Here is a 121896-nt window from a genome sequence, read left to right on the forward strand (position 1 = left end):
GTAGGGTCTCCTGGGATGACTTGTTCCCAGCTATCTATTGCAACGAACTAGTAGTGAAGAGCAACGAACTCATAAGTGGTTCGTGAGTTAGGCCTCTTGGACAGTGCACCTGGTTAATGTGAAGACTTTGATGGCCCAAGACAGGAAGAGAGATGAGATAAAGTCAGTGAAGTACTTTAAAAGGGAAAGGGAAATGATTCCTTTGATAATTGCCTTTTTGAGTCTGATTCTCAAAGAGGACAACTTTGAGAATCCTTGAATAAGAGATTTGTTAAGGAAGTATTTCTAGGAATAGCCAGTGTGGTAGTTTGGAAGAAAATGGTCCCCATAGGCTTGTAAGGAGGGGCAGTATTAGGAGGTGTGGCCTTGTTGGAGTAGGTGTGGTATTGTTGGAGGACGTGTATCACTGGAGGTGGGCTTTGAGGTCTCAGATGCTCAAGTCAGATCCAGTGTAGCACTCTCTTCCTGCTGTCTGGGGATCCAAATGCAGAACTCTCAGCTACCTTTCCAGCACCATGTCTACTTGTGTCCTGCCACGCTTCCCACCATGAGGGCAGTGGACTAAACCTCTGAACTGTAAGCAAGTCCCCGTTAAGTGCTTTCATTTATAAGAGTTGCTGTGGTGGTGGTGTCTCTTCAAGCAATAGAAACTCTAAGACAGCCAGCCAGTCATAACTGAAAGTGAGCAGAAGTGGCAGAGAGAAAAAAATTAAGCAAAGGACACATTGGAGGTCAAGTCCCAGCCTCAGCCAGATCTTACAGGGAGCAAGGCAGAGACCATTACATTTGCATTTACATGTCTTGAGGGAAAGAATTGGGCTGGTAGCTTTCCATGCAGGTCAGGTGTTGCCTGCATCTTGCTGTGTAAAGGGCAGAAGTTCCTTTCACTTCCGGCTCTGTACACATGTGGTTAAACTGATGAAATAAGCCAAGGACAATTCTCAAAGACTGCAGGTGTGAACTGGGGGGAGGAGGGGTGTGGGGCTTATGTGGATAGAGCACCGCCTGTACACACTGCACTGGTGTGAACTTGGCTGGGAGCACAGTGAGTGAGTGACACCTATGAGGCCAGAACCAGCACAGTTAGCAGCACAGTGCTGACCAAGACCTTCCGGAAATTCTCATTGTAACTTGCACCAGGCCAAAGACCCTAGGTAACAGTAGCTAGTGCTCTTATTAAAATCAAACTTTGCCTGCTTTTTAGTCTCTTATGAATACATCGTACAGTGCATGATGGTTTAAATGAGAATGGCTCCCACTGACTCATATACTTGAATGTTTAGTCACCAGCTGGTGGACTATTGGAGAACTAGGAGGTGTGGCCTTGCTGCAGTGAGTGTGACCTTGTTGGAGAAGGTGTGTCACTGGGAATGAGCTTTGAGGTTTCAAAAGCCCACATCAGGTCCAGTCTCTCTCTCTGACTGCCTACTGCCTGTGGATCAGGATATAAAGCTCTCAGATACTGCTCCAGGGCTTTGAGTATCTGCTTCCCACCATGATGTTCATGGACTAGCCTTCTGAAACTATAAGCAGGCCCTCAGTTCAATGCTTTCTTGACAAGAGTTGTCTTGGTCATGGAGTCTCTTCACGGCAATAGAACATAACTAAGGCAATATATATTCTTCTTGTTATGATGTTTAGTAATAAGCCATGCTTTTTACCTGCTCTGGAATATTCCTTCATAGTTGTTTCCCAAGTTTATTGCTGATAAACATTTGCCTTGTTTCCATTGTGTGCTGTGATGAGCAATGTTGTTATGAATTTCTTATGAGCGTGGTAGGGGCAGGAGCTTGGGTAAACACTTGACAGTAGAGTTGCTTATATAGATGCTAAGTAGATGTATCTTATGATTTCTTTAAGTAATGGTACCATTTTAGCTTTCACTGGCAGTATTGAATTTCAGTATTCTATAAGCTTAATTATTATGTGTTTGTAATTATGAGGTTTGTCTTAAACTGCATGTGAATTCAACAGTCAAAATACTTTTGGTAGGAACTTCCCTTAGACTGAGAATTATCACTTGGAAAAATGCTGACATATAATTCCCCCACACACAAAAGAGACTACTAAATATTTTTATTTATTCAACTGATAAATTTGATTTTTATTTTTAAGTTACATGGATCAAAATCAATAGAATATCTCCTGCATTTTGTACTCTTAGTCAACAAGTTCTATGCAGCTCACACTTTAGTACTGTGCAAGCTATTACTATGGAATTACATCTCTTTCACTAAAATTTTTATTAGGTTAGCTAGTCCAGACAGCTCTTTTTGGAGCTTTTACATGGGATAAGAGTCCGGTACAGTGATTCATATGCCATTGACTAAAGAATACTCTTCTATAGTAGAAACACAATCTCTTCTACTGAGCACTCAGCTTTGAGAGGAATACACATTGAATGGGGGAGGGAGGAGGGATACTCACCTAGTGAACGAGATCATCTATCAATCCTGGCCATCAGTGTGGTCACAGATATTTACAGCCAGATCATGATAGTCTCACTACAGCCCTTTCTAGTTCCAATTTAAGATTCTGGAAACCCTGACAAAAGTATGTGGAAATATTTTAATGCACATGAATGTAAAGAATAAGAATGAATCATTTTAGTATCAACTGGGAAGGGGAGAAACCACATTTTAGGTTAAATATAGAACTTTAAAAATAGATATAATTTTCTATAGACCTAATAACAGGCAGGATGGAACAGGCTGTTATTCAATGGACTGTAATTTAAGAAGTTGTGCTTGTCCTTCCAAACCAAATTTATTATGTAGTATATTATTTAACTAGTATGACTTTTATCTTTCTAAACTGTCTTGTGCTCTATAGTAGCCAGTTTATTATGTTTTTAATTTAGGTGGTCATGCTATAGAATTAAAAGCCATCTTTTAAGTTTCCAAAAATCTAAAAGAAAAATTAGGTTTTTGATGGTAGATTTGTTCAACTACATGATTTTTTGGTTAGAAACTTTTTTCTAATAAAGAAAAAAGACTCTTGAAAAATAAAAAATGAATATTGCCCCCAAAAGCTCTATATAACTAACAGAAAGCCATTTGTTCAGGATTTTTATATGCTGACTCCTTTCTTATCAGTTAATACTTTATCAGAGATTTATAGACAGGGCAATAAAGTAAGTTATTGGGGGAATGCTGGTTGAAAGAAAAGGAACTAAGGATTATAAGAGAAAAAAATGTAGAAACAGAACAACTCATAAATTACAGAAAAGGATACAAGGAACAGCCAAGTCTACCAAGGCCTAACCTCACTAATTTCAGGACATCACAAACCATGCATGGTCTCTGTCTGGTGGTCTCTATCTGGAGGTCTATTGATTTCCAATTTCTATTCAGAGTCACAGTAATTAAAATGAAAAGCATCCTGACAATCTTGTGTGACACCTTCTCTCCCCTAAGTAGGAGAACTAGAGCTCAGCAAGGCATCAGGATCAACCTTCATGCCATACAAAAAGATCTTCAGATTCCACATCCATCATCTGCTCCAAATGCTCAGAATCTCTCTCTCTACAACGTTTCTATTAGTAGATGTTTTCTACTAATAGAAAACTAAAAACTCTTTTTCCATGAGCACTTCTTTTGATATTTTACTTTTGTATTTCTGTTTCCATTCTCTCAATTTACTGAGTCAGAAAGTGGGGACTTATAGAACTATTGTGTTCTTATGGGGGACACTCATGGAATAATCTTTTAAATGTAAACTGATATGAAATCATAAAAATTAAGAACAAGATAATGCTAGACTTCTGTCTGTCCAATTACTGAGATGAACTGCAATGATAAAAATATTTTAGCACTTGACATATACCTATCTGTCTTTCTATCTATCTATCTATCTATCTATCTATCACTATATATGTAATATACATATCCAAATTATATGTAATAAGAAAGAACTCAGAAGATCAGAATTTTTGATGGATTAATGGAAGGTAAATAGTATATAGAACCATTTTTTTGAGAAGTCAGAAAAGAGAGAATTGCAGGAAAAGGTGCTACATTGTCAAACCAGCATTTCCCAAGGAAGCTGTGAAAAACCCCAGAAACAGAATGACCAAAACACAGAGTAGAAGGGCCCCTGAGGAGTTCTCTGACCTTTATTTGAGACTTACTTCAGTAACAGTTGGCAGCAGCAGGGTTTGCTTAGGATAAACCCTAAAGGATTGTTTAATATACAAGGGGAGTTTCCTTTCCCTTGGAGAGTCCCTTGTGTGTGGGCAGGGTTTGGAGAAATGGGATGTAGAGCCTGAGCTGTCATGGTACAGCAAAGAGGGAAATCAAAGGGGAACCACTGGTCCCCACATCTTCAGGACAAGCTTGGATAGCTTTGGAATGGGTTGGTTTAATAAACAACATACAATAACCAGAAGGGCCTGGGACCCAGACCCTAAACAAAATTATTTGTATGGGAAGTTTCTTCAACTTGCTCCTTCCCCAAAATACCCAAGGACAGTCTCTACATTCAAAGTTTATATTCACTGAGTAAAAAAGGCTTCATTTATTCTGATGAGATCTATTCTTATGATATCGCTTGACAAGGATGCCAGTTATAAATATAAATAGCAATCTCAAACCACAAGATTACTGAAAAAAATTTCAGGATAAAATGAGTCATCTAAAATATTGGGAAAATCCAAAGTTTTTGAGAGGCATGAATAGAAAACTGCCACCCACATCTATACACACCCTAATGTAATTTGAGAATGCTAAGGGGAAAATATACTGAATATTTCTCAAGAGAAAAGATCAGAACTTTCGTGATAGCTTTCTCTGAAATAAAAGCAGTAGCGCTGGATATTATTTAATAGTAGAGAATTCTCAAAGTTTTAAAAGAAAATTCTGGAACTTACAGTATTTTATTCAATCAAAAAGAAAATTCTGGAACTTACAGTATTTTATTCAATCAAACTAACTCAAGTAGAAGGGTGAAAAGTCATTTTAGATGCACAAAGACTTAGAAAGTTTAATATCTATGAGTCATCTCTAAAAAACTTACTAAAGGGTGCATTTTGGTTGACAGAATAAATCCAAGACAAAGAGACATCCTATTGAAACAACAGTAGGTACGTAGTAAGAGGCGGCTTTGCTATGAGTAGTATCAGGATGAGGACATGCTAAGCATCTTGCTTGCTTGGGAGTAGATGTAGATATCAATGCATATCCATCAGTTACATTAAATAATTTTTGTTACATGACATAATTTACTTTCACGTTCATGTGTGTGGGTACACAGATGTATGTGGGTACATGTATGCACATGTATGCATGTGCATGAAGAGGTGAGAGGACAATTACCTTGGTTGGGTCTTGTTCTATCTTTGGTTTGAGATTTGGTCTCTCACTGGCCTGGAACTTTTCCAAATCTGCTAGACTATTTTGGCCCTTGAGTTCCAGGGATCCACCATCTGCCTTCCATCTCACCAACATTGGGATCACAAGTGTGTAGCACTGGGCCCAGCATTTCCTGAAGGTTCTGGGCATCCAGACTCAGGCCCTTACACTTGTGAGGCAAGTGCTTTACTGACTGGGCTATCGCTCCTGCCCCCAAATCACTTTTCAACTGGGAAAAACAAAACAAAACAAAATAGAAACATTTTTGGGTAGAGTCCAGTGAAAGCATAGAAGACAATTTAACAAAACACTTGGAGAATCTGAGATGGCAGTTTAGAATAAGGAACAGCTGAATCCGGACCTAAAGGAAGAGGTTAACTGCATGAGTGGGGCAGTAGGATTCTCCAAACAAATGTCTAAATACTACAGTATTATGAAAGGTCTTGGGTTATTCAAAATAAAGTTCAGTAGTGGCTGAGGGATACATTATCTGAGATGCACCTGGAAAATAAAATTTTATTTTCATTTTCTACAAATGAAGGAAAGAATGTCAGTTGATTTCCTTATCGTATTTTCTTAAGTACCTACACCTATCACCACTTTCACTTCGTGACTCATTCCTGGAAAATAAGGCTCCACACATTCTGACCTGTTAGAAGTTTCATACTCTTTCTACACTGAGAAGCTGTCTTTCCTTCCAAGATCCTCATGTATACATTACATAAGAGTACAGTGAGTCATACATTAATTTGCACATTTTAAAACTAGGTGGTTGGAAAAATCATAGAAAGAGATGAATATTTTAAAATATCACGAAGCAGACATAATGAGATGCCACTAGGGATCCTGATAGCAGGTTGCTGGGAAGTAAATGTGATCAGGAAGCAATTTTGGCTTATTGGCCAGACCAGAGTCATGACCAACCAACTGGATGAGAAACAAGCAAACAACACACAGACATCCAGTACAGGTTCAAGTCCTTACGAAGAAGATATTTGCTGTTGCTAGAAATGACTCATCCTAATCAGTAAATTATTCTACTTCTTAACATTCCATTACTTGAGCTCACTTGTAGATGTGAATTAGCCTATCTGGTGCATGGAAACACACACACATACTCAAGCACAGCTCTTTTTCAGCGATTACTCAGAGCCAGAAACTGCTGAATTGCAACATGAAGCCAAAAGTGGCAACCGTGTTTTAATCATTCAACACTTATTTCAGAATTTGTAAATATACTTGAAAATTTCTTTTATTGAATCAAAGGATATGTATTTATTACTGGCAGTGTTCCTATTTATTAATGAAGTTAGTGCTTTAACAATTTCACACATGTATATAATGAATTCTAGACAGCAATCTGTTTCCACCCTTGGTTGTCTCCCTCCCAGCACCAAACCTGTGGCTTTTCCAGAGTCTTGACCCTTGGTTCTGTTTTGTGACCATAAAAGGACTCATTTGTTTAAATATGGTTACAAGTGGGAGGACATATACTGTATAAAGCAGCTGTGGAGGTAAATGAACTGAGCAAGATAGAAGATTACTTTATAGTGATAATTTAAAAAGATATATAGGTAACATATGGACCAAGCAAATTATAATTAGGAATATACAAATTATATGTGTGTGTGTGTGTGTGTGTGTGTGTGTATGTATGTATAAATTATGTATTTAGGAATATACAAATAATATACAAATATATGTATTTTGTATATTCCTAATATATTTTGCTATATGTATACATATACATAAGTATATATTATATCAGCAATTGAAGAAAGGCCATGAATTTGAGGGAGCAAAGGGGGCTGCATAGGAGCAGTTGGAAAGAGGAAAGGGAAGGGAAAAATGATGCGATTATAATTTTAAAAAGTAAAAAGTTACAATTAAGAAAGACAAAGTAATAGATGTTTATATCAATTGCAAGTTAACAATTTGCTGATCTGTAAAGATAGAAACAGTTACTATTATAGACCTTTTTGTGCCAATGAAAGCACAGAAACAATTGTCTGCCTTCTACAGAGATGGTTTAATTAAAAACAATTTCTCTAAAAAGTAGAAATATATGCAGTGTGAATACAGCACTCATCTAATACATCACATGAGTGACTCAGGGATTTATTAATGTATTTATGAATATGTATGTGTGTAACAATGATTTTAAAAAAGGCCAGGAATTTGAGAGTGAGCAGAGGGATATGCATGAGTGGGTTTTGAGGGAGGAAATGATGTAATTATATTATAATTTCAAAAACTGAAAGTATTAAAAAGTTCTTTGAAGAATTGGTCTGGAGATAGCATATTAGCTGTGGAATTAATTAGTGTCCACTTAATTTTCCCTATGATGTTTTGTCTACTATATATTTTTTGAAAGATATCTAAGAAGGTAAGACTGAGAACAACTGGAGGAGACTTGGTCATTGAAGTCTTTCTTTATTGGGCTTACTATCAGATGGTTCAGTTTGCCAATGTCGCTAGCTGATATATGATGGTATTTTCAGAATATCTGCTGAGTAGAAGAATTGAAGGAGACCTAGGATAGAACCAAGCATGAACAACAACTACAACAAAGTCAACAAAATGTTTCCTAATGATATTCTGCTATACTCATAAGTTGGTATCTAGTTCAATTGTCATCAGAAGGTTTTCATCCAGCAACTGATAGGAGAAGATTCAGAGACTCACAACCAAACATTAGACAGAGCTTGGGGAGCCTCAGGGAAGAGGGCAAAAAAGGACTGTAAGAGCCAGAAGGGTTGAGGACACCACAAAGACATAGCCCACAGAATCATCTAATTAGGCCTCATAGGGATTCACAGAAACTGAAGTGACAATCACCGAGTCTTTATGCACCTGAGCTAAGTCTTCTGCATATATGTTTATAGCTGTACAGTCTTGTGGGAGTCCCTATAGTGGGAGTGGGTGGTGTCTCTGATGATTTTGCCTGCTCTTAGGACTCTTTTCTTCCTACTGGGTTGCCTCTTCCAGCCTTGACATGTGGGTTTGTGCCTTTTGTTATGCTGTGTTCAGATAATAACCTTGGAAGGCCTGCTTGTTTCTGAAGGGGAACAGAAGAGAAGTGGACCTGGGTAACGGGGAGGTAGTAGGGGGAACTGAGAGGAATGGAGAGAAGGGAAACTGAGATGGGAATTTAATGCATGTGAAAAGAATAAATTTTTAAAAAAGAGTGGAGGCACTTCATCTTTCACCTGCTTTGATTCCCCTGTCTTCTCTTCAGTTTTATTATGTAAATTTTGTAATTATATAAATAAAAAGTCAGAAACAATATGTTGAACTTTCTATCAGAGCTTAGAAAAAGTACCAAAACACTAAATGAATAAAAGAATGACTATTTAGAAGGAAACCACAAGCTTCCTGGTCTGCCATGATGAGATTGGCCTCTACAACAGGCTCCCAATGCCATGAACTGGGCTTCTCTGTCGTGCTTTCCTTGGTGGGGTAGATTGAACCCCCTAAAACTATCTTTTCTCCTTTAAGTTATCTCTATTTGGTATTATTGTCATAGCAATATAAAAGTAACTGACAAAAACTATTGGTGCCATAGATGTGGGGACATTGCTGTGCTCAAACCAGGTCATGGGGCCCTTAAGGCTTTGGAACTGATTTGTGGGAGAAATCTGAAAGAGTTTGGGTTTGCAGGCTAGAGAAACCTGAGCAGGCTGTAAGCAGAGTTTAATGGTTCTGATGGAGTTCAAAAGAAAACAATGCTAGCAGAAGTATAGGCAGTGAAGGACAGACGGATGATGCTTCAGATGGGTGCAAATCTCTCTGGGATTAGATCTTAGAGACCATCCATGCTATCATTTGTCAAATAATTTGTACATGCTTTGTCCATATCCTAAAAATGTGACTGAGGCAGAACTAGAAAGGAATGGACTAATTAATTTGTCAAAAAATTTAAGACAGTATAGCTTTCAGGCTGAAGCATTGTTATTGCTAGCTGCTTTTGGCCAGGGTTATAGTGAGAATCAGGAGCAAAACTGGAGTAGAAAGATGCCGAGTATGTGCCATTTATACAGAAACAGAGCACAAATGGGCTCAAAACTGAGGGAAAAAAAGGCTGCAGTTGTTACAGATATTGGTTCTGTTAAAAAGAAGCCAAATTATTTTTATTGGAACTATAGTCAGAAGTTTTCCTGTGTCCTGCCCAGTCCCACAGCCATTCAGACCCAAGGAAACACACAGAGGCTTATATGGATGGCCTATAGCTCAAGTTTCTTGCTAGCTAGCTCTTATAACTAAACCCATTTCTATTAATCTATAAGTTGCCATGTGGTATGGCTTTACTGGTCTGCTGGCATCTTGCTGCTCCTTGGGCAGTGGCTGGCGTCTTTTCCCACTCTGTCCTTCTTCTCCCTCTCTCTACTTGGATTTTGTGCCTGGCTATAAGCTTTCTTGCCATAAGCCAAAACAGCTTTATTTACTAACCAATGGGAACAGCATATATTCACAGCATACAGAAAGACATCCCATAGCAGGAACAATTAAAACAAAAATAAACAAACAAACAAACAACAAACAAGCAAACACAAAAACCAAAGAGACTTGATGAAATTTTGGGAATTAAGAAGTTGTCACTCATTTCAGGCTTCAGGTAGTAAAGCTTCAACTTCATTTAAAAGACTGTCCTTTGAGGAGACTACCTCTAGGGCTACTCAAGGAGGTCTTGCACAGGTTTAACCACACAGGCACACAGAAGCTGCCTCAGCAGTGGTTCAAAAGATCCCATCTACTGACTGAACTGGCAGCAAAATTTTTCACTATCCATATGGCACCCATTTTGCAGGCATGTGACATGCAAGAGTCACAAATTCTAGCACTGAGATTCCAAAGAAAAGCCTACGAGTTGAGGCTATGTGTAGCAGAATTGGGTTTCCTGTGGGGATCTCCTGATTAAGGTAAAACACTAAGCCACTAGGGTGAAACCTAAGTTTCAAAGGGAAACCCCAGAATGTGAGGGAGGCCAGGAAAACGTAATCTACCAAAGAAAGTCCTGGCACTAAATGGACACATCTCAAGAGAGATGCCATGCTGTCTGAAAATCGTAAGACCAATGGAGCGAGTAATCTAAAATTTGTTGGAGCTCAGATAATGCCACCATGTTCCCCCAAATATTGGACATAGTGATGCTGACTTTAATGTTTGCATTCAGCCTTCATTATTATTCTTCCATTTCTCCCTTGGGGGATGAGACTATATATACTGTATCATCATATATTCAAAATATGCAACTTTCACTTTTTTAATAGAGACTCATGGTTAAGTATTTGCCTTGAGTCTCAAAAGAGAGTTTAAACTTTGGAATTTTCAAAATTATTGAAATGCTAAGATGTGATGACTCTTCAAGTCAGACTAAATGTATTTTACGATATAAGTTGTCCACAAACAATTGGGGACTAGCAGTGGAATGTTATAGTTTGAATATGAAATGTTCTCCACACCTACATACCCTTGTTTTGAATCCTTTGTCTCTAGCTGATGGTGCTATGTTGAGAGATTCTGCAGTCTTAGGCGCTGAGACCCAAGAAGAGAAATCACACCACTGGGACAGATCCTGTGGATATATTATTCCTATCCATTTCCTGTCTTTTCTCTGATTCCTGGTCTACCATGATGTGAAAAGCTTCTGCCTTAAGCACCTGCAGCCATCATGAACTAAACTGTATTGCTCTTTCTGGCCATGATGGATTAAAAACCCTCTGAAATTATGAGCAAAAATAAATCATTTATCTAAAATATAAGGACATACAGACAATATAATTCTCCCTTTGATGGTTTCCAATTATTATTGTAGTTCCTACGAAGTATATTGCACATATAAGGAAGGTGAAGACATGAATTTGGGGGGTGGGTAATGTGTTAGGGTGTTATGGGGGAAGTTGGAGAGAAGCAATGGGGTGTATTTGATCATCTTCATTATGTACATGTGTGAAATTCTCAAGAATAGAGGAATGTAGCAGGAATCTTAAAAGTTCTTATTAATAAAATCAAACCTGAGTCAGGTATTGGGGTGAACTGGAAGATCAGAGAACCAGAACAAGCCACCTCACCTGGCCAACTTCTCAGCTGATCCTGTTTCCTCAGACTGGAAGCCTCTGTGTCCTCATATCCGAATGGCTCTCAATTGAACTGTGCTGCTAGAAGCCTGAAAGCTTAACCAGCCAAATGTTTAACCAGCCAAATGCTTCTAGTTTCTGGCCCTCACGCCTTATATACCTTTCTGCTTTCAGCCATCACTCCCTGGGATTAAAGGCTGGCTTTCTGGGATTAAAGGCTTGCACCACCATGGCCCAGCTTTCCTATGGCTTGCTAATAGCTCTGACCCCCAGGCAACTTTATTTATTAACATACAAATAACATTTTAGTATAAAATAAAATATCACCATAGAGGAAATTATTTTTAAAAAAAATTATAAGGAACAATTTTAAAGAATGGAATAGGCATCTTTTTTTCTCCCTCTCTTCCACTTTTTCCTCCTCTCCAATTTCTTCCTTTTCCTTCTTTCTACAAATAAAGCACTATATATCAGGTGACAGTCTTCAAATAGCTGCCCTTAGTGACTATGTATCTGTAGTGTTTGGAGGGCAGTCAGGGTAGCAAGAAATAATAACACCTTCCGGGTCAACTGTGTATACGATGGTACATCAGTGCTAACATGCATGGCTATAAAGTAGTAACAAACGGTAAGTTTGTGCTCTCTCTTTGAAAAGCCATGAAATTTTAAATATATTTAAGTGATCACTAAATATGAAAATTATAAAACATAGTACTTAAAAGATGGACTGAAGTCTTTGGGAGAATTTATTTTATTGAAATCTTTTGTATTTACCTACATTGTAATAAAGGTAGAGCCCAACTGATCTTACATAATGAGGAAACCAACATCTTGATTGTGTTTGTATTTAAGTGTAGGATTTATAATATGAGGGGAAAAGCATACAGTAATGTAAACTGGACACAACACACACACACAATTAGATTCTAGGAGAGAAAGTAAATTGAAAAATTCCTTTCATTGTGTGATTCTGAAGATCCCCTTCAGTGTATGTAGGATTGGAGGATGGATCTAATTTGGTATAAATAAAGCAGGTAGGGTAGGAAGTCTTCTAGAGACAAGAGGAGAGGTCACACAAGGACCAGTGATGTAGCCAGTATGAGGATCTTAAGGATGTGGAAAGCAGAGTAGGATAACAGCATGGAGTAAAACAAGTTTAAGACTCGCGTTTCATTTTCTATTTCTCATCTACTCCTCACAGTAATAATTACTGGGAAAAGTCACTGAAGGTTTATTTTTATTATATTAAACATTTTTCATGTCTCTATTCATAGAATCTGTCTTTTTTTTCCAGAATAAAAAAATAAGTGTATTTTCTTTTTTTTTTTAAATTTTATAATTTGATTTAATTTTACATATCAGCCATGGATTCCCCTGTCCTCTCTCCTCCCGCACCCCGTGGGCCCCCCCTCCCCCCAGCCCACCCCCCATTTCCATCTCCTCCAGGGCAAGGACTCCCCTGGGGATTCAGCTCAACCTGGTAGATTCAGTCCAGGCAGGTCCAGTCCCCTCCTCCCAGGCTGATCAAAGTGTCCCTGCATAGGCCCCAGGTTCCAAACAGCCAGCTCATGCACTGAGGACAGGTCCTGGTCCCACTGCCTGGGTGCCTCCCAAACAGTTCAAGTTAATCAGCTGTCTCACTTATCCAGAGGGCCTGATCCAGTTGGGGGCTCCTCAGCTATTGGTTCATAATTCATGTGTTTGCACTAGTTTGGCTATTTGTACCTGTGCTTTTTCCAATCTTGGTCTCAACAATTCTCGCTCATACAATCCCTCCTCTTTCTCGCTGATTGGATTCCTGGAGCTCCACCTGGGGCCTGGCCATGGATCTCTGCATCTGCTTCCATCACTCATTGAATGAGGTTTCTAGCACGACAGTTAGGGTGTTTGGCCATCCTATCACCAGAGTAGGTCAGTTCAGGTTTTCTCTCGACTATTGCCAGTAGTCTACTGTGGAGGTATCTTTGTGGATTTCTGGGGACCTCTCTAGCATTTCTTCCTATTCCCATGGGGTCTTAATTTATCATGGTCTCTTTTTCCTTGTTCTCCCTCTCTGTTCTTGATCCAGCTGGGGTCTCCCGCTCCCCTAAGCTCTCTTTCCCTCAACCCTTGCCCTTCATTACCCGCCTCACGTCCAGTTTGCTCATGTAGATCTCATCCATTTCTCTGTCATTGGGCCATCCCTGTGTCTTTCTTAGGGTTCTGTTTTCTAGGTAGCCTCCTATTCATCCTTTGTTTTACATCTAGTATCCTCCTATGAGTGAGTACATACCATGTTTGTCTTTCTGAGTCTGGATTACCTCACTCAGGATGATTTTTTTCTGGATCCATCCATTTGCCAAAAAAATGATGTCATTGTTTTTCTCTGCTGAGTAGTACTCCATTGTGTATATGTACCACATTTTATTTATCCATTCTTCAGTTGAAGGGCATCTAGGTTGTTTCCAGGTTCTGGCTATTACAAACAATGCTGCTATGAACATAGCTGAGCATGTGCCCTTGTGGTATGATTGAGCATTCCTTGGGTATATGCCCAAGAGTGGTATAGCTGGGTCTTGGGGGAGATTAATTCCCAATTTTCTAAGAAAGTGCCATATTGATTTCCAAAGTGGCTGTACAAGCTTGCATTCCCACCAGCAGTGGAGGAGAATTCCCCTTGCTCCACATTCTCTCCAGCATAAGCTGTCTTCAGTGTTTTTTATCTTAGCCATTCTGACAGGCATAAGGTGGTATCTCAGAGTCGTTTTGATTTGCATTTCCCTGATGATTAGGGATGTTGAGCAATTCCTTAAATGTCTTTCAGCCATTTGAGTTTCCTCTGTTGAGAATTCTCTGTTTAGCTCTATAGCCCATTTCTTAATTGGACTGTTGGGCATTTTGATGTCTAATTTCTTGAGTTCTTTATATAATCCGGATATCAGCCCTCTGTCAGATGTGGGGTTGGTGAAGATCTTTTCCCATTTGTAGGCTGTCGCTTTGTCTTGTTGATTGTGTCCTTTGCTTTACAAAAGCTTCTCAGTTTCAAGAGGTCCCATTGATTGATTGTTTCTCTCAGTGTCTATGCTACTGGTGTTATATTTAGGAAGTGATCCCCTATGCCAATGTGTTCAAGACTACTTCCTACTTTCTCTTCTATCAGGTTCAGAGTAACTGGGTTTATGTTGAGGTCTTTGATCCACTTGGATTTAAGTTTTGTGCATGGTGACAGATATGGATCTATTTGCAGCCTTCTACATGTTGACATCCAGTTCTGCCAGCACCATTTGTTGAAGATGCTTTCTTTTTTCCATTGTACAGTTTTGGCTTCTTTGTCAAAAATTATATGTTCATAGCTGTGCGGATTAATGTCAGGGTCTTCAATTCGAGAATCTGTCTTTATTTTTAAAAGAGAAAGAATAAAATTTGCCTCCAAGTCAGCTTAGAGAACAATGCCCAACTCTCTAGATGATCTCCATGATGATCAATATCTTGCAATCACCTCTTTCTATTAGCTCACGTGCCATGGTGTTTATGTATTAGAATACAGGGTGGCTATACAGGTTCTGGTGGCTTCTCCCAACTGTTCCAAAGGCCTTTGCATTAGAATAGCTTTGTGATAAAAATCCAGTGCCTGGATTTGAAATCTATCTATGTTTCTGCCATTCATTAGTGGGAAGAACTTAAGCAAATCTCCTAAATCCTTTGTTTCTCAATGTTCTCATTTGAAATGAGAGGCATAGATAGCAATAGGGCAAACAGCAAGTGGCCATTATCAGTATTAATACAGGTATAGCACTTAGAATACTACATGGATAAAGTACCTACCATACAAGCATAGACATTATTATTGTTATTATTATTATCTCTAATGAAAATAAATATATACCTAACCATTTCCTACAATCAGAGGCTCTGGTTTGTGCATATACTTCAGTGTTGGGTAAATGTCATATTGAATTTTTTCAATCACTTTAAATTTAGTTACATTATATGATTCTTAGACTAACAATTTAGCTTGAAATCTTTATTTGTATTTTATATGTATGGGTGTTTTGCTTGTATGTGTATCTGTGCACCACATGCTTGGGGTATTCTCAGAGGCTAGAAGAGGGCATCAGATCCTCTGGAACTGAAATTACAGATTGTTATAAGCCACCATATTGGTGCTAGAAACCCAGTTCTAAGTTCTCATACCTGGTTTGGCATGTCCCCAGGCCTAACAATTTAGCTTTAAAAGGGTTTCAAATAAGACCTCTCAGCACAATCTCTCCTCTGATGCCTTAGCAAAAAGCCTGGCAGTAAGTGTGTTGAATTGCTGTGTGAATAGGTTTTCAAAATGTTAAATAATTAAGACAGAGACAGGTAGCTATTGTGCTAAGTGGAGGTATACTGAATGTTCTATTTTGACAGAAGAGATTGTTTGACCCCTTTTCCCATGCCCCAACAACTCCTGTTTGGGTAGAAACAAATCCATAACAGTTTCCTAAAAGCAAGACCACTCAGCTGAGTCCTGGCAAGTACACAGAAGCCGGTCGCACTGATGAAGGATAGCAATCTTGAGCGAGAATTGTTGAGACCAAGGTCGGATAAAGCACAGGGACAAATAGCCAAACGAATGGAAACACATGAACTATGAACCAATGCCTGAGGGGTCACCAACTGGATCAGGCCCTCTGAATGGGTGAGACAGTTGATTGGCTTGATCTGTTTGGGAGGCATCCAGGCAGTGGGACCGGGTCCTGTGCTCATTGCATGAGTCGGCTGTTTGAAACCTGGGGCCTATGCAGGATCGCTTGGCTTGGCCTGGGAGGAGGGGACTGGACCTACCTGGACTGAGTCTACCAGGTTGATCTCAGTCCGTGGGGAAGGCTTTGCCCTGGAGGAGATGGGAATGGGGGGTAGACTGGGGGGAAGGTGAGGGGGTGGGAGGGGGGAGAACAAGGGAATCCGTGGCTGATATGTAGAACTGAATTGTATTGCAAAATAAAAATTAAAAAAAATTTTAAAAAAATAATAAAATTAAAAATAAAAGATTAAAAAAAAAGACCCAGGAAGTTTCTTTAGGTACTATCTCTGGTCAAACAATTAAAAAGGAGGCATTAAACCCAAGGAGATGCCTCATCAGGTACAGCACTTACTGAGCAATCCTGAGGACCAGAGTTCAGATCCCTATCACCCATATAAATGTCTTGTGAGCATGGTGTGGGCCTGTGCTCTCTGAGTGTGGAATGCAAAGATGGGAATCCCTGGAACAGGCTGGCTAGTCAGACTAGTCTAATCATCCTGCTTCAGGCTCAAGTGGGAGACTGCCTTAATATATAAGGAGGATCGTGATCTAGGAAGACACCCAGTGCCATCCTGTATCTCACATGCATATGCATACACATTTGTACACACACATACACACACACACACACACACACACACACACACACACACACACACTGTCTGCTCATATACATATGAACATGCATACACACTTTCTGGTCTTCATCCTATAATATACTCATAGAATTTCACTTTATCGTCTCTTCCTCTTATTGACATTACATTTTCTAATAGGTAGAGATTCTTAGTAAGTCTTGCTATAAATCTGTGTCATTAAGCTCTTTGAAAAATCTAGAAAAGGTATAATTGCTGTCTGCTACAGAGCGGCTAGAGGCTGATGTTATGAGCAGCTCCTTTTAGGAATTCACTCATCTAAACCTCACAGGAAAAAGCGTTCTGTCATGGCCTGAGTCGTTCATCTTGGTAAGCAGCAGAGTGAGGGTACAAGTTTGGGCCTACCAAGTACAAGTTCTTGATGACTGCTGAGCAAATTCTGGATTAATTTCACACTAAAAAGCCTGTCTACTTTTCCGTAGTATTTTGACCACTATTCAGAGGAATACCATCGGTAACGGTCTTGCTCTATGAAGGTTTTCTTTTTAGGGGCTTCTGTAATGTCCACCGTAGAATCTTTGGAGTGGTAAGTTTGCTTTCCTCTCTTCAGAGAAGAATCCTTCACAAGATTTCCTGCTGTCAGCATTTTTTCTCACCTAAAATTACTTTCCCATCGGTATCTCATTTGCTTTTCCTCTAGCGTATACAGGAAACTACTTGAATAATAGATATTACTTTCTATATACTTTCCAGAACATTGTATGATTAAATCATTGATATGTATTTCTGTTATAGAAACAGACCTTCAAAATAAAGGGAACTTCGTTTGTGAATACCTACAATTTTAGACAATATCAAAATGCGTTTAATGAATCTAAAAACAACATTCTGAAATCCAGTAGTCATCAAATCACACCTTTCAAATGGAAAAGTAAAGAACTGAAGTTCTCTTTTTCATTGAGGCAGGCTCATTTCCGGGCTACTTTCAATAAGCAGTGAATTCTGTGAAAGCCATCTGGTGATATGGCCGTCCACAGTTTGATGTTACTTGAGATGGTCACGTCGGTTTCTGCTGCGACCACAGCCACTTGACTCATCATCTTTCTGAAGATGATCCTTTTTAGGCTTTTCTTCAAGTCTTCATCTTTGCATAAAACCCCGTCATTGACAACAAGCCACACTGTCAGTCACCACTGGGTTTCCACTGACATTTTCCACTCATTGCTGAATTCTTCCAAGTCAGAGAATGTAACTGGCCCCATCAGGAACAAAATAAAGGCCATAGAAACAGCAGTGACATCCAAGCTGGGTGCTAAATTTAGCTGTTCAATACGTTCTACTCAAGTTAAAAACCATGAACTATAATTATGGAATGTTAGAACAGAATGGGAGCTTAAAGGTCATCTAATCTAACTTCCCCTTTTTTTCCATTGAAAGTGTAGGGGCCTAGACATATGTTGTGATTTGCTCGGGGCCACAGAGCTTATTAAGAGTGGAACTTGAACTAAGATCTGCTCAGCCCTAGGGCAGTACTAACCTAACCAGATCTTGATGCACAGATATAGCTGATATTATTGGTTGTGTCTTATTGTTGATAGCCGCTCATCGATGTGGTGGTTGAGTGTGAAACAGCAAAGGTGTCTGACTTGTAAGTTGCTACAAAGAAATGACATGATTCTACAGCCAGGCCCTGCCCCCAGCTCTGAAAACTTCCTGCTTTATGTTCATCAATAATGAATGACCCATCCCTGTAATGCTCAGAGGGAGCTTATGCTGCACTTTCAAGCAGCCGGTTAGTAATGTACAGTAGATAGAGCCTTTCTTTTAAATCCCAGGGCAGCAGGTCCTTCAAGGTTAGCATTGCAATTTCAATTAGCTGCTGAGTGAAAGCTTGGCATGTGTATTAGTGAGCAGGGACACAATTAGCTTATTCTTCCATTCCCAATTGTGTTGAGAGGATCCAAAGGATTGGTGGGCATCAGGCAAGCCAGGCATCACTGGATAGTGCAGAAGAGAGTCGCTCAAACCTCGATATCTTCACTTGTTCAGGCCGGAATTACAGAGATTTATTACAAAACACTGTGTGTGGCTTGGTGAAGGGTGCCTCAGAAGCACTCCGGATACCACTTGGGGTTTGCCTTTTTGAGTGCTTCACCGCTCTGTCTTATTCTCGTCATCACCATGGAGCCCAATAGCCCCAAAAAGATACAATTTGCTGTGCCTTTATTCCAGAGTCAGATTGCTCCAGAGGCAGCAGAGCAGGTAAGGGGGACTGGATGGGGAATAATGCCTGGATACCGGGCAGTAAGGGCATGCGTTCTTGCTAGATGAAAGGTTAGAGAACCTTTCTGCATTTGCTCAATTGTGTGACTTTCTGGATGAGAAGTGAGTCTGCTTTTGCAGAACCATTTGCGTTTGGGTTGCATTGGGGAGCAACTGGCCAAGATTTTAGCAGCACTACATTCTATATAGAATTAACAGCAATGTATCAGACATTCTGGTCTGAAGCACTATGTGCTGGCTTTTGATTCTTAAAGTAACAGTTTTAACGTTTAGAGAAACTTTGAAAACATTACCAAAAATTAGCAATCTTCTATTTTGTTACTTATAAAAATAAAAAGAAATGTAAATATTAAAGTAGCAAATCCCAGACTAATTTAGTATTACAGGCTTCATATTTTTATGTGTTTTCATTGTGTATTGCCAAACAATAGCTCTGCATTATATATGAGCAATGAATATGAAAAATACTATATTACTTTTTCCTAGGTTCCTTTTCTATGTGTGATATTGGTTTCTAAATGTATAATGTTTATATTTACTTAGACTCTGGGTGCAATGGACCCACATAAAAGATGTTCTGTGGCATAAAAACAAATATGGAGTATTTTGGGAATAGCAAAAAAAGTTATGGGAACTCCAATCTAATTCATTAATTACTTAAAACTCAGATTACCCCTGAATTCTCTTCCAAATAGCTGATACAAAGTCTTAAAATAAGTATTGTCTCTGGGAGTCTTGCTTTATATGATGATGCTTTAACAGTAGACCCACCCAGATGTGGACCAGATAAATATAAATTTGACCAGATCTGTTTACTGAACTGAGTATTGCTTCCATTTTGAACAACATCATTTATACATTTTATCCTTTATCCTATTGACAAGTATTCTGGGAATTTAGCTATGAACTGATACATTGAATGAATAAAGGCTACCTGAAGCAAGAGAGTCTAGTCATAATATGCTTCTGTAATTCCCATAACAAGGGGATGAATCCACCAAATCTTAGTTTCAATTAAGCATACATTCATTTTTATTCTTCTACCTTTTTGAGTAACTTTTACTTATTTATATACAATTTCACACACACATATATAATGTATCTTAATCATATCTGCCCCAACTCTCCCTCCCATTTCATTGACACCCACTAACATGCCCTCTTGCTTTCATGGTCTCTTTTTATTCTTTCTAACCCACTGAGTCCAATTAGTACTGCCTGGAGGAATTAAAATTCACATTCTTGTAAGATTTATATTTTTGGTTGACCTGCCAGTTTGGTCTAAATATTAAATTAGAAAGTATAAAATCAATCATGTTAATTGAAATTTAAAATGTACATTGCCAATTTAATTACAGCACATAGTAGAAATGTGAGGCTTCTGGGTTCCTTTTGTCTCATTTAGATGAGAGCAAGGGACTATGATATCATTGCCAATGTCATGGGGCTTTACCAGTCACGTAAATAGTAAGTCATCCCTGTACTTTACAGTGTATTAATCTTAGTTGCATATTTTAATGGTATACAACTTTAATTTTTTTTCCTTTGGAAATGTAACTTTGTGGTCAAAAAAAGTGTTACTAATATCTGGCAGTTCTAGCTAGCTTCCTGTGCTCTAAAATATATAGTGAGCATACACTATGTTCCTTCTAGAAGTTTGTTCATATATGTTGGGGAAAGAGGAGGGTGGACAGCTTTTCGAGCTGTAGAATCAATGAAGGGCAGTGTCTGATTTTCACACTGACATCAGCTGTGCCTTTGCTGTTCACAGATCAGGAAAAGAAGACCCACGCCAGCATCCCTTGTGATTCTCAATGAGCATAACCCCCCAGGTAAAGAGCCATGATGTCTTTCCTATTGGTGAGGTGGAACAGGACTGTCTAAGGAGGACCAAAGAGCATGGCATTGATGACAAATTCCAGCTTAGGGTTTCCAGTTAGCTAAAAGGGATCATAAACAAAATCAGAAATAAATATCACACGGACTGTCTCAATCTTCTAGAACGATACCCCGGTACTGACATGGCATGACATGTTTTATCAGCATTGGTTGTTATGTGTGTGTATGGAACCTGGGCCAGGCCTTATTGATGAAGTTGGTAAAAAGTTGCTTAATGAGGTTTCAAGGTTCAAGTTGCAGACCTGGAGCTGATTATATTTTTGCAGAGTGTGATTTTAGTTATGGTACGGGAAGGGCGACATGCCAGCACTGGCTGCAGCCTTGCTGCTGATGTCATCTCTAAATGATGCAATTGACAAGGAACCAGATCAATTTTCAGCACTGCCCATTTGAGAGCCATTCCGAATGCTGGCATCCATTTGTCGAGGTTTGAGTTTCCATTTCCTGTAAAAAGTAAAACTGCACTATTAGTCTTGATAAGGAGCTATGATCTGTAATACACAAACAGTAAGTTTACTTATTGGATGGAGTGATTTTCATCTTACATTTAATGGCAGCCCCTGGAAATATAAGCAGACCAGGAAAGGCCATTAAGCTGTAACCCAGCAGATCACAGTGGGTGTTGTTGTTGTTGTGATTGCTGTTGTTGTTTGTTTGTTTGATTGATTGTGGCTTTAAATAAAGGAGGCTGAGAAGAGTTTGAATAATGGGAAGATATTAAGTCTATTTATAAGTCCTGAATGATTTGTTCTGGGAATGTCACAATAAAATAGTCCTTGACTTTTCTGGAATCTTCCTACTTAGAGAAACACCACAAAAAGAAAAAAAAGTCTCATAGAATATTTATTATTGTGCTTAAATACAGGACAATTAGCAGCTCACTGAAACAAGTAAGTTGTGTCTATTGAGAACAAACATTATACTTTGTTTTTTGTTTGTTTGTTTGTTTTTGTTTTGTTTTGTTGTTTTTTGGTTTTTCGAGACAGGATTTTTCTGTGTAGTTTTGGTGCCTGTCCTGGATCTCACTCTGTAGACCAGGCTGGCCTCGAACTCACTGGCTCTGCCTCCCGTGTGCTGGGATTAAAGGTGTGCACCTTTGTAGCTAGAATTTTCCTGCCTTGCCCATAGTCAGGACAAATCTCTGTCACCCGCCAGTCCCACAGCCGCTCAGGCCCAACCAAGTAAACACAGAGACTTATATTGCTTACAAAACTGTATGACCATGGCAGGCTTTTTGCTAACTGTTCTTGTATCTTAAATTAACCCATTTCTATAAATCTATACCTTGCCACGTGGCTTGTGGCTTACCGGCATCTTCATATGTTGCTTGTCCTGGTGGCGGCTGGCAGTGTCTCCTTCCGCCTTCCTGTTCTTTCTTTTCTCCTTTCTGTTAGTCCCGCCTATACTTCCTGCCTAGCCACTGGCCAATCAGTGTTTTATTTATTGACCAATCAGAGTAATTTGACATACAGACCATCCCACAGCACACCACGGCTGCCTGGCCTATGATTCTTAATCAATGAAGTGCATAGTGTCTTAAAATCATCTTCAAATATATCACCTTAGTTAGTATTAACTTATATGTACTTGAATAAGAGGTACAAATGACACATATGTGCATGCTTATAGCTTACAAATAAATACGTTTGTAAATTCAATGACTAAGTCTTTTCACTGTGTAAGTGATTTTATAGCAGTTTTCAATCCATACCTTGCTCATAATAGCAAACATTTCCATAGTACTCTGGGATTAGCTTCCTGATAGAATAATGTTCATCCTGACCCATAGGTATCCTTCAAACTACTAGAGATTAACTATCAGAGTTTTTAACTGTTATTATGATCTAAACATAGTAAAGCTGGTCTTTGTAGCTCTCATGTAAAACTCCACACAGTAATTGATATGTCTTGAATGCTAAATATGGGCCATTTCACACAATAGGAGAGTGTGAGAGAGGTGAAGTGTTTTTTGTGACATTAATCCACCAATCTTTGGTGGATTCCAAAGACAAACCTGACACTAGCCTTGAGCATTGGTTTTTCCATTGCACAGAATGGACTCTTTCAGTTCCTACAAGCAGGCAAACATGGCATTTAGGTAAATTTGTCTGGACTACTTTCTTTAGCAGATGAGGAACTATATTTGATATCCCAGGAAAAGATTTTGTTTTGACTTAGAAAGCTTGTTCTTAGGAGATGTTATAACCAGTAATTCCCTATTTCCCTTGTTGACCTTGCCCCATTTTTTTCCACTTCATGTACTCTTTAAATGACCAAATGATTCAACATGTATATACATTAAAAACTGCAAAACAAATATTAAGGATCACTGTTGACTGATGTAGTCTAGAACTCATAATTTGCATGCCATACTTAAGATTCATTACAACAAGCACACACACATGCTCACATCTGCCCTGAGAATTTCTATCTCATGCAACAATTCTTTTTTTCTACTTAATTGCCCATTTCCTGAACAATTTTTTCTTTTTTTAATTAAGAATTTTTTATTCATTTCACATACCAAAGATCCCTCTCTTCCCTCTTCCCGCTCCTCCAGCCCCCACTCCCAACCCACCCTCTATTCTTCCCTACAAGAAGATAAGACCTCCCATGGGGAGGTACATTTAGTAGAGACACATCCAAGCACCTACCCCTGCCTCAAGGCTATGTGAGGTCTTTGAGTAAACTGCGATGAGGGGTGGGCAATGGAGGATAGGGGATAGGGGATGTGAACATCAGGGAACGGGATGGTCGAGCTAGAACAGGGATGGAGTAGGAGAGCAATGGGAGAGATACCATGGTGGAGGGAGACATCATGAGGATAGGGAGAGGCTGGGTGCTAGGAAGGTTCTCAGGAATCTCCAAGGATGACCCCAGCTTAAACTACTGGCAATAGTGGAGAGGGTGCCTGAACTGGCTTACCTCAGTGATCAGATCAGTGAATATAACTTATCACAGAGCTTTTCTCCAGTGGCTGATGGAGGCAGATGCAGAGATCCACAGCCAAACACCAGGCTATGCTCTAGGAGTCCAGTCGAGGGGAGAGAAGAGGGATTCTATGAGTAAGGACATCAAGATCATGATGGGGAGACCTACAGAGACAACCAAACCAGACTATGAAGTTTAGATCAACAGCTGTGGAGCCTGCATGGGACAGGACTGGACCTTCTGCATAGCAAGGCAGTTCTGTAGCTTGGTCTGCTTAAGGGGCCCACCGGGCAGTGGGATCAGAGTCCATCCCTAGTGCATGAACAGGCTTTTTGGAGCCCACTACTTATGCAACAATTCTTAGTTACAAACATCTGGCTACTTGTAAAGCATTTCCTAAGAGCTTCTACCTTTGCAAAGCAGCAGCGTCTTCTGGCCCTCAGAAGCAGTGGTCTTTAGCAAACAAAGAATGGTGCAGCTTTAAATACTGAGGACTGGGAGGTGGGGGTGTAGGTGAGGGGGGCGGGGGACTAACACTAACAATTCTCAATTTATTGAAACAATCTATGAAATAATAAGAGATTCTTAGAATTATATACCATTAATACTGCTTAAGATTCAAATCCCTTAAAATGTTTCTTTATGGTAAATAAAACAAAGAAAGTTAAATTCTTCATTATAGATAGATAATTAATGAGTCATTTTATCTGGGTGTGATAATCCTAGCTCTTAGGAGGCTGACAAAGGATTCCTCAAGTTCCAGCTGTCCTGAACTATATAAGATGTATCTGGCCAACTTGGGTTCCAATATTTACAATATGAAAAGCTGTCTTTAAGACTAGAACAAATGTAATGTTAGTGAATTGCAACAATAATTAAAAAGAAGGCATAGTTTTCTGTTGCTATTATTATTTGCATTTGGGTATTAGCACAAATAGCAAATGATGAAAGTATTTAAAAAAATAGATTAATTTTAGATTTAAGTATCCATATTCATTCTTCATATTGATATAATCAGAATGGAACAGTAGAACAGAAAGTTATCTTAACATGTTATTCCAGTGGTTTCATTTGTTCACTACTTTGCATGTGATGTTCTAACCACACAGAGAAGATAAACACCCAATTGGTCAGTTGTCGTGGCAACCAACTATACCTTCAGTTCTTCCTTAACAAATAAGCTAGACTTGTCCCCAGTAGAAGTTCTATGAAATAGGCATACAACTATTAAGGCTATATTACCCTTTGACATTGATCAGCAAATAATTTAACCCGAAATTACAGGAGTAAGGAAGGCTAATAGCAAGTGTTGTGTCTTTATTGTAGAAAAGGAGGAATCAAAGTACTTGCATTCAGAAATAACTCGGAACAGTCAGGTGGCAGTAACAAAATGTCAGAAGCATAAGACCTGGGCTTAGGGATCATCATGGACAAATGTTACCTCTTCTCTGTCTTCTGAGACCAGCAATCTGAGTAACTTTTGAAGGAACTGCTTTTTTTTTCTGTATTTCAGTTTTTCTACTTGAGCTTATTAGTTTCTTTGAAGTTGTGTCTTGGAGTGTCATTATCTGTTCTTATAGTAAACACAGTTAGCTTTTATTCTTCTGTGATCTGTGGTCAACTTGTGGAATCCTTATAGCTTCATCTGGACTCAAAACAGACATCATCTTAATGCGACAATAAATGGCAGCTGCCTTTTGAAATTTATTCCATCTCATATATAGATTTTCTTGAACATTGCTTGTCTTTAAAAAGACATAGGACTGTATGTTTGGCTACAGGGATGTTATGGTTTGGATGTTAAATGTCTCCTAAAGGCATAACATACTCAAATCTTGATCATTAGCCTGTGGCACTGCTGAGATACGATGGAATTTTTTGGAAGGAGAACCCTCTGAAAGGACACCGGGAATGCCCAGCTGTCAGGCGACAAGCCCTTATATGATGTCTTACCTACCAGAGGCCCAAAAGAACATGGCTGGATAATCACTTTAAAGTCATGGAAGAAAATGAATCTCTCCTCACAGCAACAAAAGTCTGATTAGTATACAGGATTAGAACTCCAGAGTTAGGAAAAGAAAAACATTTAGAAAATACTTCTTGTCTCATCTCACATTGTTACAGAAGGACATAAATCATCTCAGCTCCCCGAGACTGGCTCCACTTTATATACCTCAGAGAAAAAATACATAATTACATCTGGATTTCAGTTTCAAGTCTAATAATTTTAGTGGTAAAAAGTTTCTTATGCCAAAGTTGAACATAAATTCTCAACTGACAATAAATCTTCACTTATTCTGTTCAAGAAAAGTTTTTCACCTATTTAAATATATAAAACAAGCCCTTGTTGTTATTTTCTACATCAATATCCATTTCCCAGAACCACTAAAGACTTTAGTGAACTCTTTCCAAATTCTCCTCCATCTCTCTACATTTTGAGCCTAGAGCTGGACACAGGCTTCCAGTAAAAAGCCAGTTTAGAACAGGCTTTGTGAATATTAAGGTTTGTGGCATCCATTCTTTTCCACTTACTGTTAAGCAGAGGCTGTATGGTTACAATTATATTTAATGGGCCTGAGGCCTATTAAATATGATTGAACTATAAGAGGGCTGAAGCTAAGTGAAGATTTAGGTAAGTACTCAAGACTCTAAAAGCTTATTATACATCTAAAATTGTGACTGGAAATACAATGTAAAATGATTTGGAAGGGTATTTATTGAATTTACTACCAAGCCAAATTTGAGGAAATTTGGCTTTCTCATGACTATTTTATCCCCTAAGTAATCTTAGAAATAGGAATTTAAATGAAAAGGTATTTTCTTATACCTTGGGGTCCTAAAAATTAGTTAATATAAAACTTATGAGCTACAACATTCACGATCATGCTGTCTCTTCTCAATATTGATAGTAAGTTGAGAGACCCAAGAGAACTGGGATTCCCAACATCTGGGACTATAGGTCTCTGCAAACTGAAAAGAAAGCCAGTGTCCCTCTGTACACCATAGAAGGTGACTTGTAAACAAGACACACATTATATGGTTCTGAAACTGAGTCACGTGATGAGACTTTGAAATGCTCCATACATAGACTCGCAGCTGGAAAACACGCTGCTGTTCAAACACAAAAGACTCCCAGAAATTTTGGATGATTTCTCGTGAATCTCCTTGTTCAGAATTAATGAAGAGCTGTGTAGCACCATCAAGTAAAAGTATATGGTTATTTGCTGTGTTACAAGAGTCACAAGAATGAATCTCTTAATGGCAATCCTGTTGTTTTTCAAAACGAATGACTGTGTAGTCAAAAGACAACGCCATGAATGGAAGTTCCAGAGAGACAGTGAGGATTTTCCTAGGAACTTAACTATTTGAGTAAGATGTCATACCACACTCAGAGGGGACACACATCTCTAAGGACCTCAAATCAACTATGTCCAAATAAAGTTATGTTGGTCCATAGTACACATGTAGTTTCATTCTAAATTTTCTTTCCTTCCTCAGCAATGTGATTTTATCCTGATTGACAATCTCCACTGATAGCTCAGAAATTATTTTGCCTTATCACTATTGACTACAGTGAAAGGCCCAAATCCAATGTTTGAAGACCACTCAAGAGTTATCTGATACTAATTCCTAAGGAAATGTCAAAGTCCATGTTTTTTTTTCCTTCAGCATTTATTTTTATGCACTATCGGATGTCAAACCATGTGGAAAGATTTAAAGACAAATGATGTAAGTTGATTTTAAGGATCATCCACCATGCAATTGATTGACTTAGTTTTTCATAATGATTCAGCCTTCATAGCCAAATTGTACACTCAAATGGAAAGATTGAGTCAAAGACAAATGCTGACTCTTAGTAATGCCAAGGTGTATTATAGTGTGAGTATTCAGATGAAGTAATAGAATATTCATATTAAGCAAACAAATGAAAGGGTAAATAATAAAAGGAAATATTTCAGTTTTATTTTGACAGGATGATGGCTTTTATTGATTTTGAATAATAGCACACACATTCACCTTTTACATGGTATTTAAAATATAATTAGTGAAATCCAATAGAATGACTATTGGCGGGATTGATATTTCTTTTTTGATGTCTGTTTTTCTGCTTGTGGCTTGAAGCAGATGAAAACACCTGTAAAGGTTACTTCATGTCATAGAGATGCCTGGCTTTGGAGTGGACCTGGCTTGAATTCCAGCTTTGCCAGCAGCTGGTAAGCCATTGGGTGTGAACTTCATCTCCCTGGGCTTAGTTTCCATCTTTTATAAACAGAATACTAAAGCATGAAAAAAAAAATGCCTTTCAGAGTGACTACTGCCAAGCACATCCTGAAGATTTCCAATGCTCATTCACTGGTCACTGCTGAGAAAGCTTTTCTCATATTCATTATTAAAGAATAACTGCTGGGTTTGAATCCTCTTAAGCAATCTTGTACAGTCCCCAAGAGATAAGATCTCTTGTGGAAGAAAAAGTCTAATGCCTCACAATCTATTAGAAATGTACACAGGTGTAGAATTGTTCTATATACTATGTTGCAGTATTGATTCAACTGTGTATGTCTTTGTTGTCAAACACAAGTTTCATAGAATAGAATTTGAGTTAAGAACTGTTTATAAAATAAGCTTCCTATTATTATCTACAATAATATTAAAATGGTTAGAAGCAAAAGTCATATTTCTAACAAACTTGTGTTTGACCATAAATGAAATATATATTTTAATAGTAAAAAGAAAGAGAGTCAAGTATTTATTCCAACCTTCTGCTGGCTCATTTTTAATTTCATTCCATTTATTCTAACTTCCTTTCATACATCATCCCCTGCCTATACTCTGGCAGGTTTTTTCTTTTATTCCTTGAAGTGATTCCTCTAAGCCAATTTTTTAAGAGTTAGTCTAGACTGACTCATTTGTTTGCCTTTGAGACTGGATCATAAATAGCCCATGCTGTCCTCAAACTCATGATGTAGCCGAGGACTATACTGACTGAACTTCTTTTTTTTTTTTTAAAAAAATATACTTTTTGTTATTTTATTTTAATTTTATATGCATTGATGTTTTGCCTGCATGCATGTCTGTGTGAGAGTGTCAGATCTTGGAAATACAGACAGTTGTTAGCTGCCATGTGGATGCTGAGAACTGAACCCAGATCCTTTGGAAAAGCAGACCGTGCTCTTAACCACTGAGCTATCTCTCCAGCCCAATTGACTTTTTGTTTGTTTGTTTGTTTTTGTTTTTTTGAGACAGGGTTTCTCTGTGTTGTTTGGGTGCCTATCCTGGATCTTGCGCTGGCTGGCCTCGAACTCATAGAGATCTGCCTGGCTCTGCCTTCTGAGTACTGGGATTAAAGATGTGTGCCACCGCTGCCCCGCCCAACTGACTTGTTTGTATGAATCATTCTCCATCATTTCCACCAATTTCTCCCATTTAAACTGCAGGACAAGACTCACTTAAATTTCAAAACCTTGCCTTATCTAATTGGCCATATTGTTTGACATGTTATTTTAACACCTCCTTCCCACCTACTCTTGAAGTTTTTATTGGCTTATACTACATACTTACTTTAATTCAGTAAATATTCATCAGTCAGTCTTTAGTCCCAAATTCTCCAAGGACATGCACTCTAGATAACAGAGAGGAGTGTATTTAGGTGGAAAAGGAAGTACATAATATAAGCCCAAATTACTAAAACTGTTGTAAAATTAATTCTGGCCAAAGAATAGAAGCATTTTTTATTATATCCACTCTTCTGGTAAGCACTTGTTTGATTTCTTTTGTTCTTTTAATGTTTAAAATGTTTCAGTGTTTAAAGATGAGGCTGAAACAAAACGTTCCTGTTCATTCTAAATCACTTTAGAGTAGATGTTAAATGCTGATAAGCTAGTAAATTTACACGCACTTTGAAAATCCTCAAACTTATTTTAAATCTTTCCAACATTTAATAGAACACATTATTCTCTAGGGGATAAAATAGACATGTCTTCATCACTATGCTCATGAGGAAACTCATGAATGAGACATACCACAATTTGACATTATGCATTTTGATAGTGAACCTAGTAGTACAGGTCCAAAGAATTCATACGTGCAAAAAATTCACTGTATTTCACCATGGTACAGGAGTGTCTACCATAGGACCTTCCTAGGATTGAGTATTAAAGTTGTGAATAAGCCATGGCCATTTCCTTCAATACTATTGTATTTTACTAAGTACTGCAGATGATCATTTGAAAGAATGCTGGTGTGAGTCCATTAAATAGACATCCATTTTTGTGTTTGCCTGGTATCAGACATGCATGACACCATTGTCAGGCTCTAGTATATATACTTCAAATTTCATATTCAATTTCAAGTTTAAGACTTCAATTGCTAACAGCACATTCAAATTGCTTCAAGTTGATGGTCAAATCCACCAAACTATAGAACAAGTGGACCTGTGACGGTGACAAGGTCTGGGGGACTTGACAAGGGAGTGGGATCTAACCAAGCTATTGGAGATAAAACAGGAAATTAGCACTTTTTATTTCCTGTATTCTCTGGTAGCAATTTATCACCATGCGAAATAATTTTCAGAATTTTATTCTTCATGTATAAATATGTATTGCCTTGCTTTTTTTATGGGAGGACTTGGAGAAAGGAAAGAGAAGGGAGAAATGTTGTAATTAAAATACAGTCTCAAAAATAAACAAGAAGACTATATATATGTATATGTATGTATATGAACTGACTATACAAAAGGGAAGAATTAGGACAGTTATAATGAAACCCAGTCTTAAAATAATTACCCTCAGTGATATAGGTGCTTTGTCATTTATTTTCAAAATTTATTTTTCTGAGTCAAGGTCTCAAATGTTGAAGGTCACCAATTTACTAGATGGGCCACTGAGCCCTAGGGATGTGCCTGTCTCTGTCTCCTATCCTCCAAAGAATTGTGGTTTTATGTGGAGTGCTGGGGATTCAAACTCAGTTACTCACGCTACCAACTATTTACTCAATTGAAGCCTCAGCACCCCCGTGCAAAGCCAGGTGTAGATTTCATGCTCCTGCAACCCCAGTATTGTGAAGGTTTGGGACAGAAGGATTCTTGGACTTGCTGGCTGCCAGCCTAACTCCAAGGTCAGATCCACAAGTACTGAGATAGCAAGACTGTGTCATCAAGCCAAGGTCAGTAAAAGACTTTGTCTTAAGGGAAAAAAATCAGAGCATGCAAGGCAAGGAGGACATCTGACATCTTCTTTTGGCCAATGCACATGATGCACAGGCTACTGTGCCAACATAAACATACACCACACACACATACACCCAAACCCTACATAATACCACAAAGAGACGAAAGGTAAAAAGAGAATTTAAAAATAAGCTGTATTCATTGTATATTAGTACTATTTTAGGATTATGTGTCTCATTTAAATGGTTCTCACATTCCCATTGTCTTGATTGGCGAACATAATCATAACTATATATAGAAAGCTCAGGCCTTCTGAAAGTGAATGACCGATCTTATTGTTTTATTTATTTTTAAATAGCACATGGTCTTTCTTATTTATTTTTCATTGGCACATGGCCTTTCTATCAGCCCAGGCTGGCCTCAGACTTGCAAGTCTTGTGCCTCCAATTCCCAAATACTGAGATGTCAGAACTGTGTCACCACCCTAACTGTACTAACACCTTTGGAGCAACTCACCTCTTCTATCAGCATGCCTATAAATTAGTGCTTCTCAACCTGTGGGTGGCAACCCCTCTGGGGACCGAACGACCTTTTCACAGGGGTCACCTAAGACCATTGGAAAACACAGATATTTACATTATGGCTCATAACAGTAGCAAGACTACAGTTATGAAGTATCAACAAAATTTTATGGTTGGGAGTCACCACAACCCACAACATGAGGGACTGTATTAAAGGGTCGCAGCATTAAGAAGGTCGAGAACCATTGCTATAAATGATATCCTCATTCTTCTTCTTTTTTTTTTTTTTTTTTTTTTGAGACAGGGTTTCTCTGTGTAGCTTTGCGCCTTTCCTGGAACTCACTTGGTAGTCCAGGCTGGCCTCGAACTCACAGAGATCCGCCTGACTCTGCCTTCCAAGTGCTGGGATTAAAGGCGTGTGCCACCACCGCCCGTCTCCTCATTCTTCTTAACTACAGACACATAACCTTGAAATTATTTGGCTTTTCTCCCCCAATTGTTTCAATGGGTTTTTTTTAGCCAACTCTCTTCTACAGGTAGAACCTGTGTTTTTGTCTTTGTTGTTGTTGCTTATCAACAACACTCCTTGTTCTTAAGTACCTAAGATCACACACACACACACACACACACACACACACACACACACACACACACGGTAACTTCCAAACTGGTTGTTTGTGACTTTAACACTGAGATATATCATGTTAAGAGCCCTAAACATAGAATTAGCAATTGGAGATTTGTATCATGGCACAGATGTGAATCCTCAGTCTTATATGTCCTTGAACTGTAGTCATGCCTCTGTCAATGCTGCTGGAATTGATGGAAAACTTCAAAGCAACATTAGAGATCCCAGGCTTGCTCCTTCTTCTCTGCTATGGTTTTGTGAGGCTCTGGAAAACATAATAAAATAGGTGATTCACTGTGGAGATACTACTTTCATAATTCAGCTGTCACAGCTCTAATTTATGCCCCATCATTTACCCATTTCTAGCTTTTAATTAGCTATGATAAGGCACACAGGAACTTCTCATGAAAAGCTGACATATTCTGTCACCACCTGCACATTGTTCTCATTTTGACTTTTAAATGAGTCAATCATTTCTTCCCTAATCTATAGAATCTTTATTACATAAATTGCTGACAATTATACTAAAGCCGGGACATGATTTTAAAGAAAAAAAAACAAAGGAGGAAAAATAATTATGTTCAATTATGCTTAATATTGCCACTTTATTTTCATTTCCACTTTGGGTGTTGGAAGAATAGAAGAATTCTGTTTATTTTACACCTAGCAATTCTTGCTGAAAATAAATTTCAGTATGTACAGAGACTTCAGGTCTAGTAGGGACAGGCTCAGGCTGGTTTTGTCTCCTAAAGCACAGTAAAGACTATCCATTCTTTCAGCATTATCGATTCTAAGCATTACCCACTTGTCCTTGGTGATTAAGGGTTTTTAAGAAATAATGCCAGAGACCCACTCACCATCACATTTCAGTGAAGGAGAACTGCTCAGATGATTGAGCTAAAGTGGTTCATCTCAAATTCTACCACAGGTAATTTCACTTGGTAACTATCCCAGAGTTCCTGTTTCACTCAGCCAATAAAGGACACTGGAGCCTAGAGATGCCTGAAAATACTTTCAGGCTAGGTCTAAAGTCGAAGCCATTGATTCAAAGCAAATGCCAGCTGTACTCTTTATATAGACAGTTACAGAATAAGGAACATATTAAGAATGTATTTTGGAGTACGTTTGGGACATAAAGGACAAAAGCACCTCTAAGATATGAGCAAGATAGTTTAAGAAGAAAAATGTCTAAGTTCAAAGGCGAAATTAAAAGGTCTCAGTGACGGATCTTCCTGCCCGTTTTACAGTTTGCAAAGCTTCTTGTCTTACCGTACATCTCCTCAACAACACTGAGAGCAATCTGTCTCCATTGAACAGAGAGACAATGATGTCCTGAGCTACTGAAGGCCCAGGAGCTGGAAAGTTAGTACATCTGAGTATAAACAGAGATAGCTATTCAAAGTTATTTCTCTTAACACTTCTCATAACATTCTTCCTTACATAAATATGCAACATCAAAATACTCTTGACATTTTATTTGTTATCCTCATGGAATAACTAATAGTAAATTCGTCATTGTACCCTGGCTACATGAGATACTTTTTCATATATTATTCCAAGGCTGTATTTATTTATTTCAATGGGAATTTATATTTGAAGCAAGACTTTTATACATTTTCTTTGTGATTATTAATAAAAAAAGTTCTTAAAAATTACTAACAGTGGGGATTTCATTATACAACAAAAAACCCACAATCAGATAGACAAAAAGAAAAAAATTAAATTGTATTCATTGTCCCTTCTTAGATTTGGACCTTGATAGCTATTCATCTGTTTGGTACCTACATTTCTAAACATATTTAAAAAATCATTGTCTTGGCTTAAAACATTGTAAATAGGAAGACTATGATTTTGCTTTGGATTTTATTTGGACAGAATAGTAATGACTTGTGAATATATTGAAAGTCATCTTCATTTCCTATCTATTATTGCTTTTACCTTAAGACTCAGACAAACCCCCTTTCTCTAGGAAGATGTATAGACCACACCAGCTAGAGAGTTTACACGTACAGAACCCAGGCTTGCTCCCTCTTCTCTGCTATGATTTTGTGAGGCTCTGGAAGACATAATTATATAATAGGTGATTGACTGTGGTGACTCTCCTCTCATAATTCAGCTGTCACAGCTCTAATTTATGCCCCATCATTTACCCATTCTAGCTTTTAATTATCTTTGATAAGGCACACAGGAACTTCTCATTAAATGCTGAATTATAAAATAAATATTTAATCCAGTAATTCTAAAACCATTCCTGCCCACCCCCATAACCTCTCAGAAAATTGATAGCAACTTGGAAGTTACTACTGAAAATCCAACACATCTACTTTGTACTAAAAGCATTTACAATTGCACAACTTTGCCAAGTAGTGCATTTGATTGGCTTCCAGGTAAGATTTTTATGTAAATAATCTTGATGATTGTGATAGAAATTATTTTAGAATGGATCTTGTACTGTGTCTTTTTGGTTCACTCTTTAATGTGCAGGAACTGTAGAAACAACTAATTCTGGTCCCCATGAATTGTTGGCAATCACACCAATATATAGCTTCCTTTAATAGAATTCTAGCTATTGTGATTTTCTGAATGAGTCTGATAAGATTGTATCCCATATATTCCTGATGGCTAGGTAAATATTCACATGCCTATCAATGCAGGCACACTGCTGTTATATGACATAGTAATGACTTCATTGCAGGCACCTGCTCCAGTTCCTTGATCCTAAATTAGTTTGACATTCTTCCTGTAACTCTTTTCCCATACATAGTACAACCTGCTTTCTATCAAGAAAATTGTTTCAGATTTCTATGTGGCAGCAAGAGTCTGGAATTTCTTCATTGTCTTTGGAACTGTAGCTCAGCATTTTGCATCATGAAAAATCTGAAAAACTTTAGTTTTGAATTCTTACAAAGAAAACTGCTTCCTTGGGCAAATGACTTCAAATTGTGACATAAAGTGATCTGGGAAAAATACAATATGATTGCCTAATCCAAATCTTTTCTCTAAGGAGCCGAAAACAAGACAACAACAAAATAAAAACATTTTTTTAAGCATAAGTTACTAGATTTCTGTTCTATTAACAATCATTACTATGTAGTAATGAACAACATTCCCTTGTTTGAGGTAGACACTGGTTTTGGTGTTTCTTATTAACGAGCTTGATGAATGTTTGATGAAGGAAAACAAAATGACGAAACTTCATCCTAAATATGTTTCTGTGGGTGCAGATAAAGAATATATTGAGGGGTTTTGGACGATGGCACAACTGATAATGTGTTTATTGTGCAAGCATGAGGACCTAAGTTTAAATCTCCTGCATGCAAATGCCAGGTAGAGGGGCATGAATCTGTTACCCTAACTGACTGGGTTGGGGGTGGGGTGGAAGGAGGCAGAAACAGGAAGATCCTTGTAGTTCATTGGACAGCCAGTTTTGTTGAGTCAGCGAGCGCCATGTTCAATGAGAGAACCTGTCTCAAAAATTAAAGTGGGGAGGGAATGAGGAAGATGTCTGACATTGACCTCTGACATTGACATGGCTCTACTGGCTAGTACACCTATACATGCACGTAGGTACCCCACCTCCTCCTCTGTTTCCCCCTCCCCACCTCTCTCTCTCATTCACACACACACACACACACACACACACACACACACACACACACACAGACACGACAGAGATGAGAAAGTCTGCATAGTTAGATCATTGGTCGAATTGATGATTTATTGGATGGAAAAGTGGGAAGTGGCAATAAGAAAGAGGATTGAGTTCATGTTGTAGACTCTGAGTGCTTGCAGAGGAATGGGTGGGATAATAGAGTCAGAAGGAGCACAATACTCTAGATATGGAGGATAAGATAGTCCTTATTCTAATTTCCTTGTGAAATATTCATAGCATTCCTAGAAGTAATGCCTCAATAATGGAGTCACAGGTATTAAAGGTATTAAAGCTCAATTTACTATATCCTTTTAAGAATAAGCTCAATGTACTTATTTTAAAAAAGCATATTTACCTAGTAATAATTATGACTTAGATAATGCTGGCAATGTATCTATTAGAGGCTCAATATAATTACCTGAAACAATTAGAGTTCTTAATCATTAAGAGAACTGTAATAAGGCATATATCATTAGCCAGGCAAGCAAGATTAGCTACTCCCATCTGCTGATGTCTGAGTCACTAATGTGTTGCTGACTTTCTGGGGTATGGGGTGTTATTCTACCTTGCACAGCTGATGCATGGATGAAAGCTCCGGGGGATGGTTAAGCCTAATTGCATGACCTCAGTTCAATATTGCTGATTATTTGCAAATCCCAATGGGAACAATTATTTTCAGTCTTTTTTCATGAGTTTTATATCTTCCTCATAATTTGTTTGTTTGTTTATTATTAGAATGTGTATGTGTTTATTTATGATAAGGGGGGATGAGCATGCCTCAGCATACATATGAATGTCAGAGGACAAGTCAGTTCTCTGCATCCACTTTACATGGCTTCTGAAGACAGAACTCGGTTTACCAGATTTGTGTAACAGGTGCCTTTACTGCCAGCTATCTCTCTGCCTCTCATAGGAAAGTGAGCTTGAATTGCCTGCACATATCCCAAGTATCTAAGTGTGGGTTCTGGTAGTTTTGAAGATTTCTAAGTCAGAAGCAGGCCTTTGCTGCAGTTTATAATAAGGATATTTGTTATACTCAAGTACTAGCAGTAGTTATTTGTCTCACCACTTCAACAAAATACCTAGCAAAACCAGTTAGAGGAAGGGATTATTTTGGCTCATGTTTTGGGAGTACCAGAGAGGAAAGCATTTAAGAGGAGCATGAGCAGCTGGTAGCACCCCATCTTCAGTCAGGCAGCAGAGCAGTGAATGCTGGTTCTTAAGCAGCTTTCTCCTTCTCATGCAGCTAGGACCCCAGCCCAAGGAATGTTGGGTCTTTCCACCTCAGTTAACCTAATCTTGTTAATCTATCACTGATGTCAGCTGTGGTTAACTTAACCTAGATAATCATTTACAGGTATTCCCTGGGAACCTGCATTGTAGTTTCTCTATCTCATCAATTTACAATCAATATCAACCTTCACACCACACAACATACACTTTTTACATCACGTGTGTTAGTCACATCACCATTTTCAGTTTTTCAAGAATGTTCAGCTTATACTATTTATTTGGTCATTCTTTTGCTCTTGGCCTCTTCTACCTCAATCTTAGAAAAATTATGTGTCTAGTAATAGAGGTGTGGAAACTCACAAACTATAACTTTTGAACCAAAATGATGAAGGTTTGATGGCCATTGACCTGTTCTGTCATGTTAGGCAAGTTATTCAACCTCTCTTGAGCTTCAGGTGTCTCCCAGATAAAATATAATTAAGGATATCTAGTTCGTAGGGTAGTTTTGAACAGGAAAGAGGTGAATGAAATATTGAACAATGTGGCCTTACAGTAGTAGAGCCAGGAACAATAGTTGTAAACACAACATTAAATTTTGGACAGTTTTGAAATAAAGAAAATGTTCTTTTCTTTTTTCTCAGCTAGAAACTCTGCTGGCCTAGTCATTGTTCTTGCTGGTTATGTTTGATGGAAATTTTATAGATTGAAGGATGAAGTATCCTCAAAGGGAATTTGGACTAACACCTGTTACTGCTTATGATTTTACTAAGCTAAATCTTTATGATATCTCAAGTAAGGCTTTTGTAATAAGAGATCATAGACATATATTTGATCTTCATTATAATCTTTAAAACCTCTTTTAAATTGTTGTATTTGATTTCTTAGATGAAAATGATTCAATGAAAGATACTCAAAGCATATTTAAAGTTGATCAGATCCATACAAATAGTACCAAATGTTAGTGGAATAGATTCCTTTAAATACACAATGAAATGGATTTCTTTAAATGCACAGAACCAAAAAATATGCCTGGCATGACAGCACACCTCTGAAATCCTGGCACTTAGGAGGCTGAGTCGGGAGAATAGTGAGTTCAAGACCAATGTGGGCTACATAAAGCATGCAATCTTAAAATTGAAAAGACCCAAACAGTGACACGTAGCTAGTCAGTGTATAATGGCAGGGTGTACATGTGGTTTCTCAGGACTGGCAAGTAAGTGTTATTTTTGAATGTGATTTCAATGAGGAACAAAGTCACATGCATCAACTGGAAACTTCTCTTTATAGTTTTCAGGTATCTTTTCTGGCTGAGCTGTACTTTGATCAACAATGGCCTTGAGTTTTAAGTCACTTCCTCTCAAAACGCAGGTGTGTTAAAACATGTGAAGTCCTTTGCCATTATGAGTGAAATACAAAGAAGTTGAAACCCCACCCTACACATAAGCCATTGTAGAAATATTTGACATACTACACAGACCAAGAAGCTTAGCCTCGAGCTATGATCAAAGTGGAACACATGGGCAGGATAGTGTCAGGATCCGAGGGGCTTAACCTGGCTTCTTCTGGTTTGGTAACAGCTTTCAACATAGCACTGTGCTGGTCTTCAAAATGAGTATATAGATAGATATTTCTTTGATTAAGTTATTACTTATTTTTCTCATGTTTCAGTTATAAGAACTGTTTACCTTTCTTAGTTGTGAAGTGACATTAAGGGTACCATAATAACAATAATAAGCTGCCTACAGAAAGTCAGGAAATTTGGATTTTAATTTCAAGTCTGCTATAATCTAGCTATACAAAACATCTTATCACCTTTGATGGGTACAATTTCTTTGAAATATAGTGTTTTTTTTTCATCTGAAACCAGTATAGATTTAGTTTTTATGTGAGCATTAAAGGAAGTTTGTGAGAAATAATGTGAACATAAATATATCTTAATTATCTAGCAAAATTGTTTCTTTTTCTTTTTTTCATCTTATATACAAAAACAAGTTGAACTGGAATTCTTATAGAGACAATTATATATGAGTTTGAAAGGGAGACTGATTGGTTGCCTTTCACAGTTGAAAGCTGCCTACATTATAATTTCAATAAGTCATGGGTATCATTTAGTCAGACAATGAATCTCCTTTGTCCTTGTTTCTGACAGCTGTAAGGATCTAGGTTCCCAGTTACATGGTCATATGTTCTCATCTCACCAGTAATTAGACATCTGTTTATGTTCATGTTGTTTTTTACAGGTGAGTCTGTGTAATTCATAGCCTAATTCCCAGCTACAGAGCTAACGTCTTAATGTTACTTTCATCCATGATCCAAGAGGAATAATTCCTTGACGTCACAAATACCCGATAGCAGATAGTTTACTCATCCTTGAGGCATGTGAGCCATCTTTGAAGTCTTTGCCAAGTTCCTGAGAAGTCAACAGGTTTTATAACTTCCATTAAAGGCAAGCATTCCATTTGGGTCAACAGCATCTCTAGCAGTTATTTATTTGTGCATTTACTTAGTGTTGGTTTAACAACAAATCAATAAACTGATTAAGAAAAGCTCATTTGGAACAGATACATGAATATGTTTTATGTAATCACTGCATGTGAATATGTATCTGAGTATATTTTGAAGCTAATCTAAGTCTGCGCTTTAACCATCTAACCATTGTTCAGCCATTTTTTCCACATTATTGAATTTGTCAGAGGAACGTTTTTCCTCAATTCACTTTAAATTCATATAGCCTACATGAAAAAAGTCTATACTGCTGTGCCTGGAAGATGGCTCAGTGGATAAATGAATTTGCTAACAGGCCTGACAACCTGAGTTCAATCCCAGAGACTCATGTCGTGGAAGGAGAAGACCAACTCCGGCAAATTATCCTTTAACCCCATTTGTGCTTTGGCATGCTATTGTGCTCTCTCTCTCCTTTTCTTGTGAGCTCTCTCTCTCCCTTTCTCTCTCTCTCTCTCTCTCTCTCTCTCTCTCTCTCTCTCTCTCTCTCACACACACACACACACACACATACACACACATATCACACAAATAAATAAATAATGTAATAAAATTAAAAACAAACTTTAACTTTATATTAATTTCTCCTTGCTTTTGTGTCACATGGTGAAACAAAGAACTTAGAGGATCGAGCTCAGTGCAAGGATGTTTGCCTAATATGTACAAGGCTCTGGGTTGGATCACCAGTGCTGAATAAAATAAACCACACACAATAAAAATAGTAACAAGGTAAAATAAACATTTTCCCAACCACACAATTCCAGAATTGGTGTTGGTGAATTAAACTTGAGTGTAAGCTTTTAAAGAGTGGGTTTGTGGGGCTAGAGAGATGTTCTCAGAAGTAAGAACACTTGCTACTGCTCTTACTTAGGATACAGGTTTGGTTCCCAGCAGCTCGGTCAGGTAGCTCTAGTCCAGGACATCTGATGACCTCTCCTGGCATCTTCAAGCTCTGTACTCACATAGTGTGCTTGCTTGCATACACACACACACACACACACACACACACACACACACACACACACACAGAGAGAGAGAGAGAGAGAGAGAGAGAGAGAGAGAGAGAGAGAGAGAGAGAGAGAGAGAGTGAGAGAGAGCATAGCACTGCCTTGTATTTTAGAATGCTAACATTTCAAAGTATTCATGATTTAATTGAAACTGTATTTTTATTCTCTTATTTATTCAATCAGTAAATGAATATTGAGCACCATGTTCTAACCCTTGATAAATGGTAAAGAGACCACTTAGGAATGAACAATACACATCTAAGTTTGGCATGCCAGAACAATGGACTGTAAGAATTAACTTGTGCCAGCCATGATGGCACATGCCTATACTCTCAGCGTTCAGAAGACAGAGGCAGGCAGATCTCTGAGTTCAAGGCCAGCCAGGTTGTAGAGCAAGTTCCAAGACAGTCAGGGTTCTAGAGAGAAACCATACCCCCATCACCCTTAAAATAGAATTACCCTACGAGACATTGAGCAGCATGATCAGCAGGCTCGCTTGTTCTCTTGATTGCTTAAATTGTCGCCTAGATGGATATGAGCTAAAGATGACAGGCGAGGAGGACACAAATACAAGTGTATATAATGGAGGAATTTGAAAACTTGGTGAAGGAAAAGAAATTTGTAACAAGAAAAGCATTAGTCATATGCATAAATATAATAGTTATAGGGCCACTTGACACATTAAACAACTGTACATGGTGTATGCATTGCTGAGATATTATTACGACTGTATGCTGGGACAAAATGCTTATACACAAAAACTTAAAGTAAACATAAAATGATAGATACTTTTATTTATTCGATTTTTTGTTTTTTGAGACATAGTTCAACCTATAGCTCAGGTTGACAGTCCTCTTACCTCTGCCTTACAGGTGGTGGGATTGCAAATCCACACCACCATGAAAGAGACTTCTTGAAAAAGTAAAATTCAATACCATCACAGATGCAGCCTGAGGTTTCTTGAATCTTACCAACCTCATTTCCAAGAATTCCCATAATCTCCTTGTGTGCTACCCATTCCTTGGTTAGATCAACCCTCCATACCACGTGATCAGTTGACTCTCATCAAATGTTTCTGGGATATATTGGACACAGTATCACACATGGGCCACTTTCTGCTGTTCCTACTGCTCCATTTGGCACAGCCTTATCTTTCCATGCAGGTACATGTAGGTATCAGAGCATACATTTTGATTCCCATATTATCATTGCATAGAATTAAAAGAACAAAGACGGGGGGGGCAAAAATAAAAAAAAAAGAACAAAGATTATCTTAAGTATGATATGTTTGAGGACCCGAGTCTCTAGACTGCTCACAGGGACCGTGCAATTTGAACAAAATGACTCTTTTTGGTTCTAATGCTTTAGAGAAGCCTCAAAATAGTGACAAACTTACTGAGAGTGTGGTAAAACATCTAAGTTTTTAGTTGCAGTGCTTTCTCCTGAGAAAATGAGTTTAAGGACAGTAAGTGATGATCCTTCTTGGCATATGGTACCAGATGATAGAACACACAAGTGGTAGAGCTGGATAGAAACTTGGGTCCACCCACTCACAAGCCCCTGTGTTCTTCAGCCAGAATTTTTATAAATGACACCCAGTTTTCATTAAGACGCTTTTGAAATAAGCTTTTATGGGTTTATCAAACCAACAGAGCAGTTAAATGGGAATCCTGGACCTAAAGCCAAGTTTACTAACTAATTTGATGATCCTCATTAAAGCAGTGGCTTCTAGATCCATCTCCCTGACAGTAGCTGGGGGACATCAGGTATTCTAAAGAAGTGCCATGCTGAAGCTGCACTTCCCTGAAAGCGCAAGCATTTGAAACTGGCTCAAACAAGTCAGCTACCTGACAACTACTACTGAAGCCTCGTTAGAAACACAAATAGTTTTCAGATTAGAGCATGAGATTAAGGGCAATCTCAGGACAAATTTGCATGCCCACCTTGACAGAGGCATATTTAAAGTACGTTATTTCAATGTTTGATTTGGTGAATTGTCAAAAACATTCATAAATATTTATAGTGTGACTCTTGGCAGGGAGGTAAACAGAATCCATTTCCATTCCCGTACCATCATTGCATAGAATCAGAAGAGAGAAGACTCTTAAATAGGTAGGAATTACTGGATGATTTTGTAATTACTGCATTGGGAAGTCATAGGGAGGCAGATAAAAGATGAGAAAAACTGGATAACCCATAAAATTGATACTTCTCTCTCTCTCTGACAACCATGTGAGATGTGGCCTTGACCATGATGGGCCTAAAAGTAGCTGGTGAATGATTAAGAACAACAGCAACAACAAAATGAAGGTGGAAAATGTCATCCCATGGGCTGCTTTCTCTGAACACTCGTCCTGTGCTCCTGATGCAAGGGAAGGAGTCACAGCTCTTCACACGGAGCTTGTCCCTTGGTCTTCAATTCATTTTTTGCTCTTTCCATTAAGAGCACCATCTCTGTATCCAGTCTGATACTCCCCCATCTCCTCCCTCTTCTCTGTCTTCCTTTATTTCTGCCTATTACATCTCATGGTAAGGGACCTGGTGTCCTGAACGTCACCACCCACTCCCATATGCTACTTGTTTTCATCCTGGCTGCCTATGACTCGGTTTTACAAAGGTTGGTCTGACCTTGTTTTGAGTCTCATTAATCACTGCAGCCACTTCAATTTGGCTCTCACTAATCTCTGTAGCCACCTTATCCGACTGTACTTGTCTTTTGTCTGAGCTCCTCTGTCTTGTTCCCTCAGCCTCTGTTGGAAATGCTGACAACTCCCTTCTAGGAATTCTTGCCACCTCTGTCTTTTGTGGTTCCCTGCCTTCTTTTTTCTCATAGCTTGTGTGACTTCTCTCCCTAGTGACTTCGTTCCTCTACCCTTACCCAGTGGTGTGTTCTCAGGGTACAGATGTTCAATTATTCCCTCCACTGCCAGAGTTAGTGCTATAAATCACATTAGCTACTTCTTTATAGTAGTACTCCTCCATACTCCACCTCCCTTTATAAATTCAAAAAATTTATAATACAAGCATCTATATGTTCTTATGTATTAAACTTGTTGCAATTGCTCTGGTTATTTATGTATCTGTTTTGCAAACTCTACTATTGTAGCTTATAAGTGTGTCAAGTCTGTGAAATAATTTCAAGCTTTGATTTCTTATGCCTGTCTTATTTGTGTCTAAATTTTCATGCAAACTACTCTTATATACATTATCACATTTATGTCCTTCAATGGTGCTGTGAAGTAGGTAGAACACAGGTGCCTTTAATTTTTATTTTAAAGAAAAAACCTATATGTAGAGGACTAATTGAATTTCCTGACTGGTAGGTACCAAATGCCACTTTCCTTCTATTTACTATTCTGGAATGTGGATAGTTTCTTTACAATTGCCCATGAAGATGTGCTTGCTGTAGTCCAGTTCTCAACCTGTGGGTCACAACCCCTCTGTGGCCACATATCAGATATCCTGCATATCAAATATTTATGTTACGATTCATAACAGTGGCAAAATTACAGTTATGAAGTAGCAATGAGATAATTTTATGGTTGGGGGTCACCACAACATGAGGAACTATATTAAAGCATCACAACATTGGGAAAGTTGAGAACTACTGCTGTAATGTATCAAGCAGATTCATAGGATAAGTTTGCTCTACAAATGGAGGAGCAGCACTCAGTACTTGTTGACTGTGTTTCCCCTAAAATGCCTCCAGTTATTGAGAAACAAAGACTTTATGAAACACAGTCTTATTTTTTTATTAATTAATTTTTTCATTTATTTTACATACCAACCACAGTTTCCCCTCCCTCCACTCCTTCTGCCCCCCTCCCTCCCATCTGACCCCATCCCCATCCACTCCTCCTACATCTCCCTTCACAAAGAGGTAGGCCTCCCATGGGAGTCAACAAAGCATGGCACATCAAGTTGAGGCAGAGCCAAGCTCCTCACCCCCTCTGCATCAGGGCTTGACAAGGCAACCCAGCGTGGGAAATAGGTTCCCAAAACCCAGCTCAAGCGCCAGGGACAGGTCCTGATCCCACTGCCAGGATCCCCACAAACAGACCAAGCTACACAACTGTTACAGACATTCAGAGGGCCTAGGTTGATCACATGCAGGCTCCCTAACTGTCAGTCCAGAGTGTGTGAGTTCCCAGGACCTTAGGTCAGCTGTCTCTGTGGGTTCCCCCATCATGACCTTGAACCCCCTGGCTCCCTACAATCCTCCTCCCTGTCTTCAACAGGACTCCTGGAGCTTGGCCCGGTGCTTGGCTGTTGATCTCTGCATCTGCTTCTATCTGGATAAAGGCTCTCTGATGACAATTTGGGTAGTCACCAAATTGATTTCACAAGATGGCACGTTCAGGCACCCTCTCCACTATTGCTACGAGTCTTAGCTGGGGTCATCCTTGTGGATGCCTGGGCATTTCCCTGGCATCAGGTTTCTTCCTAACCCCGAAATGTCCCCCACCCCATCAAGACATCTCTTTCATTACTCTTGGCCTCTGTCCCACCCTCATCCTGCTCATCCTGATCCCTCATGTTCTCATGCTCCCATTATCTCCCTCCCCCAACCCCCAGTTTACCCTGGAGTACTCTTCTATTTCTATTTCCCAGGAAAATCTATGCATCCCTCCTTGGGCCCTTCTTGTTACCTAGCCTCTCTGGGGCTGTAGATTGTATATAGCCTGATTATCTTTTACTTTACATTTAATATGCACTTATGAGTGAGTACATACCATGCTTGTCTTTCTGGGTCTGAGTTAGCTCACTCTGAATGATTTTTTCTAGTTCCATCCATTTGCCTATAAATTTGATGATGTAATTGTTTTTTACAGCTGTGTAAATGTACCACGTTGTCTTTATCTATTCTCAACCTAGTTGAGGGGCAACTAGGTTGTTTCTAGGTTCTGGCTGTTACAAATAACACTGCTATGAACATAGTTGAGCATGTGTCCTTGTGATATAATTGAGCATCCTTTGGGTATATGCCCAAGATTGGTATAGCTAGGTCTTGAGGTAGATTGATTCCCAATTATTCTGAGAAACCGCCATATCAGTTTCCAAAGTGGCTGTGAAAGTTCGCAATTCCACTAGCAGTGGAGGAGTGTTCTTCTTACTCCACATCCTCTCCAACATAAGCTGTCATTAGCATTTTTTTATCTTAACCATTCTGACAGTTGTAAGATGGTATCTCAGAGTCATTTTGATTTGCATTTCCCTGATGGCTAAGGATGTTGAATAATTCTTTAAGTGTATCTTAGCCATTTGAGATTCTTCTGTTGAGAAATTTCTGTTTAAATCTATACCCCAGTTTTAATTGGATTATTTGTTATTGTGATGTCTATTTTCTTGAGTTCTTTATATATTTTGGAGATCAGCCCTCTATCAGATGTGGGGTTGAAAAAGGTCTTTTCCCATTCTGTAGGCTGCCATTTTGTCTTATTGACAGTGTCCTTTGTCTTACCAAAGCTTTCCAGTTTCTGGAGGTCCCATTTATTTATTATCAATCTGTGTCTGTGCTACTGGTGTTATATTCAGGAAGTTGTTTCCTCTGCCAGAACATTCAAAGCTATTTCCCACTTTCTCTTCTATCGGGTTCACTGTAACTGGATTTATGTTGAGGTCTTTGATCCACTTGAACTTGAGTTTTGTGCAGGGTGACAGATATGGATCTATTTGCATTCTTCTACATCCAGTTTTGCCAGCACCATTTGTTGAAGATGCTTTCTTTTTTCCATTGTACAGTTTTGGCTTCTTTGTCAAACATCAGGTATTCATAGGTGTGTGGATTTACAACTGTGTCTTTGATTCAATTCCATTAATCCACCTGTCTATTTTTATGCCAATACCATGCTGTTTCTGTTACTATAGCTCTATAGAAGAGCTTGAAGTTGATACCTTTAGAAGTTCCTTTATCATACAGGAATGTTTTAGTATTCTAAGTTTTTTTTTTTTGTTTTTCTATATGAAGTTGAGTATTGTTCTTTCGGGGTCTGGGAAGAATTGTGTTGGGATTTTGGTGGGGATTGTATTGAATATGGAGATTGCTTTTGGTAGGATTGCCATTTACTATGTTAATCCTACCGATCCATGAGCATAGGAGATCTTTCTATTTTCTGTTATCTTCTCTAATTTCTTACTTCAAAAACTGAAAGTTCTTGTCATAAATGTCTATGAAACACATTTTTAATTTAGGGTTTTGTGAGTGAAAATCTGTAATTTAATTGTTTTTAAAACTTCTAAAATGTTTTAAGGATGTTCTAACACCCTAACTTGAATGCTGTCCAAAAATTTATAAGTACAAGATAGTTTTGAAATTAAAAATTTAAATCAGCCTCTTGAATCCATTTATATCATAACCATAATGGAACTTTATTTTTATTTTGACAACTTTATGGTGGCAGCAGTACATATTTTGTTCTAAATAAAATCAGCATAATCTCTTAATTTTCTAATTGGTAAAAGTCAAGTAACTGTCAGAAATTGCTCAGTAGAAAACAACAATTGGTCTGGAAAAACAGAACAAATACATTTTTAAGTTGCTTTATAGCAGTTTTGTAACAATAAAATGTAGATGAATTTCTAAATGGTTTTATTAAATAAAAATCACAGAGCCAAATACAGGGGTGAAAGCCTTAGAGAGATCAGGGAAATAGGGAAAGCCACCAGCCAACCTTACCTCACCAACTCTGCAGCTTCCAAATGTGAGTTACTTCCTGTCTACCCATGTCTATATGCCTTGCTGTCCTGCCATCTGATTTGCTCTCTCTGTTCAGCTCCATCACTTCCTCTTCCTACCCAGCTCTGTCACTTCCTGTCTGTCTGTACAGACCTCCAGACCTCCGTGGTTAACTAGTTTTGGTATTTAAGGCATGTGCCACCACACCTGGCTCTGTTTCCAGTGTGGCCTTGAACACACAGAGATCCTGCCTGCCAAGTGATAGGATTAAGGGTGTGTGTTGCTGTTGTCTGACTTCTTTGTTTACTTAAAATGGCTTGCTATTTCCTCTGATCTCCAGGCAAGCTTTATTTATTAAGGCACAAATAAAATATCACCACATTTCACCACAAATAAAATATCACCACAATGAAAAGTGTATAGTTTATATTAGAAAAATATTTTCATGAAGACACATGGCTTGAGGTTACAATGTCAAGCATTTTAATATAGTATGAATTATAATGTCATGGTCAAAATTCAGTCTGTAATGGGAATCAATGAGGTGGTGTGGAATGTATCTACTGTAATTCAGGTAGATTCCAGATACACGTCTTGCAGATGTGGTAAGCATCCTCCATGGAGGTTTCTAACAAGTTAGGGTAAGAATCTAGTGATATGATCTAAGTCATCAAATCTTGTCTATTGAACCAATATTTGTTCTCTTAAAATTATAGAATCTGTAAGAAAGATGTTGGCCATTTCTGCTTCTTAAAAAACTACTCCTCAAAATGCAGAGAAATCTAATGAGGGGAAGGAAGTCAGCTAAAGAGGCAATCAGTAAGCTCTGAAAAATATCAAGGGGCCAGTTACCCACTCCCACCCAAAACAGTGGCTGTTACAAACAAAGGACAGTCACTTCAGACATCAGAGCTTCAAACCCATATATTGTAAGTGCTCCATAATTATCTCCCAGTAAGAAACAGCAAGCAGAGCAGAAATCACAGTTAAAAGCCTTAAGTTAGCTCAGACTTAGATGGCAAGACACACCCTAGCAGGGCCTGTTAATGAATAACTTACAGGTGGGTGCTTCTTACACTCTTGTTTTGAACTGTTTTCTTAAGCAATGTTGAGCATAACTATTTAGTTAATTGATGCTATTATTTATATTAAACAAATAATTTAATTAAAGAACTCTTCTCCACAGGCTGCAGAAAACAAATTGAGGAACATATTTTAGTTAAGGCTGTCTTCACACTTAAGCCAATTTACATTTTCAATTAAACTCAGAAGGTAATCCTAGAGCACAGGCTAACCACTGTGCAGGGCTGGCTGCAGGGAGCATCAGAGGCACAGACAGGCAAGCTTGTGAGTCTGGTGTAATCAGTTCTCCTTGCTCAGTTGTTACCGACATTTTAAAACCGGTGAAACCATCAAGAACATTATATTGTAAAAAGCAGCAGTACAAAAATGACTAAAGGAAACAATGTCATGAACTTTGAAGAGTCACATAGTAGGAAATAGGTGGTTTACTCTCAAATCAGTTACTCATCCCACCTCCATCGTTGTACTTCTAAGTAATACAACACAGTACTATAAACTTTATCTAAAACACCCACTATGGAGAGAATTCTATCCAGGGAAAGTCAATAGAAATCTTGGAGGAGAAATGACACTCGGGAAAACTGGGCTGTCATCCCTGCAACATACTCTCAGGGAATACGGAGAGACCATTAGGGATCTCCCTAAGCAGGCCCTTGACTCAGGGAGAAGAACACATGCGTTTTCCTGATGAGTCAAATATGCTGTCACTATGAGGCCTGAGCCCTAATGTCGGGAATTGATAATATGCTGAAACTTCAGAGTGAAGACTAATTAAACTCTTCTTCCTCATTCACATTGATAAGGATGAGAAGAGAAGAGCAATGGGGGAGCCCACAGACAGAGTGACCCCATTACAGAACTGAGAGATGCATTTCAAACAGAATGAAGCAAACCAGGTCAGCTGAAAGTAGAATTGCTGACAGGATAGAAGATTCTGGGATGATTAGGGCTGATCACAAAGGATAAGACAGACTGAAACAGAAAGGCAATTCCACAGAAGGATTATTGACCTGAGCCTACTCTCATCAAAAGAAAAAGAGGAACAAGAAAATTAAAAAAAAAAAACCTTAAAAATATAACACAAATATAATAAGGAGAGAAAGGGCAGGGGATTAGAATAGTATCTAATGATATAGTAAAAATGTGCATGACATTATTGTAATTAATTATATTAACAATTATGTTACAATAACTAAATTGTTATAGGTTTCAAAATAGCATATAAAATATGTTGTAATAGTTAACATTATATTATTTAAATTAATAATGATTCTTCAGATGCACTAGCAAAAGCAAGTTTCTCCTTCTCCCAATAGACAAATTATAATAGATGGTTTGGCAATAGATCCATGGAATTGAACATATTGTGATCTATTTTAGCCACGTTCTTTTCACATAGCAAAATCAAGTATCCTTAAGCATCAAGGAATTCAGAACAGAGTTACTGTGAGGCTTTCTATAAATTTGATGATGAAATGAAACTCAGCCAACTTAATTAAAACAGAAATATAGCATGAGGGAACCATGATACAAAGATTATTCATGATCATCTGTCTATCACACAACTACATTTCATAAGAGAATGTCAATCCTGAAATACAAAAATCAAAACAAAACAATTAGGATGTACAGGTGTTCTAAATCAGAGTCAATTGATAATAGCTACACTCAAAATAATATTACTTAAGGCAATGTTCTCTGCTAATTTTTATCAGAATTTAAGTTTATCTTTAAAATGAGATTACCTCTGGTGAAGACATATTTGAACTTTATCAACTTCTAAAATTTTCCTTATTATCTTTCTCCCACTAAATGGAAGGAACAGAGTATATTTTTAATATTGGGAATATTTTTAGTGCTATAAATATCTATTCTGTGGTAAGCAACCAGAGTTGGAGCCATGGTGTGTGAGGTGGTGGAACACTTGCCTGCGTGAGTCCTGCTTTTAATCCCCAGCACTTCCTATAACAACAGTAGCACAGTCCTCTTTTCTTATGTACGTGTTTCTGCAAAGAATAACACTCAGGGTACATTTCACCAGGGGACATCTACACCCTATCTTCATTGTAGTTGGGGGTGTGTTGATTTTTAACAAGCTTAGATTATTTTTCTGTGGAATAAAGTCTTTAAGTTGCTCAATAATCAGACCAGAAATATTCAGGAGCAAAAATAAACTATAAAATCAGAAAATATTTACACAGCTTTAGTTATACTCAGAAGGATTTATTTGGCTTAGGATATGAACATGGGTTCAAATATGATTTTAAAGAATTCATCAAAACATTAATGCAGAAATCCAAAGATTAGCCACACTTACTCAGAAATAATTCTTGTTACAATGGGCTCTCTTCTCTCTTGTACAATAATCATACTTTAGGCTTATGGCAACATGAATCCAGGTCCTTGACAACACACATTGTCGTCCTACAACCAAGGTCTGGTGACATGCTTTTATAAACTGCCACGAGTAACTTTACCATTTAACTAAATATAGCACACGTTTTGCTGAAAGATTATTGAATTAGGAAGGCTATACAATATGAATCCTGCTGTTTCTTATTTTGTCCACAATTGAACATGGTGGCCTATCTCAGACTTGCGGACTGGTGGTAACAGTTGACAATGTTTCTCTCCTTCCCTGAGGAGCCTCTTTGGCTGTCAGTTTAACCTTGGAGAGGGTTCCTCTTTTGTCCCATTGACTGAAGTCACATTATCGGTATGCATTTAAATCTTTGGTGTCATTGATGTAACCCTGGTCTATCATTGGAGATATGTATGAAAACTGTACTAAAATGGTCACAGTTTAGCCCAAACTGCAAGGGGACATCTCTTTCATCTGAGTAAATCTTATCTCAGGAAACAATAGCATACTGACTTAACTACAGCTGACTAAGATGCAGATTGATAAACAAAATGATTAGTTTACTGTAATTACAATGAACTCTGCAAGGGGTTCATAGTTGCCATTAGAGTATATAACAAGGTAGATGTAACCTAGTATAAAGGTCAAAAAGAGGCTTTTTAATGAAGTTAATATGTAAAGTACAAAATAAGAAAGGGGGTTGTATTTATGCAGAGATGAGCCTCAAGTATGGGAACAGGATGTGGCCATTTTTCAGTTCTTCAAAAGCAACATCCTTTTCCCTCAGAGAGCAGAAGTGGATAAGACAAAGGGTTTAGCATATTGAGTTGACACCACATACAGATAGACTGCCCTTTTGAGGTCTGGTTGATGATTCATACTTGAATTCTGGGCAATACAAGTCAATTCTGAGTGACAAATGAGAATCTTTAAATGGGGAAATTAAGAAAGTCACACATACCACAACGACAATGACAACAATGAATGGGTAGGATTCAAGTATATCCAGGTACCTAGAAGCAAAGCATAGTATTTTCAAACTTTTCAAAACAGTATAATTCCTGAAAGTTGCTAGTTTTATTACTAAAGAAAATGAGATGTTTTAGGCCACCAAAATAGGAAGCATTCATGCTATTACCATAGTTGTTGGCACATATGAGGACTAGAAGAAGGCTCACTGGTCACACTGCATTGTGGTTGTCTGTCTTTCTGCCTTCCTTTTGGATTTTTTCAGGGCCAGTGGTAGCCCTTCATTCAAAGAAATGACTATGTCTGATTTGGCCTTAAATTCCTATTACCAAGCCTAGAGTCTGGTACCTCGTCTTGTTTCTATATGAAGGGATAAAGAGAGACTGTATGCCCATGTCCACATCTGTCTGCTGTGATTCTGGATTCACACTACCTCATTCCTTCCCAACAGGTTTACAAAGTTTATTGTGTAAAGGAATGCACACACCGCCGGGCAGTGGTGGCGCATGCCTTTAATCCCAGCAGTCGGGAGGCAGAGCCAGGCGGATCTCTGTGAGTTCGAGGCCAGCCTGGGCTACCAAGTGGGTTCCAGGAAAGGCACAAAGCTACACAGAGAAACCCTGTCTCGAAAAACCAAAAAAAAAAAAAAAAAAAGGAATGCACACTTGGACGACAAAATGGTTGTTACTGTACAATGCTGGATTTTACATTTAAATGCCTAAGTAAATATTCTTTTATTTCAGCAACCTTTATCAACCAGTTCAACTTATTTTTCAAAGAATAGCCATCTAGTTAGTCATGTAAATGCCCTAGTATTTTAAAAAATTGCTGTGAGGAATTATATAATTTTTTTCGGCAATAAATACGTCCTGGCATTCTTACTGCCAATTCTAAATACCCTAGGGGGAAGAAAGTTTAGGTTGTTTCCAAGTCCAGAATGGTTTTACTGTAGGGATCCATGATATATTCAATCATTTTATTATGCCTTTGATCTATTTTTCCATTTTGGGAAAAGGGAGGCAATCACATACAAGGACTGTGACTTTAAAATAGAAAATAATCTTGATTATAATGCATTTTGCAGCTCACAAGTTCTTAACCACACCAGAGGATCAGTAGGAGTCCACAGCAAATTCCTTAATATTTTGTTTTTTTCAATATTTTCTTCTCCAGGTTTGTTAGATATTTTTAAAAATTTCTTTATTTATTCTTCTCTCATATATAACATCCCAATCACAGTTTCCCCTCCTTCCTCTCTTCTCACTCCCCTGACTCCCCCAGATCCACTTCTCTGTTTCCCTTTAGAAAAGATCAGGTCTTCCAGGGATATCAACCAAACATGGCATAACAAGTTACAATAAGACTAGGCGCATACCTCATATCAAGGCTGTACAAGTCGACCCAGTACGAGAAAAAGGGTCCCAAAAGCAGTCAAAAGAGTCAGAGACAGCCCCTTCTCCCACTTTTAAGAGTCCCACAAGAACAACAAGCTACACAATCATAACATAATGCAGAAGACCTAGGTCAGACCCATACAGTCTCTCTGATTGTTGCTTCAGTCTCTGTGAGCCCCTATGAGGACTGGTTAGTTGATTCTGTGGGCTCTGTTCTCTGGGTGTTCTTGATCCCCCTGACTCCTACAATCCTTCCTCCCCTTCTTCTGCAGATTTCCTTAGCTCTGCCTAGTGTTTGGCTTGGGGATCTTTGTATCTGCTCCTATCAGTTGCTGGATGAAGCCTCTCTGATGACAATTATGCTAGGCTCCGGTCTATGAGTATAGCAGAATATTATTAGGAATCGTTTCATTGACTTTTCTTTCTACTTTTTTTCTTTCTTCCTTTCTTTTTTTTTTTTTTTTTTTTTTTTTTTTTTTTTTTTTTGGGCTATCCAGCCTCTAGTTCCTGGTCATTTAGGCAGTGTCAAGCATGGACTGTCTTGTGGTGTGGATCTCTTTTGGTGTGTGATCAAGTTGGATATTGGTTGGCCACTCCCAGAAGTTCTGTGCCACCTTTACCCCAGCACATCTTGGAGGCAGGACAAATTGTAGGTCGAAGGTTGTGTGGCTGGATTGGTGTCCCAGTACCTCCAGAGGAAGCCTTGCCTGGTTACAGAATTTTTTTTTTTTAATTCTCAACTTTAATTCTTGATAATGCTTCAAAGGTGGAAAGGCATATTGAGACAGATTCAGAAGCAAAGTGAAAACTCACCATCTATTTACATAGGCTGAAATCCTAGAGGATAAATATGTAAGGAAAGAAGACAAGGTCCTGTGTTTAAGTGCCTAAGGCTGAATGCACAAAGAGTTAATCCCAGGGACTTAAAGGAACAGTTGGTTGCTCTGGCTGAATGCGAAATGGCTTCTGACTCAGCCTTTCTGGGTGGCAACAGAGCTATGTACCTCATCTGGGAGGCAGAGCCTTGTAAGCAGACCATACATGTTTTCCCTGGTGTTAGACTTGTCCTCCAGGAACTTCATATCTTCACATTTGACCCTATTTCCTGATAATATCTGATTAAGTTCAGTCCACCTTTGACAGTTTCATAATACTAGAATTTAGTTGGCAGTATATCCACCTGTGTCCTTTTGGTAGGATGTGTGGTTTTTAATGTATTCCTGGTCCATATTTCCCAATTATGAACTTCTGGTAGCCCCAGCCATGGCTGCCTTTTCTTCTCCTATACATGTGATTCCTTGTCTTCTACAGCACTAGATGTAGTACTCAGCACCCATGCTCAAGTTCAACTGTAATATTTCGATGAACTAGCCATATCCAGTGTAAAGGATTTGTAGAACTAGAATAAAAATATTCATTATCAGCAGTATTGTGGAATATCAATGAGAGATAGAACTGAGTAGTTCTTAGTTTAATGAAATTCAAACATACACTATTCCAGGTCACAGGTCAAATCTTTAGTATCAATTAGCTTTGAATTCTCTGGACTGAGTCAGAGAAAAGGACTTATATGAAAGTGATTTATTTGGGATGTAATCCTAAACAGCAAGAGAGAGCAAGACAGAGATGGGAAAGACACTGTAGCAATTTTATTGGTGTGGAATGAAGGCTTCATTGTGCAGAGATACTATGAGAAGCATGCAGGATTCCTTACTAGAGCTACCCAGCCAAAGAAATGGAGGGTAAACACTTCTGCCTGAAGTCCAGGTGCTTGAAGCTCTTGTCTATTGGTACAAGTCCTCTGCTGGCTGCAAACTGTTCCAGGAGCATTTACTTCACCTGCATATGGTATTTTAGAGACAGGGTTCTCTCAGAAGAAAGGAAAGATGCACAGGGTTGCCATGAGTATGTGCATGGATTCTTCTGCTTCAATAACAGAATTATAGTGTCTGTGCCTTGATCTGTAATATACTTAGTTCTTATTAATATCAGTACGAAATAGCTCTCACCCTAAGAGCAAAAATGATACTTTATTCTTGAGCCAAATGTGAGTGATTGTGACTCAGGAACATGGTTTATTCAGATTGCCCCAAATGCCACATTTTAATTTGGAAACACTTTCATGAAGCTTCTATAGTTACAGAGGAAAAATGCCATCTATAAAGGCATTTTTTTCAAATATGTGGGTGGAAACATCAAGTAGATGAGTTATAGCACAGTGGGAAATCTCTGTTAAAGGTTACAGATGCTGTCTGAGGACAGTCTTAGCCTTTGCATTGGTGGAAACTAGATCTTTAATACATTCCAAAGGCTCCACATGATAGTTAGGGATTTTAGGGTAGACAGAGAGATACACAGTGAATAGCTATTAACAGGATTAAAGAAAAATCTCTATATTATTTTGTGCTGGATCTGCAACATCCTGACTCTAAAATCCCAGAGTTCTGCTCAGCCTATCAGCTTTGCAAAATCCCAACAATAGGTGTGGCTTTTTTTCCCCGGGAACTTCAGTTCACACTAGATTTTAAGATAGGGAATCAAAATGCCAAACAAGCAGGATGACAAGTTGCATCAACAACACTGAGGAAACTGAAGGTATTAGGTGAAGAAAAAGAAGGGGGATACATCCCTTTAACTGGAGGTAAATCAGAGGAGGTTTTTACAACAGTTTATTTCAGCCATGATAAAAATCTGGGGAGGGTTAAAAGATGTGAGCTATAGTAAATAATCTTTAAGAAATGAAAACAAGAATATTTATCTTAAAACATTCTCTTTGACCTTAAAAGTATGTAGGCAACTCCAAACAATGAATAGAGAATTTTTTTTAAAAAAAAAGAGTATTAGGAATAATGACCAACTACTGGCAAAGCAGAACAGACTACTCAGCATTTTTCTTTCAATTCAGTATTCATAGAGTTATATTTGGAGGAATGTGAAATGTGTTTGGTCAACCACTTTATGTTCAGATTCATGTGTGTGGAAGTAAATTTGGTCCATCTGTTCTTAAATTATTTTCTTAAACCACTAACATTTTATTTAGTAAGAACTGATCTCCAAAGAGTCTTATGACACACTTGACCTTCTGCCAAACTTGCTTCAAAGATCTGAAGCATGGCTGTTATGTGCTGAACCATAAAGTAAGCAAGAAAACAAGCAAAAAATGTTGATTAACATGCTACAGTATCATTCCTGTTACCATTAAACACGGGAAGAAGAAAAATTTAAAAGTAGATGTCTACATAGGACCTGTATTTTTTATCATTTATAAGTCAAGATACAGTGTCAAAATAGTCTGTATAGACAGCAGATGCCACATAAATGTTTTGTGCATGTACCACATATTCAAAAAGAGAGTGGCTGACCCAAGACAGATTCAGGGGTTCTCTGGGAAATGACTTCTTATGTAGTTCATCAGTGAAGCTTCCAATATCCCTGGTGGCTACTCTATTGTCTCTTTATGGGCCCGTCTTTTGCAGTGTCTCCTTAAACTGTGTGGTTATGTAGGCAGGATTTCCACCAAATCCTGTTTCTCTATCTTTCTGCCTTTGTTTTAGCTTTCAATCTTCTTTTAGCCTCATTGACCTGATGACTCCTGGATCTGTGTCTTCAGCTGGACTTTCACTCCTGAGCATGGCTATTTCTAGATTTCCCCCACTTTTATATGATCAGCAATCACCTCAAAACCAACAATTTTATGAACACTCAAAATCTGAGCCTGGCACTGGTTTTGGTCTTTAAAATATGACCTTTAAACCCCTGTCTTTTGTTGCTGGTCCCTGCAGCCCCACTCATCCAGTCAGTGTGCAAAGCTTTTCCATTCTTTTCTCTTAAATGTTCTCCAGCCTGATTCAATGATTCATCACCCATTGTCTGAATATTCCCATCTCCTCCCAAGTGGAAGACTTCTCCAGCTCAGTGTCCACTCAGGATAATTTCCTTAAAACAGAAATCTGATCATTGCTTTTCCTGAATCCATCTCCTTTCCTTCTCTCCTTCACCTCTTCCTACTCCCCTCCTGATTCCTCTTTCTCTCGCTCTCTTTGGAAGAATATCAAAAACAAAAATCTACTGTTTTTGGCAAATTATCAGTATAATAGTATTAACCATGGTCTCATGTTCTTTTGGTGTGTGTGTGTGTGTGTGTGTGTGTGTGTGTGTGTGTGTGTGTGTGTGTTTACTTTTAGTTTTTTTGAGACAAGGTTTCTCTGAGTAGCCCTTACTATCCTGGAGCTTGCTTCATAGACCAGGTTGGCCTCAAACTCAGAGATCCACCTGCTTCTGCCTCCAGAGAGCTGGGATTAACGGTGTGGGATACCATTGCTCTGCTTATACCTTAGTTCTTTAAAGTCATTCATCCTACATAATTGAGACCTTGTACACTTTGCCCTGCATCCTTCCTATAAAGCTGAAAAGCACCATGCTGCACTTGTGAGATATATTTGCTGGTTTTCAAGTGTATGTGGAGTGTGTGTGTGTGTGTGTGTGTGTGTGTGTGTGTGTGTGTGTGGTCACATATGTAGGTGTGCACGTGTGCTTATAGATTCTATTTATGAGTTGTAGCCCTCCAAATTGTTCATCAATTCAAATTAGAAATAGAGGTCAGAAGTTTGAGTTGGAAATTCACGACAAGAAATAAAATGTATGATATATTTAAAGGATCTTTGTGTATTTGCTTGTATGCCATTATCTTCTCTAGAAATAAAAAATGATTACTTTTAATGCAGATATCAAAAAAGGTTCAGTAAGTCACTGGCAGTGTTATTAACCTGTTGGGGGGAAAAGGAATCATTTCTATGGCATGGAAACAGAAATAATTATCCCAAATATTGGTGAGCAGCCAATTCTACTCTAAATGTAGTAGCCCATCTCTCACAGGGACAGTGAATGTTCTCCAAATTTCTGCATTACCATCCACATTGCTGGCCTCCTCACCATTTCCACTCCTATCCAGACAGTGGACTTCATGATTCTGTTAAAAAATAATGTTGTGCTATTTTAGATAAAAGGCAGATAAAATGGTAATGATTCAAAATGTCTAAAACCAATGTTACTCAAATTACAACTATTTAAAGGAAATTATAGCAAAAAAGGCACAAGACACATTATTAGAAGATGTTGACTGCTTCTTAATAGCTACCTCATTGATTTTTCTATGTTTCCTAGAACATCAGAGATTGATCTTTAAGTTGACCTATACAATTAATGTGAAAATCTGTATTTTCATCATCAATTTTTGGATGATGCTTTCCAAAGGAGGGTTTTCTTTTTTAATAGAATTATCATGTTGCTGTTTAAACTAATACTATTCAAATGAAACTATTTTCTTGGAAGAAATGTGACAAATTCAAACTCAAACTTGCCAAACAACAACAACAAAACAAACAAACAAAAAAACACATTGTCAGTGACTGGAAATGAAGCCTGATGAGACAGACGACGCAACAGCTTTTAGGTCCTCAAGTAACATGAGGGTGTGGGGGTGGGGGGGAGTAATGAATACCTCCTAAGAGAAGCTAAGTTCATAAAAGTCAGGAAGACTCATGAAAAACATGTGCTGGGGCCTCCAGAGGCTCTGCCTTTTCTGCTCTCTTTCCTTGTGCTGGAAAGTAGCCACAGAAACTGTGAAATGTGAGCAGAAATATGATTTGGAGTCATAACACAAAAGTGGTTGAGTGTTCTCCATAACCCATTTTGGGTTTTCTTTGCCATTTTCTTCTCTACTGGCAGAGAGGATCCATACAATATACCCAGGTCTTATTGGATAGCTCCTAAAATGAGATGTTTTATAGGAGGCCCTGGGGAAAAATCAATTTGGTGATGAGATTATCTTCAGTTAAAAAAAAAATGGAAAGCTGGACTCGATGCTGAAAAGAGAATACAGCCCAGTGACTCTTGGCACAGCAGGCCAGAGTTAAGCTTCCAGGGTTATTTTCTCCACATCTGCCTTCCCGATGAACAGAAATTCATTGCTCTGGTGGTTTCAATTTGGACCCAGTTGTGACAAAAAAAAAAAAAAAATCTGAGAGCATAGAGGAGAACACAGAGGAGATCATTGCCTAGTGGCTCAATTTGATGCCCCAAATAACAGGCCTCCAGCACAATGGGGCAGGCTTCCAGTCAAAGGGCTAATAGCTAAGGCTGGTATTGGAAAGTGGGAGAGCTGGGGGAAGCCAGCCCAAGGGGCTTCACTATAGTGGCCCAAAGAGAGTGTGCATAGCCTCACTCCACCTTGCCCTGCCGTGAAGAAGGATCCAGCAGTCAGTTCAGTCCTCTACCACTTGTAAGAAATACAGGGTAGATTTCCCAGCATGTTAAGCACACTTATTCTAAACGAGGATACTAAAACCACAAGGAGATGACAAATCTCAAGGCATCAAGTGTGCTCAGCAATACAGCACCATCTCTCCTTTGCATGTGGTTTATTCCTAGTTAGTACTGGAATCTCACTGTGCTGATCCATCCTGAACTGGCAAGTCTGTGGAGTTCCTGCCTTTCACTGTCTCCTCCGTGTCTTGTTTGGTTGTACAGATTAATCGTTCAGGCAAGCACTAGATGTATTCCTAGGGTCTTTTAGACGGATGTCTGATCTTCAGCTATGTGAAAGGAAATAGAGAGTCATCTAAAAGGCAACAATTTGGATTCCGCTGTTGTTTTCAGCGATCTGATGGTAAATTCCTTTAGAGACTGCCAAACCTAGCACTGGTCTCCTTATAATGAAGCCTTTAGGGCACCAAAGGGTGGCGGGGGTGGGGGTGGGGGGGAGGACGACTATAAATTGCTTTTCTAAAGCACTGTTCTCCTATAAAATAAAACTAATTTTTGGTCATGCTGGGAAAGATCAAAAAGAGAGAAGCTGGGGAAAATAAACTGAGGATTTGGGGTCATGTCCAAGCTTGCTGCTAGCTTGGTAACCACATTTCCTAGACAGAAGGAAGGGATATAAAACTGAAAGATGTTCTGACCATTCTTACTAGAGCTATGCAAATGAATTTATGGCACACTTTTCCAATCTGCAATAGTTCAGGAAGGTATTGCCATAATCTCACTCAGAGAGAAATTAGTTTATAGGATGAATGTTAATTATCCTGTGGTCCAGACTATGTCTAGATAACATCCCCCACCCCCAGCCTGTGTATGTGTGCATGTATGTGTGCATGTGTGTGTGTTTTCTTTATTGCCCTCTGCCTTATTTTGTAAGACAAACTTTCTCAGTGAACCTGGTTGTGTAGTGAGTTCTAAGGATCTGCCTGTCTCTGCCTCCCCAGTGCTGGGTGACAAGGGTGCTTTGCTGTGCCTTGGTGGGTGGTGGAGATCTGAACTAAGGTCCTGATGCTTCCATAGCACGCATATTAAACCTGTGCCATCTCCTCAACCCTCTCCTAGTCTAAAACAATAGCTCTCAACCTGTGGGTTGGGACGCCTTGAGTCACATATCAAATATTCTGTTTACCAGATATTTACATTAGGATTTATAACAGTAGCAAAACTGCAGTTATGAAGTAGCAACAAAAATAATTTTATAGATGGGGGTCACCACACCCTGAGGAACTGTATTAAAGGGTCACAGCATTAAGAAGGTTGAGGACCACTGCTCTAGGTAGAAGAAAAACTGTCTGCAACTTGGGACAACTCTGGAGGACAAGTAAAGATTTATGTTGATAGAGAAAAAAGTTTGAGGAGTTTTATAAATTCAGTTTTGACCCAAACACATACAACTATATACACAATTCCATATACATACCATACAGCACATATATACTATGGAGTGCACTTACGACTAGCACACCAGTTAAAGGATCTCCACTGACAAACATGTAAAAATAATCAGATAAGAAATTTCTTGTGGAATATTGTTTTAAGATGTGTTACATTTGTTTATGCTTTGAAACATTTGTTTAATGATACAAAGATGTGTTGCATTTGTTTAAAATCTGTGAAGCTGTGTTACTTTGCCTGTCTAAAACACCTGCTTGGTCTAATAAAGAGCTGAACAGCCAATAGCTAGGCAGGAGAAAGGATAGGCAGGACTGACTGGCAGAGAGAATAAATAGGAGAAATCTGTGAGGAAAGAGATCAAGAAATGAGAAAAGAAGGGGCCAGTCACCCAGCAACACAGCTAGCTATGGAGTAAGAAGGAAAAAGATATACAGAAGTAGAGAAAGATAAAAGCCCGGAGGCAAAAGACAGATGGGATAATTTAAGTTAAGAAAAGCTGACTAGAAACAAGCTAAGGTGAGGCATTCATAAGAAAGAATAAGCCTTTCTGTGTGTATTTTGGGAGCTGGGTGGTGGGTCCTCAAAGAGCAAAGAATAAAAACAAACAACAATACAAATTATTATCTTTATTCTTTGTAAACCTACATGATTTCTATCATTTAATTCAAGCTTTGCTATTAAAGTATGTAGAATTCTTGTCTTAGAAAACACTTTACAGTATTTCTTTTTTTTTTTTTTTTTTTTTTTTTTTTTGGTTTTTCGAGACACGGTTTCTCTGTGTAGCTTTGTGCCTTTCCTGAATCTCACTCTGTAGACCAGGCTGGCCTTGAACTCACAAAGACCCACCTGCCTCTGCTTCCCAAGTGCTGGGATTAAAGGTGTGTGCCACCACCACCCAGCTCAGTATTTCTTAACTATAAATATTGCTTGCTCACAGGAACAGGCATGCTTTGAGACAGCTAATGACATCCCTAAATCCATTACCATGATGTAAAGGCATTCAAACCATTTGGTTTGGGTTATAAAGATATAAATGTGATATTCTAGATTTAGTAGAGATTGATGGCTGATGATTTAGTGGAGATTAATGGCTGATTTTTTTATAAACTCTTTTTGAAATTGATGTAACATAATAATAAATATTACACATGTTCTTATGTTTTTGAGAAAATTGTAAATCATCTACTATAAAATTATAAATTATGATCTTCATGATGAATTTAGTAGAAGTCCTAGGTATTAAGTGGCACTGTGTTTAACAGAAATGTTAGCAATTTAAATAAGAAGCTTAGCTTTTATTTCCACTGAAAGTCCCTCATTTCAAGAACTCATTTTATTTCTTTTGTAGGCTTAGTGTTAAAGGATAGACTCACTAGCATGCGCTGTCTTTTTGGAGCCCACTACCTATGGTGTGACACATTACACAGCCTTGAGGCAGTGGGAGGGGCATGGACCTGCCTCTGCTGAATGTACCAGGCTCTGCTGACTCCCCATGGGAGACCTTACCTTCTTGTAGGAGAGAATAGGGGATGGGTTGTGGGGCGGGAAGCCTGGAGGACTAGGAGGAGGGAAGAGGAGGATCTGTGATTAGTATGTAAAATGAATAAAAAATTTCTTAAGAAAATAAAAGATAAACTTATGAGAAGTAATCCAACAAAAGGATATTAGTGAAATGGGAAGAAAATAATATCCCTGTCAGTGTGATTTATGCTCAGATAACAGCAAGGGAATGCTATGACAAGTGTCTGTCACCTTGATCTATTGATCCTATTATCACACACACACACACATACACACACACACACACACACACACACACACACACACACACACACACTGGTGATGGTTTTACGAAGTTCAGTCCTATTTTAGTGAATCCTGCCTATCTTGGTTATGATTAGTCATGCTATCTTCTCCTCTCCTGGCACCTGATTGTTAATGTCACATCAGTATAAGTAATAAGCAACATGGTGCCAGTTTAGCAGGGTGACATGTCTCAGTTTCAAGCAGTCATTTTGCATCTTGAAGAAAGGGAATTAGGCAGTCTATCAGGATTGCTGTTTTTGTTTCACTTCCTCAGTAGTCAGCCATGGTAGCTTGTGCTTGCTGTCTGTCTTGCCCTGGGTGTATATGTAAGAGTCTTTCTCCAACGTAAGTAATAATTGTGCACTCCTGATTCCAGGCAGCAAGTCAGGCTTTTCTGTCTTTCTCACAGGAAGTCAATCCTTTTACAGATGGACTGAAAATTCCAGTTGCTTCTGCTTGCTTCTGGATTCCAAAGCCTTCTGGACCCAGTTTCTCACCTGCCATTCCATTGTATTTGTTCGTTTGTTTATTTTTAAAGTTTCTGGTCCCTAGAGCTGTTTGACCCCTTTCTGACGATGGCTTTATCGGTTCAGTCAGTTCTTTCTATGTTTAACTGTCACTGCTTTTCCCTGTGAACAGGCAAGTCTTCAGAGTATCAATTTGCAATACTGTTTTTAATTGAAGTTCTCCAGTTTTGTCTGAACTGACTTTTCCCATTGCATTTCCAAAACAGCTGCTTAAAGCAGAGGCTCAAGTGACTCTGTTTATCTAAATACATCAGAATTTTGCATCTTTTGAGTTTAGGATGAGAAATTGAATCTCTCTCCACCAGAGCCTTCTATTTATAAGCTAGTGCTGTTCTGCAGGAGAAGCCCTGAATAAATCATTCATTTCTTTCATTTTAGTTGGTGCATGAGGCTAATTCTGTGAGAGAATATATTAAATATGACTTTAGTTGTTTTTTTTTTTACTCTTTGGGGGCCAGCCACCCAGCTCGCAAATAAATACACAGAGACTTATTCTTACTTATGAATGCACAGCCTTAGCTTGGCTTGTTTCTAGCCAGCTTTTCTAACTTAAATTATCCCCTTTCTCTTTAACTACATTTTGCCTCTGGGCTTTTTACCTTTCTTTATTCTCTATATATCTTTCTTTCCTTCTTACTTCATGACTGACTGTGGCTAAGTGGCTGACCCCTGCTGTTCTTCTCTCCTTTTCTCGTTCCTCGCTCTCTTCCCTAAGTTTCTCCTCCTATTCATTCTCTCTGCATGCCAGCCCTGCCTATTTCTCTCTCCTGCCTAGCTGTTTGCCATTCAGCTCTTTATTAGATCAATCAGATATTGTAGGCAGGCAGGTAACACAGCTTTACAGAGTTAAACAAATGCAACATAAAAGAATGCAACACATCTTTGTATCATTAAACAAATATTCCACAGCATAAACAAATGTAACACATCTTAAACTAATATTTCACATTTACCATCTTAAAATTTTTATATACACATATGAGAATTCATATGAATTTCTTATATACATTTATATAAATGCATGTACACACAGAGAGACACACACACCTTGATATTGATTTATTCCCAATTTGCAGAAATTCACAGAGTAAAGTCAAACATCCTTATTTTTCCTGATTCCATTTTGAATCACTTAGCATGGTGATGTTTATGGGCTTTGAGTATCTATTGCATTTGCTTGGACTAAGTAAAACCATTTTTGAAAATAGAAGTTATGGATTTTGCTTTAACATGTTTTCAAATCAAGCATTTGTCTATTAAAATAACATTTTAGCATTTACCATCAATGAAGAGTTGCCTTCCTGCTGCATTTTTGAATAAGGAGATGGTCTCCTTTCATGAAACATGAGCATTAGGCATCTCTATTTGACAAGATATTATTGTTTATTCCTTATGCTGCTGTACTAAGAGCCATTGTTCTACAGGTATTCTGCATGGAGAATGATCTAAATGGCAGCTGAGGGTGACCTTGAAGTTCTGATCCTCCTGACTCCACCTCCTAATTACTGGGGTGATGGGTATGAGCCATCTGTTGACCCTGTTATGTGTTACTGGAGTATTGAAGCCAGGCCTCCATGAATGCTAGGCTCTCATGCCCAAACTCCTCTGTGTCTCCAGCCCCAAAGCAAGGAATTTCTTTTAGACTGAATGACTACTAAGAGAGGAGAAAATTAAAAGAAAAACTCTGTAAATCTTATCTGAAAATGTATAGCTTTAACATGTATATAAATTTAAAGAATTGCTTTTATTTTTAGTGTGTGTGTGTGTGTCTGTGTGTGTGTGTATGTGTGTATGTCCATGTCCCTATCTGTGTGAGTGTATGACTGCACCAGCCAGAACAGGATATTGGATCTCCTGGAGCTAGAGTTACAGGAATTTGTGAGTCAGCCAACATGGATGCTAGGAAATGAACTCTGATCACATGCTCTTAACAGCTCTAATCAGCAAATATTATAGTTTTTAATTATGAATAATCAGCTAGAAAACTTCTCACCAACTAACAAATTGATTTTGTTCAATTGTACCCAAATATTATTATTTTTCCGGTTACTGAGAAAGTTTGACAATATTTGAATACAAGGATCTCTTCTCATATTTTATTGGGGACCCAGTGTTCCTGAAAACTGCTGAAGCTGGCCATGGGGACCACAATTTGTAGCCTGGAAGAGAACATGTGGTCACTATAAATGCTGTTTTGGTGTTGTAGAGAGCTGGTGAGACTTGAATGTGTTTTTATGGGTATCCTTCATTGGTGACAACTTCTATGGTACAAATGATTAAGAACATTGTGTTTGCATTGTGTTTGTAAATGTGCCCTATAAGCATGCGCTGTGGGTTTATATAAGGTGTTAGGAGGACAGAAAAGATTGTTCTTCCCAATTCAATAACAATCCAGTAAGGAAAATGAACCATCGGTGAATTTCAGGAAAACTGTAACACATTTTTGGACATCTTTACCTCTGTCTGTGTCATTTTGATTTGAAGCTTACTTAATTTTCATTCTTCATTTTCGGAATGGGGATATGGGACTGAGTTTTCTCCATCTGCTTCTGTAGCAAAGTGAAATTTTGTCAATATAGCACAACAAAAACAATAAAGATTTTTCTCTTTGAATTACATAATGAATATAGTCCTCATTTAGAAAGATACGTTTTTAGTATGTCTTATGAGAGAGTACCAAATGTGCAAAGCAAACCATTAGAGCTCATTCAGATCTTAAAATATTAGGTTAGATACAAGTTTAAATATTAAAAGGCCCTGAGGCATAAACCAAGTGTTGGTTGCTGTGGTCATTTAGGATTACAACTGATCACTGTAATGGCATCGCTCCAGTGGATCACTTGTGGTATTTAGCAAAAATGTGATAGCAAAAGTTTCCACACTGATTCATAGAAGCTTTCCAATATTGTTATTTGACAAAGAATATATAAACGTATGTAGAAAATACATACTCATGCCTAGAAAGAAACCTGTTTGCTAACAAAGGCTACCTTTGGGTAACTGCATGGTACATTCTGCTCTATCTGTGCCGATACTGAATCTGTAGACTGCTTTTGGTAGGATGGCCATTTTTACTGTATTAATCCTACCAATCCATGTGGATGGGAGATCTTTCCATCTTCTGATATTTTCTTTAGTTTCTTTCTTCAATATTTTAAAGTCTTTAATCATACAAGTCTTTCACTTGCTTCCTTAGAGTTACCCCCAAAATATTTTGCATAATTGAGGCTGTTGTAAAAGGCATTATTTCCTTGATTTCGTTCTCATTCCATTTGTCATTTGTATATAGGAAGGCTACTTATTTTTGGTGAGTTAAGTTTGTATTCAGCTACTTAAGTTGCTGATATTCATAGATAAATTCTTCTTTAAGTTTTGGACCATTGGATTAGTCTTTTGGTTTGAGGACTAACGTAAGAAATAGGAAGGGGTCACTAGGTCAAGAAACCAAGAGACGGATCTCAAACAAAGTGAGGAGGAAAGAAAGACTCAACCCCAAAGGGCCTTGTGTGATGCGGCAGACACAAGCACCTCTTCTTCCAAACCCTCTGTATAGCCTTAGAGAAGGCGCTGAGCACTATCATAAGAAAGATTTGGGAGCCACTGGCTCTGTACCTAGGTCCACAGAATCACAGAGAATACCCTGACAGGGAAAGCAGGGCTTGTCAGTGACAAATTTGAAGACTCTTGAGCAACAATAAGCAAAAATTATTGGTAAATACAGGAAATTCAATTAAAACAGAAGGATGCTTATGCCTGACACTGGGGGACTGATGACATCAGTCACAGCTCTGAGTCATTTCCCTGGTGTCCTTTCTGGATGCTGAAGACAGGCAATCTGGGTTGTCAAGTGCAGGGCCTTCCCATGTGTTTCCTTAAACTTTTCCTTCCTTTCAGAAGGGAACAGCCCACCCATCTCCCTGTCCTCAACTCTACCTCACAACTGTTATATAACCACATGGCAATTGTTCAAAATATTTCTGTATATGTTTTTGAAAATGTTAGCATGCAATTATAAGGAAGACCATTATATTTCTAATGAATTATATCAACTTCTCTTCCAGAAATTGATGAGAAGAGGGTGAACAACACTCAAGAAGATGTAAGTTTTCCTATACTTTATATAAATTGTTAAAACGCAATATTACTGTGATAATATTACTGTGGTTTTTTTTCTCCTTATTGTGAGGATGAAACCCAGGTGCTAACACACAGGCATACTCTCTGCTGAGCTACATGATCAGCCCAGCATATTCTTTGGAACAGAGTTCTTTGGTGCCAATTTACATTAATGTTAACTGTGTGCAGATAATATATAATAACATAAACAGCTAACATAAATAAATATCACTGTGATATAGAAAGTATTCATGTTGTTTTTCCTGAAAGGGCAGTAAAATGGTATGACGAAAATCTCTGCCTCAGATGCCTTGCTTCTTGATGAAATGCTAAGCCCTGCAAAAATTTCTAAATTAAAGCATTGATTTTAATTGTAAGATATGCAACTGATAGTTTTAATTTTCTGAGTAATTATATTTACATTGAAATTCAAGAGTAAGGAGATGGAGGCAGTGTCAGGCACATCTGAAGACCTCTTCAGCTGTTTAGGGCCAAAGTCAGCTCCATAGTTCGAGTCTGGGGCGAATGAGTTCCTCTAGACTCCAGAGCCTTGATAACCAGAGCTAATGGGTTCACTAAATAACATGTTAAATGCAAACTCAGTGACAGTCTGAACTTTGTACATATCTTACATTTTCCATATCTAAATGGAGAATTCAGATAGGAAGTAGGAGGCAGGGGAGACTTGAGGATCTGATAGAATGTATAAAATATGAAGACCTTATGTAAGTCCAGTAATGTAACAAAGAGAGAATGGATGAACTGTGGGTGTAAGCAGTTTCCATGATCATGAGTAAGCATATAACACCCAAAGAGGAAATTCTAGAATGTGCAAAATACCAAATAACATTTTGTACATACAGCTTTAAATAATTTACTGAGAAAGTTAATGCAAAAATGCTTTGAAAACTAAGCATTTATATAAATATAACTAAGCATTACGTTTCATCGTTATCCTAGTAAAAGACAACAAAACTAACTTTCTATGTATCTTAGAATGTGTATATGGAAAAAGACATAAGGAGTCTCAGAGGCAGTAGCTACTTATCAAGCTTAGCCTGACATGGCTGAAGCAAGAATGTTCCCCCAGAATCATTAATCACCCACACAGTTGATATTAACGTAGACCAGTACCAAAGTACTTTGTTACAAGAAAATGCTGGACTGGGCACATGGTTCTGTGTAGAGTGTGCCTGTGTGTGAGGCACTGCGTTTGACCCTCAGTATAAGGAGAAAAACAACTCTTGGGCAGCTAAATGTTTGTTTCCATTTCCTTACCTTTATTTTTTGATAGATGTATTTTGCATCAGTATATAACAACATCTGGATGATGTTTTTGAGGACAATTTAGTTTGCATAAATGTGCCTCAATTCAAGTTAAAACTTTACAAAATAGTTTCTACTTTCTTTCAAACTCTACACCTCACATTCTTTTTGTATATGCATGGAAAGCATAAAACCACCCCTCAAATATATCTTGTAACTATTTATGCTTGAGGTTTTCTCAGCAAACATCACTGCAGATACCAGAACTCATTAATTGGGACCCTTTCTTTTATCTCATTAAAATATAAATTAATGTAATTAAAAGAAAACTTTCCGAGTCTCATGTAGCTTCAGTGTCACAGGATGGTAATGGCTGCCCTTGAACTTCTGACCCTCCTTCCCCCTCTCTAGTGGTAGGATTACAGACATGTACAATTATGTTTTATGAAGTGATGGAGACCAAAACACAGGCCTTATGCATGCTAGGCAACAGTATATTTCGATTATTTCCATAAATATTATTGTAAAAAATATAAATAAATAATACATTGTATTGTTATATTGTATCAATAAATATAAATTGTTAAAAAAGTCATTTGGACACAATCTGATTGGTGAATGAACTATGTTAAATAATAGAACAATTAATATCTATAATATATAGATGATTCCATATGATTATAGAATGATGGTTTTGACCATGAAATATGTTATTATTTTTATCATTTTAAAATGTGAAACCTTGTAATAACCTTATCCTGATCTGGATATTTAGTTAACAGTGCTACATAGCAGTTTGGGTAAGAAAGGGCTTACCTTTTAGACAAGCAGAAGAATATTACCTTAACATTTTCATTCTGAATAAAAGCAGGGCTTAGATTAAATGTGGCAATTCAAGAGGGTTTGGGATTTCTTTTATGAATGAAGGACTCTAATTTTCCCTTTGAAACCCTCATTAATTACAGAGGCAGAAAAAATACATGTTGTGTGTGTCTATATCTATATTATGTATCACTGGCATATTTTTGAAGTATACTTTGTCTCAGAACCTATGTTTTTCTTGCAGTTGGGTTAATATCTATTTATTTCTTTAAAATAAACTAATCTGGGGCAGGCAAGATGGCTTAATAGGTTAAGGCACTAGCATTTGCCACCAAGTCTGACACCCCAAGTTTGATCTCCTAGACCTATAGTGTCAAAAAAGAGAAGCAATACTATAAATTGTCCTCTGACCTAGACACGCGCATCACGGTATATGCATATCCACACATATACACACACAAAAGACAAACAATCAAACAATAAAAAACAAGCAAATGTAATAAAATCATATACAATACTGTTAAACTAATGTTAATAATGAAAACAAAACCATGGAGAATTTTATGATAAAACAGGACTTTGGCTTTATATAGCTCAGAGGTCTGTGGTATCATTGGACATGTCTATAATTGGTTAAAGCTCTGCTTCTTGACAGGGAGACACCAGAAAACCTTTGAGACATAGTGCAGTTTTACCTACTTCACATGTCTGGAAGCAATATACATTTTATGTACCTCTAATGCTTTCTCTTTCCTTTTCCACAGTCGCAGAATGCATCCCCTAAGCAAAGGAAGCAGAGTGTGTACACACCGCCTGCCATGAAAGGTACTGTCAGGTACCATTTCTGGGTGTCATGAGTGATGGATGTCCTGAATGGCAGGCTATTTGTCCCTAAAGCTGTTCCATAGATCATAGGCTTGTCTCAACTCTGCCAGTCTCAACTTTGTGGTGATCAGGAAGACATTTACATCTTGGAAGCGTTGTTTTGTCGTGGGTGAACTTCAGGCAGTTGAAGAATCAGTGACTGCAGAGTCCCAGAATCTTAGAATGGAAAAATCAATTTTCAAAATAATGACAATATTTTTTCTTTTACCTTTCCTTATATCTTTTTTTTGAAAGAATTTTTCCATAATCTTTAATTATTCCTGTTGATAGGCATATGATTATCAGGAGTTGTTTGGCTTTTTTTCCCCCCTTAACTTAAAGCAGAAGAGCTTGAACTCAGCAGAAATGGAATGTCAAGGGTTTCCTCCTTGCCTCCCATCAGGAGCATCTCTGCTCAACCCAATCTAGCACCAGTTTGCTACACTCCTAACGGCTGCTCAGATCACAACAGAGAATGCTAGTTCAGATGCTGGCGTTTCCCCGGAATTTCTCTTCAAAATGGAACTGCCAAGTAACATCGAAGAGTGGAAGTATTTTGACCAATACTAGTTCCAAGAAAGGCTTCTTTTCTTTTTCACACAAAAATGTTCCTGACACAGGCAGTGTCTGTTGAGGCCAGTATCTTGCCTTCCAGCGTGGCTCCCTGGCTATTGGCTCAGGGTTCATCACACAGCCCTACAGCTCTGATTCAGTGCCCAAGAAGCCAGCTGGGAAGCTTAGAAGTCTAACCCAGGAGTGAGAGTTTCCACTTTTCATTCTCTTTTCAGGGAGGTGGGATATAAATGGACCCATAGCTACTTTCAGTAAACTTCCGTCCTGAGGTTATAAAAGGCTGTGTCTGTTTATACAAGGATGAGTAAATAATGCATTCATCTGCATTGTAGTTTATCTCAAAGTAATTATTGAAATTCCTAGGCATCTTTGTCTAAAGATTAGGGTAGCATTTTAAAGACATTTCTTCATTGTAAGTTATTCGTATTCTTCAAGACATAGCAGTTTTGGCATGAATGGACAACAATGAAAGATATACGTGCTATTGCTCAATTCTTTCCTCTGTTTTATTTTGGGATAGCTTAAGTTAAATAAAGTAGTCCTCATGTCCTCAGAGAATAACTACATTATTTTGAAAGGAAAATCTTAAACTCAAAGGCCTAAGGGGCCATGGTGCTCATTATTTTTAGCTCTCAAATATCTTAAGAATGTGGGATTCTAGCATTTAGGAAAGCTAGTTCTACTGAAGCATTTTTAATATAACTTTACACTGTGGAACCCAGAGATTTTTCTTTAATAACCAGTCTACAGTAATGAGTTAAAGCCTTAAGGAAGTACAGCCATGAACTCAAGAAGGCATCTGGGTATTGATACAAATCACTTAGTGAATATTTCTGTGAGTTTTCAGCTTATGATAGAAGAAAGGGCCAAATCTAAATGATTTCCTCCATCTATCTGTTCCTAAGAGCTGGAAATGTGTGTCTGAAGACCAATTTAACCAATGGTAACATATGCTCTATTGTGAGCACAGTGAGGAGCTTTAATCATAAGAAGGATGGCTGAACAAAGGGTGTGTTATTGAGATGGTAAACACATTAATGCAGTTGCCCCAAAACGTAAAGTTCTTCAGATTACAGTGGAACATCGCAATAAATAAGAGGAAAATGGTTTGCTGGGAGTGCAAAGCACCAACAGGGGTAATAAACAGTTGTGAAACAAACAAACCAAACCAAACCAACAACAGCAAAACAAAGAGGCGATTATGTCTGAAATTTCCTGCATCCCTCAAAACTAATTTCTCTTAGTACAATCAATATCTAATTAGGTTTTGATAGCATTCAAATGCATTGTTGACAAACAGTAAACTGACTACAAATGTAAAATTTCTGAACCTCATTTTGTACTGATTTACATATTCACCCATCATTTCTCACTGTAAAATTATAAGCCTTTTTTGTTTTGCTCCAGCAAAATGAAAGTCAACACTGTCATCTCAATAGGATTTTCTGCTTTCAGAGCTGGGCTGTTGGATTGACATATCATAGTTTGTCTCCTGATTCTATCTTCCATTATGATTTCAGTTATCTCAGTGGTGTGCCATCCACAGAGAAAATAAGTTTATCTTTCATTTTCTTAATCCAAGTCCATTACAAATCTACCAAACAGAACAAAATGCAGACAGAAAAAGAGAGTGCCCTGAAGCACATGTGTCTCCCTCTGGTTGACACTCACTTTGACTGCCACAATTTAACAATTATCTACCAGACATAATGGAATGCTATCCCTTCAAGTCAGAGGTCCTCAGAGGTACTCTTCTTTGATGGGTTGAGGTATTTTAGATATCCTGTGATCACCACACTTTTTATAACTATACAGATCAATCATAAATTTAAGTTGTATATTGTACTTAAAAATGACAAAAGTTGACATTTTCATCAAAAACACTTACTTTTCCCTCACACTGTAATCTAGTGCTTTATGATCAGATAAGTAGGAAGCTCTGAAGATTGTCATAAAAATGACAGCTGATGACTGGAGATTCCTGTGCACTTTCCTTGTGTTTATTTATGTGGTTGTCAGCCTGTAATTTACAGAACAGCCAATTAAATTGTTGGATTGCTTGAATTTCATTTTCAGAAAAGCAAAGTGAATTTGAATCCTGGCACAGAAAATGGCTGACTCATTTCCTCCCCTGTGTGTGTGTGTGTGTGTGTGTGTGTGTGTGTGTGTGTGTGTGTCTTCTACTGGGATTCAAATGTATTTTACTGCAAAGCAAGTGCTATTGATTTATATGGAAGCCTGAACATTAAACAAAGGCGCAGACAGAAAATCCACTTAGTGGGGCAGAGCCCATTAGTATTATATTTCTACTCTTAGTGTACAATAAGCCATATGTTTCATTTACTTCAGGAAAACATCTTCTTTGTATTCTTTCTAATTTCTTGTAAAAGAACATTTTAGTTACTTTAGTGTCCTGTGCTAATTCTTCTGAGCTGATGTATCAGGTAGATCTTCGGATGTATAAGGCATTTTAACCCCAAGTGTTTATTTTTAATTTCTCCAAAGATGGCTGCAATCATAAATTTTTAAACTTAATTTAGCCTCTTCTCATAAATAGAGCAATAAATGAAAATAAGAAACAACTCAGTGTAGAAATCGAATGACCTAGTACGAAGGTTAAAATAGTTTTAAGGAGTCGGGCCAAAGACTGTGGCAAGGGGTATGGAATATTACTGAAGGATGATCCATCTTATCGTCAGGTGAAGTTGCTTGTCATACTGATTTCAGGGGAACCAACATGAAAGCACATGGGTTTTGAGTGACAGCTCATCAGGATTCATAGCTTAGCATCCCCACTTGTGAGCTGAGCAACCTTCAGAAAACCAGGGTCAATCTTTTTGTCGTCTCACATTGATGAAATGGAGATGATCTGACATGAATTACTAGGGAAACTGAAGCAAAATGTAAGCTGATAATACTTAAAACGGGCATATCATATGCACGTCCATTTGAAGTAGTTATTTGGACACTCAGTGGAGAATGAGGTGCAGCCATGTCCATTTCCATTGAGGTCTTCAGATTTCAGCAATGAGGATATGAGGAAAGCTTCACTGTGGCTGGGAAAATCCTGCTGCAGATCTGACCTTGCCCAGTGGGAATGAAGTCAGCTCTAAGGGTGCCTGGTCCTACACAGCATGGGCTCACCACATCTTGCAAGTCCCCCCCCCCCCCCCCCCCGGCTCAGCTACAGCCAAACCTAGAAAGTTTTCTTTGATATTCTGGTCCCCTTTCAACACAATCTGGTTGCAGCTTCATTTCACCCAGCGGCTCCTCATAGATTCCATGCCCCCCTTTCCCAAGAGAACCAACAGGGCAACCATACATAGTGATATGTAAGTTTCTAGAAAGCATAAGAGTGAAGTGTTGGCTGTGGTGAATTTGGGTGCAGACACAAAGTGTGCAATAAATATGTCTTGTCAGGGGGCTGAGTACACTATATACACACAACTTAAAGGCAGTAGAGGTAAATTAGCAATGATTGTATTGTGTGTCTTGTGATTGTGACTCAGGAAGTTCTCAGAAGGAATCAGTCAGCACTCGTCTGCCTTTCCTAAGTACTGTACAGAAATTAAAGACAAGGACAGAGGGGAAGGGCATTTGAGCTGCTTCCCAGGCCATCTCTACCCCATCTGTCTCTTGAGAGCAATGGCTCTAAGCCTTCCTAACACTGCGACCCTTTAATACAGTTCCTCATGCTGTGGTGACCTCCAACCATAAAATTATTTCATTGCTACTTCATAACTGTAATTTTGCTACTGTTATGAACCATAATGTAAATATCTGATATGTGACTCCAGAGGGGTTGCGCCCCTCAGGTTGAAAATGACTGCTTTAGAGCATTTCTGACTTTTGCAACTCCTCTGCAGGTGCTTATCACATCAGCTGTTCTAAATCTTGGAGGGTTTTTTTGTTGTTTTGTTTTGTTGCATGGTGTGTGTGTGTGTGTGTGTGTGTGTGTGTGTGTGTGTGTGTTGGCTTAGTTTATTTACTATGCAGGGTGGGGTTCACTTGTTCAAGGCAAGATTTCTAGGTAACAAGGCACATTCTAAATATACACAAATCTTGCTCCTTTAAAAAAAAAATATGCTTCTATTTCTAGACCCACTTCCTTTACAACTCTTTAATTATTTCCTCTGAGTTTTAAGTTTATCTTCCCGCATATCTTTGAAAATGGAGGGTGGATTCAGGTTGGGGAACTAAGAATGTACCATTCTCAGAAGTCAAGTTGATGCCTTTTTTTTTCTTTCTTTCTAAGATCAACATTGAGAGAGAGTGGAGCAAAGTAAGGGACCACAAACATGGACTTCTTGTTAGTAGCATCAACATAGACTACCAGCTTAAGAGGATTAAAGAACTGGGAGATGAATTAAACCTCAAAACTGAAACTTGGGATCAACAATTTAATCAACTTCATGATGCCACTTAAACATTTAAAGTGAGAACAGCATTTATCAATATATTCCCACTTATTTGTCTCTACGTATTTACCTATTTTAAAATCAGCCTTCTTATATTTACATCCCTTTCAAATAAACAACATTCAGCTTTTAAAATGACTTGCTGTGTAGCACAAATCTTAAAAGGTCTTATTAATAAAAAACAAACCCATTGCCAAGTATTAGGGTGAATGCTGGAAGATCAGAGAGACAACAAGCCACAGCTTCCTCATCTTGCCAATTCCTCAGCAGATCTTGTTTCCTCAGACTGGAAGCCTCTGAGTCCTCATCCAAATGGATCTCAGCTGAACTGCTGCTCAAAGCCTAAAAGCTTAACCAGCTCTAGTTCCTGGGTTTTACACCTTATATACCTTTCTGCTTCCTGCCATCACTTCCTGGGATTAAAGGCATGTGTCACCATGCCCGGCTATTTCCAGGGTGGCTTTAAACTCACAGAGATCCAGCCGGATCTCTGCCTCTGGAATGCTAGGATTAAAGGCGTGTGCCACCATTTTCTGGTCTCTATGTCTATCTAGTGGCTGTTCTGTTCTCTGACCCCAGATAAGTTTATTAAGGTGCACAATATTTTGGGGAACACAATATCACCACAGTCTGTCTTAAAGGTGGGGGAAAGATGAGTTTCTATATTTGGTTTGAGTAGCCAAATCAAGACCAGTATTCTAGAACTTTCTCAAATACACAAATGGTTGTGTTTAATTGGGTGACTCCTAGTACCCACTGCTTTCATCACATTCTAGCTCTGAATTCAAGTGATATGGATGGAGAGGTGAGAAAGCTCAGTCCCAACCTTGCAGAAGGCTGTGAGCAGAAGCAAACCACAACTGGACTAACCAAAGCATGACAAGTCCTTCAATAGAGATTTAAACAAACTTACCAGGGGATTTGGAAAGACCATGTGTGACCTAGTGAGCAGGAAGTAAGGCTACTATTGAATCTCAGATTCTCAGTGATATTTATACATGTCTGGAAAGTAAAATGGAAGTGGTCATGGAACATTGAAACCTATCTTTGTCCATCTGCTTATGAAAACTTGCAAAGCATGTAAGATTACACAGTATCAGAGACAGTTAAATCCTAAATGATTGGAGTCACTGGAGTCTAAAGACAAAGTTCTGGCTCTGGTGTTCCAAATTATTAGTCTTGGGCACTCATCCTGATACATCAGTAAAACAGATGAGCAGTGGCTAAGAACAGAGAGGAGAGATTTAATGGATGTAGCATATCCTGAAGAAAAGGTAAAGGAGGTCAGTGAGCCAAAGTCAGACCCTGGGGAACTAAAAGGAACACTGAGCAAAGGAAAGGGTGGGGTTTACAAAGGTGACCAAGCTGCCCAGAGGTCTGATTGGCTGCTGTCAGACTTTCAGTTCTGAAGAGAGTTCTGGGAAAAGGCCTTTTAGCTACCATCACTTTACTGGGTAGACACGTTTCCATGAAGTGTACACCTGTGGGGTGTGATCTCATCATAGTGTGTCTGCCTGCAAGGCTCATTGTTGTTAGGGGTAGTTCTGGTCCTTTGCTGTGAAGATATCTATTGATCTTGTCATTCCTGAAATCCAAGGAACTACAGAAGAGGGTGACTCTAGAGAGCAAAAAGTTAAAAGAGATGGAATAAGGCCAGAGGAGGACACAATGAAGTTAATTCAGCCATCTGTTATCCATCTTTGTGACCATCCCAGCTGCTTTTGTTACCAGGCAAAGTCTAAGTGGCTTCCACTAAGAGGCTTATATAGACATCACCTTTTAGCAAACTGGGAAATCTTTATGCATTTGAATACTTTTGGAAAGTTCTGGTTCAAATCTCCCTTTCTTATTAACATTACTTTTCAACCACGGCAATTTCCAGTGTACGTTACACACTAAAAACATGAATTATACATTCTGAAATAGTAGAATCACAGTAAAACTGGGCAATTAGTGCATATTGTTTTCATATACTGTATACCATTATCTCTGTTATCTAAGGTTTACATATAGCATTTCTTTTACACTCCGTAAAACAATATAGATGTTTTCTTTATACTTGTCTGAGGTTGTTCAACATTTTGGTTTTCTTCCTGAAAGCTATTCAGGGGTTAGGCCACATGTAGACCACATTATGTTCAGTTCTTATCTCTCTAGGTTCTTCTTGTCTGTGACTTCACAGTTTCGCAGACTTTTCTTGGTTTGATAACCTTGAAACTTTTGAAAATATTGGTTGACTATTTCTCTAGGGCAAACATTTTGGCTTTGTCTGATGATTTTCTCAGGATTACACCAGGGTAATGGGTTATGGTAAGGGAACTTCACAAAGATAGAGACACATTGTCATCACCTGATATCAAGAACTTATATTATCAGCGTAGCTATTCACCTGGCTGAGTCTGGGTTTCTTAGGGTTTGTTTTTTCCCCCATTTTAAGATTTATCCTTATTGCTCCAATGAATAGCCAAAAATCCTGCAACCTTATAACTTAATGAGATTTTAAAATTATTTATTTAAAATATATGTGTGTGTGTGGGTGCTTTGCTTGCAAGTATGTCTGCATCACATGCATGCAGTGTCCACAGAAGCCAGTAGGGCACTGTATCCCCTGGAACTGGAGTTACAGGTATTAGTGTACTACATGTGAGTTCCGGAACTTGAACATTGGTCCTCTGAGCCTTCTAAATGGGAATTATTTTATAGGATCTTTTCATTCTGGTTTCTACAAATTATACAGTTTCTCTTAAAAAAAAAAACTCTATGTTTAGTTTAGAACACGAAATGAGTTTTGCAATGCACATATGGGATAAATCCCCCTGCGATAACAATGCTCAAACTAAGTTTGCCACTAACCTTCTCTCTCCCCAGCGCACATTTCCCCCGCATGACTGGCCACACAAATCCTAGGCTTGTTTCACATTCTTCCAGAGTAAGGACCTTGAGTAGATCTTGTGCCCTCTTACCTGACTAGCCTCTCCGCCTGGCACAGCCTCCACCCTAGCCCCCTTTCCTTTCCTGTTCTTTCTCTCACTCCCTCTGTAGCAATGCTGAACTTCACTTTATTCTTTGAAAATATACAAGACTATTGTTCTTCATGCTTTGTCCCCCAGCCTCATTTCTGTAGAAGGCTTTTCTCCTGATTCCATTCTAAGTCATTTGAGTTATATCTCCTTAAGATCAATGATGAATTCTAAGCATGCCTCTATGAGGGATCTGTAATTCCCATGAGCTAGACTGAGTCTCTTTAAGATAGGAACAATGTCAGGTATATTCTTTTTCATCTTCCATTTGTATTGCAGTAACTCAGAATAAATGCTGAATCAGTGGGTAAGTAATCTTTCTGATTTAGAAATTATAATAATGGCTTAATTTTGTCCATATTGAAAAAAAACTATCAATTTCTTGTGTGTGTTTTATTCATTGACTCAATTCCTCCCTCATGCTGCAAATATTTATAAAACGCCTATTGTCTGCCAGGTCACAGATTAAGCTCTGGAGTTGGGATGAGGTAAACGTCATCTCTGTCTACAGGAAAAAAAAAAGTCAGATGGAAATGTAAGCTGTGTGGAAGCTAATTACTGGCTGCCTAAGATGGATTTGGATAGCAGCAATAAAAGGCTGAGGAGGAAGTATCTAGCTCTGCCCTCCACATCCAAGAGAGGTTTCACAGGAGAAACAAGACTTCTGTTGTCAGAGGTGGGAAGAGCAAGCTCTTGAGGAAGAGGAGTGCAGGGTTGATTCCAGGCAGATGATTTGACAGAATTGGGCAGACAGAATGTGAAAGGTCACCTGTGTTCCAAACACTGTGAGCTGCTGAGGGTCTTCTGAGGTCTGTACTCAGGAGTTGGGCTGTATTCTGAGACATGACATGTTCTATTAAAACTTGTTTACTGACAATAGAAAATAATGAGTTTCACTGTAGCATTGTAGACGTGTATATGGTTGTACTTTGCTCATATTTCTTGCTCATTGTCACCTTACAATCCTTTGTCTTTGCTCCTCCCCAAACAAATTCCCTTCTGCTCTCATGCCAATAGATAGATGATGAATAGGTAAGTAGACAGATTCTACTCGATAGAAAATGACATAACATCATGTAACATTTGTCATACTTCCCTCCATTTACTTGTCTTCTTCCTCCCCCAACCTCCCTTTAGACCTTGACCTCCATCCTCCATCCATATAGTTCCTTCTGTGTCTTCATGTCACACACACACACACACACACACACACACACACACACACACACACACACACAGACATACAGACACACACACACACATACACACTCTATGTAGATTTCACATATGAGAAAAATAATACACTTACAGATAACATATGTGTGTGTAAGTGTATGTGTGTATGTGTTCTGTTTTCACCTTCATTTTGTTTTTGTTTATGTTTTTTAAAGACAGGGTCTCCCAAAGAAACTGAAGTTCACTGAGTTGCCCAGGCTGGCGGCATCTTACCAGCCTTTCCTTCCCCAGTGCTGGGATTACAGGAGCACAAGGCTGTCCCAGGCATTTTATGTGTACATTGAATTTAGGGCCTCCTGTTTGCATAGCTTTATAGGCTGAGCCATCTCCCCAGCTCTCAAATTGACTTTTAAGATTATTATGTTACATAGTCTCCCAGTGATTTGAAAATATGGGGGTGGGGAAAAGGGACATAGGAATTGATTCACCAAACATAATTGCTTTTTCAATAAGACTACCTTCGATTACTCTAATTGCTACAGTTTATCTGCTTGTTTCCAGTATTATTGTCTGTGGAAGGATGGTTAAATAGATCCAACCCGGTTTTTGTTTCCTAAATAATAGCTGTGACTTATGAGGAGTTGAACTACTCATCATGTTATCTTCCAAATAAATTAATGGAAATCCAAGTTGAAATGTGTTATGATATAAAACCATCATAATAAATTGAGGGATTGGTTCTTTGTGGGGCAAATGTAGGATAGAATTACATTCTTTGCAAAATTGTACTGCTCTGTAAAACCTGTCTAAACATGTTCCCTCTTAAAACTTTAACATTTTTGTCTGAATTTCAAAATCCAGTCTGATCTGGAAGATAATTTTATGAACAGTTTCATTAATTCCTTTCCCAGCAGATCCTCTTGGTGAAATACACATACCAGATAAGGTAAAACTGACTGGGCCATTTTTTTAAGGGAACAGTAAATGGCAATAATGAACATCAGAATCACTGTCAACCAGGGCACATATTTCTTACACTTGAATTATGCATAGTTCTGGTCTGGGTAAATGACCAGTGGTCAGTAACATTTCGAGCAAAGTTACAATTGCTACTCTTTCTCTAAGAGGTAAGATATCCAAAGGTCACAGTTGCAGGAAAATAGTAGGGCTGCAACACAAAACATGTACAATAAGCATCAAAGTTTACATCGATCTGTATTCTACATTGAGTCCCTTCTGCTCTAATTAGCAGTGGGGGCTGCACTGCACTTGTTTTGCCCTTGGCAAATATGCTCATCCTCTCTTTTTACTCTTTTCACTGAATTGTGTAATGCATGCCACTTTGGAGTGGCACTGTTCTACCTTATTGCAAAAGTCAAGTCTAAGTGATTTCATTGACTTTCAACAATATTCCATCAAGATAACACCCCAAAGATGATTCAGCTTTACATTTAGCAGAGCTAGAATGCACAGAGGTGTTTGAGAGTGTCAAATGGCTATTGTCTTTTTCTTTCTGGATGTGAAACTGTTTCTCAGCCCTTATATTCAGTTCTTGGTGATTGTTGGTTCTCCCAGATATTGGTAGTTTAGGGGCAAAGAAACAGAAAGTAAACAGTGCATCTGTAAGAACTGGTGTCCTGAGGAATCACTCTGAAGTATGCTGTCATTGAGTAGAATGATTGTGATCCAAAAATCTGGCCCAGACTTACTGAAAGCACCCACTATGTTCTCTGTATTTTTTTAAACAATAAATTAAATACTGCAAGAGTTAAAGTTTCACCTTTTGAGTTTAGTTTAGTTTTGTTTTTTTTGCAGATTTTTAACTGAATATGTGGCCCCATATCCTATTAAAAGATAGCTCTAACATCCTTGAATTCTTTTTATTAAAAGAGATTTTATTATTTGTGTGTATGTGTGTGTTAGCTTCCTTACATGGATGCTAGAAACTAAACTTTGGTCCTCCAGAAAAGCAAAAAACACTCTTAACTTCTGGGTCACCTCTCCAGCCCCTCCTCAAGTTTTTTCTATATTTCTGAATCTTTGCAGCCTTCTCTTGATCTTTTACAGCAGACACTGAGTGAAGATGAGAAATGGCAAGAAATAGCAGCAGTCCACAGTTCTCTTCATACATTGATTGGTATTCTAGACAGGTTAAAGACATTATGGACTTGGTAAAAACTCTCTGGGACTACATACCAATTTTCCCTGCATTTTTCTTTACTTCCTACATGTAGAACGTTCCCTTAAATGCTTTGAAATTTAAAGAAAAGGATTGATACTTCAAGATCCTTACCAAGGAGTCGATCTAGTTTTAAAAACCAAAGTATTGGCCTTAAGGCAGTAGATGGTTTTTCTTTAGAGTGGTGAGATTTTTAGCCAAATTACAGTACCATACTTGTTCATTGTCACATACAACCACATTGCTGTGTTTTCTTATGGGCTATTTTAGAACATAGTATAACAATAATCTAGTCTATATTATGATGTTAGTCTATATTATGATATTATGATGTCACCTAGTTTTAAATTCTAGCTACCTATTAGACCTGTGAAACACTGCATCCTGAGCACCCCGCTTCAGATATTCAAGAGGTTTTCCTTTGTATGCTCATTTAGTGACAACTAAATGCTGAATTCTGTCTCAGTTTCTAGCAGTTCTTAGAAAAATAAGTGTGTTTAATATATTGAACACTACTACAGGATGATAGTGGCCAGTTACATTTTATTAAAATAGGCCTCAAAATGGGTTTTTGAATAGACAACAACATCCACAACATTTTGTAATTTAGTTTAAAACATACTTCATTTTAGATGAATTTAAGTTTTAAATTTATACTATTTATTATATTGATATTTGATTTGTACAGATTTATTCTACCATTGTAGGAATTGGTATGAATCTTTGGAGAAAGTTCCCAATATCTCTAAAGTTTTCTATAAATCATGGATTTTGATCTAGAATAAAATGAGATAAGAAGTATCTTCCCCTTCTGTGTGTTTACATTCTGTCTCCTCTTCCCTGCTGCATCTTCCTCCCTCCCTCCCTTCTCTCCTTTGTTCCTTCCTTTCCGCTTGCCTGCTTTCCATCCTCCCAAGACTGGCTTGGGCTATGGAGCAAGGTTGAACTTGCTATCTTCCTCCACATCACAATAGCACCTATCAAGGCCTTTGATGTTATTGAAGACACAATATATAAAAATCATGGCAAAGGATTGGAAGGAAGGAATCGTGGACCTGCAATTTCCAACAAGGATTCTCTTTCATGCTTTGAGTCCTGATGTTTAATGAGGTCAACTCACATCTTCTAATCCTACCATTATTCCCTGAGGTAATTGCCCCTCTACACAATAAATTAATTAGCACCTGTGAAATCATTTCTTTCAAAATATTTCTCTATTGATCTTTCACAATTATGTGTGCCTGTAGCATCTTGCTTATGATATTTTCTTCAAACATTCCACTTTCCCCCTGCTATTAGGCAACTCTGTTGGGTTTTAAACAACACACCTGTAAATACTAGCATGAAAAAAATATGGGAGAGATATTCATTTGGCAAAGATTCTTAGCCTGTTTGGAAACGTCGGTTTCTATAGATTTCTTTATATCAATGCTATTCATTCTAAAAATTGTGAAAACAATAAATATTTTCATTTAGATTTTCTTAGAAGATGAAAGATAAGGGGTCATTTAGTTATGATTTAATTACTCTTCTACAATTACTTGCTATTAGTTATTTTTTCTCATTGCTGTGACCAAATGCCTGGCAAAAGCTCCTTGGTGGTTCACAGTTTGGAGGGTACCATGTGCACCTCAACCAGGAAGGCCCGGCAGCTGGAGCGTTTCTGTCCATGGTGGCAGGAACGAGCTGCAGATGGTCCTGTCACTGTATCTGACAGAGAAAGAGATACTGGACCAGAAACAGGATGGGGCTACAACCTTCAAGGCCTCCCCTAGTGATGTGTGTTCCTCAGCCAGGTCTCAACAAGCCAAAGATTCTGCAGCCTTCCAAAGTCTCACCACCAGCTGCAAATCAAGTGTTTAAACATATGAACTTGTGGGGAACACTTCAGATTCAAGCCGTAACATAGGAGCTTTGTGTCCTAGACGTAATGCAAACTTAAGAAAATCTTCTAATTTGAAGTCAAGCTGGAAGAAGTCCAATCTCTTTGTATAAGAACTAGGATTCTCTTTCATGACCACTAACTGCAAAGAATTCCAAAGTCAGGGAATGTTTCAAGATTTAGGTAGTTTAGACATTGCTACCTTATGCCAGTGTGTGTGTGTGTGTGTGTGTGTGTGTGTGTGTGTGTGTGTGTGTGTGTATGTGTCTATGTAGCTAAGTATGTGTTCCTGAAGGTCTGTGTGAACCTTGCTTTTGAAGACAGAATCTCTCATTGGCCTGGAGCTCACTTATTAAACTAGCATGTCTGGCCAAGGAATCTAGGTCTCTACCTTCTCAAACTAGGATTACACTTGTGTACTACCTCTCCTGACTTTTTTTTTTAAATATGTGTGTTTTGGGATCAAACTCAGATCATTACACCTGTGTGGCAAACATTTTATCAGCTGTTCCATCTTCTCAGCCCCAAGCTACCTGTTTTTGAGTATCATAAGATTTCAAGTACTTAAGTGAATTTTAAAAATTAAGATACATGTTCTAAGAGCTCAAAGATGACAAGGAGAAAGCTAGGAAGGTTTTGATTTTAACAAGCATCACTTTTAATTATAAATAAATTGAATTAATTTTAAAAATATTCCAAAAGTAAATATCACAGAGCCTCAGTGTCAACTCCAAAAGCTTACTTTCATTTTATTAAGATGAAGTAATTGTCGAATCTGCACAGGTCTGGTTTACTTATAAGGCCAGACCAAAAAAAAATTCTTTGCTTTTTGTATCAGCATCCTTAGTTTTCTAGACAGGCATTTTAATCCCTCCTGATCTCTGAGATAAATATATATATTTTTTCACATAATTGCGTAATTACTCAGTAGACTTAAACAGATCCCTTGGAGCCATTCCAGCGTGTGTTGGATAAATACTGTTCCTCTCCACCTTTGGTAATTGGACAACAGATCTCCCAGGAATGTTTTGATCCCTTATACAAACACTCCAGGAGCAAGGAGCCTTGACTCAGTGTTTTCTTCACTGGCAAGGAGACCTGAAGGGCTTTGCAAACAGTTCTGGTAAGATCATGTGAAAAAGGAATGAACAGCTTGTGAGGAGAGCACCCTCTGCTGGTTCATAAAATTTCAAAAGTCCGTGTAGAAAGGAGGGCCTATGAATCTGAGAAAAATGTGTCCTTTTCAGCACAAAATGGGCTTATACTAAATGAATAGCCAACAGAAGGAGTTCTTATTTGTATTGTTCCTATAATGAGAAACACACTCTTCCTGTGTCTTTAACAGTTCAACCACTATGTATGCCAATTGGAGAATGCTTTGTACAGTAAAACAAAATAAAACAGGCTCTAGAAATGGAAGGCAGGTATTTTTTTCTGAACAACCCTAACTAAAGTCAGCTTCACCATCAGCTTTTCACCCCCTGAAAAGCTCTGGACTGTCACATGCCAGGGCATTATTCTCAGGAGGTATTAAGTTACCAAAAAGTGGCATATAAAAGAACTAAACCTGGGATGGTCTCTTTCAAAATGACTAATCCTGCCATCTCTACTCTAAGACACTGGTGGCAGTCTTCATTTGGGAAGTTCACAAACGTGGCCTAGAGTCGAAGAAACCTGAGCCTTGATGGTTCCAATGTGTATAATCGTCGAGCTACATGTTCCCCCAGTTTCTCATTAATTTCTATAACTAGAAGATTGTAGTTTAAGGGAACCATTATGAAGATTAAATAAAACAATGTGAAACAAAATAGTGTATACCTAGCAAGTAGCTGCTGCATATTAACTTGACTTAATGCCATTCCATAAAGACTCGAGGTTAACAAAGATTCTGGCCGAGAGCTAATTTCCCCTCTAAACATTCTGCATGGTCATGCAACACAGTCACTCATACAACTCTTTTAAAAAGTGAACATATGACTACTGTAGCAGGCTTTCTTTTGGGCCACCAACCAGCTCCCAAGTCATGACACAGAGACTTATTTTAGTTATGAATGCTCAGCCTTATGCTTGTCCCACTAGTTCTTATAACTTAATTTAACCTGTTTCTTTTCATCTACATTCTGCTTCAGAGCTCTTTACCTTTCTTTCATTCTCTATGTCCTACTCGTGTCTGGCAGCCTGGTGGTTGCCTGGTTGGCTGGTGGTTGCCGGGCTGTCTGGCCCCAGGAGTCTATCTTTCTTTCTCCCTCATTCTCTCTTCTTGTTCTCTCTTGAGTCTAGATTCCTCCTCCTACTTATTCTCTCTGCTTGTCAGCCCTGCCTATCCCTTTACTACTTAGCTATTGGCTGTTCAGCTTTTTATTTGACCAAGCAGGTGCCCTAGGCAAGCAAAGCAACAAATCTTTACATTGTTAAACAAATGCAGCATAAACAAATATAACACACCTTTGCCTAGTTAAAGTAATATTCCACACTTACCCCTTTTTGTCTAAATTAAAAGGAAGGGTTTTAACTTTAACATAGCAGCTATATATAATAAGAACAGTTATCAAGAAGAATTGCATTTATAATATCTAGTCCATTTGTATTTGGCAAATTTGAAGAAATCACTCTATTATCTATCCTATCTGGATGAGTCCAAAGATCTGTACCTAATTTACCTTCCATCATAACTAAAGAAAACTGTAAATAAAACTATCTAGTCTTCAACTCCATGAAAGACCCAATGGATAAAATATTACCTGAGTAAATAGAAAGTGCAGAGCAAGCAACTTCTAAAAATATAGAAATGACAAAGACAATTAGCTGCCTGGACAGTCAACCAAGGTTCCTCTGAAACATTGGCTCATTCATCTTTGGCCTACAGGCCTCAAATATCTGGCAAACTTTTCTATAAAACAGGAACTTTGAAGGACTATCCAGTTTTGGCAAAGTTTGGTAGTAGCTTTCCTTTGTGTCCTACAGAATATTTGGCACAGTTTTCTAGGAAGCAGGAATTTTGAAGGACTGTCTTGCCTTGTATTGACAAAGTTCAGCAGTCTTTTTTCCTTTGTATCCTGCTTGTCCAATTTGTACAGCATACTGTCAGCAGTCAAGGCAAGAGCAGTTCCTTGTCCAAATGACTAGCTTTGCCACAATGAAAGCAAACTCTATATAGAGTTTCTTCAATGCCCACCATCCTTTTATGAAGTACATTCATGCTTCTAGAAGCAGGCGTCTCACTGTCATGAAAAGCCTTGTGTTTTTAAACATCTTAAATGCCATATTCTGTAGGTCTCTGAAGCATCTGAAGAGCATCTATATATCTAAAATATACCTATTTAACCTTGAAAACATACCTAACATGACTACAAACTTGATTATTATAGATGACTAACTACTAACCTGCATTTCTTAGTTACACATTACATTTTTAAATGAGATACATAAGCACAATACCACAAACAAGCATAGAAACATACATGCAGTGTAAAAAAAACCTTTAAATTTGTATCAGTATACCAAAATCCATACCAAATGTAAAATATTTGAGGTTAATAGTTGTCTTTTTATCCTATATTCCTATACTCCCCTCTAAATGATAGCAAACATCCATAACCCATCAAATGACCAAAAACCACCCACCCCATCTCTTGAGAATGTGGGTATGGTGCTCCAGTCTGGGGATGACAGCATCTTTAGGGGACCCTGGGAAAATCTGAGATAATGGTCAAGTCCTGGGAAAACTACTTGAAACATTTGTTGTCCATTCTCAGAACTGTTCCCATGCAGAGGGATCAGTATATATGTCACCTGTCCTGTAATTTTTCTTGGTTTATTTCTTTATGTCTGTAGCCAAGATTTTCGGGAAGTCTTTCCTGATCAAACCTGATCTCTCATGGTGGTAGCGGTTGGCAGCATCTCCTGAATCAGCCTTCCACCTCCCAGAATGCTCCTCTCTCATTATGCTACACTTCCTATACTTATACTACACTATACTTCCTGCCTGGATACTGGCCAATCAGCATTTTATTTATCAATCAATCAGAGCAACACATTCACAGCATCCCCAACACACACCTATAGTCCCAACTATGTGGGAAGCTGAGTTGGAAGGATCACTTCTATTTATGAATTCAAGACCAGCCGGAGAAACAGGACAATTCATCCAAAACATTCTCTCCTCCACTCCTCTCTCATGTAGGAGCTACAAATTTTCATTTTAAAAATGCTATAATTTGTAGTCTTTTTTCCTAAGATTTACTCTATTCTTAATTACATGCATATGTGTGTATGCCACATATGTGTGGTACCTGCAGATGATCCCTGGAGCTGGAGTCACAGGTGGCTGTAAGCCACATGGCATGGATGCTAGGAATTGAACTTGGTCCTCTGGAGGAGCAATACACACTCTTAATCACTAAACCATCTCTGCAGCCCCATTAAAGGTTTTCTTATTCTGCTTATGACTAATTCATTATACCCATCTATTAAGTCATAATTGTCAGAGATAGGAGCCCCATGTTCGCTCTCAGTGTGTGCATGCATGTTTGCTCAATAGAACTTCTCAATGGCTGGCTGTGACTCAAACTCAGGCCATCTAAAAAGATTTCATTGATTTCATTTTCATTCCCATAAATGAACCACTGGCCCTCTGGAGTTTGTGAATGCTACCACTGTTCTCCATTTGCTCAGATCCAAACCCTCAGCATCCTTTTAACTACTCCTTGTTTGTCATCCAATCCAAGCAAGACTTGACTGATCCTGCTTGACAACAGTCCATCTGTCATATCCAATTGATCTTTAGAGGAAACGCTGAATGCACCTTGCTGTTGTACTCTTAATATTGTTCCAGCTTAGGCCTCTCTCAAAATTCACCCAGCTGACCTATACACACACACACACACACACACACACACACACACACACACCACTATAAGTTATAGTAGAAAATATGGGTAAAATATGTTTCTTTTAATTTAGATGATTTAATATAATTTGCATGATTCAATGAAAATTGTTGAATATATTCCAGTGGATGATGGAAGAGGCAAGGAAGGGTCTTCCAATGGTTGATTGGAGGTGGCATGAATGTATTATATATGAACATATGTCATGAATATATAACAAGCTAACTTTATTTACTGAGGTGGCACATAGACTGCTTCTATTGTAGAAGAAAGATTTGGGGAGAGAAAGATGATTTCTATCATCTCTAAATTGAAGTTGTCTCTACCCATAAGGTTTTACAAAAGTTAAGTGAGGAAGCAACGTGTGAACTGCTTGTGCACTGTATTTCACCCTTAAAATACTGCTGTCAGCTATTATAGAATTTTACTATCACATTGGCAAAAGTTCTCTAACACTCTATTTGGCTTAGGATTTTTTGATGGTTCATTTCATTTTAAGTATATTTATAGATCCTGTTGGATTTTTAGCAAGACTGTGATGATTTGGGTACAGAATTTGGGTTGAACAATTAACTTCAGTTGAGAAAAATGTGTCCTTTTTCTGGTTGTAGCACCCTCTAGTGTCCATATTACAAAAATGGGGTGGAATGGAATATGAGAATTAATAGTGCATAGTACTCAATAAGGTGTGACTATCTATCTGTATTACACACATACATACATACATATATGCACACATATGTGTTGGGTTCTGGGTAAATGTGTGTGGGCCTTAAGCTCTGCTAATTCTTTTGACAAGAGGATGCAATCTATCATAGTACAGAGTTACATAAAGTAACTCTGCAGAATGCATAAACACTGGGATAGACATTCATTAAGTCTGTGTGTCCACACATAAAGCATCTATTGACTTTGAGATTCTGGGGTTCTGGATCACATAACAATGATCATTAATGGAAAAGAATGAGGGAAGGTTAATTCTGGTATATATATATATAGTGTTTAGTACCTCTCCCTTCCTTCTCCCTCTCCCCCTACAGTAAATAAAGCTACCTTGTTATATATTTATAACATGTTTGTGTGTTTATGTGGCTGTGCGATGCAGTGTAACTTAGTGAAACTCTGGTTACCATATATATGTACATGCATATATAATATATAGTATTACTAATGAGAAAGCTTTCACTTAGCAGGAGTTGTTACGTGTCTCACATACATGCTAAAACATACTAAGAACACTGTATAACCTCACATTCTATATGAGGTCATGCCCATTAAGAATACAAATGTTCAGTATACATTCAGATACAAATGTCTTTATGTCTATCTCCTTCTTCTGACCAATTTCTTTTTGTACATATTAAGTTACAGGTGTTAAGGAGGAAGAAGCCATGTGCACTAAACAGGAAAGTAGATACCAACATATTCTAATTAAATTCAAATGTACACTCTCACACACCATTGTATAAAGTGTCTCCTTTTGTCTTGTATTTTAGAGAAATAAACATGAAACTACTGCCTTGACAAAGTAGACACCCATATTTAGCTCTGAGCAGAGTTGGGCGTTTCCTTTGCACTGTTTTCCTCAAGTGCACACAAAAATGCTTTACCTCAATCTAGAGAATCTTGTGATCTTGGGAATTCTCACTTTATCTTTGAAAAGAACAGAAGCATACTTCTAAGGCAATAGATGGATGCACACATGTGAAACAAAAAATAGTCAGCACTTAAAGTAATAGAATTCAGAGAGGTGAGCAGAGTGTATGCAGTCAGGCAGTGAAGGTCTCACACAGCACTAAAGTGAGTTTCAGGGTATATCTGCCAAAATCCTGGGTCATTCACTATCTCTAAAACATACCTGCATGTGTGTGGCATAGAGTCACCTTTAGAAGTTGACTTCCAGAAGTCACTTCAAGAAGTCCCCTTGAAAGACAAGAGGACGAGGTTTGCTGAATTTCATCTTGACTTGGTAAAAAAGCCTAAGTTATTGGGGAGGCCTGTTTGTGAGCTGCAGCTCCATGTGACTGCCTTTTCTGGCTCAGAAAAGCAAGGATTGAACAGTTTCTGAATGTTCTGATTAGTCTAGCCATAGAAATATAATTTTAAGACTGAAAGAGAATTTTTTTTATAAAAGCTCTGTCAAGCATTGAAGCCCTCACCAATATTAACAGAGAACTTCTGTAATACTTCTAATTATTAGAACTTCTATTATTAGTTATTAGAATTTCTCTAATAACTTCTCTTCTCAACTGTAACCTACAAGGAGAAAAGACATTCTTTCCTGAGTAATCCCAGACCACCTCTCCTTAGGGGACAGAAGGACACAGTTGATGTCTTATGGAGCAAAAATGCAGTTGCTGGGGTGTGACACCCTATCAAGTCTGGTAGCAGCAGTGAAAAGTCACATGCCTGGCTGGATAAAGTTAACACATGAAGACTGAATATACTTACTTGTGACCACAGTTACAAACATACCTTGAAAATCCATAGATGCCTTGGGACAGGGCCAGAGGATGGGTGGTTTCTAGGGGACCTTATTTGGGTCTAAGAATCTAAAGCAGAGGTCCAGGCATTTGTAATACTAAGAATCCCTGGATTTTTTTTTCGTGTTATTAAAGTACAGGAAAGGCAAAATTGTGAAGGAAAAATATAGTGTTCATATTTTTTCAAATCTTGATAGGATCTTGGTGAGAGACACAGAGGGAACTGAATGATTAAAGGCAAATTTACCTTTCCACACGGATTTATTTTTGCAAGCTTTCTGTTATGTACATCTGTCCCCCGACACATAAACACACACGGCTTTCCAGGAGAGTAACCGGTTCTGAAGATACTCCCTAAAGTAGTAGGACACTGGTAGTTGTGATTATTTTCCCCCTGAAATATCCATCAGTGTTTTATGAAGCTTTACTCTTCAACCACACCCTGAAGTAAAAAAAAAAAAAAAAAAAAAAAAAAAAAAAAAAAAAACAACAGTGCATCTGGGTGCCAAGGATGCTTTCTTCTACAAGATAATTAAATTCTGGTTCAACTCACTCTAGACAAAGTGGGAAATGCCTTGTCTTCCATTGCCTCTAGCTTCTCACACTAAAACAATCCCTCAAGAATTTGCTGTGTATAATGTTTCTTCTGCCTCCGGCTACTGTATGACATACTGTCTGCTCTGACTGTATGACAGAATCAACCCCGAGTATATTTGTTAAAGTTCAGATGCTTGTCGTTTATTTCCAAAGAGTACATGACTCCACAACATGCCACAAGGGAGGGAAGTGTTTAAGACAGGACAGGGACAGGGAAGAAAGCTGATCACATAACATGCAGGTTTGTTCTTCTTTGCCCTCCAGTATATTTTAGGTTTCTGATCAAATGAAAGTGTGTTGATAAGAACACACACACACACACACACACACACACACACACACACATACACAAAGATAAACAAAAAGGAACAGCAAAACCCTGTGAGTCCAGAGAAATTGTAGACTGAAAATTTTCAGATTATATCAATCTAGAAAACAATGTGCATTCAATTGGGGTTGGGAGTGCACATATATGTATGAAATATATTTAAAATACAACTGAAAAGTAGGTAAGATTTTATAAAGGGAAAAATGGGAGGGAGTGCCATAGGAAACAATGGGATAGAATAACCCTGAAGACCAAGTGTAAATGGCATAGTGGAAAGCAAGAAAACAATCCTGTGCAATCAGTGCACAGAGAGCTACCACAGGTCAAGGAAAAACTACGGATACTTTTAAACACAGGTAAATATAGGCTGTGAACTGATATTTCTAAAAAAGACATGTTTGTGGCTCTCCGCACAAAAAAAAGCTAAGTTTCATTCATAACTTAACAATGAAAATAAAGCAGTCTTTGAATGTATATATTTTAAACATTTTGTGTATTAGTGGTGTATGTGTGTGTGTGTGTGTACATGGGAGCACATATATGAGTGTACACACAATGGCATCCATGTGGAGGTCAGAAACAACTTTGGGGAGTTGGTTCTCTCCTTCTAACACAGGCTGTGGGCATTGAACTGGCTTTGTGAAGAAAATGGAGTAAAAATATTCACGATAATTATTGGTGTGAGACATTGTCTTCAATCAAGAAAGAAACTGAAGGATTTGGAACAATAAATCTTTATACATACACTATATCCACAAACACATAAGACATGTGTCCACAAGCTCACACAAACACAAATTCACTAATCAACACAGTATTTCCATGCAAGGCCCCCTCTGTGACTGGAACAGTCTCTGACTGATGGAACTATCCTTATGGAATAAGCTTTTCTCTGTTTTTTTTTTTTGCCATAAAAAGAATAATAATGTTCTTCAAGCAAATTGGAAATCTATGGTATTAAGGTTATATGAAGAATTTCTTCCTTTCACTATCCAGGTTTTTTAAAAAAGTCAACACTAAGTCAATAATATATCACTATTATTTATACTTTTTTGAATAAACGTTTTTTTAACATTAATGCACAAACCAAAGAAAGATGGTAAATGTGACTGAAGTTTGGATTTGTGGAATCAGCAGGTAGAAGCTTCTATAAGGCCTATTGAAAAGGGTGTTGTGGAATATTATTTTAACTGGGCAAAGATGTGTTACACTTGACTATGCTACAGAGTATTACTTTAACTGTGTAAAGATGTGTTTCTTTTGCTTATGCTGCATTTGCTTAACAATATAAGGATGTAATTGTTTAATTATGTACAGATGTGCTGTATCTGTTTCACCTTACCTGCCTAAGGCACCTGGTTGTTCTAATAAAGAACTGAATGGCCAATAGCTAGGCAGAGAAAGGATAGGTGGGATTAGCTGGCAGAGAGAATAAATAGGAGGAGAAATCTAGGCTCAAGAAGATGGAAAAGAAGAATGAGAGATGAAGAGAGGAGAGAACAAGGGACATGCCTTGGGCAAGAAGCCAGGCAGGCACCAGCGAGCTAAACAAACAAAAATCAGTGGAAGTAAGATATACAGTAGTAAGAAATGTTATAAGCCCCACAGCAAAAGGCAGATAAAGAGAAACAGGATAATTTAAGTTAAAAGAGCTATGCAGAACATGCCTATGCTAGGCCAAGAATTCAAAACTAGTAAGACGTCTCTATGTCATGATTTGGGAGCTGGTTCATGGCCCAAAAGAAAGAAAGCCTGGTACATTTTGGTTGCCAATGTTGGGGTCAAACCTATGACCCTAAGATTAAGAGTCTTATGCTCTACCTGAGCTAGCCTATTGAGAAGAGTCTTTTCATCTTTAATCATACTGTTAATATTAATCATTTCCAAACTAAACTAAATTTTATGGGGACTCCCAGTCTTGTTTTTATTCAGTTGGAGTTGACATGATTTATTACTTCCTCTTTCAGAGAAACCTTTCTTTCCTTTGGCTCCTTCTCCACACCACTCATAGCGAGTTTTCCTCCCATCCCCTTGTTGTTTAGACCTCCAAACGTCAGTGTGATCCATGGGTTAGCCTGGATCCTCAATCTACACTACTACCTCTGCCAGGGCCCTCTAATCCAGAGATTTCAAATATCATGGTACACACATGACGCTGAAATTCCATATACCCATATCAGACTTCCAAGGGATTCTAAGAGAGAGTCATTTGTATATCTCATAGTCATCTTACCTTAAATTGAACTGGTCTCTAACAGACAACATCTTCTGCTCTCTATCAAATCCATTATTAGAAAAGAAAGACAAACAAATCCCCCAAACCACACTTGCCATGAAGTTTTCTTTCCCTCAGCTAATGTCAAGTCCATCCTGCTAGCTGAAAAGCAGTAATCTTTCCGAGTTCACTGTCACTCTGACATTTCATATCTATCTACTAAGGTGTCCCCTCAACCACCTCACCCAACTGCTGTAGTTACCACTGGTGTTTGAACTGTCAGTATTTTCACTTAAATTACCTACTGATTCACCATGTGCTCCTTTGACAAGACTGTAAGTCCCAGGCCCTGGGCAACATTTCCTCTCTCATCTCTCTCACTAGCTCACTCTTTCTGAAGCACAGTGGCTTCCTTGCTGCATCTTAAACATGTCAGTCACCCCTGTCCTCAGGGCCTCTGTATGGTCTGTCCTACCTTTATCTTCTCTTTCCTCAATATCTATATGACAACCCCAAATTCCAGGTCTTTTAATGCTTTTCTCAGATGCATCACTTGGTTGGTTTTTGTTGTTGTTGTTGTTTTTTTGCAGGGGTGGACAATGCCCCATGTAGCCCAGGATGTCCTTGAACTTGCTGCATAGCTGCAGATGACCTTAAATTTCTGATCCTGCCTGCACATCCATCTTCTGGGATTACAGGCATGGACCACCAAGCTTAGCTTTATGGCATGATAGGGATCAAATTCAGGGGCCCTTGCAGGTAAGACATGCAATGTACCAACTGATGAGCTACTTACTGCATCATTGCCTCTTTGATGACTCTTTCATGCCCACCCCAATCCAAAGTAGACTCCTGAGACCTGTCCCCTGCTTCACCTTTTCCCAAGATACTTTCATTTTTGTAGTGTATTTTTCCTTCAGTGGTAGCTCATATTAGATGTTTATTATCTAGACTCCCTGGTGAAAATACATTTCATAAGCTCATTATTTGCATGTCCTAATGCATAGACAAATTCCCTGCACAAAGTATGTCCTCCAAAGTATCACCTGAGATGAGCTGAGGAGACGGCTCGGAGGGCAAAATAAATGTCGTACAAGCTTTTGGACCAGAGTTCAGATCCCCAACACCCATGTAAATTCTATGTGGGTGTGGCCACTTAGCTGTAAACCAGGTATAATCTGAGAGGCAGGGCATGCCCAGAGAAGACTGGTTACCCAAAGTAGCCCAATAAGCAAGGTGTGAGTTCAATGAGAGACCCTTCCTCAGTAAACAACGTGGAGAGTTACAGAGGAAGATACCTCTGGTACTTCCCTGGCATACATACACATGCCCACACACATGTGAACATGCATACACACACTTGCATACCTCCACATATACATATACACAGTAAAATATCTGTTAAAGAGGTGAATGGATTCTGAGTATCTGTAAGCTCCACTAAATAGTAAGCCTATTCACCTAACTTTCAGTAGGTACTAAAGGAAAGGTAAGGTAAAATGTGGGTTTATTAATTGTAACTTACATACCTCTGATCGCACATCTGTAGTTTCCAATACTGTATCTTTTTCTTTGTTGGTCAGAATTATAAGTGTTTAATTTTGATGCTCGTGTATCTTTCTAAGCTGCTTTGTATAGCCTTTGAAGGCTTTATAAGTTGCACAAAGGTAATAATTGTTAATGAGCTCTTGTGGAGTGCAATAACTAAGAAACATCTGTCATCTGGTGTAGCAAATGATGCTATTAAAATGACTTGGTCCAAATGTGGCACCATCCCTAATGTGTACAGTGATCTACCTTCTATTAGATTTCCTTTTAGAAATATGGATCGTTTTGCAGTTTTCAGTAGTTTTCTTTTTAACTTTCGTGGGATTTAAAAAAAACATCTTGTTTTGAAAAATTAAAAACCTAGATATATATTCACTAATTGCAGACATGCATTCTGTGGTAGATTTTAAATACTATAAGTGGGTCTGGTAGGCAATTGCTTGTAACTTTTCTCCCTAGAGTTTGCTAGGAGAGTGAATAAAAAGGGGTGTGCAACTTACCATTTCCAGCTCAGAGGCCTTACTGTCAGTCAGTTTTGACCCTGGTGCCTTGACCATTAAAAACAGACATTTAGAAACTGTGCTCAAGAAACATACTGTAGAGATCTCGTCTTCATTTAAATTTCCAGAGATAAAATAATTGCTATATGGGCAACCACTCTTGGATCAATTTCGAAGGCTGTTGATGTTCATCCACAGCAGACTCATGGAGTTTGGAATTGTCTGTTTGTCCATCAGAGTTCAGAGGCAGCAGTCAAAGTGATGGGAACAGAGATTGTGAGCGAACCAAAGGAAGTATGTCATGACAATTAGGCACAGCTGATTCAGGAGGTTTTCTTATCTCTTGATTTCCTTGGCCCTGGGAAGTTGCATAGGTATCTCAATGCCATTGGCCGTTTATTTTTCTCTGCTAACTAGTAAGGCATTCTTGCTTCAGACCTGTGTTTGGTTTAATGTAATCAAGATAAAGATAAACAAATTTTCTAATAGGGTTATATGCAGAAAGCCTGCTATAAACATGCCTGGCCTGGGTGAATCACATTACTTTTTCCTTAGTAGACAAAACATGTCTTGTCCAAATTCATTTATGCTGCCTTAATAAAACCCCAAAGGAACTAGACCCCCAGATCTTTTCAGTAGACTCAAACAGTCTCAGCTGCTGGAGGAGAGGAATGAATAAACAGCTGGATTTCCTTTTATGTAGACAGCCGGCTCAGACTCAGACCACCATTTCTGTCTTGGTTTTGTAAACGAAATTCTGCGATCACACTGAAAACCCAACTCTGAAGACGAATCTTTCAAAGGCAAGTCCAGCTGGAGCCAGAAAGGACTGAAATAGATCCCAGCTGTTTGGATTGTCTCAACCCAAGAACAACTAAATACTGCCACAGAAAGCATGGTTGCTAGTAAATTCTGGTTTGAAGTTGTAAGGTAGCTAGAGAGCAAAATCCTTACAGACCACCCCATGAAGCGGTAGCTTAGGAAGCCTGGTGAGAGGAGCAGATTAACTGTTACTTGTGGTTTTAGTTGTCCCAACATCTACTACTTGGCATTTCAAACCAATTTAAGTCTCAGCACACTTTGCCAGATGTTCATATTTCCAAGTAGCCAGAAGCCAGTGACTTTGTGGGAAATCTTTACATTTTCCACCTTTAAGAAAAACGTCTTGTGGATTTCATCAGCATCCACGTTGCTTGTGGAGGCACTTGTTACTTCACTCATTGTGATGTCCAATACCTGACAAACGCGACTCAAGGGAGGAAGGGTTTGTCTGGCTCACAGTCCTAAGATTGTCGTTGTGGGAAGGTAGGAGGCTGGAGCGAGGGGATCATGGTGGGAAGGTAGGAGGCTGGAGAAAGGGGCTCATTGTGGGAAGGTAGGAGGCTGGAGAAAGGGGCTCATGGTGGGAAGGTAGGAGGCTGGAGAAAGGGGCTCATTGTGGGAAGTAGGAGGCTGCATTGTTTCTGCGACCAGGAAGCTGGGAGAGAAAAGGCTGGGGATCAGTTGGATTTCTTGATTTCTCCCTTCCTTCATTTTTATTCTGTCTGGGACTCGAGCCCATTCACAAGGGCTCCCCCGTTCATGATTCAAAGTAGGTCCTGCTTGTTCACTCAAACTCCTCTAGAAACACCCTCACAGGCATACCCTGGAGGCTCGTCCTGTAAAACTGACAATCAAGATTAACTACCACAGGTGTGTTTTCCCTCATATTTAGATTTTCCACATTCGATTTCGGTAGCTGAATCCCATTTGCCTCGCACTGCACAAAGCAAGCTCTATGTGAACTTATAAAAATATGCAGAGAAAAAATGGTAGATACACACAGGGCTGTTTCCTTTCCTGTTGATAATCTCCTCTACCTCGTTAATTGACCTGTAGTATTCTTTCTTAGGCACCCACTTCATTACTAATACAATGAATAACAGTGAAGATCAAACTCTGAAAATTAGATTTAATGATTTTATTCTCTGGGTACAAAAGTCTTCTATATTTTACTCTATTCTAGCATTATCTCCCAACACAGCAATTTTTATTCATTTTAACATATTACAGTTTTACACGGTTTTAATGTATTCTCTCTTCATATTCACATATTCATAAATTATATATTTGAACCTAGTTTTCATTTGAAAGTCTAGCCAAAGGCAAATCATTTCAAATATAAATAGTCTCTTAAGAAGATATGGATTAATTTTCCTTAGTATACATGCTGTACATTTCATTAGGACATTCTTATCCATGTAGACTTAACAAATCTCTCCTATAAAATGGCTTAGTATGAAAATGGATGCTATTTATGATTGGTTAGAAGTTTGGAGCCGAAATTCATTTTGCCACCTAATATTATGTCAAATTCCTGTTAAACAATTCTCTCAAGCCATAAATTTTGAAAGAAAGAGGGAGACCTATGTACTTCAATATGCTCTTTTAAAACAAGACTGTGAAAAGTTAATTGGTAAGGAATGTTTTCCCAACCTTAAACAAGTAATAACTTGGATGACATTTTCTATTTATAGCAGATGGAGACCAGATGAGATTTTTTTTTCTGTTGTAACTTTCTGAGTCGAGCATTTGAAGCCTCTGATGATCAGATAAGCTCAGTTTCCTTAAATACTGTGCTTAATATTTATGCTGACTCTTATTTGAAAAGTTAGTCAGGACGTCTAAATAAAACATTCCAGATACAATCTTCCAACAATGACACTGTAATCTTAATTTCCTTAAGAATAAATTTAAACACCATGCCAGTTTTTCAAAGTCAAGTATTTTCAGATGATAGCTAATAAGTTTCCCCCAAAAAAACTAATGCTTCCGTCTAAAATCTTGAAATTAAAAATCTCTGTTCATAGATGTACAGTCTTCCCAGTTGGATGAGGAGACAAAGCATTATTTAAAATATAAAACCTTTTGCATTTCAAAGTAAAAATAGACATCCTGCTTTCCAGGGCAAGGGAAGTTCTCCAAAGTTCTATCTTCTTTTCCCAGAAATGCTGAAAGCAGCTAACTACAACCAGGATTAAAAGCGAGTGAAAGAGTGTATAGTTGCTGACATGTTGAGGTTATAGTTTCTGTACCGGTAAAGGGCACTTGTCCAGTCCCAGCGAAGTGATTGATGATTTTTACTGGGAGAATTCTGCCATTCAAGAGTTGCATACATAAAGCAAGGGAAGAGAGTAGAGTGACTAGTAAATAATTAAACGCAGTATGGAAACCACCAGGACAAGTATATCTTAGAAGACAGACCAGTTGTACCTTCAAGAAAGAGTGTTAAATGATCACATGACCTGAGGCATGACAAAGGAAAACACAGGGCTTTGGTGATGGTAGGGTAGGGTGGGAGTGGGGTTTGGTGAGGGTTGGGATCACACTGGACTGTATGGGTGGGTTACAAGAGATGAAAAGGTGGAGCTAGTGGTGGCAAGTCTTTTTTTTTTTTAAAGGGTCAAACTTGGTAGTAGGAAGAATACACACCCTTAAAAGAAACTTTCTGAGTTTTTGTTTGCCTTCTTTTCTTCAGGCTAGAAGATAGTTGAGTATATTTCATAAACAGAGGAAAAATAGAATAGAATAGAAGGGTTCTGGACAGAAGAAAAAAGCAGATTCCCATGATGAGAGTTGGAGGGGTGTGGACACCTTCCAGATGCCTGTCACACTCCAGTTAGCCGTACTCTACTCCACTTCCTCCTGGCTTGAAAGCTTTGATGACGAGGTTGCATAGCTCATGTGGGTATTACATGGTTTCCTCTCTTTTCCTCTGCCTTTCCACTCTCATTCTTCTTGGGACCTTCCAGGATTGCTGCTTACTTCCTAGATATAAGGGTTCACCAAAGCTTTGGGAAGTTCAGAAGGAAGAGATTGTCATCTTTTTGGTCATTCATAAATCCCAAGCCCTTAGCATGTATAGTGGCATTCAACAAATATTTGATGAATTGGAATGAAATGTTTAGCTTACTCTTGGCTGACTTTTCATGCATGGCCTCACACCCTCTAGACAAGCACTGTACCACCGGGCTATATTCCCAGCCTGCTAAATGTCTTAATTTTTACACAAAATAGAGATAATTGAACTGTAAAGAAGAGTGAGCAAAGACAGACTCCATGAAAGTTACTTATTCCTGACCTAGATCAATGGTCATTTGTGGAAAGCCACAGCCTCACTTAAGGAGGGTCATGGTTTATTTACAATGTGTAGTATTTTATATTTAAGTAGCTGCCAATATTAAACATTTGAATTAACACAAAATAATAGACTCAACTTGCAAAGTATGATGTGGGATTTTTGTGAAGTGCTTCATTCGTATAAGTGCCCTCGTACTTGAGTTGAGGCCCTCCCCAACTCCACCCAGGCACAATTTCAGTAAGAGAAAGCAGAGGATTTTCATTGCCAAGTTCCTACCACTCACTGTTGTAGCCTCAAATCTGAGTTGACAGCTGCTTTTCATGTCCAAGCTATCATATTCTCTACTACAGCTGTTTCACCCACTTCTGGCGCTTGCTTGGCCATGTTAGCTGGTAGTGAGCACAATCCATGATGCTGATGGTACTCAACTTACAAGTCAGTTGTGTCTCTGTATAGAGGAGAGTGAATAGCATTTTCATCTTACTAATCACAGGCTTCACAGCTGGCATTCCTGTAACAAGAGACGGGGCAACAAGAGGAATGCAGAATAAACTCATTGAACAAAATCATCCTGTGACCCAGCAGTCTTAAGGAAAGAGGAGCCAAAGGCCTAGGGGAAGGTAGCTTTATGTGAAGTCTGTAGAAGAAAAGACAATTGTGGGTGTGATGTAATTGTAACAAACTGGCAGGAACTCACCAGTCCTTATTTGTTCAGATTCCACTTGGTTTCCAGGTCCAGGGCAGGAACCTCTGGGAAGGAGAGTCTTATGACATACATCTAGGTAACCTGACTTATCTTTGTAATTACTCATGTGACTTTATACAAACCCCTATTTTCTGTCTTCGATTATGTCATCCCTCTTCCTTAATAGGTCAAGGGACATCCAGCATTCTTTACCTGACTCATCTACCTCTAGATGAGAACATGGTCAGTTTCTTTGTCATCTCCCCTACAGAAAGTGGATGCTGTAAGCCTCTTCCTTTTAGACTGGTCCTTGTTTTTCCACATATGTAAATATTTCTTAATGCACAGTTTCTTCCATCAGAATCACACAGGTTATTCTGACATTTCAATGTCTCAATCATTAGTCCTTTTAGGTTCTCTGACAAGCAAAATCCATGAAATGCTTGCACAATAGAGATTAGACTCCACTCTAAGGAATACGGGCTATTGCTAGATTTTTTAAATACTATCTGTTCAAGAGCAAGGGTACCAACCCTGTACCCCTAGCAAACCTCTCACTTATCAGAAGAAAAGACTTTTAGTGTGCTAAATTCTAACTAATAAATTTCTGCTGTTGATTGGAGCTATAAAGAATATAGCTTTTCTGAAAGGTGTTTCATATTAGAATCGTTCAAATACTAACTATCCTTGGGGTCCAATACTAAGCAGGAACCCCTAGGAAGTTCACTCATTTTTGAATAAGTTCATTCACTATGTAACATTCTGTGTTCAGATGTCAAGCATAGGAAGCATAACGATATGAATCCCTCATAGGTAGAAAGAACAAGGGACTTAAGAATCTGCTCTTCCACACATATTGGTTCTTAGTGCGTTGACGTGGGAATAAAAGTTGTTCTATTACTAGGACTTTGAAGGTCAGGCTTTACTTTTTCCTTGGAAACAGTGAGGCCTGAAGATATTGTTTCCATTTCTATACCTCCCACTCACAGTAACTTGAAACATATTTGGTCATAGAAACAAGGCCAGCCTTGCTTGAGCTTGAACGAATCTGTTGGTTCTGAATTCCTGGATCACAATGGGATGAGGGGCACTGAAGTTTTCCCCCAAATAACCATCACAAACCCAGCTTATGTTCTTGTCTCCTTTTTTCTCTTCATTTTTTTTGTGGCTGAATTACTGTGCACTGGTGTAAGGGAGCAATGCAGAAATTACTGACAAAATCATATACAAATTGAGGTTTCGGATCAAGGGCTCTTAAGCAAATTCTTAAAGCCCTTGAGCCATCTTCCATTTCAAGGTCACTTCTACCTCCCACATTATCACATGAGAGCTGCCTTCCCCTTTCCTTCTGTCAGACATGCTCCAATTCTACTTATTCCTCCCATTCTCTCCTCTAAGGAAAAGCGTGCCTTTTCTTAACATCCATAATATTGCTTAATATTGTATTACAATGCACACTATTTGGGCACTTTCTTTTAACATCAGATACCAGTTGACAGCAGAACCCTCGGAGTTCCAGCATGCAGGTGATTAAAAAGACTGGCTCCCCTGAGAAAAGTATAATAGCAAATGTGGGTCTTTTCTTCCAGAAGCTTTGCACTGTATCAGAAGACACAAATACAGTCCCCTACATTGTAGAATCTGTACTTGTGGAAATGCAAATTGATTTTCAAACACCATGCATACTTTGGGGACATAGATACTTCTTAGAGTTTAATTGAAGAATGGAAAGAGAAAGCATGGATTCTCTCATTCTCATTTGAAGAAAACTTTTGGAATTTCTTCAAATATGATGGCTGTAGCTTCTTACAGAAGCATGTGGTATCTAACAAAAAGGTACAAGCTGTTTTGTCCCAACACTGTGTGTTGGGACACCACTATTTGCATAGAAAATATTAGCTTAAAAATGAAGATCTAAAAATAACAGAGATCACACTAATCTCCCCCAAAATAACTTTGTGGAGGAAAAGTATGATTCCAGTCATCAGTTTGGAAGCATATGTACTCTGTCTCCCCATGATCCATTGGCGACCATGTTTTCTAGGGGGCAAAAATAAGGATTAGGAACATTTTCAATTTTGTTACAACTTTGGGAGAAGAAATAGTTCATGAGATGTTGGAATTTCTGAGACATTTCCATATTTATGGGAAAATATTTCTGAGTATTTGAAACTAGTACTATCCTAGAAAATGTCTGTTTTGTCCCTAAGTGACAACCGTTTTGCAAATAGTCAGAGGACAGGAGGCCATCTAACTGTGATGAAAGGCAGTGTGAAGTGTTAAGATTCTGAACCATTTATGTCTGTCAGGGCCTTTCCCGATATCTAGTTTAACACTGGTATTATCTTAACCTTTCTATTGAGGACTGAGGAACTCATATTCTTCAGGAAAGAAAAGTTACCAAAAGATTCATTAATCATGATATAGAGCAGAAGGAATGGACAAGATCAGTTAGAAATAGCTTGTAACTAGAATGGGATTCTAACCCAAAGAAAATGGATGCTGTCACGATTGAGAAAATGAATTAGGATTCAGGAACTGTGCGTTTTAGAACTGACAGGGTTTTAGTCATGATGTTCATGAGGGGTCTTGAGCAATTCATTTATTCTTCAGCAGCCACAATGTCTCCCACATAAAATGGACTGAGTAGCTATAGCCCTTAGAGTTTACAGTGTTATACTGTACATGGATTAATAGCATATTTTGTTTTCTCAATTTAAAAAAAATTCTACAATTAGATAAAAGAAAGAAAGGATCCCAATTTAAATTGGCTAATACTAATTCTAAATGATAATGTAAAATAATAGTATAAGAGTTATACATGTAGCTTGGGTAACTAGTGGAGTGATTTTCTAGCATGTACAAAGTTCAGGGTTCAGTCCCAAACATTGCATAAACCAGCCATGGTGGCATATACTTGTAATATCAACACTCAAGATAGAGGCAAGAGGATCAGAAGTTCAAAGTCATCCTCAGCTACATACCAAATTTGATGCCAGCCTGGGATACATGAGACATTCTCCCAAAAAATAAAGTAAATGAAATAAAAACAAAAAAGAAAAAAGAATGAAAATTTCAAATTAATCGTACTCTTATATGAAAATTGGCTACCCATGGGGGGATTAAGGTGAACTAGGCTTGAGCCTAAATCTCACTTTTACATCAAGTTGGTTATGGTTTGTTTTGTAAATATTTGTTTACTTTTATGTGTATGAGTGTTTTGCCTGCATGTATATGTATTCCCTGTGTGTGCAGTGCCCATGGAGTCCAGATAAGGGTGTCAGATCATCAAAAACTGAAGTTACAGATGTTTGTGATCTGCTGTGAGGAATTTCGGTAAGAACAAGCACTCTTAACCACTGAGCTATCTCCCTGGCCCCTGGTCATGCTTGTTAATGTGAGGATAACTTCTTTAAGTGGGAAAAACACAGGCAAACAAAACAGCAAATACATGACAGCAATAACTCTATCATTCCGGAGCCTTGTTCCATGTATTTTCAGAGCCAAATTGAAAGGGTGAGTTTGATAAGTGGAAGCTCAAGGACAACTCTATTTATAGTTGATATTTTCCCTGAGACTTCAGGAGAGGATATTTAATATAAGTGTCAGTGTTTCATGCAGTATTGTCCACATTTTCCAGAGGAAATTTTTAGTGAGCCATAAATGTTGGCCATGAATGCCAAAGCTGTTGTGGTAATAAAAGAACTGAGAAAAGCATAGCAGCAGTTAAGTTGATTTGACCTATGATGTTCACTCTTTTAAATGTACCTTATTTATAGGGAAATGATTGTTAATTGTTTTACAGCATTAACTGTCTGTCAATGTAGTCCGCTAACATGCATAGTTATTTTCTAACAATTTGTTGCCTGTTTTAAAAGAATATATGTTTAAATGAATGTGTGTACACATGCATATGCATATAAATGTGTGCATGTGTGTGTGCTGATATGTGCATGCAAATGCAGTGTCCAAAGGGGTCAGAAGAGGGCATTGAATCCCCACACGTATGTGTGTGTATGTGTGTGTGTGTTGATATGTGAATGTAGTGTTCAAGGGTATCAGAAGAAGCATTGGATCCTCTTGAGCTGGAATTATAGATAGTTGTAAGCTGACTGATGGTGGGGTGGGAACCAAACTCTGGTCTTTCACAAAGGCAGTACATGTTTTTAATTCCTCAGCTATCTGCCTAGCATCACATATGTGGTTCTAAGGTTTAGTTTGTCAAGAGTCGGTCAGCAATAAAAGTGTTATGTGAAAAATTGCAAAAACAAGACATTTACATTTTAAGTAACTTACTGTAGCATATTTTTATTGTCAATCTGTGTGCTTATTTTATAAGTAAACTTAATCATAGGTGTGTATGTGCAGGAAAAATGAGCACATGCAGTATTTTGTACTGCATGTGGCTTCAGGTGTCAGTGTGGGGTCTTGTACTATATCTTCTGTGCATGAGTGATGTTATTGTACTAAGGTTGGTACAAAGAAATTTCAATTTCAGACCATGAATTTTAAATTATTAAAACTAGATTCAAACATATCTTTATAAACCAAAGTAGGAACCATTACAATTAATGTGTTTGTGCCAATGAGGAATAAATTTACTTATTCCTATAGCATGAAAATTCATGAATCAAGACTTGAGGGGTTATTAGAAAGTGTTTTCAGCATCTTGCTGGTTATAGAAGTATTTTCCTTGCAAAAAGTTTTCCCGGTTCTTGAAAAAGAGACCATTGGTTGTAGAGTTCATTTGACTGTGGTGAAAGAGGCAAAACGTGTTAGCCCAATTCATTCAACTCTTGAAGTATTGATTTGGTGATACTTGGTCAGGCATTGTCATGGAGAATAGGGCTCTTTCTGTCTTCCAATGCCAGATGCTGGCATTGCAGTCTTGGGTGCATCTTATCAACCTGCTGATCGTTCTCAGATGGTTTTATGAGGGTTCAGAAAGCTGTGGGAGATCAGATCACTAACAGTAACCATGACCCTCCTGCCCCCCCCCACACACACGCACTCTAGTGAAAGTTTGGCCTTGTAGCTTCTTCTGAATCCAACCACTGAGGGACAGCTCACTGGTTGTCATATGCAGTCAACTGATTGAATGGTTTGTTCCATTGACTAAGAGAGGACAATAGTCCAGAACAATCCTTTTTAAAAATTCAGTCAGCCCATGAATGGATGTTCATTTATTTGAGCTTTATCAGCTTTCCAATTTCCTTCAAGTGCCCAATGACCATTTAAAGTTCTGGATTACATTTGTTGGTAACTTCTCAGGTAGCTAGCAGTAAGAGGATCAGCTTCGACAAATGCTCTCAGTTGGTCATTGTCAACTTCTAATGGCTAGGCATCAATTCCCCATTCTCAAAGTTCTCATCCCCTTCACAATACTTACTGGACTACCACCACACTGTATGCTGTTCATCAGTTATTGGGCCAAATGAGTTATTGACATAGGGAGTTGTCTCTATTTCTTTATGATCTATTATATGCTCAAATAACAAAATTGCTCAAAATTGCTTTTCGTCTAACACAATTTCCATAGGAGAAAATAAACACCAACAAGTCATTAGGAAAAAATAAAGTGAGAAATGCACAATAAATGATACATAATGTAGACTCATTTATTAAGAATTCCTTCCAATATCAAGCAAGTTTCAACAATGCCAAACACATGGTTCCATCTGCACCAAGCTGACACTTTTACTTTTTGGTCACAAGTTAAAAGTTTCAATGCAACTTGAAGGATATTTCTGATTTATAATGCAACCATTTCTGTCTTTGCTTTTTATCTCAAAATCAAGGGGTTTTTTTTTGTTGTTTTGTTTTTTGTTTTGAGACAGGGTTTCTCTGTGTAGTTTTGTCCCTTTCCTGGAACTCACTCTGTAGACCAGGCTGGCCTCGAACTCACAGAGATCCACCTGGCTCTGCCTCCTGAGTGCTGGGACTAAAGGCATGTGCCACTGCTGCCCGGCTCAAAATCAAGTTTTATTCAAAGCTGGATATAGAGAAGAAAACATAAAATATTCCGTGAGCTGGAGAGATTTTAGTTGGTAAAAGTTAGGTGTACAAGAATGAGGACCTGAACTCACATACAAAGCTGAGCATGATGGCACATGGTGATAATCCAGTGCTGGAGAGGTATAAACAGGTGAATCTCTGGGGCTTGGCGTGGCAAGGCAGCCTAACCAAATAGGGGACTTTCAGGCCAAGTAAGAGACCTTGTCTCAAAAACAAGGTAGATAGATGCCTTATCAGGTAAGAGAGCAGAAGTTGTCCTGTGGCCTCCATCCTTATAGACACACAAATGCACACACACACACACACACACACACACACACACACACACACACACCAAAAACAAAACAAAACAAAACAAAACGAGTTGCCTTTCCTTTTCTCTTTCCACCTCAAAAGGAGACGCCAGTGAAGATGGAAATTAGGGGAAAAGGATTCAATAGATGCTTTGGGCGTCACATGTACAATGTAAACAACCTAACAAAATTAGCTTAAGCCAAAGTGAAATATACTAAAAATTATTCTTTTTTTATGTTATTAAAGGAAATAAAATTGCTAGAGAAAGAAGCTGAGCCTCAGGAAACAGAATCGAAGCCTGCCTCTCACTCCCTTTCTCTTGTTTTTGCTTGCCAACTTAACCTTGTCACTAGTCCTTGGCTGTCTCCTTAAAGCAAAAACAAGTGATATCTTACCCCTAGAATTCAATATTCCGTCATGGTGAACTGCTTCAGCAAGGTCATGGCAAAAGACAATGACTCACCCAGTGGTCAGAACAAGACAACATTAGATCCAGGCAGTGGATGTTGATACACATCTTGGTGAGCCACTGGGGATTGACTTTGTGCGTGTTCAGCAAGCACTCTACCAACTTCATTACATCCTCAACATCTCACAGCTCCACATTGTATGGTGACCAGCCTTCACTGTAGTACTTGGGAGGTAGGAATAGGAGGAGGAAGAAGAACAAAGTTCAAGGTCATTGCCCACAACAAACATAGCAAAATAAGTATAAATTTCCAAGATAAGGTGAACAGATTAGGTGCACAGTAAGTTTGTGGAATGAATTGTAATGACCTGGATCATCTGGAGATGATAAATGACAAATGTGCTTGAGGAGAACTCTTCTTTGAGCTGGGATTTAAATGAAATTCTGCCTAGGATTTGAAAAGACAATAATATTCTCAATACAATCCGAGATGTTTCTAAACCATCTTTGGGTGATGATAAACTTTTACCAACAATACAGCACATCTACAATGAAAGTAACACGGTGTTCCTTCCCAGAAGTATTTCGGAATTCAAAAATTTGTATTTTAAAATCACAGATTTATTAGTATGATGCTTATGAGGTAGGTAATGGTTCCAATTTTGTTATTAGAAAAAATAATATGTCTGAGTATCATCCCAGCACTTGAGAGGTAGAGTAAGGATCAAGATTTCAAGGTCATTCTTACCTACATATTAAGTTGGAGTCCAGCCTGGGCTATATGAGACCTTGTGTCAAAAGGACTAAATGAATGAATTAATGATTAAAAAATCAATCCCAAATAAATGATACTAGTGTTAGAAGACCAAGCAAATGAGGCAAGTGAGCACTTACTAACCACTGAATAACAGGAACTTCTCTTTTAAACAGAGACTGTATTGATTTTTCCCTTCATATAGTCAATGTAAAACTACTATTCCTCAGAAAACTTGAGTAAGAAATGCTGTATCAAATATACTTAAATCTTACAAAAGAAAAGAACAAAGGCACTAGCTCATGGGAGGTGGTTAAAGATCGTTCTGAAGGGAAGGGGAGCTGTGCTTTTGTGTGTGGAAGGTAAATAAGGAATCGGGTCAATGAAGGGCAGCAAACCACAGAGGGAAGTGGGTCAGGGAGCCCTGTGGTGAGAACAGTGGATTGCTGTGATTGAGAGGGCTAGCCAGGGAGCAAGCCTGCCTGGGAACAGCTGTAAATCTGGCAGAAAAGACAGGTCAGCCAAGCAGCTGCCTGACCTGTGTACCCATAGGTCAGACAAAGGACAAAAAGCAGAACAATCTGCTCATTCAGAAGTTTCCTGGGGGTCAGCAGGCCCGGGAAGGAGAGATCCGCTGAGCTGAAGCAGCCACGGAGAACGGAGGAAAATAGCCCGGGGATACGGAGAGAACTGGGGAGATATTGAGACTAGTGAATCAGGGTTCACTTTCCAGTGAAAGGGTTTTAAGTAATGGAAGAATTGTGGAGGTGACCAAACACTTAGATTCATTTACATCACTTCTCTGGAAAAGGCCATATATACAATGAGATTAATTGTGCTTAGTGATCAAAGCAAAAATAAATACAGGGAAAGTATTATTTCTTTTTGCAGCTTTAAGATTCTCTCTCTCTCTCTCTCTCTCTCTCTCTCTCTCTCTCTCTCTCTCTCTCTCTCTCTTTCTTTCTTTTCTGAAAAATTCCTTGCCACCAAATAGAAGTACAGAAAGGTCTGGATTGGTGAACTAAAATTATATGGGAACCTAACATGAATAAGCTAAATACAGACCAGACATCTATCCTATTCTATATGCAGATAACTAGCTGAGCAAGATTGAACTAATGGGAAAGAAGTTTACTCATTGGAAAAAAAAAAGACTTCATTTAAATCTATCCATACTTAGAATGAAAGTAAATTTGAAGCTAGTCATTTCATCAGTTAAAATGCCATGGGCACTTATGTGTAGCTTAAGTTTTCCTGCCTGGCCCACAGTCAGGACAAATCTCTATCACCTGCCAGTCCCACAGCCACTCAGACCCGACCAAGTAAACACAGAGACTTATATTGCTTACAAACTGTATGGCCGTGGCAGGCTTTTTGCTAACTGTTCTTACAGCTTAAATTAATCTATTTCCATTAATCTATACCTTGCCACATTGCTTGTGGCTTACCGGCATCTTCACATGCTGTTTCTCATCGTGGAGGCTGGCAGTGTCTCTCTGACTCAGCCTTCCACTTCCCAGCTTTATTCTCCTCCTTGTTCCGCCTACACTTCCTGCCTAGCCAATGGCCAATCAGTGTTTTATTTATTGACTAATTAGCAACACATTTGCCATACAGAACATGCCACAGCACTTATGATCTTCAGTCATTCATCTAGACTGTTGGAGCCCACCGAGGTTTCCTAATGCCTTTACCCAGCAGGATTGCATAAGAGGATGATTGGGCTATGGGCCTGGGTACCAGGTATTTGGGAGGGTCTACACTTGGTTGATCTAGCAGGGGGAGGTCTTTTTGCCTCACCCCTTCTCATTGTTTTAAAAAATCCTTTTGAATAAAGTTCTGGGCTGGTGGGTTTTGACCCAGGCCCTCCCGAGGCAATCCTATGTTTCTGTCTTTCCTCTTGTCATCTAGGTGTCTCTTTCTATCTAAATATTTCCCACTTCTCCCTGCTCAAGAGTACCCTGGTTATAAAAGTGGATGCTGGGCCCCTATACTAGACTCTATCTTATTAGTTGGGGAATAAAAGAATGCATTGGTTCTGATCACATCTTGCTAACACTCTGAGGGAGGGAGGCATGCTCCACGGGTTCCCAAATAAGCAAATATGATATACAGGCATAGAGACTGGGGAAAGAGCAGTATGGGAGATATGTAGGTCTTTGTGCTCATGGACTAAGGGGAACCAAGAATGTTAAATACTCAGGGCTATCTCTTCAAAGAGAGAAATGTGTAATCTGTTTTCTTCCCAGAAAGATGGGAGTAGATGCAATTAATAGTCCAGTGACCTATGCACTATGCGTGTGTCCAAGATAATATTGAATTATCTCCCAGAGGATGTTAAGCTTGTCTCAGCCATTCTACAGAACCTATTGTTATGACAAATGTCACATGTACTTTACAAAGAATTTTTTTGTAGTTCTGTCTTAAGCTTTGTTGTGCTCACAGGTAGGAAATATGTGTTTGTGTCTAATTCATGCTGTTTAAATATGCCTAAAGTAAACTATTCAGGGTCTGACTCTCAGAATGTGAACCAACCTCAGCTACTGAATCATGTTGAACCAAACTGTCTTCTTGCCACCTGCAGATTATTACTCTGCTGGCGATGGTGGTCTCAAAGACCCTCACAGAGCAAAACATGTTTTTAGATGAGATGTTTAGGGAGGTCACTCCAAAATAATGAGCTGCCTACTTAGATGAGGTAAAGGAACACGCCATATGGGTCCCTCAGAGGAAAGAGCATTCAGTGGGGAAGGCACGGGGGAACATGGCCCCAAGACTAGAGAAGGTCTATGTGTGAAAAGTCAGTGTCTCACAAAGTGAATGAAGGTTGATGCGTCAGGAGACAGAGCCTAATTAGAAAGATTCTTAAGTCTCTGATAAGGAACCTGGCTCTAATTCTCAAGATAATGAGAATTCATCAGAGTTTTCTTCAACATAAAGTATCTTTTCATACCATACACAGTATTATAAAATGAGAATCACTAATTAGAGCAATTTTGGAAAATTAACAAATATGTGGAAATTAAATTATTTTTAACAACCTATAAATTCAAGAAGAGATTAAATGGAAATCTAATGGTTTGTTGGCAAAAATAATACTGGAAATATATATCCCAAATTGTTGGGATACAGAAAAAAACAATTGTAAAAGGTGATTTTATAGGAATAAAAGCCTACATTGAGAAAAAGAAGAGTTCAAATAGACATCCCAGTGGTACATCTCAAACAACTAGAAAAATAAAAAACCCCAAAACTAAATCCAAAGCAAACAGAAGGAAAGAAACAATAAAGATCAAAGCAGAAATAAATGCAATCAAGACTATACACACAGCAGTCAAGATTTGCAGAATGAAGTGCTGGTTTTTGAGAAGATAAGTCAATACATCTTTGTATTAACTCAGATTAAAAGCAATAGGACTCACATAGGTAAACTTGTTAATAAAAAAGGAGACATTATAAATGGCACTGTACAAATACAGCAGATAAAAAATAGAATAGTTAATTCAACAGATTGTATGATCAAGAAGAGAATAATAAATTCCCAAAAATATACAGATTGCCAAGACTGAATTATAAAAATATGAAAAATATGGCAAAGGTAAAAAGACTGGGTTAGCAATGAATGATGTCACATCAATGAGAAACCTTCATGTAAAACCGAAGCTCAGTGCTGACTCCCAAGTTCCCCCTGCAACAGAATCTCAAATCTTCTCCCTCACAGCACACTATTCTTAACATCAAGTCTACTGTAATTTTTAAATCACTAAACAAATTTTAGAGTAGTATCAGGCTTACAGAAATAATGAGCAGAAAGTATAGAGTCCCCTATAACCTTCTTCCTACACCTGGACCAAATTCCCTGTTATCAACATCCTGTACTGCAGTGACGCCTCAGTTACAGTTGATGAGCTTACATTGACATTGACATTGCATGGAGCCCATGGGATAACTTAGGGCTACGCTTGTGTGCATGTTATGAATCTGGAACGATGTATATTATATGTATCTACTAGTGGAATGTGGTACAGGCTAGTTTAACTGCCATAAAATGCTTTGTCTGTCTATCCCCCTTTATTCCTGTCTCTGTAGTCTTGTTTATTTCCAGAACGTCATACAGTTGAAATCCTATTGTGTGTTGCATTTTCATATTGGATCTTTTCACTTATTAATAATATCCTTACAAGTTTATTCTTTGTCTTTTGTGGCATTTTTTTCTTCTTTGTCTTTTGTAACAGGGCAAAGTGTTCTATTGCCTGACTATATCACAGATTATTTATCTACCAAAGGATCTCTTGATAATTCCATATTTCAGCTATTTTGTGTGTTTGTAGACACAAGTTTTTTTAATAAATTTCAGTAAATAACTCAGAGAAATTTCTGCATGATATAGTAAGATATGGATAGAATTTATTTTATTTATTAATTTAAAATTGTTATTTTTTGGTGCTTGGATGTTTTGCCAGCACATGTGTCTGTGAATCACATGTGTGCCTGGTGCATGCTGAGGTCAGAAGAACTTTGAATCCCCTGGAATTGAAGTTAAAGACAGTTGTGAGCATCCGTGTGCATGTTTGGAAGTGAACTCAGGTCATGTGGAAGCTCAATAAGTGCTCTTAACTGGTAGGTCATCTCTCCAGCTGAAAGAGTATGATTAGTTTCTGAAACATGTCACTTAAAATGTCTTGCAATGTGTGTGCCAGTTTTCATTTCTTCCAGTGAAGAATGAACCCCCTTCTACGTCTTTTCCACCATTATCATTATCAGTAATCTCAGTGTTTGCCAGTCTTCTGTATGTGTAGTGGCATCTCATTATTTTAATCTGAAGTTTCCTAATGGCATGTAATTTCTTTGGGTATGCTCATGAGCTGTCTGTATATTTTCTTGTGAGGGTCCATTTAAGTACTTATCTATTTTTAGTTATGTTGTTCTGTTTCTTATTGTTGGGGTTCAGGGGTCCTTTGTGTATTTATGCAGTAGACGTTTAACAGATGTGTCTTTGTTACACTTTCTATTTACACAGTCTGTAGCTTGTCTTCTTTTCCTGGACTTTGAATCTACAAAGCAGAATTTCCTAATTGTAATGAAGACCAGATTATCAAGTGTTTTCCTCTCAGAGACCATGTCTCTAGTGTTGTGTCTAAATCATTGCTAGACTGAAGATTTTCTCCTGTTATTTTCTAGAACTTTTAAAATTTTGCATTTCATATTAAGTTTGGGATATTTTGAATATGGGTGTTCAGTTGTTTGAGATGATCTGTTGGAAAAACTGTCTTTGCTGCATTTTGTTGCCCTTTTCTCCTTTTGTCAAAGGTAGCTGACCACACTTATATCAAGCCACTTCTGTTCCACAGTTCTATGTATTAGTTTTCAAAAATACTGTACAGTCTCGGTTGCTATAAATTTACAGTAAGCATTGAATCAGGTAATATTAACTTCCTCATTCCAGAGATCTTTCCATGTTGCCACATTGCCAAATTCCAGATCAAAATCATCCTTTCAGATAGACAGGTTCTCAGAATGCCTCTTCTCCATGGTATCTGAATCAGTTGAACTAGGGATATTCATATTCAATAAAAAGTACACCAGTGATATAAGACTTTAACACTAGAATGAAAAAATTATTAATTCAAAATCAGAAAATTTATCATTGAAGACATTTGTAGTCTAATCAGTGCCTTCCCTCCTTGAGATCAGGTCACCCAGGGGCTCCCTCAGCAAGCTTCAGTTCAAAGCTTAGTGATCTGACTCAACTGGGGTATCCATTGATATGAGGCTGTGGCAAACATTGTTCCAGTAAGAAAGAGCCTTGCTTGGAAGACACTGCCAGCACTAGATGTCCTTCCCTGAACACCATTGCAGCTGTGACTCTAACTGAAGTTCTCCTTTTTCTGTTTTGCTAATAATGCTTTGGAGGCTAACCACCATCTCCCGCTCACCGATTCTTTCCTTTTTATTTGTAGGTATCTTATTGCACTCAATCAGTCCCAAGAAAGTCATACAGAAATGGGAGCTCTGTTGTCTCTTTCTAAAGTAAAATTGCCTAATACTGTTCAGCACCATAATGTATAGGCTTAAAAATTTATGTCTACTTTTAAATTCATGGGGGAACCCATTAGCTTCAGAGGGAAAAGGGTATCAGATGAGCACTTAGCTATGGAAGGCATAAAAGGCTTTCAATCCATCAAAGTGGTTTTCTCCCTAGACTAGGCAGCAGAATCACCACAAAATGAAATATATAAATATATATAATATTTTGTATCTCTGTGTTAATTGTTTTTTTTTCTTTAACTAAGACAAAATACCTGACCAAAAACAACTTAGGAAGGAAGGGTCTATTTTGGTTTATAGTTTGGGATATAGTTCATCATGGAAGTGAAGTCCCAGTGGCAGGAGGTGAGGTCATTGGTCGCATTGCATCCACTGAAAGGAAGTTGAGAGAAACAATGCTCACTTTCCCCTTTGATTCTGTCCAGGCTTCTAGTCTACTGTAGAGTCCTGCTCATGTTCAGTGTGGAGTTCCACACTCAGCTAAACCTCCCTAGAAATGTCTTCACAGGCACAACAAGCATATGTCATCTAGGTAATTCTAAGTTCTTTCATATCAACAAGGTTAACCGTATATATGTTGAAAAAGCACACACACACACACACACACACACACACACACACACACACACACACATATATATATATATGAGAGTCATAGGCTCTCAAAAACACATATATATGTTCACTTTCATATTCTTGCCTGACCCCAGCCTCAGACTTGCTGATAAATATGTGGCTCTTCACATTTTGCTAAGTGATACCAGGTTTTGTCCAGAGTTATCTGAGATCACACCTGACAGTGGTTTATGGAGCATGTTCTTCACTGGTTTCACACTACTTACTGCTAACCTTATCATTTTGGCTTTACTTTTGTCCAATGGCTTTGGCAAAGTACATGATAGGTAAAAATATGCATAAATATATAAATATGTCTCTATCCTCATGTGACATGGAAAACCATTTTCCACATTTATTCTGCAGAGAAGTGTGTCCTTAAGTGATGGAGAGTTAAATAAAATGGTCTTGCATTGACTTGCAGTTTATGCTGTGAGGTGCTCATTGTATTGGAACATAGGTTGACTATGTTGTCTTTGTTGTATTAAAGCAGCAGTTGACTATGTCACCTACACCAGGTTTACTTTAAAAAAAAAGTAGGAGAGTACAGATTTGCAGTCAGTCTAAGACATGATACATAAACATTTGGGGGGAATAATATAAATATATCCCTTGATCTCTGTGACCTTAGTATATTAATATATACCTGTTATAATGAATGGTAAAGTATTAAACAAAATACAGAATATATGAACGCATCTTAGGAAAGTCAAAACACATTTCCAATCTAAGAAATGGTAGGACTTTACTGAGAGGCCATTCTGAGTGCCACATTAGAGATTAAAGAGATTCTATCTAACACTACATTTTAAATAAGCTGAACCATTAGTAAGTGGTCTTGCTAAGCCTACAGAAATCATTCCTTTGTACAGAGCAGTCTTTCAGAAAACTAAAGCTTGTTCAATATATTTTGCAAGTACTGTTTGCATAGACACCATGCTTGCAATTAACCAGCCTATTGCTCTGTAAATGGCTGTCTAAATTCCTATTTCTCAAGTTGGAGCACTGTTATACTCATAAGCATGGCTTGTTCTACTCGTCTGTAATGCTTTTCCACTAAATTAAATCATGTGCACATCATCACTCCTAATCCCACATCCTATCTGATCTCTAGTTTTGTCTCTTTCCCAGATGGGGCTTATTATACTTAAATCAAACTGCTTGGTCCTGTCTATGAATATTAAATGACCACATTTTTCATGTCAAGAATCCAGTCCAAAGTTTTGTATACAACAGACAGAAAGCTTCCTCTTTTCTCATGACTTGATCATTATTTGAAACCTGGTTGTGTTTAAAGAGTGTCTGCAAGTTAGATTAAATTCAACATCTTTTTGATTCCTCTAAAACCAATAGTATGGAGTAGGTTACATCTAAATCTAGTTTGATGATGAAAAGAGACCCATGATCTTGTGTCACTGTATTTTCTTTCTGGTTCTCACTTTGTAAAAGATCATTGATAGTGGAGGATTATACTCTAGTTACCCAGGCAAAGAGATCCCAGTAGGAGCAAAGGGATAAAGTTTGTGCCCTAGTTCACTCAATAGTTACTCAGTGAATGCAATAGGAAACTTCACTTTCTTCTTTAAACCAGAGAGATTAGATTGGTTAATACTCATATTTATAATCATTTGGAGATAAGAGACCTAGCCAAGATCTGTTGAAAATTGTGGAGCTCTTTCATTGAAAAGGCACAAATATAATAAAAAATATAGACTTTTAAGAGGGAGATGGGTGGTTTAAAATATACCCACAGATTCCTTAAGGACTTTAGGGTGATTGCTAAGACCTAAAGAATGTGCTTTTACTAAAAAAAGAAAATCTAATTTTACATTTACCCAATGCATTTGTCAATTTGTTTTAAAAATGCGCATTTGAGCCAAGCGTGGTAGCTCAAGTCTACAATCCTAGCCTTCTTCACAAGGTCATTGTAGAATAATTCCATGAGTTTAAGGTCAACTTGGGTTACAAAATGAGTTACTGATCAGCATGAACTACATATAATATGGTGTCCTTGCTCAAAATAACAAAAGAAACAAAAATCACACGTATTTCTTGCTAAACAAACAGGAGATTTGGAAGCTACCTTTCCTATATTGAACTCAACCCACTTCTTACCTCATTGTCAGCCCTTGTCCCTATTTTTGCTCATAGGAGCTACATGGATCGATTTTAATTGTCCTTCACTATTTTAGAAATTCAGAGCCTCTGTGATCTTTTGTTGATTTTCTATATCCCAAACTTTCCATTTTCATGTATTATTCCTATAGAATAGTTCTTCTGATACATACAGCCTGTAGGCAAGCATTCAAATCTCTTTCCTAAACTGCTGCTGACTCTGTCATTGGGAATATCCCAATAAAGCCACATGTTCTGATCCAGGCAACAGAAGCTCCTAGTGTCATGTGTAAACTAGTCATGTAATTACAATCAACCAAAGTGACCTCATGTGTGTGTGTGTGTGTGTGTGTGTGTGTGACAGAGAGAGAGAGAGAGAGAGAGAGAGAGAGAGAGAGAGAGAGAGAGAGAGAACCTTGCTCTGTTGCTCTATGTCCTTAGCTAGCCTAGAACTCACTATGTAGACCAAGCTGAGGATAAACTGTGGCAGTCCTCCTGTCTGTCTGCCAAACCACCTGCTTTATAGAGTTAAGAGGGAGCACATACCCAAGTGCTATGCCTGCGGGCATTGCCTCTCTCTCTCTCTCTCTCTCTCTCTCTCTCTCTCTCTCTCTCTCTCTCTCATTCTGTTTTCTCCTTTGACTCAGCCTACTTGGTCTGCCCTCAACTCCATTTTCTTCATATTTTTACAGATGCATGCTATATAGCCTGGCCTTCTGTGTGCCCCCTTTTCTGTGTGTTTATGTTATTGTGGAAAAGGTACCTCCATTATGCTTTCTGGGTTTCCTTTGTCTCCTGCCTGTGTGCAGTCATAACTGAGTCTACACTTGCCCTGGATTCTGACTGAATTATATTTAAGTTATAATAAAATAAAAATATAAATATATTTAAATTATATTTAAATCAAACTGCTTGGTCCTGTCTATGAATATTAAATGACCACATTTTTCATGTCAAGAGTCCAGTCCAAAGTTTTGTATACAACAGACAGAAAGCTTCCTCTTTTCTCATGACTTGATCATTATTTGAAACCTGGTTGTGTTTAAAGAGTGTCTGCAAGTTAGATTAAATTCAACATTTTTTTGATTCCTCTAAAACCAATAGTATGGGGTAGGTTACATCTAATCTAGTTTGATAATGAAAAGAGAAATGTGAGCCATCATAGACCATGTATAGGAGAATGGCTTTCCTCACGCATCTATGAGGGTGGAGTCTTAGAATTTCATCAATGCCTCCAGAATAGTTTACTCTCTATCTATGGGATTACTCAAATATTGAATATGCATTTTTAAAAAATTGAAACCAAAACATAAATTAAAGCTGTGTATAGAAAGACATTATAAAATCTACATCAACAAACTGTATACTTTAATTTTAACATCATTGGGCCTATAACCAAATGTATATTGCTGATGGATAAAGGGAAAATAGTGGTTCAAAACGGTTTCAAGACAACAATTCATCAACTATACATTCTTCAACTACAAGAAGGCATTAGGGCAAACTGCTTTAGAAACAAAAGAAGTGTGGGACATCTCTGTGGTAACATGTTACCAGATCTGCCTCCTCAAAGCTTTTCCCTTGAAAAATATTTCATTTCAGAGTGGCTTTATTTCAGAAAATGTATGTCTCGTGTAAGTTTATGGTGGGTGATTGTTATTATAAAAAGAAATACAATTCGAATCAGGATAAGAAACAGGCCTGTACTCAAATGTGACAAAAGACTGGCTAATGCTTAAGTATGTGGCATTTTTCTTTTTAGTGTTCTTACATTTACCCAAATTAATATCAACATTCCTCATTTAAATTCTCAAACACAATTTCATTACCTTGTAGTTAAGGCTCTTAGCTCTGATCTCTTAGCTTTCTTCTTTGCATTGGTTCTGTGTTTCTTATTTAATAAGACGGTTGGTTACATCTACAAGAAAGAATGCTGGAGTCAATGTGACTTTAGCAAACTTGGAGAGGGACGTCAGCCTCTGCTCAGGAAAATGAGTGCAGGGTGGCAGCATGAAATGCAACTATGTCAAAAGGACCCTAAGAGCATCCTGCACCAGGGTGGTATTGGTGCTGCAAACCTAGGACACGTCTTAGAGAATGGCTAGAGTGTGTGGATTGGCATCTTAAAAGTTGAAGTGGAAATTCAGCTGAGATACCTTGAGAGTGGAACACTGTGGTTTATACACCCAGCACACACACTAGGATGTGCTAGAACTCCCCTTGGCACCATACCACCCTTAAAGTAGAGAGTAAATTACTTGTGTTTTCAGAATCTCAACACCCCACCAGGTATTTACATCATGGACTTTTGATGAGCTGTGCAAGCAAAATTCTAGCACAGTGCCTAGTTAGATTCAATAAGCTCTCTTCTTTCCTCTCAGTATTTAGACCTCTTTTCAATTTAGTTAGTGTAATAGGAAGTAATTTTCAATTCCTAATAATAATTTTCTCTCTACAGTCTTATGTCAAAAGAAACTGTGAGTGATCTGTATATACATATTAAAATATTTAAACATTATTACACCTGCTCAAATATTGTGGCAAGATAGTGCACCAAGTCTAGATACCATTTCTTGCCAAATTGTACTAAGCCCGGTGGTAGCAGTGCACAAAAACTCACATATCTCTTGAGTCTTGGTTTGACTGAAAACGTAAGCCAGATCTTGCTTTCATTTTTCAGTTCTAAACGCGTAAAAATGCATGAAAATTGTCACACATGAAGATATCAGCTGGCATATTGTCTTAACAGATCACAGTCAAGGGGACTTGAAGATAAATCTTCAGGTTAAATGTGGTTGGAGTGGTGATCTTCTAATATTGTACTTCAGATATGGAATAACAAAATAAATCTGAAGATGAATGATTTTGAAATTGGCAGGGCACATACTGAAGTATTTCCTCATTAATTCAGTCAATCAGTTAGACTAAAACTGTTGGGTACACATCCTTCCTGGAACTGCAAAGTGAAATTACATATTCTCTGACATCAATGAGTTTTGTCTAATTCGAAAGATGTAAACAAAGTTCTTTAATGTAACTGACACAAAGTGTCAGCAGCTAGTAGCTATGGGAAGCAACTTTCTAACTCCATGTGGGGATTGTGCTTTCCTTCAGGAGAGACAAGCTGATACCTGCAGGGTATATGGAAGATGGTTAGACATGTGAGGAGGAGAAAGAGTTTTAGCATTGACTACAGAAGGAAAAAAGCTAAGAGGCTTAAGTGAGCCTAGGGTGGTTAGAAGAAACTTAGAGCAGAAATTACTACAAAAGGTGGAAATAAAGCCGTATGAAAATGAAACCCACTAGGCAAGGACAGACCAAGCCATTGGAGCAGCAGCTCTAGGTAGACATATGCCTAGGCTTTTCCACTCTGTAGGCATACTTATTGAAGAATTTTGAATAAAAGAATTCCATTATCCAGTGAGTATGTTATGGGTCCAAAAATATGGCTAACAATATTGTGACTGTTACTTTTTTGTTTATACATTACATAAATGGCACACATCCCTTTTGGTATTATGACTCTGAAAGGCCTTCCTTGTAATTGAGTTCAGTGATGCCAAAAGCAATATTTTCACTAAATGATACATCAGAGTTATAATAAGGGCCTCTGAGCAGATCTTTAGTTAACAGGGTTTTAATAGACTGTGATGCAATCCTTAATGGAGAAGATGTAATTATAAAAGATACCCTGTCTCTAATGGAAATTTTTCTGGGTGTATTTTTACTGCTCAGTGAATGAAAAGGTTTGTTTATATAGGGATACATTGTTCAGATTCTTGGAGAAAACACACACATACAAAATGAAAAGTTTTCCACTTCACCTTTTCATTAACTCTTTCAGCAGTGGATCTACCAGAAATAAAATTCACTTGAATTTTGCACAATTTTTATAATTTCAGGGGTTAAGCATCTGAAAGGCCAGAATGGATCAGCATTCCCTGAAGAAGAAGAAAGTGCAAGTGAAAGAGAAGAGAAGTGGGACCATTAATTACCCGCTACAGCAAGAGGACCTCTTGGGAATAACTGGACTGTACACTCTTCTGAATATTCAATGGTACTCCCAAGCCCTGTCTCCAGCAGCCTCTTCTGCTCATCCCCCACACTCACAGCAGCTGTGATCCTCTTGGAAGCCTCCTTAACTGAACTGTGAAACCGAGTGCAGATTGTTGTGTACCACTTGCAGTAAAGAATAAGCACTTATTTTACAGCAATTTTTCTTTTAAACTCACAATACCTAGGAATCTGCTACCATGTGTATGTTCTCACTTTGATACTGCCAAAGCTGAACTCCTCCTGGCCTACTAATATGATTTACTTTCTGAATTCAATGTAGAGAGCATTACTCTGAGAGTACAAAATAAATACTAAATGCACTTGGAATGAATGTGAGTGGGGATTAATGGAAGAGGGATGTTTATGGAAGCTTCTCAGTTAATACCTGCATTTAGCATGCTTCTGTATATAGATTAAACCAGAGTTTACTTCAAGAAGACAATGATACGTAGATGTCAGTTGTCTTGATTCAAGACACCACATCAGATATGAAACGTTTTTCATCCAGCAGTGTGTTAATGGTTACTTAAAAAAACAAATGTCTCTTCATTTTCTAAGCTGTACAATCTTGGTTTCTCAGCATCACCTAATAATTGAAAAGAAAATGCTAAATTTATAATAAAACATGGCAAATCTCTTCTGAGCTCTCCTTTTTAACTATTTCAAGTTAAGCCATCTATTATGTATTGTTTTTTGTCTGTCTAGGTTGTTTTGTTGTTTCTTTTTCTTTTCTTGGTGCTAGAGAATGAAGCCAGGGCTTTGTATATGC

The 121896-nt window shown here is 38.3% G+C and overlaps 1 protein-coding gene across 5 annotated transcripts; it reads left to right on the forward strand.

Moving 5' to 3' along the window:
• Positions 1-18967: 18967 nt before the first annotated feature.
• Ppp1r1c (protein phosphatase 1 regulatory inhibitor subunit 1C) lies at positions 18968-121454 on the forward strand. 5 transcript variants are annotated; one of them, XM_059259198.1, is made up of 5 exons: positions 18968-19048; positions 20820-20901; positions 67202-67239; positions 70109-70169; positions 120974-121454. In XM_059259198.1, exons 1-5 carry the CDS (start codon positions 18968-18970, stop codon positions 121060-121062), a joined length of 351 nt encoding a protein of 116 aa, XP_059115181.1. In that variant the 3' UTR covers positions 121063-121454. The 5 variants fall into 5 exon arrangements, 3 of the variants coding, with proteins under 3 accessions (XP_059115181.1, XP_059115182.1, XP_059115183.1); XM_059259199.1 differs by having other exon boundaries at positions 20841-20901; XM_059259200.1 differs by lacking the exons at positions 67202-67239; positions 70109-70169 and having other exon boundaries at positions 20841-20901.
• Positions 121455-121896: the final 442 nt, after the last annotated feature.

This window comes from Peromyscus eremicus, chromosome 4 (genome assembly GCF_949786415.1).
Source record: "Peromyscus eremicus chromosome 4, PerEre_H2_v1, whole genome shotgun sequence".
Taxonomy (NCBI): Eukaryota; Metazoa; Chordata; class Mammalia; order Rodentia; family Cricetidae; genus Peromyscus; species Peromyscus eremicus.

What these genes read in the sequence shown, in the direction of transcription:
- Ppp1r1c (XM_059259198.1), top strand. Translation starts at nt 18,968, where the DNA reads ATGGAGCCCAATAGCCCCAAAAAGATACAATTTGCTGTGCCTTTATTC. An exon ending in CAATGAGCATAACCCCCCAG is followed by an intron (nt 20,902 to 67,201) that starts GTAAAGAGCCAT and finishes CTTCTCTTCCAG; the next exon opens with AAATTGATGAGAAGAGGGTG. An exon ending in CACACCGCCTGCCATGAAAG is followed by an intron (nt 70,170 to 120,973) that starts GTACTGTCAGGT and finishes TTATAATTTCAG; the next exon opens with GGGTTAAGCATCTGAAAGGC.